Source organism: Rhyacophila brunnea, unplaced genomic scaffold (genome assembly GCF_057557595.1).
Source record: "Rhyacophila brunnea isolate RB1 unplaced genomic scaffold, BYU_Rbru_1.0 scaffold_15, whole genome shotgun sequence".
Taxonomy (NCBI): Eukaryota; Metazoa; Arthropoda; class Insecta; order Trichoptera; family Rhyacophilidae; genus Rhyacophila; species Rhyacophila brunnea.
The window spans coordinates 9316294-9460472 of record NW_028232806.1 but is presented as its reverse complement, the minus strand read 5'-3'; the positions used below and the strand labels follow the sequence as shown (position 1 = coordinate 9460472).

General features: G+C 32.2%; 1 protein-coding gene across 1 annotated transcript; it reads left to right on the top strand.

Annotated features, from left to right (window-relative positions):
* Positions 1-76373: 76373 nt before the first annotated feature.
* Positions 76374-134823, top strand: LOC147074905 (glucose dehydrogenase [FAD, quinone]-like). The gene is made up of 4 exons (XM_085943267.1): positions 76374-77276; positions 126399-126556; positions 132092-132206; positions 133495-134823. Exons 1-4 carry the CDS (start codon positions 76512-76514, stop codon positions 134821-134823), a joined length of 2367 nt encoding a protein of 788 aa, XP_085799393.1. The 5' UTR covers positions 76374-76511.
* The last annotated feature ends 9356 nt before the right edge of the window (positions 134824-144179 follow it).

Here is a 144179-nt window from a genome sequence, read left to right as displayed (position 1 = left end):
TTTGACCTACGCTGAGCATTTGGACCGTGGGTAATATAAAAGATCATAATTAAAATAATATATAGCGTATGAATGAATATTATCCTACAATAATAACAATAAAGGAATCATAAAATTATTATATTATTTAATAGATTAGTAGTGCTGTAATTTACGGGGTGCATTTCTCAAGATATTGTATAGTTCCTCTAACGAAACTTTTGGTATTCAGTAAATAAATATAAAGGATAATAAGAATTCAAAATTAAATAAATAGATTATCTACAACGTTTACGGAATGTCCAGGGTTATGCTCTGAAAATACCATAAAAGCTCCATTTTGACTTAAACTGAGCATGTGGGCCGTTAACACCACTGTCACTAATTTGTGGTACCGACAGTAACACTGATCATTGTATAGGGGTAGCTTAATATATTCAAACTGTGATATAAACCTTTATGCAACGGTATAACGCTAAATAAGAAGTCCCGGTGCGTTGATTAATTATTATAATATTTTAGTTACACATCCCCTCCTCATCTTAAAGGGTTGTGTTTTAAGAATTTTGTAACAACTTCAGTAGGAAATTAAGCATGTGGTCAGTGTATTAACATAAGATGTGTGTGAATGATCGAATCGGGTTATTGGCAGGGGGGGGTGTTATTCGTTGTATTTGTCAACTACCTTCGTTAATATTATAAGTTTAGAAAGATTGTTGCGTTTGATGTGTAGATGTGTTATTATAACATGGGCCGTTACAAAAGGAAACGCGCATGAACATTTATATCACTTTGTATTTTGTATAAAGCACAATAATTATACTTTTGGTGATATTACAATATGGCAGGATGCACGAAAAAGTATATTAATCTATGATGTACACGTACATGTTTATAATAATACTTTTAACTTGATATTTTATGAAAGGCCGAGTGCCTCGTAATCTCTATACGTTGAAGCTCTTTAGACAGCCACTGACGTTTCCATCTCGTTATTGTCTATGCTCTAAAAATACGGTAAAACGCTTGAAAGAAAAAATATAATTTACCCCATTATTACTTCGGAATAATTGGACTGTTTAATTGCTTTTTTGCATTATTTCACCACTAGTTTATTATACCTACAAACATGGCACCCACATCCTGAAACGGGCCCCCAGGCTAGGATCTTTGGCGGGGCCCCTACCTATCGCTAACGATAAAGTCAGTGTGGCGCTCTACAGTAGCATTTTTTCAAATGGTGTACGCGTTAAAATTAATGTGTACCTATATTTTGTGTTTTTTTTTTGTATACATATTTAGATTATTGACGACTACCAAACTACATAATTTGAAATGTTAATATTATTGAAAGAAAATAGAAAATTTTACTACTAAAACAAATTTGTGATTTGTGTTTATCTCACTTATCTGGTCGACTCGCCTCGCTGAGCCCCTCCTGAGCCCGGACCCCCAGGCTAGAGCCCTGTCAGCCTCCTCCTTGTGGGGGCCATGCCTACAAATATATACAGCGTCCTCTCATCAATATTCTCGCAGTAAATTTGACCTACATTCTTTTATAAACAGGATTTTTCATACAAACAATTTTATGTAAATAGTTACTGTCCCCTTAAGTGCATATTATATTACCTAGTCTCAGTGCAAAACTTACATAATCCCAACTTCATACAAAATGTACACCGTTCTCTTATTTTATCTGAATCCAAACGGATAAAAATAGTGTATTAGTATTTTTGTCCCAATTCTTTCGCATAATACTGCAAGTTGAATATGTCTGTTGACTCGACCGACCGTCCGATCTGCAACTTTATTTACCCAACTACTTCTGGAGATAACTTCACTCCGTTTAGCAGTTAGGATTAACTGAAAGAGTTTTGAATATAACAAGAGATAGTCTGATAAACTTTTTGATTGCGATTCTTCAGCGCTTCTAATGTGGCTGGTTTAGAAGTCATTAAAACAATAATATTCTTTACATTATCGAAAATAAATGTAGCGACAGTAAAGTGCAAAAACGATTGCAACTGCTCAGCTAAGTATTCTAAATAATTTCAGTATATTTGACTGCATATCAACTTATGTAGGAAGATAGTATTTTTGTCCGCAAATTTGCACGTATGCAGTTCGCCGTATCACACTTTATCGTCGCTGTATGATTGGTTTGTCGAATAGACCAAATGTTCAGTAGACGAAAAAGAAATTTCATAATCCTATATTTAAATACATGGAGATATTTAAATTGTTATTTTTACAGCATATGAATGATGTATTCATTACCATTACAAAGTAATTTAAAGACAAGGATGGTTCTAGTCCATTTAGATACAAAAAAACATTCTGCATTAAAAGGTCGATTCCGACAAAAACGGATATTCGACAAACCAATCCTATAGCGACGTCATCGTAAAATGTTGTATCGGAAAGATATGGTCGTATATTAAAGACCGTCCAACCTCTTTGGGTCATATTGGTACTGAGATAAAATTTGTGTCTAAATAAACCACTGTTCTTGTCGGTTTACAAGAAGCCACGGCAAACAAATTTTGAAAATAGCCGATATACTGGATTATTTGTCAGGTTAGGTTAGGTTAGGTTAGGTTAGGAATTCATGATTATTGCTAAAATCAGAAATGACCGTATAGTATACCGTCATTTCTTTCCGATAGAAAGCTCATGGTGAACAGTGCTTCAGTGAAATGTAATACTTACAATTTACATGTAACCATAGTATTTCCAATGATTTACGTGATCTATCGTTTCATAGGCTGTCAAGTTATACATAACTGCATTTGTATTATATAATGAATACTTTATCAGTGCGTAGCCCAATTATTAAAATAAAAAGAACATCCAATCGTAGCTTATTCAAGCTTATCTTGCCAATATATGCAGCACAGTTAATAATTAAGTTTGAAATTAAGCGTTCATGATTCGAATTGCGAATTATTTTTAACAACTGCGTTCTATTTGAGGTAGCTACTTTTAATTTTGAATGGACAACTTTAGAGCTACAGCACCCACCCGGAAAAATGAAAGATGTGATTTAATATTTTCCAGTGTTTTTCCAATGATATGTATATTTCTCAGGTTTTTCAAATTTTTCAATTGAATACCAATTTTCTAAAAACATATAGGAATAATACACATAATTTAAAAATTTAAATGTTTTAGAAAAAATCTTTTAAAAAGGAAACACGACGCCCAGCAGCACACAAAGCCACATCCACTTGATTTACGCCAATGTGCTTTACCAATTGATCAATGTGAGTCCTTACTAATTACGACGAAATTAACTGGTAGTTTTTACATTTCTGAACCACTTCACAAATTGCGTTAATTTTATCAATCGTCGATACAATATATATGTGAGGTGTTTTTAAAAGAACGAAAATACAGATACATAATTTTAAAATACTTCTGAGAAATATAATATAACCAATATAAAAGATCTTAAAAATACGACAACCAGCAACATTCGAGCCTGCATCCCCCGGGATTCGCGCCCATTAACCTGACCACTAAGCTATAATACCTTTCCTATATAATTACGAGTTCATTAATCGTTTTTACAATACTCTTCTATCTCATTCAACAAATAATTCACAAGATTTAAGTATGTAGCATGTTTATGTTGAATATACATAATTTGATATACCTAAAAAGGGCGCGAATTCTAGGGGAATCGAATACTGCTGGGTGTCGATTTTTTTATCAAAAAGAATTTTTCTAGTGGTTATATCGATATATTTTCTCCAGAGTGTTTCCAAATTAATTATGTATATTCAATAAAAGAATATTACACAGTGAAATCTTGTGAATTATTCGTTGAATAAAAAAAATAGTGTATAATTTAATAAAGCTTTTTCTCGTAAAAGCTTCTCATGGTTGATCGTATCTGCTTTGAAAGTTTGGTTGCTTTTCAAGTTTACCTGATTGGTGACATTATGGCAAGCGTTCTGCACAGTCTGCAGACTAACTTTATGAATCTGCCATCTAGCCTCGTATGTACTTCTAAAACACCAAAATACACCTCAACCTGAATGTCAGTTTTCTGCAAATACCATTCAAAAATAACTAATACAATACTAAAAATAACAGTAAATGGAAAGTTGACGAAATTGTTTGTACGACAAATTTACAATTTGTATAATATGAAAAAAGTACTGGATCTGAAGCAATGAAAGTAGTACTTAGGGATTGCAATACTGAATGAAAATACCAGTACCGGTATTTCTTATTGATTACCTTTATTAATACCGATATTCGTGACCTATATATCAATAGAAGACATCTACTACAAAAATCAAATAGTTAGGCACAGGCAAGTTCGATAAAGTGTACAATATATATACGATAGGGTCTATCAACCTAGTTCACTCTGTGTGCTTCTATATTGTACTTTTATTTTTGAAATGGATGTCAGCCACTTGCTCAACCTATTAGGTCCGCACCCTGACTCAAACACAAATTGAAAAAAATATGTATGCTAGACCCACTATTCGAACCTGGGACCCACAACGCTATATAGGCCGATACTTAATTCAATTTCAATTTCAATTTTTGACTTCAATTTCAATTTATCTATTTTACATATTGTGGACATTACAAATTCTTACGTTTAAGACGTTCACAACATGACATTTAGAAACAAAGAAATATTATTAAAACAGTATTAGCTACATAAAAAAGAGATAGATCAGTACTAAGTTATTCTACAGTAGAAATATGTAAATACAAAAAATATAAAGAATATAGGTACAAGGAAGTACACCGGATGAGTTAAGTAGACCCTATTTTAAGAATTTATAAAACAACGTCCACCTATATTCATCCTCACGTAGATGGAATATATCAACATCCGAAGCAATTTTGTTGAACAGAGTTATTGCCCTCCCAATTGGCATCACCAATGGCAGGTTAGTTCTGCTCCTCGGTAGAACAAACAACTGATGCTCCCGGTGCAACTATAAAAAATATTTTTGAATAAAATACAATGCCAAGCGATATTACAAAACAAAATATAAATTAAAACATTTTAATAAACTATTTTTTATTCAAAGAATAAGTCAAAAGATTTGAGAATGTATAAGTATTGAATATACATAATTTGAAAACCAATAGCCAACATTATAACGCAATTCGATAAGCATTTCATGTAACAACTACTAGTTAAAATCGTAGTCATTTAGTAAGATGCCCGTAGTTTAATTGAAAAATCATACTGGCCTGAATCCAGCAGATACAGGTTCAAGTCACGTCGGGTGACGTATTTTTTCTACAAAATGATTTTTTCGAGTGTGTATATGCATGATATGGTTTCACATTTTGTATAAAACACTTTAAAATGGAAATCGTCAATAAGGTAGTGTTTTTTTTTTTAAATACGCCATTTCTTTTGGCATTCCCCAGTGGTTGAGCTACAACATACGGTCGTAGCCATAAATTGACAAACTAAAACTGAAGTAGGGAGTAAGAACATGTTAACGCGCGTGTTTGAACGTGTACCTAACCGAAAAAAAAATCTTTTTTTAACATGTTAACATATTCCTACTCCCTACTTCAGTTTTAGTTTGTCAATTTATAGCTACGGCCGTATGTTGTAGCTTAACCACTGGGGAATGCCAAAAGAAATGGCGTATTTCAAAAAAAACACTACCTTATTCTTAGGTCAATAATTATTATAAAGCAATCATAATTCGTAGGATATTTATCACACTTGAATGCTCAAAAACATAGCTTATAATAAATATCTTTAGAATTATCTTCAAATGTGTTAATCTTGCCCATTTTTTGAATAATAAAATGCATAATTCTTGTCAAATTTGGGATCACAGAGATTATCAATATAATTTTTTATCGTAAATATTTCACTATAATAATGTCGACATAAATTATACTTATGGTTTTATAAATGCGTTTAAAAATTAATAAATGTAAAAAATCTTAACACTACTCCACATTCATGTACTGAAATATGACTATATTCTAAAACATTAGAGCGAGAGGTTTAGAAGAATACTATTTTATGTAATAAAAATACTTTATGCAGTCATCAAATGTTTAAAATAAATATAAAAGATAATAAGGCTTCAAAATTATGTAAATAGATTATCTACAACGTTTAAGAAATCTCCAGGATCATGCTTTGAAAATAGAATAAAAGCTCCATTTTGACCTACGCTGAGCATGTCCCCCCATTAAGGAAATGTTATAAATATAAGGTAATGATTACTTATATATTTTTATACTAGAAAATACGTATTTTCTTTGGTATCTACTCACTCTTTTTTGTATCAAATAGGTACGCAGTACGTAATCGCATTCCCCAGATCGGGAACTATTTTACGGTTTTTTTTATTATTTCATCCAAAACTTTTATTACGAAGATTCTATTCTGTTTTACCTTTCTTGGGTAGCGCACTAAAAGGGATAGAGTAAAAAAAACACATATACAAAGTATGTAGACACTTCGATGATTTGGGTGGCCGAGATAAGTTCTGCATATACCCTTTTAGATGACATGATATTGGGTTTAGTGAATAAAGGGAAGCATTTACTTTGACTCTGTAAGTAGGTAACTACTTGTATAAAATATTCAAAGTTTCTACTATCAACATATTAAAAGTATTCATTTAATAAGAAATCAATCCATCAAGCTTCTTGACGGCCTCATAAAGAGATTTTTTAACATTTTTTTATTACCTACTATTAGACGATATGAAGAATTCTGCAGTTTTTTGAACATATTGTCAGGCGCGGACCGGACAACCTGGAGTGACTGGTAGTTTTTGGTAGCCTCCAGGGAAGGCGAAGCAGAGGAAGAGCGTCTGCGCGATGGAGCGACCATGTGAAAGAGCTGACTGGGGGCACCATCCATTCTGCCCTGAGAGAAGCGGAATATCGAGAAGGATGGAAAGTCTTGGTCGCTCAAAGGATGGCGAAATTTAAATGTGGTCACGATCCTTAGCCATGAGTGCACGACCAAGAAGAAGAAGAAGACTATTAGAAAATGATTGTTAGTCATTTTCTCAGCTTATAATCACCATACTTTAGAGTTTAGTTAGATCCAAATAGGAATTTGCAATACCAATATTTCAAAACCGTTATTCAATTATTTATCGATATCGAAATATCGGTATTTTTGGTAGGTATTAAGAAAGCATACACGTATTTGTTTTTCAAAAATTAATTTAATGTTATTTTGTCATTACTTACTTCTATATTTTATATTATTATTAAATTTATTGTATAAGTTATATGCTTTCTTTTATTTTGTTACTGTAACTGTCAATTCATGGTGGAACTGCATTATATTGTTGTTTTTATTAAATAAAAACAACAATATAAGTTATATGCTGCAAAAACGCAAATAAATTGACTGAAACCAACAAAAGTTAAATAACAATAAAACAAAATTTATTTAAATACACTTATAGATTTGTCGCGATGAATTATTGACATATTTAAAAGAAGTACTTATTCAATATCTACCATTGATCCAACTTTAATAGGACGTCCAACAAACGTTGAACTTCAGAGAGAATTTTTGATACCCGGACTTATAGTAATTGTAAAATCTTTTTTGAAATTAGCAGTCCTAAAATATTATGATCTACACATATTTATAAGGGTCAACACAATAAATGGAGGTAGCCACTTTAGGTTGCTATACATGGAGTTTTAAATAGATTTTAATAGTAACATTTATTTAAATGAACATCTTTTTTTCTATAATAGGTTTTGACGAATAGCGGTAGTCAATAAGAAATACCAAAATACCGGTAAATATTGATATTGAACATATATAATATAGAAAAACATTTTCTGAGAGCATATATTATAACCAATAGAAAAAATCTTTTTTTAAAAAAAGTAAACCAACCCGAGGGGAAATCGAACTCCGTATCTCCCAGGTCTACGCCCTGATCCTTTGCATTACCATTATGCTACGAGGTGACATACTAATTGCGACAAATTTTAACTAATGGTCAATTTTAATACCTACTCATCAGTGTTCTTCCAAATCAATTGAATAAAAGAAAAAGTTAATTATAAATATTGATATATTCATTCGGTATTGCAATTCCTAGATCTAAATATATATTGATAATTTGGAATACCCCAGAAACATTGAACTTGGACTCACAACTATCTTAATTAGAGCGGTATGTTTTGCCAATTAACATAATATATATATAACAATATATTCAACAAACGTATAAGGCTATTAGTTTCAAAGTCAGTAACCTCCATTTTACGTTTTTTGATATTTTTATTGATTCTGCTTTGGTAATTACTTTTCCATAATATTCATAAAATATCAAATCCAGCTGCTTATTGTGTTAGTTAAATATTATAATTAAATTAGAGATTGATTTAAAGTTCGTTAATATTCACCAGTTGTCATTTTTTAGATTCTACGACTAACTTGAACCGATTTCTGTCTAATTAGCGACGGGCAAAACATCAAGAGTGTCAATAACTTCAAATACCTGGGGTAGACAACACGGAATGGCTGGACAAACATTCAACTCGATATGAAGTATCTGAAATTCACAACTGTAGTCGGTTAAAACCAATTAATGCCGCTTATTCGATGCTTGCATTTTAATAGTGCTGCTTTACGTTAGCGAATTGTGACACCTTACAAAAGCTCAGAGCAACCGTATATTGAGCTTTGAGAACAAATGTTTGCAATGGATACTGGATGTGCGGTGGTGGTATGACTTTAGGAGTAACGAGGAGATAAGATAGCGAACCATGTAGCCTCCCATCACGCTGAGAGTGAAGAGGCGACGTTGGACCTGGTTCAGCCACGTGCTGCAGATGCTTGACGAGAAATTCAACCTGGCTTGCCTGTTTTTTAAACCAACTGGATTCTGGTATCATAGAAGGCTGCTAAATACTATCTACAGAGTGTATATGACCTGGAATGACGCAAGAAGACTGTCAAACTACATGGATTTTTTTATGGAGTCTACATGCTCCGTCTAAGGTGCGGAAATGGCCGAAGAAGAACGTTTTACGTGATTTATTATTGGTTTTAATGACGTGAAGGACATTCGCTTTGACACTGATATTTGCAAAAATAAAATATTTCATTTACAGTCCTGAATGTGCTTGACGGTTTTTTACGATTATCTCAAAATGCCCGAATAATATGGAGGTTACCGACTTCGAAACTAACAGGCTTATATTATTTAAAATTTTGTTAATATTGCCAACAATTAGTTTCAATTATTATCATTAAAGTTATTAACAATTGGTACCAACCTACTAGCGTCAAGATACATATTTTCATATTTTAACGTACTTTTGCTATATAATTAGTAAAAATACTGCCGTTTTCCCAAACGTAGATTTGAACCGACGACGTATAGTATCAGAGGCGGACATTCTCCCACCTGTTCATCATCCAAGCAAATTTTTATTTTAAATTAAATTGTAACAGTGGAATTTCTTAAAATATATTTTATTTAGTGTAATAATTATAACAAAACACATATTATGTTTGATTGTGAATGTTTAAATTATTAGTCTTTATTTACAAGGAATTTGTCAGCTATTGAACCCATCCTGTCATCAAACATACATCGAAAAAATATATGATTATCAAATGCAAGATTCAAATTAGCAACCCATGGTTTATCAAGCAGCCGTTTTGCCTCTTGTCCACTGCGGGCAATTATAATCAAACATAATTTAAATTATTAAATTTCAATATCTGATTTTTTAACTAAAATGTTTTATATTATACCAATTATAATAAAAAGGAATATAAGACTTTTTCTGTACTATGTTCATTTCTAGGCAGTTCATATGGACTTCTACAGAGTGATGGTTATATTAAGTTAGTCAGTTAAGGTTAGTCCATATCCCAATTCATTAGATCCTTGCTTTGGATCAAATACGGATAAAAACAAACAACATTCAGCATGACCGAAGCCGCAACCATGGCTTCTGAGACGGGTGCCCTATCAACTATGACAAGACCAATTAATAATCAGGCCGGGGCACTGAATTGCGAGTTACGATGTTAGTGCCAATTATTTATTATCTTCAAACGTAATTCGGTAACCAGTTCTCAATAAATGAATATTTTTGATTGAATATTTCATTCAAAATAAATAATGTTTTACAGTTTACCATATTGCATTCGAATAATAAGCAACAACTTGCACTACGATCAAAATTCACAGATTCGTGCTCCGATCTAAATATAGTTGACCTTACAACTGCACCAAGGTAGGCACTGCAGTTGTAAATATCCAGATAAATTATTAACAGATCATTATTCAATTATACGTAATAAGTGCAATGCAATATCTTAACATTACAAACATTTGTAGTTAACACACTTGAAAGGGAAGAGCTTCTCAAGTCGATCCAACCCTCAGTTAGACCGGTCGGCCATTGCGACTATCTACGAGGGAAAATTTCTCAGCATTTAAAGAGTTTTCTGCATTTTAGGGCGAGCGAGAAGGTCTTTTCTCGTTGAGAATTGACCATAATACAATATATCAAAGTAGGAATTACGCACACTATAGTGCACCCCAACCAAGGTCTTGGGAAGTTGCTCTCGAGACACTTTCGGCACAAATTTGAAAATCACGTAACGTTCGTAACGCCACAGTATACGTATTCATAACAGGTGTGGAGTCGTGGTGGGTGGTGGAGGGAAAAGCAAGTAACACACTTAATGTAAATAATAATTGCAATATTGCAATTTTTGAAAATCCAACCCTCTACGGTTTACAGTGTACCTTACTACGTTAATATATTTAAATTACACAATAATTTTGATATTACATTGTATTTAATATATTAGTTTGGCATAATAATATCTTAAACTGAGTTCAATTATTATCTATAGGTAATATTGGTCGTGATAAATTTTAGTTTAGTACCAAATTATAAAACCCCCAAAAACATATATCCAACTTTGTAGAACAAAAATAAGTTCAATTTTTACTATCTTACTGAAGTTTTTTTAAGAGATAAATTTCAATCAAAAGATTTATAAAGTACCCATTCTAAAATTTTGTCCGATGTGGTGGTAAATTTCGGAAAATCTCTGAAACTTTAGCGTCGCACTTTTGAATCCCTCGTTTAGATATAACAAGTGAAAATGCCCGGGTTTTAGTGTTGGGAGCTTTTTAAGTTTGCAGCTTTTTAAAGTAACAACATTGCGATAGCGCCGTCAAGGCTCTACAACTGCACGAGTACAGCCTCCGAGCGATGGGGGAAAACAGTCAAATTTATTCGGAGCCACTTTGGATTTTATTTACTAGGGGGACTTATAGCCGTAGGAATCTTACACGAATGAGAAAGGGGTGATTGTATCTCTGGTTAGGGTTGAAAAAACGTCCCTTAAACTAGGTGTCATTTTTATTTATCTGAAAACAAAAAAATGTTTCTCATAACTTTATTGAAATTTCAATGTTAATAAAAAATTATATTATACATTCACTTGAGTCTTTTAAATAACATGTAGCTATTACAATGTCGTTAAAGAAAATCTTCTATATAATATGCAAGGCAGTAGCAAAGATTGGGCTATTAAGAACTGACATATAAAGTAAATAGTAAACCTTTTCATTCATATACCGTATTTGCTTTCATTGAACTAAAATTATAACTGCAGATGATTTTGGCTAATTTACAAAATTCAATTAAACACTGTAAATCAAGCCGTAATAATAGATAACAGTAAAAAAATATTAATTTATCTATAAAATATCTAAAAAAAAATACCATTAAATTATAGGTGCATCATTGTAGATATTTTATAGATAGATGAATAGTTTTATCGATTGAATTTAAAAAAACAAACCAACACCATCTGAAATATTATATTGTATTCTTAATTCAACGAAAACGAATAAGTATGACGGAAAAGTTACACTATTTTTGCCGGATCGCCCATAGTATACCTAAACCATTGTCGTTTGGTTTGGGCAGGGTTTAGTTGACTTTTAAAAACCATCCAACATTATCAACAAAGTGTAGTGATAGTTCAATGAAAACAAATACATATGGCTGACAAAGTTTAGTGTGCACTATTTACGTTGGATCTTAATAGCCTACCTCCGCCCTTCGTTACTGGTACCTGATTAGTAAAGCGGCCACCTTTGAACCTATAGGTCATATTTATTTTTCGATATCTTCACGGCTGGGTACCATGCTGTTTTCATAATGTGTATTTGAATCATTGCAATAATCGAATGAGTAGGATGAATAACTAATAACCATTTGTCGTAACACAGATATGTTAATATAATATACAGGGAACTCAAAAATAATGGGAACTGAAATACATAACGGGTAGGGCGATAGCAGGTAACCGACTCGAGTAAGGAAGAATCCGGGCTAAACTTATACACGTGTCAAGAATACGTTTTACGTCGAATACTGAAAACTGCTCTCGGTTTATGCATTTACGCTCATTTAATGTTGGTGTATTACACACACTATTGCACGTGCATAATGCGTGCTTCATTTTTCGTAGGACACTCACACATTCAAAACACTGCATCAACATGAGGCGTATTGAATATAGCCTATCGGTATTCTATTTATTATCTATTCTGTGATAATATAGTATATTCTTTACTCCGCTTAGAAACAGAAACATGGAATAATTTTCTTTTTACTTTACATTTCGCATTGCAAATTCATTTATAGCAAGCTTCAAATTGTATAGCTTATAACAAGAATTTCAGTATAATTTTAGATTGAATGAATTCCAAAAAATATTAAATGTACAGATGTTACCAAGATAAATCGTAAAACTTGTTTTTTTTATGAATGGATAATAGTGTTTTCGTAATAAGTACATATTTCATTGTATATTTTGAACACAATACATATTATTACACTCATTCCGGAATTAAAGCATTCACATTTTTAATTAATTAATGGAATTAGTGGTTTGCATGGTAGAACTCCATTATATTAGTTTGTAAAACAAAGAATTTTGTTAATTCTACAATAATTCAGAAATTTTTGTTTCAGATTATAAACTCATAATCTTAACGATGATAAGATTACCAATAAACAAAATATTATACTAAACGTTTGCGACTTCTATGACACTAAAAAAAGAAGTAAGTATTTTATTAATCATAATGAATTTCCACTGTTATGGTGTATTTTCATTTACTTTGTTTATTTGTATTACTATTTATTTTAATGAGATTTACTTTTACGGACTTGAAATATATTTTAGTGTCAAAACAGTTTTAAAAGAGAATAATTGTGTCGCTAGATTTCAAAATCAGCCAAGCCCATAATAATATTATTAATATTAATAAATAATTAATTTATATGAATAGGAGAAAAACAGCATTTTGTTTTTTCAAATACACAGTCACAAGGGTGAACGTTTATATTATTTCGAGTATAGAATATTTAAAATTAATAAATTTCGATAATGCAGAAATGTTAGAAAGCAGTAGTTCTTCAGCAATTCACAAAAAAGTAAAAAATACCTAAAGGTGGACTTGGCTGATTTTGAAATCTAGCGACACGATTATTAAAAGGTTTCAACTTAAGATAACTAAATACATTGCAAACAATCGACCTGTATAGTCTTAGTACTATTTTAATACTCAAAAATTACCTACGTTCACATTATGAAAGACTAGCAGTATTACAAAAATCTTAAGGGAGAGAGGCATGCCAGCAGAGGCACCTAGAGAAAAAATACGAAGCTTGCAATTTGAGACATTTTTTCTTTAAATTTACAATTTCAACTGTATTAATTAATAAAAATGTATCTGAAAACATATTTTTTTGAAGTCAAAGATAAACTTGCAATTTAAAAAAAATGTGAATTTGTGCAGATTTTATTATTACATTATATTTTTTATGCTCATATTTAATATAAAATTTAGTTAATCAATTTTTAACGTTTAGATTTTTGACTAATTCATCGTTTTAATATTTTTTATATTCATTTTAAAAATCATCGATTTTTATAAAAAATATAAAGGTGTATAACTTGAAATCCTTTTTCTTTTCTAGTCCAGGCCAACGTTGTATTTCTGGTATAGGATCAGTTTGTTGATCCAACAGGCTTAAGGGAGGTTATACCATAGAAATACAATAAAATTAATTAACGTGGAAACATTAATTGTATAATTTTTTAATCGTGTAATCTTGGAATTAAAATTTCTGTGCAGTATTTCAATCTTTAAATAACACAATAAAAGTTATATCCAGGCTTGACATATATCTACACAAAATATGTACCTCTCTTACCTATTCAACTTGCAAAAACTAAACGTCTGCTTGTATGTATAATAATATAGCATTATCAGGCCTATATAGGTATTATGTTATCGGATGGACTAGATCAGGATTTCCCAAACTATGGTCCGCCGAACCTGAATAGGTGTTCCGCGACCATTTGGAAAGGTTTTATACACTGCAACACATTTCAAGATCTTCTACTAAGTAGAAGTAAAACTAAAATAATTAAAGAATCTACTTCACATTGAAAGGCGAGTGATGATCAATCTCCACTGATGTTTATGACGTCAAATATCTAGATAGGTTATGGCTCCCTAGCTAGCCTGGGAGCCTGGGCTTACAGGGGGCCCGGCGTGAGAGATCGACTAGCCATGTGAGATAAACACACATCAAAAACATGCACTTATATTTAAAAAATGTCTTCACTTCAAAAGTACTAACATTTAATAGTACGTGATTTTGCCATACTTACGATTTTTGATTATTGTTGATATTTGACATGTCCATAATTGTGCATATCAACATAAAAGTGGGTGTAATAAATAATATACAAAAAATCGCTAAAAATACCCTTATATTTACCTCAAACAAACACCATTTGGAATATGCAACTTTAGATCGTCACATTGCCTTTAACGTTAGCGATAAGTAGGGGGCCCGCCAAAGATGATAGCCTGGGGGCCCGCTTCGGGATGTGGGGGCCATGACCTATGTACAGACAGAGGATCATCTTTTCTCATACCGTGCGTATGAAAAAGATGGGGTATATTGTTTTTAACTGACCGGCTGACAAGTCTTGTGAGTTTAACGACAGTTGCCAAAATTGGCAGAACGGTTAGCTGCGCTTATAAATAACCTACAAAATAAACTAAGTGTTCTGTTAAAATTTCCGGGCTTGCAAAGTGTTCCATTGCAGAAAAAGTTTGGGAAACCCTGGACTAGATAATAGGTATTATCAATTAAAATAAGGAAGGGTCTTCGGAACCGTTTGCGATGAAGAAGATGATGAAGGTACAACCACGAACTACTCTGTTAGGTAAGGCATGACTCAAGTATAGAAGATACCAACCACCCAAGTTATATTGATATACAAAAAATATCTAACTATAGTAAGAAAGTGTTTCCGATAGGCGAAACATATTAGATGTAAATGTTCTGTGTCGTATACGATTTCAGATATTTTCGTATTCCAAATTTCTTAATGCTTTCATTTATTACCTATATTAAAATATTGTGTTACTTTTTAGCACAATTCATTTAATTCAAAACATACAGGTTATGCTATGAAAAACAATTGACTATCAATTATCAGTGATAATGAATGCAATGTGCTAACGAAAACATTCTGCCTCGAAATCGTAGCGTGACATTAATAATACATAAAATCAAGTGAAACGCTTACATAAATTTAACGCACATATTTAAAAAAAAAAAATATTATAAATCCGAAACCATTTTAAATATATATTAGATTGAAATTGTCTTTAACAATTCACTGTTTTTAATTAAACTTCTAATACCCAAAATTTAAGAATACAGTATTCCTTATTGAATATTCAACTAACAAAATAATATGATAAAATAATGATCTACTTACATAACATTATTATAACCTAACCTAACCGAAAAAAAATATTTTTTAAAAAACGGTACATGTTCAATCATGCGCGTTACCATAATCTTACTCCCTACTTCATTTATCGTATGTCAATTTATGGCTACGGCCATACGTTGTAGCTTAACCACTGGGAAATTTCAATAGAAATGGCGTATTTCAAAAAAATACTACCTTTTTCTTGGGTCAATAATTATTATAAAGCAAACATTATTCGTAGAATGTTTATCACATTTGAATGGTCAAAGACATAGCTTATAATCAGTATCTTTAAATGTGTAAATTTTGCCCATTTTTTGAATAATATAATGCCTAATTCTTGTCAAATTTGGGATCACAGAGAGTATCAATATAATTCTTTATCGCAAATATTTCACTATAATAATGTCAACATAAATTTTACTAATGGTTTTATAAATGCTTTTAAAAATTAATAAATACAAAAAATCTTAACACCACTGCACATGGATGTACTGAAATATGACTATATTCTAAAACATTTGAGCAAGAGGTTTAAAAGAATACTATTTTATGTAATAAAAATACTTTATGCAGTCATTAACTGTTTAAAATAAATATAAAAGATAATAAGGCTTCAAAATTATATAAATAGATTATCTACAACGTTTAAGGAGTGTCCAGGATCATGCTTTGAAAATAGCATAAAATCTCCATTTTGACCTACGCTGAGCATGTGGGCCGTGGCAAATATAAAAGGTAGGATAAAAGATCATAATTAAAATAATATATAGCGTATGAATGAATATTATCCTACAATAATAACAACATAGGAATCATACAATTATTATATTATTTAATAGATTAGTAGTGCTGTAATTTACGTATTTATTTAATTTCTCTAGATATTGTATATTTCCTCTAACGAAACTTTTGGTATTCCGTATTGGATAAATTTTCTTCTCCATACGTCTTTAAAACAAGTGTCATTTATTTATAGTTGATTTTCATTTTTTTAACCGATTTATAAATACGTATCCATTGTTATAAAAACAGGCAAAAGAGCTATGAATTTGTACTTCTTTTTGCAGGCGCCAATTTACTGTTAGAAAAATCATAAAATTAGTATCTAATAATTTGAAAATAAATGTTATGTTGTATTGAACATACATAATTTTGAAAACACTTCTGAGAAAATAAATACGTTATAACCAAGAAAAATCTATTTGAAAAAAGTAATACACCCCGCAGAAATCGCGATAAAATCTTGGAGTGATCCGTAATGTCGGTTAGTAATTAAAGTAATACCTATTTTGATTTAAAATACAAAAGCCGGTAGCCAATAGTAGCTCAATTTAGAAATCGCTTCAGAGAGTATTATAAGACCCATTAGTTAAAATTTGTCGTAATTAAGAACGGCGCATTTAGCATTGTGGTCAATGTGCATGGGCGCGAAGCCCGAGAGATGCAGGTTCGATTCCTGCGGGGTCTTACTTTTTTCAAAAACATTTTTTCTATCGGTTATAATGTATTTTTTCAGAAGTGTTTTCAAAATTATATATGTTCAATTATTATAATGTTACATTCTTAAATCTTGTGAATTATTCGTTGAATAAAAAAAATAGTTAGTTATGTTGTATGATATAATGAATAAAACATATTATATTATCTTTCGTTGAAAATCTATATTCGCATTATGGAAAATTTACCTAAGAACAATTATAATAGTTACCTGCGTGTCATAATAATCGCATATTAAATGCAGTTATTTAGAGTACATGTTTAAATTGCCTGGTAACATTCACGAGACTATTGTCGCGATTCGCGTTGCGACATCGTTAATATTAAACAACTATGGGAAATAGTTTTTACTTCCGCCTAAGAATGGGAAAATTTGTGACGCATGTCATGAGTAATATTGGCGTTGGTTATTAATTAACTGTAAAATTTTCTTTCCTTTACTATGACTCTATACGCATGTATAAGAGATCTTGGTATTGCGTTTGACAATACAATGGCGTTTAGTGGCCATATAGCAACTATTTATAAAAATACATATTCTTAGGCTTCATCTTGCGTACTTCTCGTGTCTTTTCTAATGTTAGCAGGTTATTAAAAGTTCTTTATAATACCTTAGTTTGAAGCCAATTTGAGAGGTGGTCTATTGTTTCGGCCTCACATCAGTTGAAGTACGACCATAATATTACGGTGAAAAGTGTTCTAACGTATTTTTCAGGTCCTTAACGTGAGACAGTACGGATACTATCCGAAGCTTTCTCATAGATATGCTTACATATTGTAGTCTAAACGCTACAAGATATCTATAATATTTTGGCTACGTATTTTTGAAGTTTTTGCGTTTGGGAAAACAGATCAGAGTGTATTCTTGGCGTGTGACAAAGTTGCGCGCGCCGATGCAATACATAATGTATTATAATGATTATATTCATTTCGGTCTCAGGGGTATATGCGCATGCGCATAGTGTCATTTAGTTAGTCGTTCAATACAACGAAATAAAGAGCATGTGTTGTAAACATAACCAATATTGTGTCATAATTAATTCATGCACGTATTATTTATGAGTAAAATTATATATCAATAAATAAATAAATTCTGTGAATGTTGAGTTGGTAACTAATTCAAAAAATACATTAAAATGTGATTTTTTATTAATTCATCATGGGCACTTCTGAATCGATTATAACCGCTGTGTGGCAAAGATGAGTTTTGGTCCAATACAATAATTAAATTACAATTATCATGTGCTATATGAGACATAGATGAATTGCATACGTTTTCATCAACCGAATCTACTGTAATATTAATAGACTCAGGTAACAGCTTATTTTGTTTTGTAACGCCAAAGAAGTATAGCTTCTAACCCGCGTACATATTTTTTTTACTTTTACACGTGGTATAAATGAAAACTAGCATTCTCGGTCATATTGATTGTTGTGCCCCTGCTAACTAAATTAGAAATCGGTAGCATCATTTGTTTGTCCATCCTAATGCAGAATTAACCTATCATTGGTAATGCTAATTAGGAGGACAATAGCTCTGTTCAATCAAATCGCTTTGGATGCTAATATATTTCACGTGCGTGAGGATGAGATTAGGTGGACGTTGTTTTATATTTTTCAAATAGGGTTTGCTTAGCTCTTTCTGAGCATTTTCGTGTACTTCTTTATCATGTTTATGTATACCTACCTGCTCTTATAATTAAAATAAATATTCATAATACTGTTCCACGTTTCTTTATTTTTCTTTATGTCGTGCTATGAACGTATTGAATTTATAGTTTGTCTTTTCTTGGTCGTGCACTCATGGCTGAGGATCATGACCACATTTAAATTTCGCCATCCTTTGAGCGACCAAGACTTTTCATCCTTATCGATCTTCCACTTCTCTCAGGGCAGAATGGATAGTGCCCCCAGTCAGCTCTTTCACTTGGTCGCTTCATCGCGCAGACGCTCTTCCACTGCTTCTCCTTCCCTGGAGGCCACCCAAAACTACCAGTTTCTCTAGGTTGTCCGGTCCGCGCCTGATAATATGTCAAAAAAACTGCAGAATTCTTCTCAGACATATTGTCGAGAGCCGTTCCTTTATAGTTTGTAAAGTTCACTATATGTCAAAATAAATTGTCACATTCGAATTGGTGTAAAACCAATTTATCTTTAATATTAAATGATTTGCTCTGCAATATTTGGATTTATCCATTTTTTTTCGAATATCGATAAACCTATTTCATCTACTTACCTCCCCCACCTTATTATAACCATTTCCTATCAAGCTCTAGTATATCTATCTATAAATGCTACTTTGGCCTGTTAAGACATTTTAAGTCCCGCATACTATTTCGCCGACCTAAAAGCACTCTTTACAATACACTTGTAAAGCCAGTGCTCACCTACGCATCGGAAACCTGGACATTAACTCTGCGAAATGAACGAGCCCTAAACATCTTTGAAAGAAAAATTCTCCGCCGTATATATGGACCGATCAGGGATGGCACCAATTGGAGGAGAAGATATAATGCTGAGCTCTACGGGCTGTATGAATATTATATATAAGATTTGGAGACTGCGATGGCTAGGTTATGTGCAGCGTATGAATGACAATGAACCTGAAAAGAGAGTGATGTTCAGCAATCCAATAGGACGTAGAAGAAAAGGTAGGCCAAAGATTCGCTGGTTGGATGGAGCTGCCAGTGACTGCCGTATTCTGGGGGTACCGAATTGGAAAGCGGCCACACTGGATAGGGACAGGTGGAGGGAGCTTTTGGAGGAGGCCAGGACCCATACCGGGTTGTCGCGTCCCTGATGATGATGATGATGATGATGATGATGATGATGATGATGATGATGATGATGATGATGATGATGATGATGATGATTATAATCAAGCTCTAGTATCAAAAATGTATTAAAATTAGTAAGTTAGCAAATTAGTAGAAAATAATAATCCGAGTCGCAAAAAACGACTCAAATGAAATAGTACAAAACTGTTGGGTATATATTAGACTTAAAAAAACATTATTTTTTTCTAAAATATATAAATGAATATGAGTTAATATCCTTATTATTTATATCAATTTCAAATATTATAGTGCGATACATACGCTCTTTATGTGATTCCACAAATTAACTGACATTTTAATGATTTCATAATATACCAAGAAATACTCTAACATAATAAAGAGAGTATTCAATAATTTAATTGTATTACCCGTCGTACTTCTATGCAATAATAGACAATATTAAATTACGAAGCGTAACTCCGAAGAAACCAATTTAAACGTTGCAGGCGCGCCAACACAATGCACTTCGCAAGGCGTGCAACCTCCCGTTTCCGGCATCAATAGTCTATGACTCAATTGCATAGAGTGCAGAAATCAATGGTATCCGGTCCGATGTACGAGAGAGTCGTAACTTTTCCAACTTACGCCGACGTGGAAAAGCGATTTCCTCTATGTAAAGTGTTGCTGTTAACATGTAAATTCATAAAGCTAATTATTATATTGTTGTTCATGGTTGCAAAATCTGAAGTTTTCGCTTATGTGTGCTAATAACACTGAATTACCGCTTACATTGTATCTAATGATAAGGAATACAAATCATAAATCTAAACTCATAAGTAACAAGTAAACCACTGATAATACATATATGTGCCCATCGTGGAGTAGATATCAAACATCATACTCTCAATTTCACAGATTCGATTCATGTGGCTACGAGAAATTGACATATTGATATTTTCAATAAATGTGTGCATCTTCTATGCAAAGCGCTGCATCGCCTTCAATAATAATAAAATTGTTAAGGGCCCATATGCCAAACGAAGGTCAAAATGGAGATTTTATGGTATTTTCAAAGCATTAGCCTGAATATTCCTGAAACGTTGTAGATAATATATTTATATAATTTTCTACATTAAACATTTGATGACTGCATAAAGTATTTTTATTACATAAAATAGTACTCTTTTAAACCTCTCGATCTAATGTTTTAGAATATAGTCATATTTTGGTACATCCATGTTCAGTGGTGTTAAGATTTTTTATAATTAATATTTTTTAAACGCATTTATAAAACCATTAGTAAAATCTATGTTGACATTATTATAGTGAAATATTTACGATAAAAAATTATATTTATAATCTCTGTGATCCCAAAATATGACAAGAATAAGGTATTTTTTTATTCAAAAAATGGGCATGATTACCGCATTTCAAGACAATAAAGATACTTATTATAAGCTATGTCTTTGGCCATTCAAATGTGATAAAACATCCTACGAATAATGATAAAGTAGTATTTTCTTGAAATACGCCATTTCTATTGGCATTTCCCAGTGGTTAAGCTACAACATACGGCCTTAGCCATAAATTGATAAACGATAACTGAAGTAGGAAGTAAGATCGTGTTAACGCACCTGTTTGAACACGTACCTAAACGAAAAAACGATTTTTTTTTAATAAAAATTAAATTAAATTAAAATTCAAATAATTTTTAATGTTAGTATCACACTTAATCGGATTTGACACATTCGTGGAACGACGTCGGTCATTGGGTTTTTGATATTGTTGTGTATGAATGACAAACCCAGTGCAGAATTTATACATTATGATTGTTGTTCTGAAAACTACAATTTAATTTAAGAAAACTAACGAATGTGTTAATACTTTATTCTAATTCCAGGCTCGGTTTTTCGGTGCGTTTTTTCTATCACTCCTTAGTTAAAAACCAGTTTGAGAGCGGGTCGATTGTTTGGGCCCCACACCAGTTGAAATACAATTAAATTTAGAGCGAATTAAAAATAATTTTTGAGACTAATTTACTTGAGGTTGTATGAATACTATCCGTGGTTTTATGCAACCGGTTTCCTCTTAAGTATGCTTACATACTGTAGTTTAAACACGAGACGTTATTACATATAAATTTTATATTTATATGCGGTGTAAATAAGAAATCTGCCATTCTTGGTAGTATTGATCTGTGTTTCCCAGATGACTATCTTAGAAATCGGGAGCATTAGTTGTTTGTTCTCCCAAGATGCAGAGCTAATCTGCCATTTATAATGCGAATTAAGAAAGCAATAACACTGTTAAACCAAATCGCTTCAGATATTGACAAATTTCATCGACGTGCGGATGAGTATATTTTATCGATGGGCATTGTTTTATATTTTTTTTAAATTAGGTTTACTTAGCGCATTCAGTGTACTTTCTTGTAGGTATCTAATTTATCATTTTTGTGTTTGAAAACATGGACTGAAATGAGGCTATAAAGAAAATGTGCCAAAATAAATGTGGATAGATTTTCACCATAGGATATCATTAGAAAAAGGGAAATGGAGTAAGTCTATTCTACCATCACCACGAGAGGTGCCCTGGTTTGTAGAGTCTCCTTTGACGAGGAATGAGCTTAAGTTAATACTGAGGCTAAGAACAGGGCACACAATGGGCAAAAGATTTGATGTCCTCATGGGAAGAAGCGAATCGCAACTCTTCGATGAATGTCATGTTATAGAGGACATAGTACGTATATCACTACAATGTCCTAAATATGCACTTCACAGAGTACAACTGCGAATTGCGGATATCTATGAGAATGTCGACGAATTGAAGGATGTCCTGGCGGTGGGTAAGACGGAAGAGCTAGGCAAAATTGTAAAGTTGTTTAACAGAATAGGAGTGAAGACCTGATCGACGGTTCCCTTTCTAGAAGAGAAGAGGTGATATGACAGCGAGTCGCAGTCAAACTCTCGGTAAAATCATAAAAAAAAATGATGAATTGATTGACTGATCCATCTATATTATTATGTTTTACGTATCCAAACCATCTCAGACGTGCACTTAGATACATCTAAAGACGTCAGATTCATCAAATACCTTATAGACCTCATGATCATAGTAACATCAGTAGATGCCATTCTTGCAAATTATACCAAAGAGCTTTCGCAAGATTCTTTATTCAAATACTTGTAGCTTTTGGGAATTATATACAATAAATGCCTACGTTTCTGATCCATAACACAATAAAGATAGCAATAAATCGTGTTAATAAATGCAATACAAATATTTAGGTCAATAATATAATTAATATATCTATCTGCTGTTCAACGAATAAAAACATGCTGCTTTATGAAATCATCTCTTCATAGATACAATAATAATATCTTGTTATGCTGTTACGATATATAAATTATATTCCTGTTGTTAGTAATTATTCATGTAAACTTGTAAAGTATTCTTGTTTATTTATTTCGTTCCATTAATGATACGTTCCACCTTCACGGTACAAAAAACACGGTTTTTTCTTCAATCATTATATCGCTTCCGATGCACTTGCAATCAATAAGTGAGTACAATGCACGTTCGGATAAAATAGAAGTGCATTTCCCTCGTACGTGCACACTGAAATGCATCTACTTGTTGTTCCTGTCGCATGTTAGGTACTACTTGCTACCTGAATAGTGTTGGGAGGAGAGAATATTCTCAACGAATGAGAATTTTCTAAAATATTCTCAGAAAAAAGCAATATGTACCTAAACAGAATACAATATTATATCTTAATCGTTTAAAATAAATGGTTTCCAATAAACATATCAACATTATTGGTATATATTTATACCCAAACGTAAATTAGTACAGATAATAATATAGTAATACAAATTAATTAGTAAGTGTTAGTAAATATCTCAGTTAGTATAATTAGGAGCATTTTAGCATTTGGTATAATACGAGTATATTAGGGGAAAAAAGGAAAGACTGGTTGGTTTGAGAGAGTTTATTTACTGAATTAAAGAGGTACAATGACAGGTGCGAAGTTAACAGTGCAAGTTAATATAATAGGCTGTTATATAATACGAGTATATAATCAGTCCCAGACGTTATGATAGAGACTAGAGAGTATACGCCGTTAGAGGTGTGTTGATAGAGTATAATACATTTCGTGATTTGCTATTTATTGAAATGAATATTCAATAAATTTCTGTAAGCTATTATTGATGTATGTCACAAATGGGGAACATGCTGACTGTTGCATTGCTGCAACCTCGCAACATTTCGCTGACAAGGCTTGAATTTTTTGTTTCTCACTGACGAAGCAGAATGTGCTGAATTACTACGCAATAATTGGGTAATTTTCTGACTATCGCGTTGCTGCAATCCCGCAGCATTTTCTGACACGACCTGTGGTTGTTGACCCTCACAATTACAACACTTAAATTTTGTGTGTATCTTATCATAAATTACATTTACTTTTTTCCGACCATGTCCGATCATAATATCATATTATGGGCCTCCTCAGAGTGGAGGTTTGTATTAACAGATTTTGTTTTTATGAAAAATGAATGTCAGCCACTTGCTCAACATATTAGATGCACACTTTTAAACACACACAAATTGAAAAACAATACGTGTACTTGCCAGACCCAGAATTTGAATCTGGGACCCACGATGCTATAGGTCGATGCGTAAGCCGTGCGGCCATCGTGGGTGTTAAATCAAAAAATATACTAAATTTTCATTTGAGATTATTCGACAATGTATCGACAAAATTCTCCACTTGTAGAGAATATTCTCCGGATGAACAATTTCCCCGCACTATAGTACGATATACTTGTAAGTTGCTACAGCTCTCTCTCGCTTATTGTTGAAAAGTTGGTACAGTTGTGAATTTCCGTAGTCGATGATGCATCGAGGAAATTAACTGGTTAATTGCTCCCAGCTGTATCTGTGAGACGGAAATGTATACATGCAATGTATTCGAACAATTATACATGTCTTGTATTTTTTTATTAATTGAACTTATTACATTTTTTAAATTACTAACATAATAATCACCATTATAATTTTATTCTCATCGATTTCATAACTCATTATATTTTTTTTTTGTATTTCATTACACTTTTCTACTGTTTAATACTGATATATTTCTTTTTTATATAATGCTGTTTTAATATTTTTTCTTTGCTTCTTAATGTCATGTTGTGAACGTCTTAAATTAATAATTTCTAATGTTCACTATACCTGAATAAAAAAATGAATTGAGATTCAAAAAAAATACATAAGTAAATATCTATGACTGGGTGTAGCTTCCAACTCCACAGTGACTTGAGTTCAATTTAGTTGAGTTGAAATGTTGAAAATAGTTATAGTTATCGTGAAATTTAAATCGCAATTTAAGTTTAATGTAATTGAGTTGAATTTAATTATATTTATTGAGATCTGTATTACAGGAATCCGATGACAACCACATATGAAATATTATTAATATAGTAATAATGGATTATTTCAAAACTAGACCTCATTTGAAAAAATGTTGTGAAATCGCAATTTGAGTTTAATTTAATTATATTTATTGAGATCTGGGTTACAGGAATTTGATGTCAGCTATATATAAAATATTATTAATATAGTAATAATGGATTATTTCATAGTTATCGTGAAATTAAAATTACATAATTTAACTATTAAATCTATTCACTTTTTTTTAAATTTTATTTTTCACTTTTAACCCGCACACATATTCTTATCGTGCATCTATATTCAATTGAATTTGTCGTGATCCAGGATACTCTATGTTTAATCCTAAAGTAACGACAGCTCTTTTTAGACATCATTCTTAGGCTACATATCGATATGAGCTGAAGCACCAATCGACTCAATTCATCAAATTCATTTTTCAAATACTAATAACTACGAAAGGCTATATCCTGCTTGTAGATCTTTAATAGTTGGACAAACTGGCATTACCAGTTTAATATATGCCAAAACTAGACGTTTAAAATGTCCTAAACATTTTACCAAAAATGGCATAGGCAGTATGTTTTCTAGTCGCAAAATACGTTATCATAATACATCTTGCTAATAGCCTATGAAATAAAAACGCAACATACGGGAAAAATGGAGATAAAATGACACGAATTAATAAAAATAAAAAACCGCGAAAGTTTCAAGCAATAAATTTAATTTATTATTTCCTTCCGGTTCCCGTTATCGACCGGAACAGACAATGCAACAATCGCTGAGAACTTACTAAAAGTAAAAATTTCTATTCTACAAATATTAATGAGAAAATACTACAGCATTTAATTATTGCGTGTCCACATTAATTACAACTATAATTATGACACTCTGTGCTAATGATATATTATTAAATACGTACTTGAGTCAGACGCGACAAACTTTCCATAACTCATTAAAATTGTCTGACAATTCAGAATAATTAAAAGTTTACAATAATAATAATTATTGTTGATAATTCAGAACCGCAATACCTATTTAAATTTCTATATTATATCAGTGGCCACCAGTGGCGAAGGCTCCATACTAAGCGATTATTTAAAGCCTACCTTCTAAGAAAACTATATCTTCAAGTATTTATTTCAAATTGCAATAAAAAAATATATAGAAAATTTTAAAATATTAAGAGTCATCTATTGTGTGAATTTGAATGTAGACTATGTAAATTAGCCAAGTTTAGAATCAAACAAAAAATTACAAGCGAGTAACGACATCTGTTGTTTTTCTTTGAATGACGATTGTCGATTATTGACTTCATAATCGAAAATTGTTTTCTATACCTTTTATGACTCATCTCTTCGAGCAAGTCTACAAATGTTATCACGTCTTGGAAGCGTTCGAGTGACCGCCTTCCAACTCTTTTTGCAAAGTTTATTGTCTATGCCTGCCGCTTTAAATAATAATAAATAAATAAGATGATTTAAAAAAATAATGTCTATTGGGTTCAATAAGATATAATTATTAATTGATTTTAAAAATAACAAATAATTGTATCTCGTGATAATTATTTAGATTAGTTCAGTCATAGACAAACATAATTTATATCGTTTTAATTCAGTCAGATTGTTGTTCAAAACATAGTGGTATAGTTTTATTTTGTGAGACAATTCTGTGATTTATTGTATTCTGAATGTGGATAGATTATCTTTTTTTGTACCCTAAGTCATTCGTCAGTGCTTCAAATACAAATTATTTGTAAAAATGTCTAGTTTTCCAACTGAAATTGGTAATTGCTGTAGTACAGATCAAATTTTAAAAATATCATTTTCAAGTTTGACGTTTATCCAAAAATCAGAAATTATCAAAGCTGGAAGATCAACCGTTCATTTAAATTTGCATACAGCAAAAAAAACTTATGTTAGACATTTTCACAACAATTTATATGACAAATATTCGTTTTTGACTGGCAGTTGTCAATTAAATAAACTATATTGTTGGCCATGTATGCTATTTGCCACAGATAAGTCTGCGTGGAATTATTCTGGTATAAGTGATTTAAATAATTTGACAAATTCAGTGGTAAAACATGTGACTACAGAAAAACATTTACATTCAATCGTAAATCTGGAATCTTTTGGTAAAACTAGAATCGAATTTGCCGTTGATAAACAACAAAAGGCAATTGCTAGAGTACACAATGAGAAAGTCGACAAAAACCTTAATATAATGCGTAGATTGATAGATACAACAATTTTTTTGGGTAAACAAGAATTATCTTTTCGAGCACACGATGAAAGTGAATCATCAAATAATCGTGAAAATTTCATAGAATCTCTTCAATTTTTATCATCTTACGATTCTGTAATTGAAGGACATTTTAATTCATTAAAATCTTCGTGCGCCTTTTCTGGATTATCAGGTGAGATTCAGAATGATTTAATTTCGTCAATATCATCCGTAATTATTTCAGAAATTAAGGCTGAAATTGCAGAAGCTAGTTTTGTTTCTATAATGATAGATGAAACACCAGATATTAGTCGCCGTGAACAGTTAACAACCATTTTGCGATACGTTTCAAATAATTCTGTAGAAGAACGATTTTTAGGTTATGTAGACGTAAGTTCAGAGAGAACTGCCATTGTTTTGAGTTCACATGTATTCTCCATATTAGAAAAGTTTAATTGTAGTGAAAAATTGGTAGCGCAAAGTTATGATGGGGCTGCAGTTATGTCTTCAGAATTAAACGGAGTTCAATCAAAAGTTCGAGAAAAATGTTCTATGGCCATATTTGTACCGTGCCATGCTCATATTTAAAATTTAGTTTTATCTAGATCCGTTGAAAATGTTGCGGAATGTAAAAAATTTTTTGGACACATTAATAAATTAGTGAGTTTTTTTAATACATCTACAAAGAGAAGTGCATTGCTCAATGAAATAATGGATCGCCGTCTTCCAAGTGTTGCATCGACCAGGTGGCACTACCACTCTCGTATACTTAATGTAATACATGACAATAGATCTAATTTCATAACGACATTCGAGACAATACAGAATAATTCTTCTAAATGGGATGAAGATTCTTTAACCTTTGCAGATGCTTATGATAGTAAATTTAAAGAATTTGAATTTAACTTTTACTTAGGAATATTCTCCGAAATCTATGCCCGAACGGATATTTTATTTAAAATTATTCAAAGTAGAACTGTAAACATTTCTTATTCCATTAAAAAAATTAACGAATTTAAAAAATGGTTAGAGACCGACTTTCAAAATAGTTTTAGTAATTTATATAATAAATATAAAAACCTCTGTGAACCACCAAAAAAACGTCGCAGAAATGAATTAAATGATGAGCAATATTTTAAAATCATTTTTAAGGAGGTTTGCGATAACATTTTAATGCAAATGAACGATAGATTTGTTTCATTTGAAAAATTAAATTTTTTAGAATTACTTGGACCGACGCTATTTAAATCGTTTAAACGAAAATTTCCAGATAAACTATTTGAATCCCTGAAAAACAGTTATTCTGGTATTTTTGATTCAAGTCAATTGAAAAACGAACCTAAAGTCATTTATTCTTTACCAGAATTTCAAGATTCAAATTTAAGAGAGTTGTTCGAATATTTAAAAAACAAAAAATGTCTAGTGGAAGCTTTCTCACAGACTTATAAACTAGTCAAATTATTTTTAACGCTACCGACCACGACAACGACGGCAGAAAGGAGTTTTTCTACTCTAAAACGTGTCCACACATATTGTCGAAATACTCAAAATCAAACTAGATTATCGAATCTTTCAATTATAGCTATTGAAAAAGAATTATTAATTAAATTAAAACGTGGGCAAACATTTTATGATGATGTTTTAAAAAAAATTCTGCAGAAAAACAGACGAATTGACTTAGAGTACAAATGATCATATAGTAAGCCTTTATATTAATTACCTACTGAAATATCTTGAAGTGTTTTGAATGGCAAAATGACAACAACGGCTTTTTATAAAGCCACCAATGATATATTTTTGGGCGTATGTTACGTGTATGAATGTTTATGAAAATACATAATTTAAACTCATCGCTCAATTTTATACCGTCGGTGAGCTATTGAAATTTCAACGATTCAGTGTGGCGTTGTCATTAGTGTGCACATATTATTATTAATCAGTACTAATATCGTAAGTATTATCTTCTTATTTCCTGTAAGTATACCTTACAAGTGTGCTATTTTTCTCTGATCTCTACAGCTTACCTCTTCCCAAAAGTCACCCTTCCCCACTGGTGGCCACCAAACCGTAGCTTGCGATCTACTGCAGCTAGCTAACAATAAATAATAATATATACTCAACAATTATTTTGTAACGATGACCTTCAGCAACTTTAGAAAAGTGACAAATTATTTTCGATCACTTTTCCGATAAACTTAACTCCTAGTGCGCCTCCTGTGTATTTAAAAGTAAATAATTTTACAATTAATTAGATTTCACCACTAAACATGCAAAATCTGTACTTATTTCTGTTTGGTCAGATGACGATATCCCACATTTAAATGTGATAACTGATGGATCTCTGTACAAAATAAAAAATATGAAAATGTGAAAATAATCATAGTTGAAGGGTTGAAAGTCTGTAGAATCTAAGTGCCAAAAACTGTAAAACTGAGATATAACAACAAAAAAAAACATACATATAAGAAAACTTACATTTTTATTTTTACAAAGTTACAGAAGAACATCAGTAGAATATGATAAGTTAACATAATTCTAAAGATAAAATAAACAAAGGAAGGATAAAATATTTAAACATGGACAATATTGAAAAATCTGGAAGGTACTTATGCCTAGAACTCTGTAAATTAACGGGATTGTTAAGTTCTACCGAAATACGTGGCATAGGACCAGAGGGTGTGGGAATCAGCTTGAGAAGCCCTTTAGCAGTAAATAGATTCTTTCTTTTTTTCAACGATATCCACCCTCTTTTATGTTGCATAATATTATATGGACACCACATGGTACTTCCGGGAATGCCTGTCACTTACTATTAATTCTTCTTGAATTTTTCCAAGTCATACTATTACCAGCATTTGTAGCTTCACTGTACTCTCTCTGTGGATAGTATTTACCGGCCTTGAAGGACGATGGAATCCGTTTGGCTTAAATAAAAGGCAAGTCGGGCAGAAATTATCTTGAGATATCCGTAGCATAAAATGTTTCTTTCTTCTGTTACTAATTAGTACCACCGCAAACATCTGTTCTCAAACATCAGACAACAATTGCTCTGAGCCTTTTTAAGTTTTCGTGCCTCACTACCATACAGCAGCACCATCAAAATCCAAGCGTCAAATAGACGGTATTTAGTGTTAACTGATTGCAATCATGAGTCTCATATATTCGGCACCAAGTTGAATGTTACTCCAGCTATTCCCATTTGGATAGCGAGCTCTCTATGTAAAGTACCATCTCCCGTGATGTGCACCTCTAGATATTGAAAGTAATTCAGGCTGATGATAATGATGAGTACATTATTATCTAATTATTGTACATGACTGCGTTTTATGCCATTTTAATAGTTGTTATATATGTATACATATATTATAAAATAAAGTGTTTATCATAAATTAAGATATTAAATTACTCACGCCATGTGTTGATCGATAGTTCTACAAATAGACGAAACGAGAGCTTTCGTTGGAAGCTTAATCGCCGAACGGAGGCTCGGTTAACTTAATAACGGATGCCTTTTAATAAGGATGGTAATTCAAACGGCTTTTGCAAGTAAAATGAATGAGCTTTGAAAGTTCCGAGAAGATATTGCCAATGAATTGGGCCGATAATTAAATTTGCTTTTGGCATATAACCAGCTCATTTAAATACCTACTTGCTTCAGTAACCATCGGGTCTTGTTTTAATATTTTTACGCTATTCCCAAGTGAATTTGATACCGTTTTTGCGATTCTAGAAAAATATGATCATTAAATAATTACAAGATAAAAAGAACTTTTAATATACGATATTTTTAAATTTTCTGTTGAATCATATAAACTTGAGAATTATATGTATTAATAATTTAGGACAAATAAGGCGACTGTCAACAAATTATTTTTTTGCTATTTTGCAACAAACAAACAGATAATATAGAATACTGAAATGTCATTTTGATTTCCATAGTAACGCACGTATATATTAATAATTTAGTTGCTAGGACCATCTCCTTAGCAACCAATAATAGTGGATTGGATTATGGATTTCTTCCGAAATAACTTTTCATACAAAACAGAATTAACTGAAAATGAATTCAATTCTACTTAAAGATGGCTAAAAGTACTAAAAGAATGCATTGACATCGTGTTCTGGTATATTCTAAAAGTTTCAAATGTCTAGCTAGTCGAGAAGTTAGCTAAAATCGATTGCAAGATTTGTACCGGATAAACAACCACCGGACAAACAATGAAAACGTGGTAAAATACATTTAATAAATTTAAGTACAATACTACAATAGTACAGTAATACACACGTGTAACCTACTTTGTTGATATTTAAATATGTATCATTAATTTTATTGACATTCGAGAAAGCTTTATATAGAATATTTTTCAAAACAAAACAAAGTTATATCAAACTGTCAAAAATTCGTTTTGAAGATGCTTACAACATTTTAATTCTTCATATTTATATTCATAGGTACTAAAGAAGAGAAGAATAAAACTTATTACTTTTTATTACAATGAAATCAAACAATTTAAGAATGAAGTAATTAATGAATATAATTATTAATTTATGTATAACATATTGCACACTCGTATGGAGAGATTGTGATAACACCACAAACGAAAATATTTCCATTCTAATATATGGGATATAACTTTTGACATTACGAGTCAACAAAAAGAAAACTCATGATGTATTCGATATATTATGGTGCTGGCGATGACTGCTGAAGGTATGCTGGACGGAACACAGAACCAATGCCTCGATAGTGCACTACCTGTGCGATATCTAAAGATGAACCTGTGTATGCCTAGCTCTGCGGGCGTGAAGATCTCTTCACATCAATTGGTGTCCGTTTTTATTAACTTCATTTTTTGTTATATAATTAGATATTATTAAATTCCTTTTCTTTTCCTCAATTCTTCGAGTCTTTCTCTACTATGTATTAAAGTAAAATCATTAGAATCAGTCAAAGCTCCTGAGACATTACCAGTGTGGAAAACTGCTGATGCTTCACATCCAAACGTAGGGCCTCGTGATACGCTCGATTGAGACTAATTATGGTGCGGAGTGGGTTGGTATGGACGGCTCCATGTTTGTATTATGTATGCTTACATCGTATCATGCGATTCTTTGAAAACACCATAGTTGAGAAAGGCTATAAAGGATAATTGCTTTGGATAGCATGCTTGATAAAAAACAGTAAACACGGATTCGGGGAGTAATCAAGTAAAAAAATCGCCACAAGGACGATAACATCTACTAAAAAAGACTTGCAGAAGATAGGAAAACTTGGAGAAAGCTGCCTTGGAACTCTGCAGTATTTCAAAATTTAAGTATTTTTTTTACTAAATAATAGAAACTCTCATTTTTTTACGGTCTTTCTTTATGTTATATTTTATTTCTTTATCCTGAATTGTCAACACGTACATAATATTATTATGTTTGCGCGACAGATATATTTTCAGGATATTAAATAATTCGATACCATATTATTTAAAAGGGAAACAACTCAAAAAACCTTGTTTTAAGAAGAAAATGTATGTTTTTTTTAATTCAGTTTAGTGGAATTCAGCAATCCAAAATTAAGGAATCAACCCAGACATTTTCAGTATAATATTGAATTAATGATTAATTTCAGAAAGGCTTATTCGATTTGATGACACACTGAAGAAATTTTTGACTCTTTTTTCGCTGAATTATTAAGAGAAGACATTTCGACATCGAATGTCATTATTAACTCAAAACCTTGAAATTTTAAGTTGTTTCGTTATTGAAATAGGATATTGAAATGTGTATGGCTAGAGAAAATTTTAATAAAGCATACATACTATGACTTTCTTATTTTTTTTTGGATTATGTAAACTAGGTTAAAAAAAAAAAACTTGCCTAGTCTCCTCAGAGTGAAAGTTATATTAGTAAATTTTCTTCGCGAGAAATCGTTGTCAGTCATTAGACACATCCTTTTCATTTTAACACATATGTTATTAATTTGCAGCTGCGACATTCAAACCCGTTACCCAACACTTCAGAGATGAGGCTTATGTTTACTATCAACGATTATAGTTTTCTTCTTTCTTAACTTCCTTCTTTAAGCACTACGGTGCATAGTTGCAACATCAGTCCCATGCAGCTCAATCTCCGTATAGAATAAGCACTTAAAATCACTTCTTTCAGACACATTTATACTGTCATGGAAAGTGGCCGTGCATATCCACGCCTGTACATACATGACGGGTGGCGGTAGGAACCTAGGTAGAACATACTATTCGCTATTATACGAAAAAAAATATTGTAATATTTAACACAAAAGCCATCGTAATATTTTTTTTTAATCCATTCTGTCTGACCCGATTTTGATTAGACTTAATTTAAATTAGAAACTTTCACTTTCATTATTATTTATGCATCTTTTAATAAACAAAGTAATAAATAATATAATAACCTAGATTATTAGCACTTGTATTCCGTACAATATGACATGCAATAAGTAATTCAGTATAATATATTACTGTACTAAAAATATAATATATCATTAAAAAAAAGTCAATAAAAAAACTTACCAAAACCGGTCATGTGTCATTGAATCGAATAAATAATATAATATATATATTTTAAATATATTATATCTTACCGCATACCAATTTAGTATAGGCACCTAATTTAATAACTACTCATGCATTTTTTTAAGTACCTATACATACATATTGTGTAATTATTTTGGTAGTAAGTTCATTTTTAAAATTTGGTTTCAATGCCGGAATTACAATTATATAATAAATAAAATGCTTACATGAATAATCAATAAATAATTATGCATACCATGTACATTATTATGTAGATACTTTGATTTTGCGGTTAGCAGTACAGATTTCGATTGTGAATTAATGTGGAGTAATACAAAATATCTTTAACAGTTAGTAGTTGCCAACAGCGTATGCAGTGCACCCAGTCATGCAAATATTGACATTCCATCTTAAGGTGACGCATCAGTGAAACGCCAAATAATTTTCAACTGTACGGGCGACGAAATTTTGGACTCGCTGCCATTCACTGAGAGAAAGTTGACCCAGGAACACGTCACTTTGCTGCGTGATGGCGACGGGTCAATTAATTCTAAAATCGTGTAAAGATGACTAAAAACGTTACTCATTTACTTTAAAAAGAAAACATGTCAATGAATATATTATTATTGTTACTAATAGAACAATAAACAGAACATAAAATGGACGTATGTTGGATTTATATGACAATTAATATTTCGTTTGACAGGCGTCATTTTCACCCGCCACCCGCAATCCGCGCATCGCCTAGCGACGATCTTTTTAGACCGTGCCTCAACTAATGCATGGCCTTAATATTTCTAGTAGGTTTTTGATGAATTTTCAAATGATTTAATTGAATAACTAATATTTTTTAAAGACATATATCATAAATATATCTCATTAGTTAACTCCATTAATTCCCAATACGTTACCATTGTTCCCAGGGAATGAGCCCAGAATGAAAATTCCCAGGACGAGGAATGAGCTTAAGTTAATACTGAGGCTAAGAACAGGGCACACCATGGGCAAAAGATTTGATGTCCTCATGGGAAGAAGCGAATCGCAACTATGCGATGAATGTCATGTTTTAGAGGACGTTGTACATATAGCACTACAATGCCCTAAATATGAACTCTGTGAAGTTCATATTTAGGGCATTACAGCTGCAAATTGCGGATACCTATGAGAATGTCGACGAATTGAAGGGTGTCCTTGCGGTGGGTAAGACGGAAGAGCTAGGCAAAATTGTAAAGTTATTTAACAAAATAGGAAGTGAGGACCTGATCGACGGATCCCCTTCTAGAAGAGAAGAGGCGATATGACAGCGAGTCGCAGTCAAAGCCTCGGTAAAATCACAAAAAAAATCCCAATACGTTACCATTGTTCCCAGAATAGACGATGGACGACGCCTCTTGAGTGCAGTATTTTTATTATTTAAAATTACTAATGTTCTATTATTAGGTTTTGACGATATAATATATGCTTATTGAGTGAATATTATTGATAAGGTAGGGAGTTTTTTTCAAGCACTTTCTGCACTTTATCTATTCATAATTAAATTTGTATTATCTTGTTTGTTGAATCCATGATTTAATAGATAGGTGATTAAGTTTTCACCTACTTTATTGTATTGATTTGTTTATAAGTTAGAGTTAATAGTGTTCGTTGTTAGTGTGTGTTTGCCTTTAAGTGAGTGCACAGTTTACACAGTGCCTGAAAATGCCGAAACTTAAAACCGGGGTCGCAAAAAACGACTTAAATGGAACAGTACATAACTTAAATCCATTAGAGTTTTAATTCAAACTCCATCAAGTACCTTCGGTCGATAGTATTAATATTATAAATAATATATATCTTTGTCATATCTCTTTTATATGCCTGCCATCACTTTTCTTGGAAGAGTGCCAGGAATAGTGAGGTATCAGTATCTATAATAATTTTGAAATGTAATGCCACTATTTTATGTGACTCAAATTTATATTTAAGTGTACTAATTAATATGAATATTTCAGGTATTTTAATTAGGAAGGAAATGCTATTTTCAATGTTTCTTTAGATAGATACAGGAGATATGCATTATTGATTATATGCAATATTATATTTTAATGAATACATAATTAATTATTTTGTGTCATATAAATTGTCGAAATTTTAAATGTAACATAAATTTATACATTTTGAATAGTGAATTGAGAGAATGAATTGATTTTAGTGTATATAATTAACATGCAACGCGGCGTTCCTACGCGTTTCATATATCGCAACAAAAATACTGTTAAATTATTGTCCAGTTTCTGAAACTTTGTTTCGTGATTATCTCATGTTTTATATTTTTTTAACTGCATCATGCTGTCATAATATCGATTCTTTCCCTCGTAGTGAGGATCCGTTATTCATCTCCTCTCTTCAATTATTTTCAAGAAATTTACAATTATATATAGGGCTCTTCTGCCTTCCCTAATGCCAGACCAATAACACTCTCGTGCTAAAAAGTATAACAATACACATGTATTTGATTATCAAGTTGTCATAACTTTATAAACGCCATGAGCCAACCCATCCCTTGAGAGCAGTCAGCCGAGACTGAAGTCACCAGGATATCAGATTGTGATAGTATTATCAAAAATGTAATGATAGAGAAACAAGGAAGGGAAGAACATTCCTGGAGAAATTCTATAGTATCATGCAATCCGCAGCTATAGATACACGAAAGCCGGTGAACACGTCCAATACTGAAAAACTTTCCAGCGAAACTTCCATAACAATTAAAATAGTCTGTCAAGTACCGGACAGTGTGGGTTAAAGTGATAAAACATACTCACCTTTGGCTAACTTTTAAATTTATTTGTTCACCCATGTACTTAATTATTCATCTGGTACTAAATATCATTAACGTAGATGTAACTGATTGTATAACTGTCCTCCAAATGCCTCAATCGTTACCCTTTTCTCTCCAATATGAGATGAACTATTGTTGTATTAACGTGCATACTGACCATCCGCACTGACCAGAAATCAAGTGCCTACCAGTTTTGCCAACTTCCATTGACAAAAATATGCTTGATACGGTTAGAAAATAAGCTAGTTGAGAGAAAAAGAATAGATTTTCTTATAATATAAAAATATCAAGAATCTACCACTTTTTTTTTACAAACTATATTGAAAGAGAATAAAATTAACTATTGCTTATCGACTTATAAATAAATACCGACGTCAAACAACCAAAATATTATCAGGTATGTAGGTATAGGTATGATTCGTTCATTTTACTGATTTCCAATGATTTAGAGAAAATGTATTATTAACGTTTAATGTTTAATATATTTTTATCTGGACTCCTTGTCAGTTTGTGGGGCACTATCCTGCGCGCATACAGAGCACCAGTAAATCCACCCCTGTGCCTATATAAGACTTGCTATGCGGGGTTTGAAAAACAGAATTAAGCATTGATACGGATGGGCCATGTTTGGTTTTCTTTCCCAAGGCTAAGTTTTCTTTCAGTTAGAATTCTTTTAACTTTGTCTTATTTCATATTTAAACTACATGTATAATTCTTGGCATAACAAAGTTCTTATATACAAAATCAATCACACATACAGATAAATCCGACACATTCAAAATTTATTCGTTACTTTCTAACATTGGTACATTTGGTCAGTAGAAACGTTTACACGAACGCACCTGAAACAATTTATATAACCGGTTTGGTGTTTTTGTGGTAATTTTTTGGGTCAACTTTATACAAATTGTTTTATAGCAAGTAAACACCTTTTTTAATGTTACATAAAATGGCAGGTGCTTAACGTATTAATAAAATACTGACATAACTAATGTGTACTCATTAAATTAACTTTTATTATAAAAACATTATTATTAAGTTTAAATCTAAAACAATTAGTTATTTAATTAAAACCGTATAATATTATATCTCATTTCTATAAAATACACTACACTTAGAAAAATATATAATCATGTAATACATATATGTTATATCAGTAGCGAAGGGTGGAAGTAGGCTGTTAAGATCAGACATAAATAGTGTATATTAAGCTTTGTTAGTCATGTCGTATTTGTTTTCATTGAAATAATACTACAATTTACAGACTGTGTTGGTAAGTTTTTAAAATTTCTTTAAACCCCGCGAAAACCAAGCCATAATAGATAACAGTAAAAAAATACTCGCTTATCTATAAAATATACATCACATATAAATTCATTGTGACACTACAACATACCATGAGCCCCAATGACAGTAATGTAGTGAAAAATTAGTGCAGTAGTAGAAGTAAAACAATCACGTAAATACTAAGTGATGATTTAAGAAAACCACATGGATATAAATGTACTCACCTGGAATAGAACCCGGAACGGAAGTTCAAGTTTTTGTATCAGGCTCACTTGTCACCTACCTCCCACATACCATTGACTTAAAACTCTACAAAGGTGCTAATGCATTGAAAACGCATTCTAATATAATTTGGGGGAGGTCCGGTACTTCAAACATAAGGTCTCCATGCAACGTTGTTTAACTATTTTGTTTATGATTCTATGAATCTTCAATCCTAACATAATATATAAATAATAACAAGATAAAAAAATTATATGCAACGTTTTTAAATTTTCTGTTGAATCATATAAACTTGACTTGACTAGCTTAAAGAATCAAAAAAATGTACTTGATAGAAATAATACTGAAATGTCATATTGATTTCCATAGTAACGCACGTATATATTAATAATTTAGCATTTTTTTTTTAAAAAAAAATCGGTTAAGTACATGTTCAAACACGCGCGTTACCATGATCTTACTCCCTACTTCATTTATCGTTTGTCAATTTATGGCTACGGCCATATGTTGTAGTTTAGCCACTAGGAAATGCCAATAGAAATGGCGTATTTCAAAAAAATACTACTTTATTCTTAGGTCAATAATTATTATAAAGCAAACATTATTCGTATCACATTTGAATGGTCAAAGACATAGCTTATAATCAGTATCTTTAAAATTATCTTTAAATGTGTAAATTTTGCCCATTTTTTGAATAATAAAATGCCTAATTCTTGTCAGATTTGGGATCACAGAGATTATCAATATAATTTTTAATTTTAAATATTTCACTACAATAATGTCGACATGAATTTTACTAATGGTTTTATAAATGCTTTTAGAAATTAATAAATATAAAATATCTTAACACCACTGCACATGGATGTACTGAAATATGACTATATTCTAAAACATTAGAGCGAGAGGTTTAAAAGAATACTATTTTATGTAATAAAAATACTTTATGCAGTCATTAAATGTTTAAAATAAATATAAAGGATAAGGCTTCAAAACGATGTAAAAAGATTATCTATAAGGTTTAAGGAATGTCCAGGATCATGCTTTGAAAATAGCATAAAAGCTCCATTTTGACGTACGCTGAGCATGTCCCCCCTTAAAATCTATTCATTCTGACACATTGCGGCCATAAACATACCGCGGCTCGTGTCTAGAATTTTGTATGTATGCAGTTGGCCGTATCACCATTCACCGTGAGTTTTTGTATTGAAAATAGATGGCCATACAGTATTGAGATTAAATTTTTGTCTAAATAAAACATTTCACAAAACGTAATAAGTCCACCGGAATAAAAGGGAAAGACAGAAGAATATAAGTAGGTAAGTGAATTATAAATACAATCATGTGATTTAAAATTCTGTTTGGTGCTCGAAGTATCGACTCGTACCTGATATCTGATAATAATAACACCGTAATGATCAAATATTTGATAGCAATCAATATCACATTAATGTTATTAAATTTAATAAAAAATATTACTGCCTGCAATAATCCACGAATAACGCGTTATTTTTATATCAACGCTATACGGTCATCTCTTTCTGATAATACAGCTCACACGTACAATGTATACTGTTATGGAATAATATTATGTCTACTAATTAATGTTTATAATTTATCAATGGATCAATAAAGGCTACGTTAAGCCATTTTATCAGTTATACCTTCAAAGTTACATTTACCTATACAGTTACCTTCGAAGGAGTATCAAAACTAGCCAGTAAGGTGGTAATAAAATGTTAGTTAAACATATAGGCGGTAGGCCGGGAGGCCGGGAGGCAAAATCTGGACAGTCTGTCTGCCGGAGCTCCCGTGATGATTATCGTTTTCTATAATGACTAGAGATGGCAATACCGAATGAATATATTATCAATACCGGTATTTCGGTATTTCTTATCGAATACCGGTATTCGTCAAAACATATTATTATATTATAATCAAAGAAATACCTTTCAATAATAACTATTAAAATCTATTTAAAACACTATTTTATAGCAACCTAAAGTACCTACCTACATTTATTATGTTGACCATAGTAAATATGTATAGATCATAATATTTTAAAACTGCTAATTTTTAAAAATACTATAAGCTCGGGTACAGAAAAATCTCTCTGAAATTCAACGTTGGATCAATAGTTGTATAGTAAATTTGCCACGAATGTTTTCTTTTTCAAAATATGTTAATTCATTGCGGCAATTTTACAAGTAGGATATTTGAGGGATTTTGTTTTAATGTTTTTTTTAACTTTTGTTGGTTTTAGTCAATATATATTTGCATTTTGGCAGCATATAAGCAACAAATTTAATATAGAAGTAGGTACTGAAAATATAACATTAAATTCTCTTTCTTAATACTGAAAAAATCGTTATTTTGAATTTTTGAAACCGATATTTTGGTATAGATCAATTGGTTTTAAAATACCGGTATTACAAACCCTAATAATGACATATCATTAAATATTGTCTTAGACCACCAATATAATATGTAACTAATGTTAAAATAACGATAAAATATTATGAAACAGTATGCGATTGTGAATTCATTATTGCCGCGGTAGTTGGCATGCGGCGCTCCCTTCACCTTTGCGTTGACGTGTTGGGCTAAGCCTTCCCGATGAAACCGTTCCCTAACAACACGTATCCTTCTACTAACTGATGGTGTCACCTGTCCTGTACGGCGACATTTAATATTAACCACTAGAAAATTACGCAATTGGATTTAATATTAATATAAGAAGGTTCCTATATTAACTACGTTTTAGTATCGTTAGTAAACATATAGGAAGTAAAAATAATAAACTCTAGTATTATAATGAATTAACCAACCCAGTAAAAATGTGTGTGTTTTTGCTACTGATTTTTTTAAATTTAATTGTATGCTCAAGTCTAGAGGAAAGTTTAATATTATCGCATGTATAAAATAAATGACTAACTTCGCTAATAATAATATTTGAACTAGTTCCGAACATGTAATTAGCATTTTTTTCTGCTTGCGATTGAAGTTGTCGCCTACTGATCAATATATATTGATTGGCACACTTCTGACATGAACAAATAATATTTCATCATATGGGCATTAAGAAATCAAAAACCGAAAGTTTTTAGGTATACGAAGACATCTGTTGAAGATATTATTGACATCGCTTATTGATTTCTTAGGTATGTACTGTTATCATCTCAAATTTATTTTATTTTGGCCACTACAAATATCTTCTCTTTGTCATCTACTACCCGGGAATTTTTTATATCATAAAATGTGGCGTCTTTCTCTACTACATAATAATATACTGTTGATCTTCCTTGTAAGCTGTACCAACTGTATAATGCTGCACTTTTGACAATCAAAACTTCACTGTGATTACCGATTTGTTTCAGGATGTCAACAACCCTGTCAGTCCAAATTTTAAAAAAATTTAAACAAAGTTTAAAATAATTAAAATTAAACACAATATGTACCTAGTAATAATTTCACGCAGTTTAATATTAAAGAGGACTGGTTTCTTCCATTTCAAAAGAAAATTATCAGCTAGACATGTTTTAAATACGTTATTGTCATAATAAGAATTTATCATTTGCTTATTGTCGTATTTATATTCAAAACTGGATTTATCAAAAATGCCAGTAGCTCATAATAATCACTTTAGTCAAATCTTAAATATGATTTTGACGTTGAAAATCGTACTTTTGAAACATATTTCTAAATTTAATCAAAGTACACAGTTAGAGACAAATTCTTAGATTAATCAGAAAATGTTGCTTATCTTGAATAACAAGATGGACTTTTTCTGTAGAATAAATCCAAACATTGCGAGTAACGCAACGTGGCATGGAAAGGTGCATGTTAGGCATAACGCGAGGAGACCACAAAATTAAGTAATGTCTATTGAATAAGGAAGCAGACAAAGTACGCGATGTGATAGAGGTCGCTAAACAGATGAAATGGAAATGGGCTAGAATGTCGCTCGGTGAGTGGATAACTGCTGGACAAATCATTGTGGTACCCAAGGAGCACTAAACTATTAAAGGGACATCCTAAAACGAACTCATAACGTTCGGTGGATGTATATTGCAGCGAAGAACTACGGACTAATAAGAGTGGAGGGACCTATGGAAGGCCTTGGAAGACCCCGGCTGATGATGATGCTGATATTTTTTGCTGTCATGATTGTTTTAGAGTTTGAGCTAGTTTGAGCTCAGCACTCCATCATTATTTTCAGCAGCAACAGACAATACAAACATAGACCCCCAAACCAACCTGCCCCGTACCACACTCGGTCTAAATCGAGCGTATCACGAGGCCCCACATTTATGTTTGAAGCATCAACAGTTGTTTACGCCTGGGAATATCTCAGGAGCGATACCCAAAACCGAGGTTGCCACGCTCTCAAGTGAGCTTTGACTGAGTTTAATGAAAGACATAATTTAATAATAATAAAAAAGTACCATGAGAGAGAAAGGCACGGAGACTTAACAAAAATAAATGAATTTAATGACATATAAGATATAAAAACAAAGCTAGAATAATACGGGCAAACAAAACTATGTGAAGAGGCTTCGACGAGAGAAAGAGATCGACTTGAGGCATCTCTTCCTTCTCAGAGCACATTCTCTGACATTCCCAGAGGATGTGATTTGCATCATATAGTCCTCCGCCACATATAAATATTGGCCGGGTAAGATCGTAGAGCAAATCGACCATGGTCTGTCAAAAACTGACTGGTGTAGTAGTCAGGAGGCAATTTCGCCATTGTATATTCGGAAAGAAAAAATATGTGTGCCTGGCCTTGGGAAAAGTATCCCACTTTCGGTGGAAGGTCTTCGACGCTGCATCCATACATCACCTTCCTTTCCTCGGTGAGACTCTAACACTACAACTCGTAGGTCAGTTCAGAATAATTGATAGTATAATAGTATTAGGTAATTGTTACTTACATATATTGCAATATGAAGGTATTTTTATAACATAACTTAAATGTGCTTTGTCCGGAAATCGATATTATGAATGAATATAATTTTTAATCTCTTTTGATAGTTCGGAGCGAAAAACAAAAATATTTCAAGATAATTAGGCCACAACATAAAATCCAATTGTCAGAAGTTTCAAGATTGAAAGTTCTGTAAATCACTTTTTTCGTGTCTGGCTTGTTTCATGCTCGAATTGTTTGCAATGTTAATTTTTTGCCAACAAATTATTCTTTATTGGCTTTCATTCAGGGCAGTTTTTACATCAAATACGTCATGAAAACTATTGCGATTGATATCATTGAATAATATGCGTTTCTTAGTAGCTAAATTTATTAGTGAGAAATAGCAAAATGTGCCGCACACAATTGGGGCCAGTTTTAAAAACTCCTGCCTTCTCAATATTAAATGTTATTAAGCCACCAACAAATAAATTTTTGAAGTTAAATGATAATTCCTGTCAACCTCTGTCGTCTGCCTAGGCTAGTAGTGGCGAACCTATAGAACGCGAGATGATTTTGCATGGTACGCGATTGTTTTATGTTGAAGAGATAAAATAGTAACAGTATTGCATTGTATAAAAAATAGCAGGTAAATATTCTCTAAGAAAAGCATTTCGTTTACTTTAAATTGCATAGATTGGGCCTTAGGTTTTATGCGACAGACATAATATTCTCGCACTGACCTCATCAGGTGGTGGGAGAAGTCGCGCCGCGAACCTCTGATTTTTTTTGATTTACAATCATTTTACAATGCTTGATACCATTGTAGCAAGCAAATATCTTATCTGACGAAGCATTCTGGCGTCAATTTGTGCTTAAAGGATCAAAATAAGTAATACAGTAATATTAAAACAGCTCGGCACGTCAGAGAGTAAAAAAATACTATTTGGCAAATTTTGAGACGCGTACGTAAAAAGGTTCGCCAACCCTGGTATAGGCCATTCCAATGTCCCATAGACCCACCATATACACCCCGTGAATAGTAGTTAGTTATTGACCTTTCAAAACAATGGAATCTGATATACTTAAATAAAAGGCGGGTAATTTTGAAACCATAGATTAGGAAATAAGACTCTAGAGTCTAGAGAAAAGGTATTGTCAGGCTATGTGCGGCTATTTTTCTATGCGAATTAATACAAACTAACATTAGTTCTAGTATAATTTCAATTATCCATAGAAATTATAATAAATTCTAACACTTGAAAAAAAATCTTATTTTACTTCCGGATGCATTTAAAAAAATATAATATTTTTTAGATATTTATTGTGCTTATAATCATATAAAATTAATGATCATAATTCAAACCGAGTAATCAATAATCTGAATAATAATTGTGGTCTTGCATACTTAAGTGTTTTTATTAATCTCTGGCGGGTTATTAATTTTTGATACAGCACAGCTAATCGTGTTTATAAATCTACCATTAAATATTTTTTGACATTTTATTTTATTTTTAATAGTGTTTATACTATTAACTTGCAATTCTTGGTGGAAAGACATTGTATTTTTTTTTAAATAAAACACAATATGTAATACTTATTTCACATTGTTTATTAATAATCAGGACTGGTTTAGTCAATAGAAAATTGTGAATGTGTACAAAAATACAATATTATTTAGTATATCTAAGCAGTGTTTTTATGACTTGTGTTTACGTTATAAAACTTAATTTTGATTCTATTGAAACGCTTTCATTGTTATATTATTAACAATGATCTTACCCAAAGCAGAACTTTTAAGCACCTATAGGTGGCCATATACGTACAGTTTTCGTAACAGGTTGAACATGGCACAGACAATAACTGTTCAATAACTGTACGTTAGTGGCCACACCACAGATCAGTTTAACTACTCCATTTAAATCTGTCAAACTGTCAACCGACGTGCCCATATACATACAGTTATTGTATGTGGCAGAGCAAGTGTCAAAAACTATGGAGGTTAGGTTCGCGGAGATATTACACAGGGGTATTGTTTCAATTAGTTTTAGGTAGAGTATACTTGAACGATATTGATGCACGAATAATTTTACTTTGAATTTATTATGGTTATAATTGTTTTTATTAGAAACAAATGGACATAAAATACACACCTATGACGTTGGTAATATAAATCATGATTTTGCTAGTAGATTGTATATTTTATCGATTCACCGAAACAATATTATACACATTCGTGTAAATATAAAATATAAAATATATTCTTTTCTTTTGAATAAATTATTCCCTTTAATGGACAGTATTAATTAAGTAAGAAAACGGTAATATTTATAAAGGTATTGATTTTATATACAATAAATTTAAACATGCCACAAAATTATATTTACATCAATCATCAGTATAATAATTAATTACTATGATATTATTAAAATATATACTTACTTAAACTTTATTTAGATTTAGCGACATTGTTATTTACAATTAGGTATATTAATTTATGTGTTGATCGTCTTAAATTAATAATTTGTAATATTCACTACATACAATAAATAAAATTTGAGTTGAAATTAGTCTATATTTTCACAATAACTTAATATTTATAATGCTCTCTAAAATTTTAACATTTATATTATATTGTATAAAATAATAGGTTTATTAATGAATTTGTATTTTATAACAAGCAACACCAGCCGCAGTTGTATCGCGCGGTATATTCTACTTTACGTTACCAACATCTAATGTCACTCGAGAACTTTCGGCTAGTTGAAATTCCAACAGTTTTACAAAAACACGGGAGTAGGGGGTCGCTGGCAGTTTGAACCTGGCACACATCTGGCAGGTCGAAAAGTGTCCGTCTATGGGCGCAGCAGATTATCTACCAAAGATAACTGTATGGCCGCCATTACGTATTAACTGGCATGTTCAACCTCTTACGAAAACTGTACGTATATGGCCGCCTTATGTCTTTTATATTGAACGGAGGTGTAAAAACTCACAGAAAAACTGCTTCGGAAACTTAAAACGACAGGAATATTAAGATGATGATGATAATGAAAAATACAAGAGAAATAATTAATCACAGAGTAATAACTTGATAAATACATACTTTGACCATATCATGAGGTTTCCTGAGAGTTTCAACGTATATATACTATCATTCAAAGGAAGATTACCGGCAGAAGAAAACGTCCTGGTTCAAGAATCTCAGCAACTGATTGGAGCTCTCCATATCTCTTCACAGCCGCGACAGACAGGGAAAAAATAATTAAATTCATCACCTAAGTTAAATAATAGATATGACGCAAAAAGAAGAAAATCTTTGACGTTGATTTAAATTATTCCGATATTATAAACGTATGTCTGCAGTTCGCCGTGTCACACTTCACCGTGAAATGTTGTATCGGAAATATATGTTTGTATAATACCGTCTTTGGGTCGTATAGTACTGAGATAAAATTCATGTCTAAATAAAACACGGTTCTTGCCGGTTTACAGGAAATTTTGAAAATAGCCGATAAACTGAATTATTTGTTAGGTTAGGTTAGATAAGAATCTAATAGAATTGGAAAATGCAATCTGCAATGCTCCAAGAACAACGCGTATTTTTTAAATCTCTAATAAGAACGCTCACGGCGAAATGTGCTACGGTGAAATGTAATACGTACAATTTATACGTAACCAACGTATCTAACTAACGTAAAATCTATAAATTTTCTGAACTCTATGTTGTATTTATTGGAATTTATTTTTAAATATTTAATTGTATCGATTTGCATGTAATACAATCAACTGTTTGTGAAGATCTTACTTAACTTATAACATTCTTAAGTATTAGTACATCGTACAAATTTTTTCAAAGTACACAAAGTCACACAAATATTATGAAAATTTCCAAATTAAAAACAATTTAAAATACAAAATAATCGTGTAGGTATTTGCATTCGTGTCGGCAGTCATGGCATTTGATTATGGCACATATCAATTGTCAGTGGAGTTGCAGAAATTTATAAGACTCCATTGTACGGAGTGAAATAAAATAGAAACGTGCCACTTTATGAGAAAGAATGAATAGTTTTTCCAAAACAACAAATAATTACAAGATTTTGATACAATGCTACTGTCAGGTTAAACTAACTAACTAAATAAAAAACGGGGACTCTTGTGAAACAAAATTTCAAAAGATTTTAAAGTCTAACATAACGAATAATTCACAAGAGTTAGGAATGTTACATTCTTTTTATTGAACATACATAAATATGTTGAAAATAAAGTGCTTCAGATAATAATATTGTAAGAGCCATTATTTAAAAGTTGTCACTATTAGATAGGGTACCTATAGCATTGTAGTCGATGTGCGTGGGCGCGAATCACGAGAGACGCAGGTTCGATTCCAGCTGGGTGTCATATTGTGTTTTCAAAATTATATATTATTAAGAGATCATAATAATATATGAGCTTCCACAGAGTGGAAGTTGTATAAACAAATTTTGTTATTACAAGAAATAGATGTTAACCACTTGTTCAACCTATTACATCCAAACTCTGATTCCAAACACAAATTGAAAACTAATATACATATTTATTTGCCAAACCTAGGCTTTGAACCTGAAACCCACGATATTATAGGCGACGCTTAAGCCGCTGAGCCATCGTGAGCGTCCAACCATAGTAAAGTATCATATTAAATGTAGACTATGGAGATCCGACAAAAATAGTGTACACTTTGTCAGTATTTTTTATTATTTCATGATACCTCACCCCTTCCCCCCCCCCCCAAACTGACTAACCAAACCATAATAGTTAAAAATATATCTATAAATTATCTAAAAGTATATATGATTTCATGGCATAGTTTTAGTTACTCAGGGTTTCAGTTTACTTTTCACACCATCTGTAATTTATATTCTTAGTTCAATGAAAACAAAATAAATATGCCTGACAAATTTTAGTGTGCGCTATATATATCGGATCTCAACAGTCTACCTTCACCTTTCGCCGCTGATATGAATCTATTGATGTGAACTTGTTTTCAATATGTTACTTGTTTAATTTGAGAATATATAGTGAAGTTTTAAATTACAACTTGCGAAAATCTTTCAGGCGAATTATGTTTTTATAAACAATTTTGCAAAACATGGCTAAACCCAAAAGTAAAAGTTTGAATCTGAGCAACAGTAGGTACCATAGTATGTATCTAGATATAGATTGCCAACTTGCGATACCATTTTTCATTCATTCATATAAAAATCCAATTCTAGACATTGAGTGGATATTTCTTTATTTCACTTTTGCCGAGAAATACTTCAACAACGAAAAATACTTTTATAAATATTAGGTAGCTAAGTGAATTTTGTTTTAAAAATATTTGTTTATTTTTCATGTTTATTTTTTAATTTGAATCTACTTTTTAATATAAAACAATAATCTAAAATCTGCAACGTTTTTTCTGTCACATTCTGCTTTCCCGCTTAAAAAACTTAAACCGTAAACCCAGAGACTTAAAATTAAGTAAACACAAAGTGTGGTGATAATTATTCATTCCATAAACATTTGGAGGGCAGTCCGGTACTTCAAACATCGGGTATTAATAAAAATATCGAACTGAAACCTTCATTAACAGATACCCCATCGACGATTAATTAAATATAGATGTCATCAATACACTTTTAGAGATATTGGAACATTATCATTGCATTCTTATAGTAAATTGTTGTGCTGCAAAGAAATGGTAAGGGCTCTCGTGTGGGTTGGATCCATTGGAAGCTGTCAGAGGGTGAAGGCTATAATTGAGTAGTTTAAACGCCGAAGGTAGCCAGAAAGATGAAGCCTTAATTCTGCAGTCTTCGCGACATTACTGTGGATGGTGGTCACTGAAATTACAAGCCAACAATCTTTTTTTAACTAGACCGATAATCCGCTGATTTTTTTACTTCAGTTATTGTTGATTCTTTATTATTGGTGATGGTCCATCTGGAGGGCGCACACCCTCGCAACCATTTCCTTTGAATGCCACCAGAGATCACTCTTCTCTCCAGAAGATCCAATCGTATTATATAAAACAATATTATTTGTGGTGCCATAATTTCAAGCATGTCGTGACTATATTTATCATCAATCATCAATTTTCTGGAGAGAGCTTTAAATTTTAAGCCTTTGCATTATTTTATTATTGTAAATCAGGTTAGTAGATTTTTTTCTGCAACATGCATATCATATATTATATTTAATTTATTATTCTAATACATCGAATTATAAAACTATAAATTAAATAATAAGCAAAGAGCCCCTTTGGGCATTGTGATATTAAAAAAAATGAGATTTTAAGAGATCAACATATTGCAGACTACGTAATTTAAATTAAGGTGAATACTCCATCTACCAAAGGTACCTAGCAAAAAATATGTAGCTTTTAATTTCAGACATTCTTTCGATGATTTAAATTTAAAAAAAAAAACTATAAAACGTGAATTCGTTAAAGGGTCCATATATTATTACTTACATAATTTTAATTTATGGTCATGATTCTTTTTCAAATTCAGTTTATTAAATTTTCTATAATATACGTAAAAGATTTTTTACAAATTCATTCTTTTAATGTTTTTATTTATATCAAATCGAGCACACCAAAATGAAATGGCTTTAAGCTTTCGCGAAAATAATATATAAGCGTGTGTCTGAACCGAATATGGTGTTGGCATACAAGGTATGCTAATATGATGCCATAATAATTGGGGCTTGAAAGAGTCCCCACTTTTCTAGTGTAGTACTTGTAGCATGTAGCACATCATGGATCCTTCCCTGGAGGAGTTTTAGACATACACCAGGTAAAACCAGAACCCATTGAGTGGATTGATGCTTTTCCGGTTCCACTATCACCTGTTGTTTTCTAATGTTTTTTTCTTTATTTTTAAACATTTTTTTCGTATTGCCATACGATTATGTAGTTAGGGAACTGACGGCTTCAGGGACAGGATCATTACTTGATCATGGGGTTTCTAATAAACAATATTCAAAAAGTAAAGTCAACATGTTATAAAGGGCAACTATCGTGATACTATTATTAATAAAATGCATTCGTGACCTGCTGCGATTATTATTAACAATTACAATAGCATTTAAACGTAATAAAATAAAAGAAAGAAATTTAACTATTTTTTTAAAATATCATTCTTTTTTGTTTTTGCCTTGAAATAAGAGTAAACAATCAATCATCGGTCTACAACTCTACAGCTAAAACTTTTAAAGAGAATATAAAATACTACACAAAATAAATCTATACAATAATATAAATGCAGTAGAACACATAATTTGTTAATCAATACGAAGAAAAACTACAATTATAGTATGTTTTAGTTATAAAATATAAACACTTTCGGTTTGAGTATTTATTCAGAGTTTACAGAGATTAATCAACTATAACAGAGAATACTTACCAGATGAGCTTACCAAAGGATTAGTTCAGTTTAGGTAGGTATCACATTTAAAAACTAAATATCACACTTATCACTAGAAACGAATCTCGATAGTGTAAAGTGCTTTGACTGAAAATAAAGGACCTGTATGATCAAAAGGGTCAGAGATAATCAGACTAAACTGACTGGCTGTAAGACAGTGAAAGATCTGCTATATTATCATTTATGGAGTCAACCTAGAGTTAAATTCTCATTCGTCTACATAGTGCTTGCGATATCCGGTCAATGGGCTGCGCCATCTATGGGTCTCTTTCCAAAGTCATGTTGCTATACAATAATATATTTTTGGTGGTAGATGAGGTGGAGGAGAGAAAAGTCGTTCTTGCTTGGAGTTTCGAGGTGCGAGTTTATATTTGTCGTTTACCAGAAAGAATAAATACTTTAACAAAGATGTCAGTGAGATCAATGTGATCAGGAGATTGATTATATTAGTGAACTGAGAGACTTTGATTCGAGTGGAATGACGGTTGACTGTGTCGAGTGAAGGACTCGTGACGATAGTAGTGCGTCTCGTGACGGACTCGATAAGTGAGTGAATATTCAATTGTCATTCCAATTTAATGCAGTACATTTATTACAAGAGATATTGTCGCAATTAACAGATCAAAATTGAGAAGTCGTAATAAAAGCGCAAACATAAAGTTTTTAATATTTATTAAAATTTGTAAATTTTGTTTATATATTGAAATATTTCTCATCGGGAAAACTTCAGATACATAAAAAAAAATATTAGAAAAAGCTTGGATAGAATTTTGCATCAAGTGGAATTTAAATACTTTAGATGGTGTGGTTATTGAGTAATATCTGCGGGTATATTCTATACACAAGGCAACTATCGACCGCTAAAGTGATAAAGTGATAGTATTTATTACATATTTGTATTGAGGTATTATAATTGTTACAATAATTTAGCCGTCTAAACAGTCCAAACTGTTTATCTCGCTCTAAATTTTATCACAGCCAAGAGAGGTGCTATTAAAATATAGCACTTATTGCAACAATTACAACCAACTTATTGTAATTACAATAAGTGCCAATACTTTGTAATAACCCTAATCTAATTTTGATAATATTTATCACTTTATCACTTTAGCGGTCGATAACTATAGAATAGACCCACTGGAAAGTTAATACTAGTGAACAAAATTTACTAATAAAAAATGTTGTATAATAATTATTATTATCTACCTACTTATTATTTGGTAATTTTGCATGAAATCTGCAGGTAAAAAACCTCTGAGAAAACAATATTTTATAATAATTTATGATACGTAAGTTAATACAGCGAAATGCGTACCTACTGATTAAGAAACTCCTGTAGATGCCTTTGGTATGTATTTCATGTCATACTCAAAATTGTGTAATAAATCATGATTCAATCTACATTTTCTCTCAATAAATATTAGGCCCAAAGAAAACCACAATGGATTGCTTTGATCACAAAGTAACCCAACATGATACAATAATTCCGCTCAAAGCAATAATAATTTTCCTCATAGAATCTTTCTTAAATCTATCAAATTACAGCGTGATTGGTAGTTTAGAAATGCATTTGTTGCTTGGTAATTAAAGAGTTTTTTGGTGTTTTTTGATATACCAATTTAATTATCATTGCTAAATAACTTGATAAAATTGTTTTGCAGTACATATCTGAGCTGGAGCATTTCTAGCCACCTGAAAATTGTTGTCCTCACAAATGACGTAACATGTAAGCTGTATCCATATATACATCCGAAGTATGACCCCTAAGTAGGAGAGAGATTTAAAAAACTTCGAGACCTATAGCGTAAAAAATAATAATCTCACATATTATTGCCAAATATAATATAAATAACTAACTTAATCCGTAGTTTCACATATCAAAGTGGTACGAATCCGTTTGGCAGGATATCTCTCAAAGATATAAAACTCTCAACTACCCAAGTGGCTTGTCTTCAATAGATCAGAAGGAAAAGTGAGGGTTGGGAGATCTAGGATGTGATGGTTTGGTAAAAATATACGTACATAGTATCCCTAAGTCTAAGGGAGTTTGCGAGACTGAGACAGTTTGTGTCGCAGCGGCGAAGGGTGCCTGTTGAATGTAGGTAGTCTGTGGTAGGCACCTAAATAAAAGATAGCCATATTTACAGGACTATATTATGAATTTTGTTCATCTTCAGTATTTTACTGAGCAAAAAAAATATATTTACCTTTTTATAAATGATATTTCATAAATAGGATAACGGACACTATCGTAATCGCGATTCAAAATTAGGCTAGAAAATTCTACTGTCTTGATAGTTCAGGGTCTTGATCAAGATACCATTTGGCATCGATTTCAGGGCGCATAAATTAATTTATCTACAATATCTTTATAAAAATTATATCACTGTAAATACGTTAGGCTTATATACCTACAGCCTCAGAGCATGTAATAGTATGAAACTGGTTTTGGCATTATGTGTGTGTGTTACAATATGTGTGTAATCGTATGTATGTGTTGTAGTCGTGAAATATTTTAAATTCTTTGCAGCATTTATTTGATTGTATAAGTGCCATAGCTGGACACGTTGGTTGGGCGAAGCGGCAATCAATTTATAATACAAAATTCGTCGAATATAAAATATTGTATTTATTATTTAAATTACATACTGTAATAATTATAGGCAATTAAAAATGATTTTTCTTAAGAGAGCAGACTTTAAATAATAGCCTAGTACCTATGCAGTCTTCGCTAATGTCGTATAGGGATCTTTCCTCGAGGTGGCCAAGATCCACATCGGGTTGTACCGCCGATGATGAATGAAGTCCTTGGCATTGTTACGGCTTTTGCAAAAAAAATACTTCATAAATGAAAGACTCCGATTATATTTCGTATTGAAACAATTTATTTGCCTCCAGCATGAAAACATTGAACACTTTGTAATGCCAAAGACAAAATAAGTTACACTTTTTTATACATTCTGACGTCACTATCGATCCAATTTAAAACGACTGACAAGAAATCAATCGGGTTCAAGATCTTTCTCAGTTGTGGGCTTCAAATGAAACGTTAGACTTTGCAACCGTTGGGTTTGATGAAATATACGATATCGTTCAATTTTTATACAATTGCTCCAAAAAATTTCAGACCGATTGGTCAAATAGCAACAATTTTAAACTGCAAGGTAAACTACTCTTACATGGCGGAAACATTCTCCGTCCGATTTTATTTAACTATGTTTTTCAATAGATACTAGACAAAAGTTTTCGCTAAATTCAATTATTTTACACACGCAAAAAACAGTGTCTCGGCCGACCATTCCATGCAGGGTTATTACCATTACGATTGTACTATGAGCACATAACTTATTGAGATCCTGGTCTGTACATAATATTGCAATGGCGAAGACTCCATACTAGGCTATTATTTAAAGCCTACCTTCCTAATTCCAAATTAAATAATAACTTGATAATTCAAATTCTACAAAAATAATTTAATTTGCCAACGACATCAAACAATAATCTGTCGTATTTGTAGAAATGTATAATTATAAATATATACAAAACTATCTGATAAAGGTTACAAAAACAACAGCACCATCTCTCTTCAATTATTTATGTAACGTATTATTATGCGATGAATGTCAAATTTTTATAGGGACTTTACCTCACGGACCTCAGTCTCGTCTAGCGTAATATATACAATACGGTAGGCGTCAAAGGCAAAGTCTTTGCTCATAATATTATTGTCCAAAATAATTAATAATAAGATATGTAATTTAATCACATTTAAATATAGGTACTTAGATTGTTTTTAAAAATAAAAATAAATTGTATGTATTGATTTTTAATGTTTACTATGTAATGTTAAGAAAAATACATAATTTATATTATATCCCATCGCTCAATTTTATATTATCAGTGAGTTATTAAAATTTCATCGATTCAGTGTGTCGTCATTAGTGTGTACATATTCATCAGTAGTAATATCATATTATCTTCCTATTTCCCATATAAGTATACCGGAAAAGTGTGCTCTTTTTCTCTGATCTGCACAGCGCAACTCTTTCCAAAAGTCACCCTTTGCCACTGTAATATTGTGATATCAATAAATGCATGTACTAACCGGTGGCAAAGGGTGGGGTAAATTGTAAAGATCCGACATAAATAGTATGATATTAAACTAAACTTTGTCAGTCAAACTTATTTGTTGTCTTTGAACTAATAATACAAATTGCAGATAGTATTGGTTAGTTTTTAAAATTCAATTAAACCCTGCCTAAACTAGCTAGCAATAATTAAGTATATAGAACAATTTACCAGAAAATATCTGTCAGCTTGGTGGCAACACAAAACAGTCTTCATTATTATGTTGTTACTATAAATACATGGCATTTAGATGAGTAACGAGCTGCAGATTCTCTTTACTAAGATATTATTTTTGTTTTATATTATTACCGTCTAGTATAATAATAGATAAGGTCGAGCAGCTGTCAAATTTGTGTTGTTATGTCATACACAATAATGGACATGTCACGTGCGGCATCACTTGGAAGCTCAATGTTAATTCGGATATTTTCGTACGTTCTCGGTAACCTTCGACACGTTCGTGCTCAAAAAATTGTAATTGTTCCAATTTGGTCACGACTGCATGAAACGACTCAAAAGTGACTTTTCACGATCGGGATAAACGGTTGGCCTGAGAATTTTCCAAAGTAATTTTTGAAATAAGAAAATGCTATCTAAGTATTCTAAAACTAAATTATCCGATTAAAGAAAACCAAAGGTGACGCATCCTTGTAGACGCTGAGCTCTTATTTAATGTCTTGATAGCACGAAAATATGGTCAAATAAACAGAATAACTATTAATTGACCTACCTGTCTAAATAAACAAGTATTAAAATGAAGCAAGTAGATAAAAAAATGTTAATAAACTATTTCTACCATATTGAAGCAACCCAAATACTGTGGCCGATGTGAACAAATTTTCACAAGGTGACCTATATGAAAAGTTGAATATAAAAATAATTAAATTATGTTTATTATTTTTTCTAATGGGTACTTTCTAACATACAAGAAAATATTATAAATTACATCACCAACAGAATGATATATCACATCGTTAATATTAAACGCAGAGATTAATATTTAGAATGAACACATAATAATGGCTGAAACTGTCAGGCGTTTTTTTCATTATACTTCAAAATTAATAATGCATGGTTTCCCAACCCAAAAGAATAAAATAGTTTATAAAAAAAATATGCATTATTTTGTATGAATATGTAGATACATATAATTATCTAGTCAGTGGCGAATGGTGTAGGTAGGCTGTTAAGATCCGAGATAAATAGTACACATGAAACTTTGTTAGTTAAACTTATTTGTTTCATTGAATGTATAAAATACTGCTTGTTAGTTTTTAAAAGTCAATTATTATCTTGTCTAATCAAAACCATTGTAGATTATGTCAATCATACATCATGTTAGATATTTTTTAGATTCAAAAATATTTTTTTCGATTATGGCTTGACTTAGACAGGGCTTAATGAATTTTAAAAGACTAACCAACACGAATTGTAATATGTATTCCTAATTCGAAAACAAATAAGTATGACTATTTTAGTAGTAGGTTAATCTTTGGTAGGTATTTTGATAAATGCCTGTTTTAAGATTATTATTTAGTTGATAATATCCCTTTGAGGAAGCCGAAACCGGTCCAAATTTTAATTTAAAAAGTAGAATTGGTAGGTACCTACTATAAAATAAATTTTATTTAACTGAACAAATAATAAATCAAATAATATTTTCAATATGTTTTCTTAACCGTATTAAAAATGCATTTTATTTTTACATACAGTTTACATTACAAATTATAAATTTAAGACGTTCACAGCATGACATTTAAAAGCAAAGAAATAATATTAAAACAGTGTAAAGATGAAAGAAATATTCATGCAGTATCACAAAAACACTATAAAAAGTAAATAGGTACCTACCAAAATTATAAAGCATGGAAGCACACCGAATGAGCTATGCAGGACCCTTTTTTAAGAATTTATAAAACAACCCCCACCTATACTCATCCTCACGTAGATGAAATATATCAACATCCGTTTGCTAGAGTTATTGCCCTCCCAATTGGCATCACCAATAGCAGATTAGTTCTGAGCCTCGGGAGAACAAACAACTGATGCTTCCGATTTCTAAGAGCATTATCAGGGATACACAAGTCAATACTACCAAGAATGGCAGAGTTCTCATTTACACCAAGTATAAGTCGAAAAAATACGTGGCCAAATATTGATATCTTCTAGCATTTTAACTACAGTATGTAAGCATACCTAAGAGAAAGTGAGTTGAATAAACCCACGGATAGTATATGATGTATCAGGTTATTTACAATAGATTTCTTAGATTTCTCTACTTAAGAACATACGGGTTCTTTCCTTGTGACAATGATAATAAAATGAATTTCCCGACTCGTTTTCTTCTGGGTATGCTATCAATGCAATCCCTGTCCACCCGAAGAGTGATTTCTCTTTTAAAGCATTTATATTTACTTCTTCGTGGGTTCATTTACAATCCGTATATACTGGCAAATATTAATTTTCATGTTCCCACCAATATCACTCCTAACTCTACGGTCTTCAAGATACCTCGTCGCAGGACAGATGTTATGTTTCATGATGCTGTGTATCATGCGATTAACTTATTTGATGGCACCATAAAGTTTGATTTATTTTTTATTAACTATATAATATTTGTGGACCTATTAAATAGGTTAAATTTATAATTGTATATATTATCATATTTCTTTAATATTTACATAAACACATGCTGTCTTTTCTACTTTCTTGTTATATTAGTTGTTATTTGTATTTAAGATATTTTTATAATTTTGTATTTATTATGTATTATGGCGCATTGGCCAATCGCTGTAATGCCGTAATACTCTTTTTCTAAATAAATAAATAAATTTGGCTATTATAAAAGAGGGTCGTGAGTGTAAAAATTTTAGAACCCATGGTCTAAAATAATAGTGTTACATATTATATAAAAACTCACTGACACTGACATAATATTTATGCAATATTTTGTAATTAAATAAAAAATTCCAATACATATTATCAAACAGATATCAAATACTTACTTTAAATTGCCTTGAACTATATTTCCTAAATTATATTTTTCTCTTAATAAAACACCTAGTCACATTTCACAATATATGCAAGTGTCAACATCGAGATTGCCGATTGTGTTCACGCTATATTAATCATTGATATGAACATAGTCATAAGTTTAAAAAAAAATGTATGCCATTATAACTATAACATGTATCTTAACGGCTGGTACTGAACTAAACTATATTATTATGAATGACATTGAAATGGCTTGCTCCATACACTGACTCAACTAGTAACCCAAAACCACATGCCACATTTATGATACTGTCAATATGTGGCATCATCATACACGGCGTCACTGCGTCGAACATTTGCGACAAGCTACGACTCAGCCACTGATATGTAGTAATTGTCCCTGCTGGTTATATGTATCAGTGTTAAACATCCACCACGAAGGCTCAGAGCAACCGTATACTGAGCTTCGAAAACAGATGCTTACGACGTGGTGGTATGACTTTAGGAGCAACGAGGAGATAAGAGAATACACCAAACAGCCTCTCATCACGCTCAGAGTGAAGAGGCGACGTTTGACCTTGGCCAGAAGAGAACCTCAACCTGGCTTGCCTGTTCTTCAAGCTGACTGGATTCCGGCGTCCTGGAAGGCCGCTAAATACTTTCTATAGAGTGTATACGGCGGAGTCACGGGATGCTGGTTTGACTTGCTGGCGAGCGACAGGAATTCTTGGAGGCGCCGCGTGGTGTCCACATGCTCCAACTAAGGGGCGTATGTGGCCGAAGAATAAGAAAATGGTCATTGCTACACGAGGTGACTACTCATCCCCTAACACGAAAATTGCATTCTTGGATTTGCTGTCCTTCTGCGATACGTAACATTGATGTATAATACCATTCAGTATATGTAATTTAATTCAATATAGATATATTTTAACAATATTTTAACATGGACACATGCTTTTGCTTTGACCTCCCGGGCGGATTCGTTACGAAAAATCGCACAGGCGTAACGGTCACAATTGTAGCGCGGCCGCTAGAGACTCCAAACGGCCACGAACCGCGCGCCCCGCAATTTATTTTGATAATTCTGATAACAAATTTCAAGCTTTTCTATAATTTTTCTTTAATACTTAAGCAGAGACAAGTCGTTTATTTTTGTCGTCTTTTTTATTAAATATAATATTACCTATTTATTTATTACTACATAATATTATAGTAATACAAGTGAATATCATTTGATCTAATTTAATGCGAGGTAATCAGTCGAAGAGGCGTATCAGTGCAGTAAAAAGGTGAAAAAATAAAACTAACATTTCATCACATTCATGGAGGAAACGTTCTGACTTCTGCTGATAACGAATCCAGCTATCTCAACTACTCGTGGTGGGTCGTGCATCAATTTGGTCTTCGCTCGCCAGATTGACAAAATTCATTCTAAAAATTACATTACTTATTTCAGCTATCAAAAACCCATATTGACCATTACTTCTAACGATTATAATTATGTAGCAAATACTTACGCACCAACATTACTATATGAGTTTGTAAATCATTCTTTGGATTCGGTTACTTTAACAAAAAAAAATTCTTTCGAATTTAGACAACCAGCATTCAGAAAATCAGTAGGCAAAACATGTATCAATGTTTAATAATTTTTGCCGTCAGAGTATAAGTAACCATCGTCTGAGGGGCCAGGGGAGCGAAGCTCCCCCCCCCCCCGCGAGGCGCAAGACGCCGAGTTTTTTTGTGGCTATTTTCCCATTCAATATATTATTTATGTATTTAAGAATACAAAACATTGTGGACAAATCTAAATTCAAGACGTACACAACATGAGATTTACATTAAAGCAAATATTACCCTCACAAGAGAGAAGAAGAGGATATAGAATATAATAATAATAATAACAGAAAAAATTTAATCAAAACATACTTATTAAGTACAATAATTTATTACAAAAAAATAAAATTTTGAAAACAAAAAACATACAATTTTATACAGTTAAATAAAATTTCAAAAAAAAAATGCAAAGTACATCATTGAAAATGTCTATGTCTTCAGGGAGCGCATTTACTAATCTAGCACCCATCGCCAATGGTGCCTGATAGGCTTGACATGAGGAAACGGTTCCGATCCAGAATAAATCATGACTGCGACCACGTAGGTAATTGACAGGCGCATGTAAATTCAAATTCATTAGGACACCAGGAATGGAAACCATCCCTCGCGCTAACAAGCAAAAGTGTTTCAAGAGCAGAAGAGACCGACGAGATTCAAGAGAGTGAAAAGTAATCATGCCTTGTAGAAAGGCAGTCGGAAAATAATCATTTGACGAATTATCGAAAGGAAAACAGTTAAATGTCTTCTGGACGTGTTCTAAAATAAGCTTATAGGAAACCTCATAAGGACACTAAATAATCGACCCATATTCAAGAATATATATATATATTGGTACTGTTCGGTTAAAGCGGATACAGCGGAAAACGCATTTTGAAAATAGCCGATAAACTGGATTATTTGTTAGTTTGGGTTAGTTTAGGTTAAGTTAGGTTGGGTTAGGTTAGGTTAGGTTAGGTTTGGTTAGGTTAACCTAACAAATAATCCAGTTTATCAGCTATTTTCAAAATGCTTTAACCGAACAGTACCTATATCTACCAGTATGTACTTTACAATCAGTGATGTCCCGTGGGGGTAGGCAGATTGAGCGTCGCTTGGGAGCGGCAGTTCTTCGAAGAGCGGCAAATCGAGCAAAATTATTAGGTATATATAGAAATAGAAAATTAACAGGACTGTATTTTTTTGTCTAGTTTACCTCCGTTGTTCTTGGACGTCACGTCCTTGATGACTAGCAATGACACGTGCAGATTTGCGAATTATATTTTAATTATAGGTAGGTATGTAATAACTTAATAAATTTATCCAAATATTTTTGCCAGTCACTCGCGAGTTTTGAAATTTGTCAGATGTATTTTTAAATGTATCTGAAACTGTGGACCCGCAATGATATCTACTAAAATAGAGATGGTATTTAAATTAAATTTAGCGGTATATATTTTGTTACTAATGTAACACATTTCTTAGATATTAGAGTCATGAAATAATGATAAAAAATACTGTATAAAAAATAGGGAGGCATATTGGCGCTGCTTATGGGCGGCATTTTGTCTAGGGACGTCACTGTTAACAATACAATAAAGTGTGATAGTATTTTCTTTCTCCCCAATTCCACAGGCAGTGATGTTAAAAAACCGACCGCTGCATTTTATGGTTAATATGACAAAAACTTCAGGTGTGGCACTCGACCTAGGAAAAATGCGTGACCATGTGCTTGCCCTGAGGCTAGAATGCAGCTAGAATGACGTAACTAAGAAAGTCAGATTGATATTAGATATATACGAATAGTTTGTTTATAATATGATACTATGCCTTTCTTAATAATAACTTATATCAGTTCATTACATTTACCGCAATTAAAAATATAACTTTAATTACACAACAAAACGTATTACCTTCTGATATAACATATTTTTTTTATTTTTTTCATGACACTCAGTTTTCTCATTTTAATTTTCTCTTATTCGCGGACATCATATTTATAAAAAATATAATAACAACCAATAACATTATTTTTATTGATAGTATAACATTCATTTGGTAGTTAATTCAATAACAAATGAACATTGTGTAAAAATGTTATTGATGTTATTTCGTTTACATAATTATTGTGTAAAAATTCTAACTTAAAAGTAAAAGCTTGTATCTATTATATTAGTACGAAGCGTATAATTTATTTCTATCATTTTTTTACACTTCATATATTTTTGTATCTAATTTGATTTATTAAATTGCGTATCTGTTAATATTTTTTTTATGTATTACGTCTACTTACAGCATAGTGACAAATTTTTAACTTGTTTTTTTTCAATTCACTGCGTCCGATAAATATCTCATGACGTTTCGTAATGTTCACTGTGTATCGAAAATTTGAATTATTTTATTTTTTAATTATGTTACGGATCTGATTTTAACTCTCCTATAATCGATTCAATTCCTTCAATTAAAACCATTTTTGAGGTTGCCAGTAACATAACACCAATTTGACTACTGTGGGTCTATTCTATACACATTAAGGCGACTATCGACCGCTAAAGTGATAGTATATATTACATATTTGTATTGAGGTATTATAAATGTTATAATAAGTTATATCCATCTAAACAGTCAAAACTGTCTATCTCGCTCTAAATTCTATCACAGCCAAGAGAGGTGCTGTTAAAATATAGCACTTATTGCAGCAATTACAACCAACTTATTGTAATTGTTACAATAAGTGCTAATACTATACAAACCTACCCTAAGTTTGATAATATTTATCACTTTATCATTTTAGCGGTAGATAAGTATAGAATAGATCCACTGCATTTAATATAATTAATTATATACACATTTTCATATATAATAAATGACTGGACCTCATCAACGGCACTCAACTCGAGCCGATGAAAAACAATATCTATCTGGGATAATAAGTTTTAATGTATAGAAATTGTTTGCAATACAAAGCTGGGTCGGTGTGCTTTTAGATTCTTGATTAATGCATTCACAAAATAGCTCTCATTGTCTAGAAAACGCAGTGTGTTTAACCATGCGTACTTTGCGCCATCACATAATATGCGTACAAAATATGAACCCTCAGTAAAAGAGTGAAGGATAAATACAATTGCGTAGCTTGGTACAGAGAGGTACACGCTGGACATAATACGTATGGACAAAATGTGTCGCTAGATTTCAAAATCAGCCAAGTCCATGATAGATGAATAGGAGAAAAACAGCTTTTTGTTTTTTCAAGTACACAGTCACAAGGGTGAAAGTTTATATTATTTTGAGTATAGAATATATAAAATTAATAAGTTCAACATTTCGATAATGCATAAATGTTAGAAAGCAGTAGTTCTTCAGGAATTCATAAAAAAGTAAAAAATACCTAAAGGTGGACTTGGCTGATTTTGAAATCTAGCGACACAAATATGAATTACGCTTTTATATGAAAACAAACGAGGGTAGGTACGCAATGTAATAGAGTTGCTAAAAATCTAAAATAAAAATGTGTGTGAACAAAACTCGAAAAAGAGAAGATTGCTCGACAAATATAGTCATCCAATAGTACTAAAACCGGGTCTCACATACGAACTCGTCTCGACAGCAACACGTCGAAATTGCCGATGTCATTTATATGTAACGTATCTAATATACCCACGCATGCAGCGTCCAGGCAGCATTTTTGGTTGGCAATTTCACTGCCACATGATATATTATATTTGGAAGCGCGCAACATAAATGTCGCTTCCGTGCAGTTCAAAAAGTCGCCGATACCACGCCTCATAAAGTCCATACTATTTTACAGTGCCCCAGCCACTTTTCAACCTAGTACACAATATGATTGCCGTGCCATCCCGAGGGACCTGTGAGTTAGTATAATTATAGTATATTAGTCTATGCTGTCAGTGTTAGATCACGAGAGAGCAACAATGTCAAATGGCGGCAATCATGATGAAATGACACTTCAGGTTACAAAAGTCCTTCCAATAATTGTGATAATTAATTTATCGAATATTTTCGCCTTCTTGTTTTCTTAATCTTTAATAATATAAAATCACTGTTTCTTTGTCTGATATTAGACTGACGTTTATTCAATGTGATAGGAGATTGCATCGCGTTATTGTGGGAGAAAAAGACTTGCAATATAGTTGGGAGTTATGATTGTCATGTCTAGGGAATCCAATCCCGGGATCCCGAGCTATTTTCGATACCTATGAATCTCGGGATTGATAAACATAATCCCGGGATTTTGGGATTGATTTTTTTATCAATTTTTATGGAAAATATAACAGAAAAAATACTTTTAATACAAAATAACTACATTAGAAATAAACTGAGTTTTTATGAAGTTTGATGTGTAGGTTGCCAATTCATTTTATTTTTTCACATAGATTATTAAAAATGAGAAAGATTGGTAAAAAAACAATGCTTCGCACTTTTAACAATGTAATTCCACCATGATATCATACGTTTTACGGCAGTTTCATATTTGGCTGACTAATTAGATTTATGAAGCGGAAAGGCCATAAGTACGCCATGATTATTTGCTTTACTATTTTAAATCTCGCTGATCTATTCATTATGTCTTTACTATCAGAAATAGCAATCTCATATTAAATTCACATTATTATTTATATTACAATATTATTTACTCCATTAAACTTGTGTATTTCCAAGATTTAACGTATACAATATTAACAATAAATGTTTTAAATAGTATAAATTATACTAGATTTATTTTTGACCGATTTTATCAATGTTATTTGTAAATATAAAAATTTTATATTAACAATGGAAAAAAATCCCAATCCCGGGACCAGTCCCGGGATCCCGGGATTGTCAAATTGTAATCCCGAAATCCCGGGATCAGAATTTTGGCTCGGGATTGGATTCCCTAGTCATGTCTAATCGAATTTTAGTGTGCATTGCACCTAAGATTAATAAATATTAATCTTTGGTGTAATTAATAATAATAATTATATTAATAATAATTAAAAATAACGTTTTTATTATTATTAAGTGATTAATAAATACTGTTTTATTTATTAAATTTTCTTTAGTTTCACTCATTATAGCTTTCGAATTGTGTTGCATTGACCGATCACTACTACGAGAGTCAATAATTGTTTAAAAAACAAGGATATTTCTTTTTGTCTGATGACGAGTGCTAAATCAATTAAGCAGAAAAATTAAATGGCGCTCAAATGATCTGACTTACGGTATTTAAATTTATCAATTTCCAATATATCCACATTGTCAATATGATACAAAACTGACAGCATCACATTCATATTTCGTTTCAATTATATGCATTTGTTTGTTTGAAAATTAATAATATGTCATCCATTATAGGTTTAGTCCTCTTACAATAAGGGACATTTTGAAAATGTCGTTTTATACGGACGAAGCCTATATTGATAGTTTTATTTAAATATTGTGGGTTATGTACTAAATATTTCGATTTAGGTACAAGTTTTAACAAAGTTACTTATCTAATGATTAATGCCAGCCAAATGTAAGCTGATTAACATTTAAACAATTTAATATTATTAAAATTACATTAAACTAATGAGTCCCGTGGTGTACAAGTATTTGTGACCGTCTATAAAATCGTAGATCGTGGGTTCCACCCATTAGTGTTTTATAATATGGATACCACTCATTGCTTCAACGAATCCCTGTCATTCACTTCTTTTTCAAGTCTCTTTGGGTCTTCTCAAGGTCACACCAGCCATGCATTTTACATTAACTGATTATAATTTCGCCGAAAACATGTGTACGTACGTACGTAGTGGCAGAAAAGTGTCGAGACGAAATCACAATATTTTCTTCGGCTGTCATTTCACCAGAATGGCTCAGGGCTCGAAATAAACCGGAGCGGAGATTATCGGTCTGTTTTGTGGAAAAATAATTTGGCCGTCCGAGCTAGGTAGACAATGTAACAAAAATTTATATAATATATATCGAATTAGATCAGAGCGGTGTAAAATTAAATTTTGTTCAAATTTTAAAAACATCTGTCATTCCCATTCTCACTTCACCACTCCTCCGCTGATACCTGACCACTTTACTTACAAGTGCGTTATTTTTGATAAAATTTATCTTTAAATTCGGTACCTTTTTATATATCGAAATGAGCTGTGCAATTAATGTCATCAATATTGATAAGTATAATTTTTTTAAATTATAACGAAACAAACATACACACAGAGAGAAAATTAAACTATACTTTGTTCTCAGGTATCAATAAAATATTCAAAACCTTAATTGGTTTTAGTTTTGCTATATATATACACACGGTGGCCGCGCGGCTTAAGCGTTGGACTATCACGCCGTGGATCCGGCAAGTGCAATTTGTGTCTGTACGGGTATGGACCTAATAGGTTGAGCAAGTGGCTGACATCCATTTCTCGTAAAAAACAAAATCTGTTAATACAAACCTCTGCTCTGTGGAGGCCCATATGATCCTGTTAGGATCGGACATGGCCGAAAGAAAAGAATAGATTTTAAAAACTTATACAGATAGTGTACATATATTTTTTTCTCGCAATGTCGCTTACTGTGTAGTTCTATATTTGAATTATTTCTATATTATTTAAATATTATGTATTTAATTAAATAAAAATGTAACAATATAATAAAATGACATATTAAAAACTTATATATTGAGATGCCTATAAATGCGTTTATTATAATAGCAAATCTTTAATTTTACTACGTATTATCATTGTTAATTTATAATTTAAATGAAAAGTTTTTTTACTAAGGTCATTACCCGCCTATTACTATGACAATCTATTCGGAGGCTAGCGACTTGATATTATTTTGTATGTCCAAAATTTTGGTATTGAAAGCAATATTAAAATAAAAAAAAAACAATTATAATCGGTACTCTGTTACTAATTTAGTATACACACTATGACTATGCATAATACAAACTGACCATAACTTATTGGGAACGCAGATGGAAAAACAGGCCGAATAGATAATATTATCGTCGGCCATATCTATTTAGCCTCCATAATTTTATTGTCAGCTGGTATCACACTAAAAAAAATATCATTAAGACTATTATCATTGTAATATATATTATATGTATCATATAATAAATAAGTTCACAATACATAATAACAAAATTACAAAATTAGAGTATATATCAGTCTTTTGTTCAGTTATAATCATTGATATATATATATCTCACTAGCAGAACATTCAGATACAATTGAGTATGTCAACGTATTACAGCTAGTCAAATCTGTATACGCATACATAAAATAAATTAAAGTTTTCTTTCATAAATCCTGTATAACATGATATTTTTATAAACTTATGACAGATAAGAAGAATAAATTCATATTTATTTCTAATATTACTGCAAATAATATGTAACTACAGTCTCTCGTATATATTTATATATTTTAGACACTTATTCGGAATGAAGATCAAATCCACACCTGATTGAAGAATCATGGAAGGTTTGTGAGTAATGGATAGGACTACACAGAGAGTCTGCATCAGTCTTAATTATTCTTTTCCTTCTTCTTCTATTGTGCATTTCGACAAATGCTTCCCAAAGGGGGAGATATCACCCATTGGACCGAACCAAGGATAGTAGCCTCGGAACCAATTGGGGGTATTAAATAATATAAATAAGGGGGCGGGAGAAGCAATAAGAAAGCAGAAGAATCATTTATCAAACTGTACATGTATGACGTTTTACTGACTACTATATTCTCCAATTTATTAAATACACAAAATGGATTATGAGCTATACAGCTACGAAAAAAGGCAGTATTTTTGGTTTTAGTGAAATGAAAACCCAAGTTTTAATCTACATTCTCTCTTATATTATGTAGAATTTTTTGATTGTTATGACATAATCTCGAAATATACACTATATATTATATACAGATTATGTCAAAACAATCCAATAATTGTACATAGTTATAAGAGAAAAATTAGTTCAAAACTTTGGTTCCCATTTCACTAAAACCAAAACATTGTCTTTTTACTTAACAGGACAGTGTGCTAACAAATATGTTAACTAGAATAAACGAATGCAATTAACTTATAAAGGTGATTTTTTAGGAATGCTGCTGAGAAAAATGGAGCCGAATATTCATTAGGTTCAATCTTCTCATTAGGATTATTTTTAATATTATTTGTAATTTGTATAGGTACTCGTACTAATTATCTTTCGTTATCTAATTTTCACTCTTTAATGCGAATATTACTATTGTTGATTTTAATAAATAATAGTATTATTTTAAGCATTCTTCGTTGTTTAATTTTTTTTTCTTTTCTATCCGTATTTCATGCAAATGAAGTCATGGGCGATCGCTAGTAAAGATATAATGAAAAGGAATCAAAATAATAAAACAGAGTAATTACCGATATTCAAATCAAATTAGTTGAATACAATTATTTTTATTTTGGCACTCCCAATTGACACTACCAATAGGTAATATTAGTTCTGTATCTTGGAAGAACAAATAATACCTTTTTTTTACTTGAAATACTGGTATTGTCGGATTAAAGCAGTAAAGAAGACCATGACCTAATCAGAACTGCTTCACTCTCATATAAGAAGAAGAAAAATACCGATTACATTGTGATAATTAACTGATATAAAAATATGTAGGCTCTTATCTAATTTTGAAAAACATCGGAAACGTATCCATTAGAATAAATCTTTCAAGCCCACCTCTATCGCTGTCCGGGTAAGTGATCTTATTTTGTATACTTTTAAGTCGACTATAGCTCATGCTAATTAATCACTGCGTAATTGAACTATTTCAAATTCTATCAAGGAGAATTTTTTATATATTATCTTATATATCATTATTATCGTACGTTTTTTTATAACATCAATAATAATAGTCTGACATACTTAAATCTTGTGTAGGTATTTCAGTATTGATTTTAAAAAAATATTTAAAAAAATATTAATTTTCTTATTTTATTTATTCGGCTTCTGGCAATGGTCTTCTCTGATCCGTTACCGATCTAACCACAACGGCTAACGATGGCGAAAATGATGGCAAGACATAATCGTACCTTGGTACTATAATTTAATGGGAAAGCGAAGCCTTCTTACGGCCGTGAATTATCACAAATCATTACTACCAAATGACCTTCACGACAGATTCTAAATTCAAAACTATCATTGCGAAACGCACCGCGAATTTTAGGAATAATAATTATCATTGTGTGAGTGAAAAATTAACATATTTTGTCTCATCTGTTTCCAGCTGATCGGCTGCATTCTTCTCGCTAAACCGACGCAAGATGATTTTCCGTTTCGTAATTTTCAGAGAAGTTCAATAGTAATAATTGTAGGACCGTAGATTGGGTTGAAAAGAAACAAAAACATGGTATGAATAATTTCAACACAACTTTATTAAGTATCCTACATATATTTATCATGGTTATGGGAGTATTTTTTTGACTGCTGGTAATTTCATATTTCGGATTGCAACACCAAAGCAACTGAATAATCTATCAAAATTGAAACTACTGCTCAGCGTTGCCATGTCTACTGAAATTTCAATAGATCTACTGACATTTTTCAAAATACTGAATTTTTGGTTTTGTGTCGAAATTCAAGAAATCTACTGATATTCGTGTTTAACTGATGATTATTTTAATAATAAACTTGAAATGATTAACGCACGCCCGTTTTGTGCCCGTCTTTCACGCCCATGAGTGATACATCTATATTGACAAAGAAAGCATTGTAACTCTACCCAAGAGCGCCATTTTACCCATTAATACCATCCCTGTTTATAGTAAATTAATATTATTTGCTATTGTTATTCTTATTAGTCTTAAATCGCATCTAACATACTACATTTTTCAAAATCTACTGATATTTTATGAAATCTACTGTTTTTTTTTGTCAATATCTACTATTATTTTTAATTTTGACTTGGCAACACTGCAACTGCTTTAGTGCTCGGCCGTAGTGATTTGGCGGGCGCGGTGCAAGGCGTCTTGCGAAACTCAAACGTATAACCGTGTGTAATATGCCCAAAAAAAGACACAAACATTTTTACACATGGTTATACGTTTGAGTTGCGCAAGACGCCGCCGCGCCGCCCCCGCGCGACCACTACGTTCTTGCACTTAGGCTTCTATGTCCGTGTACTGTTACTTACGGCTGAATTCCAACTATAGTCGTCTCCAGAGATTTCTTTCACAACTTCTTCCGTCCTTTATGTAGAGCATAATTCAAGAATCTTTTCCATCCTATCTGTCTTCTTAGAGTATTCGTGGCATCATAACTAATCTCTCATATTATATGATGTCAGTGTAGGTAAAATTATTAATAAATATCTTTTCTGTTAATTTTTTTAAGTAAACTGATCAATGACATAATAAAACAATAGTATAGATACTGTATACAATCATTGATAAATGCATAAAACAACGTGTCGTAGGTATAGGCATGTTATACAAGGTGGCACATCCTAAGAGGCGAAAATTTTTCGTAAATCTTTGAATATTGTAAGAGTAGGTTTCGTGAAAATTCTCATGAACACAAAAGAATTCTGAAATCCTATTCAATATAAAAAAAAAAATACAATATGTTCGTTGCATTTATTTGTGTATGTTACGAATTTTCATATTATAGAATGGTGGGTGGGCATGGGGAAATATTTACCAATCCCCAAAGAAACATAACCAAAATAATATAATATTAGATCAGAGTTAAAATGGTTTAAATAATATAAAAATCAACATAATATTACGGAAGTACGTACCTGTTGTTTCAATGACCAATGGCGTCCATGGCATAGAAACTTTTGTTTCCAATATGTCAGACTTTTTTAAATTCTATTATTAATTTAGTGTGCAATCTTCTTCTTCTTTCACCCTATCACGCTCCAGTATTGGGGCATAGGGCAAGCACAACTCCGTGTCGCTTCCCTCGGTCCATCGCTAACTCTTGTGCCCCCCGCCATGTTAGACCTGCAGCGGATAGGTTGCTTTTGTAGCACCACTGCATGGTGATGGAGGGCCGGCCACGGCGACGGAACCTTTGAGACTGTGTGGATACAAAGTCCCGCACTTTCTGGCAACATCTGGAACACATATCCCAGCCATTTGCACCGTGAGTGTAAAACCAAGGCATCTGCAAAAGACATATTTTGGATATATTAGGGTTTGAAGTCTTGTTTTGTTAGGAAAAATAGAGTTTATAAAAATAAACCATAATATTTGGTTTATATCTACATTATATTGCATGTTCTTTCAGTTACTTACTTTTACATTATCAAGTTTACGACTTTTGCAGTTGATTTGCATTTAATCTCGAAATAGAAAAATTTGCAGATGCCTTGATTTTACACTCACGGTGCGAGTGATGCTAGTGGGTGCTTATTCAACAATATTATTATATTACAACCAAGACAGATTTTTCTCCAAATAAATATTTCCAACTGAATATGTCTTGTATGACGTATAATAATAATTTCAAAATAAGAACTAACACAATTTAACTTGAATGATTAAAGCGACGCTTTTTTTTATGCAGATGACGTAATCGATTGGTGGCTTCGAGACAGTTCAAACCAGACATATAATTATTAAATTATATCAAAATCTTAAACATATACGTCGGTATTTCTCTAAAATATATATAAAATATTACCCAAAGTATAACCTGTTACTAATATACTCAAACAGACACGTACTTGTACACAAACAATAAAAAAAATTGTGATTCTAAGAAAATGATACAATTAATATTATTATATTGATGTTTTTACTATACTCCTAAGTTAATTGGTTTGTAATAAAGGCATATAATAAATAATAGTTGCAAGTAATTGTTTTTATTTTGTTTTTTAACGTGAGGTCCTCAAAATTAGTAAGTGAATTGGGTATTCACGTCCCTATAACCACCATCGAGCGTTTGTTATTTTATTACAACGTTTTTTTAGCTCGTATTTTTATTTGTCCGGTGGTTCTTTGTCCGGTACAAATCTTGCAATTGATTTTTAACTAACTTCCCGACTAGCTAGACATTTGAAACTTTTAGAATATATCATAACACGATGCCAATGCATTTTTTAATACTTTTAGCTATGTTTAAGTAGAATTGAATTCATTTTCAATTAATTCTGTTTTGTATGAAAAGTTATTTCGACACCATTATTGGTTATTAGGGGTCTGGGATCTTAGCAACTAAATTATTATTATATACGTGCGTTACTATGGAAATCAATATGACATGTCAAAATTACATTTCAGTATTATTTCTATCAAGTACAATTTTTTTTGATCGTTTAAGCTAGTCAAGTCAAGTTTACATGATTCAACAGAAAATTTAAAAGTGTTTTATATAAAATGTTCTTTTTATCTTGTAATTATTTAAAAATTAACAGAAAAAATATTAATAAGATCGACCGAGGGTACTTGATAGAATTAAAACTTAAATCCATTAGAATTTAACGGAGAATATGTGATAAATAGTATTATTTGAGTATTCTTGATTAAATTAATTAGGTATCTAATAAGTTATAATATAGTTACTAGGTAACCAAATATTTCTTTAAAAGCGCGATCCGCGAATTGCAAATTTCTGCTGTATAATATTGAAAATTGTCTGTATTTAACCGGAAAATTATATGCCCGCCAGGTTAATCGCGATTATTGTTCACTCGGTTGCGTACCTATAGTTTTATTGTTACTATCCCACCTGCCAGAGTAGCATTGTTTACTATGCGAGTTAGTTGCTACTGTCCCACCAGTCAACGTCTTGTTCGTAACTTGGATCATTCAGTCTAATACTGACTAAAGGTGAAGAAAGTCGATTATCAATATTTGTGCACAGTGAACAGTGATAGTATTTTTTAATACATAATATTATAATTTATAAATAAATTTTAAAAAAAATCACTTTTAAAAATTAAATACATTAATATTTAAATATAATATTATCGAGGTTGCTACCTTTTTTGCTAGACGTGGCGTTCTTTGATAAAATTTATATTAGTATTTATTGTTAGTAATTCATTTTTTTTAAATCATGGGATTTGAAAAAGAAGATGAAGTAAATACCAGTGCCTTTTAGATGTAAAATATATTCAAATTATAGTCAGAATCCACGTGTGTAAGCCTTAAAACAAATAAATAATGTATGGGCATTGATGTAATGGGACAACTGGGCGCTAGGACAATTGGGCGCTAGGACAATTGGGCGCCGCACTGTCGAGTGAAATAAATAGACATTCATTACGATTTAATACAAAAAGTAGACGAGGAATTTTAACCAGTTTCCATTTACTAGTTACTAGTTTTAATTCATTTTGCTTTTACATAATGCTTTTTATTGCGGATTGAGAATTATCATGCCTGAGGCTGTATATAAAAATAAAAGAACTCGTTGGAACTTAAACATAATATGCACAATCAAATCATTATTTACATGTGCATACTTCAACTATCGCCTAGTATTAAAGTATTAAATAATAATATATTATTTTAAATATAAATAATAATATTAAATGTATCTTTTAAAAGTACCTTTAATTCACGAACGTCTATTTATTTTCGAATTTTATTCGTTTGCATGGCGCCCAGTTGACCCGGCGCCGAATCGTCCTAGACCCGATATTGACATCTTCTTGCCATTTTTTTTTTGTTTTTATTTTTTAACTAAACATAATGTTTGTGTGTTTTTATTTTTAAAATATACGATCATGACAAAATACTTAAGCATCAGAAGTTATGTATACTATTAATTTATTGACTCTTATTAAGTTCTTATTAGTAAAGAATTAACAAGCACCAACTTTGTTTAATTAAACTATATTTTATTTTAATTTTTAAATTTTAATGATTTACAATAATTTGGCCAGTTAACTAATTTTCGCCAATTTTCTCATTTTCAATTAATTTAATGCATATTTAAATCAAGGATATAAGTATATGCAACGTTCATTCATTCACCTTTCTTCCCTCCAACCCCTGAATAAGGCTTGAGCGAATATCTAATAACCAATACTTTGTAAATAAATCATGGCACACGCATCTATATTCTGCCTTGCTAAGTAAAAATACATCACATTTAGTTTTAGTGAAATAAAAACCTAAGTTTTAAGCTACATTTTATATAATATTATGTAAATTATTGGATTATTTTATTATAATCTCTAAACACTGTTTTTTGTCACATATCTTTTTATTTAGCATGGCAGTATTATATTCGAGGTTCTGCCTTTAAGAGCAAAAATGGTGGCATACAAATAAATTCAATTTACTGATAAAAAATCTTTGACACAATTAAATAACTAGATTAAACGACATAAAATATATTTTTAATCAGTGATCAATTAAAATATCGATTTATAAATTAAAAACTCCATAATACTATTTAATGTCCTATAAAATATATTAATTAAGCAAAAAAGAATAATAAAAACTTTTGATAACCAACACAATTATAATTAAATAATCATAATTAAATAATATATAATCAAATCAATAACATATTAAAATATTTATAGTAAATAAATTCCATAATAAATGCAATTAACATGCACTGTTAAATAGTAAACCAAATCGGAAATACCTTTCAGTAAAATATTATTTCATTGAATAATATTTCCGTAAAAACAAGCAATAACAAATATTTAATATGATAGATTTATAATATTTACAATATAAATCAACCGCAAGTTCTTAAATTCATCGTTACTCACTTTAAATACGAGAATTTATTTACTTTCTAAATAATTGCGTTTATTATAGAAGGTTTAATACGTAATCAATATATTAAAAATAAATTGTACTACTTCGCGTTATCAAAAAAATATCATACACGTTTAATACTGTTTGTTAAAAAATAGGTGAATAGTAAATATTATTTAAAAAACATAAGTTGCGAAATTACTTACTTCCAAGTGTTTTTTTGTTAATAATTTTGTTATCTAACAGGTGTATAAAGGTCAAAAATCTGGGAGCTTGTACATTTTTTTTTATGAAAACTTTTTGTGTTTTTATATTTATGTATCTTATAAATACACATTTAATGATCAGATAATATTTATTATTAGGTACTAAAAAATAATAATATGCTAAACGTTTTCGATTAAAAATAGAGAACAAAGCCATATTTCGTTTTATGAGATATCCGTTGTTATTGGCACTTTTACGTGTATTTAAACACATACTAACATTATATTATTATAGTGTAAAAAAAGAAATTAACTGTACCTTGATAGAGTGCTGAATTTTATTTTATTTTATTTTCCGACCATTGGGTCTATTCTATGCTTATCGACCGCTAAAGTGATAAAGTGATAAATATTATCAAACTTAGGGTAGTTTTGTATCAAAATATTAGCACTTATTGTAACAATTACACGAAGTTGGTTTTTATTGTTGCAATAAGTGCTATATTTTAACAGCACCTATCTTGCTGCTGTTTAAATATCGCACGTATTGCAACAATAAAAACCAGCTTCGTGTAATTGTTACAATAAGTGCTAATATTTTGATACAAACCTACCCTAAGTTTGATACTATTTATCAATTTAGTGTTCGATAAGTATAGAATAGACCCACATGTCCGATCCTAATAAGATCATACGGGCCTCCATAAAGTAGAAGTTTGTATTGACAGATTTTGTTTTTATGAGAAATGGATTTCAGCCACTTACTCAACCTATTGGGTCCATACTCTGACACATACACAAATTGAAAAACAATACATGAACAATACAGTCAGACCTAGGATTCGAACCTGGGACACACGACGGTACAAACCGACGCTTAAGCCGCGCGGCCATCGTCGGTGTTAACATATGTTTAACGAAGAACGGTTTTTAGCCATTCACCCAATATGTTGGGTCCTTACATTGATCAAACACATACTGAAAAAAAAAAAACAATATGAATATTTTGTGTTTAGTCTCGGAGTCAAACTTGTAACCCACGCCTTCAAAGATAGATGGTTCCTCCAATAAACAATTCACCGTAGATGTATATACATTATTACGATGATAATCTCAATGTCTAATCTTTTACATTCAATAAAAATACTAAAATTTTCACAAACATCGTAAAGACGTAAATACTTTTCATACAAAGATCTTTCGATCTTTCTATCGATCTGTCGATCTTTATACAGTACTGTTTCTCTTGAGTAATTTCTTACCATAACATGTTTACAATTAAAAACCACTTCATTCCGCTAGTAAACACTAATTAAAATCGTAAATTAGCTCCAAATTCAATCACATGCATCAGCCGACATCGATAGATTATTTTACTACTTGCAAAATATAGTCAAAACAGAATTAACTGAAAATGAATTCAATTCTGCCTAAAGATGGCTAAAGGTATTTAAAAAATGCATTGGCATCGTGTTTTGATATATTCTAAAAGTTTAAAATGTCTAGTTAGTCGGAGAGTTAGTTAAAAATCGATTGCACGATTTGTACCGGATAAACAACCACCGGAAAAATAATAATACGACCTAATAAAAACATTGTAAAGTGTAAAATAGAACTTTACCGAACAATCTAATTATAACACGTTTAAAATATTAAGCCTAAAAATGGGGTAAAAAATGTTTATTAAAATATTCAAAAGTTTTCTGTACTTAAATTAAAACTACAATATTAATATATTTCAGATATTATTATAAAATGAGCCGACAGCGCTTTAGCTAGCACATTATTTAATTAAGTGCTAAAAATAATAACATGAAAATACAAAATATTTTCAAAAAACCAGTGTTAAAACATAAAACAAAATAAAAAATCTCAAATATGACAACATCAGCGTCGTGGATTCCCCCGGACATCGGAGCGACGTGTCCTGCTCAAAGCGCTTCCGTAGTCTGCTCGCCAGCTACTTTGCTATTCCTGCAACTCATCACAAGACTTTTTGGCCAGTCCAAAGATGGAAACTCAAAACCACGAACTGCTGATTTTTCTCAAGATTACCCAAGCAGTTATAGAACAACTATTGACTACAACACCCCTCCATCATACACCCAAGGAGTTCAGATACAGCCATCAGTTGAACCATATGATCTAGGACCTACACCTAACAGTTTTCAATTTACGCCTGAATATGAAACTGGATTTATAGCTGAAAATCCAAAACCTACTTCATTATATAATCCTACCACATATACAATTGATTATCCTGGAAATACTCAATTTTACAATCCTCCTATTCAGTCCAGTCCATATCCAACTTTGTACAGTCCATATCTGTCGTCTCCATATCCAAACGCTTCTTTTGAGTCATCATTTTTTGACACCCCAATTGATGACAGTTTCGAACAGACTAAACTGGACATTTTTAAAGCTACTGAAAATCGTTTTGAAGATTTTGCAAAATCTTTTGGTGTCACGTTCGATAATTTTGGATCATTTGAAAGGAGTGAGGGGAATACTGCTGAATCGAGAAGTTGGATACGAACTAACAGACAGGCGAAAGGAGAGGAGTTTGACTTCATCGTCGTTGGGGCTGGATCAGCTGGATGCGTCATGGCGAACAGACTATCGGAAATAAAAAAATGGAGGGTAAGAAAGCTTTATTTAATTACATGTTTTTATATCTTATATACAAATGATAAAACGTGAAAAATGAAAGCTTCTTATTTTGTAAAAGCGCTACTTATTTACTTAGATTTAAATTACAAAGATGGTAGCCATTTTGTAACGAAATTTGAAAAGCCTCGCATAGCGTAGTTATTGATAAATACAAAAAATTGGTGGCTTGGTAGATTAGTGGTCAGGGATCTTGTCCGGCAAGACGTGTATTCGTATCCCACTGGACCTAAGATTTTTCTAATAGGGATAATTCTAAACCTTTATCGGTTTTTGTTTAAATTAATATTTATTTAATGAAAAAATCAAAAAGTTATGTATAGGGTAAGTACGTAACATAGCAATAGACTAAAATCCAATTTGGTGTACTTGATGGTGAACAATTTAAAATTAGTATGGTATAAATTTAAATTTTCTTTTTAACATTTCTTAAAACTTAAATATTACTCGTATATCGTTAATAACTAAATTTTAAATAAATTTAAAAAAAAAATGTGAATTGCCCATTCTACGCCATTGCATTATATCGGAAGTGGTTATATATATTTATATATGAAAATGCCCCTTATCATTTTAAAATATAATATATTATGATATTATGAAATACAACAAATTACAAGATATTATGTATAATGAATTTTAAAAGATGAACAAATATTTTTATTGTAGATACATTTTATTGTTGAGCTTAATAATATATTATATATATAGTCTAATAATTGTGATATGAATTATATCAATAGAGAATAAACTGTAAAAACAATCTTTTTGCATATAAGAAGATTAAAAATGATAAGAAATAAAACGTCATTACCAGAAAACTTTTAACTAGCCATGCACCTGCATATATAATATATAGGTAACAAAACAACCTGTCAGTGACAAAAACTGAAACGAAAAAGAAGCTGAAATTTTAATAACTCACTCCAAAAAGTTTCGTTCGATTTCACCTTGCGACAACTTTTAAAAGAAATTTAAACGAACGTTCGTATTTCGCGCAAACAAACTCCCACAGCTTTATGGAAATAGCAAAAGTTCATTTAATGTCTGTTTGGAGCTTTTGCATAGCGTACTAAACTTTACGTACAATGCTTTCTTTCATATCAAGGGTTGACTCGCCGTACGCTATTATTTAATATTTGTGTCGCTAGATTTCAAAATCAGCCAAGTCCTTTAGGTATTTTTAACTTTTTGTGAATTGCTGAAGAACTACTGCTTTCTTACATTTCTGCATTATCAAAATGTGGAATTTATTCATTTTAAATATTCTATACTCGAAATAATATAAACTTTCAACCCTGTGACTGTGTATATGAGAAAACAAAAAGCTGTTTTTCTCCTATTCATTTATTATGGACTTGGCTGATTTTGAAATCTAGCGACACATTTCTGCGTGATCAATTCGGATGCCGAGCAATATTCCAAAAGCCAAAATCATGAAAGACCAATCTTGGAAATAGACCGATTTTTCTAAAATCAGAATACTTTTCTAAGATAATCATCACGAATAAAAATAATTAAGTAATATTCTCTTCTTATGTGGGTCCTAGCTGGATCCATGATTGCTCTCCATTGTCTCCTTTCTCTTACCTTGGAATACTAGTTGGGTACACTGAGAGTCTGGAGATTCTCCTTTAGTCTGCCCAGCCACTGGAGCCGTCGTTTCTATTGACTCTCCGAGTTTTTTCACGTCAAGCGCTTTGACACTAATTTATTGTTCATCTTATCAACGTATCACATCCAAGTGGTTAGACCCAGTTGATTTCCAGCTCATTGTTACACCTTACAGTTCATAATCTTTAGAGTCTAGAGTTTTTCTAAATAACCTGAGCTAAAACACCACCAGTTTCTGACAATCAGTAGAACACAGAGGCTATGTTTCAGCTCGTATATCAGTGTTGGTCTCACAAGAGATTTGGGTAGATGTATCATTGTTTTTTTTATAATCATTTTGAATTAATTTGTTTGAATACACCGTAGAATCACTTACTAACAATGATTAAACTGCGTTTGATTTCATCACAAACGTGTCTAGTAACAACATTCACTAGATTGACACATTTATAAGGCCGGAATTTACTTCTGAGTGTCTGTAATATTAAGATTTATTGAAATAGTGTTATAAACGTCCAAAATTAGGCATAAAGTGTGTTACAAATATTTTAAGCGGTCCCATAATTCTGAGAAAGTTCATGAAGTCACGATATTATATGGCATGGTGGGAACAGAAATAATAGTCGATCGAGAGTTTGCCCACGCCATGCAAATTACTCTATTTTAATTATCTACTTTATTAAAAAAATATTGTAAAATATACGCTCTCTCAAGTTTTTTCTTATTAGATTTGCCATTCTCCAGCCTGATAATAGGTACACAATTTTTTTCATCTCTTCTAGCCAATGACAGTTAAACGTTATGACAATTTTTGGTTTTGTGTTTTGTCTTGCATACACTGTCATAAGAATGGCTTTTTCCACATTTAAATCCAGACCCATTTGACATACCGCTTATTTCATACCCTTGAAAGTAAAATAGGTATATAATATTGATGGATTAGTCCAAAGATATTGTATGTCCAGCTTAGCAAGTTTTGAGAAAATCAATGCTTAAAATTTGAGATGCATGAGAAATGGACATTTATTGTGTATTTGAATGATACGGTATCTTCTCAAATATTATATTTAGAGGTATAATATTTTTACAGCATAAATATATGATTCATACGAGCATATTGTGTATGTTAACTCAATTTCGACAAAAACTAAGTAATAAAATTAAGCCACAAAATATTTATTAATAATAAAAAGTATCATTTTTCATTGATTATTTTGACTGGCGAGTAAGTCATATAGGACAATAATTTTTAAAAAAAAAAATGTCTGTCTCAAAAATAATACCGAAGCAATCCGTTCTATGTATCATTAGTGTTACTGTATAATTTATGAAACGTGAATGGATTTCATAATATCACCTGTCATTTTGAATAGAAGAGATAAAATGATATATTATTATTTTTGCAACCCTAAATGTAACGTGTCTAGTCAAAGAAGTCAGTTGTACAAAGTTATGGGGTGGTTATTATAATTGATATTCCCCAACAATATCTCACTTAGAAATAAATATATGAATGTAGTATTTTTTATTAAAACTGATTTACTTAACTTAAGTTTGCAATCTTATTGCTTTACTATTTTATAACAAATGAAAGGTAACCCGCAAATTGATTAAAAAAGATTTGTTTTATACAGAAACAACAGCTCTTCGTATAATATAATATATTTTGTTTTTATTTATATGTAGATATATAAAAGATATTAAACCCTTGCAGTCTAATTCGTAAGGCACCATATAGGATTCGATTCTCGATACAATTTTAATATACAAAACCATGGGTATTTCTACGATTTTTTTCACTGCTAGTTCTACTGTTTTATTACGATGATTATACTACTCTCATTAGGCGCCATGATATGTTGTGGTGCTAATTTTATCTATATAGATAGTGTTGACATCAACTAAATCAAGCGATGTTTTCGCATCTTGTCAATTTATTGTAAAGTAGCTAGTACATGACAGATTTATGCGTAAATTAATGGAGTAAATTATTAGTAACTAAACTTAATCTAACTAATATTTCAAAATTTTAACCGTCGGGATTCCATTGTTGAAATTTTAACTGTCTGGATTGTGATCTAGACTTTATATGCTCATATAATAATCATAGTAATATAAGTAGAAATGTAAAACACATAGACATAGACGCTCGTAAAGCATTTTAATTGAATCGTTATTTCTACGAACTTTCTTTTCTCATAGACACATAAAAATAATATAACGTAGGATGTCCTAATAAAATATCATAACGATGATAGTAAAAATAAATTTATCTTTGAAGACATTGCACCGCATAACATTCTAATGGCAAGTAGTTAAAATCAAACCGTTGATGTTTTAAGGCTTATATAATCACACTAGTAAAAAAATACATGAAAACTTCAAATTTATTTGAGACATTTTTTGCGACCCGGGTTTTGTCTTTCGGCATCTTAAGGCTATACTTCAGTTGAGGCATGGTCTAAGATCATGGCTAGGCGATGCGCGGATTGTGCAAATGACGCGTGCCGAACAAAATATAATTTGTCATAAAAATCCAACATGCGTCCATTTAATGTTATGTTTATTGTTATATTACTAATAATAATAGTATATTCATTGACATGTTTTCTTTTTTAAGTACATACGTAATTTTTTTAGTCATCTTTACACGATTTAAGAATATTTTCATCCGACGCCGTAACAAAACAAATCGACGTGCGGACACCTCGATTGTCGGTCTCCGATTGGCGACTAGTGAGAAATTTCGTCGCACCTGTTGAAACTGACTAATTGACCTGTTGAAAATTATTTGCCGTTTCACTTTCATCAGCGTGTATTTTCCATTGGAGAGTGTCGCGTCGTGAAGATTCTGAAAGGCGAAACTCCGGTCACAAAAAAATACTTAAATGGAATAGTACAAAACCAGGAAACTCGGAAATAATGAGAACTGAAATAGCTAACGGGTAAGGAGAAGCAGGCAACCGATCTCGACTATGAAAGAATACGTTATACATCGAATACTGACGACTGCTCTCGGTTTATGCATTGACACTCATTTAATATTGGTGTATTACACACACTATTGTACGTCTATAATAATGCGTGGTACATTTTCGTAGGACACTCACACATTCAAAACCCTGCGTCAAAATTTACTGTATTGGTGTATAGCCTATCGGAATTATATTTATTATCTATTCTGTGGCTAACGACCTACTTACATGTTTCTGATTTGATAATATACATACTATGGCCGAATATTGAAAAAGCTCAGTGATCGAAAAAAGCAGCCACAATACGTTATGGACGGTGTTGAATGACCAAACACCGAAATCAAGCTCTTTTTCAACTTACCTATAACTATCGTAATATACGCAATGCGTACACGTATAATAAATAAGACGACATCAAATATTATATATACTTTACGTAAAGCATGTCTAAAATTTGTAAGACATCACAATCTTTTTTCGTTTCTCGAAATTTGAGAATTCTCAAATTCAAGATTTTTTTTGGTGATCTCGAGAATAGTCGATAAATATCTCTCTACGGTCCATTTTTTCAGTTTTTTTTTTTTTACATTTTATTTTTTTGTTTAACTTTAAATTTTTTGCCGCCGAATTTAACAGATTCCATTTGAGATCAGAGTCGAGTTTTTTTTATTTAGCATTTCTTGCTTAAAAAATATACAAGTAAATTTAATAAATTCCATCTTTAATCAAAGTCAAGACTTTTTTCGTTGTTTTGTTAATACATTATATTATATCAAAAAAACACAGCAGATTTAAGCTGAAAAGTCAATAAATATTCCTCCAGAAGGTACGACAAACCGTTGGAGTATTTTTATTAAGATATTGAATATTGCTAATAGATACAATGGCCCGAAGTACGAGTGTCTTTTAAATGTGGTAGGAGTGCAAAGAATCTACCGACCAAGCTATAGTCGACGACCGATAAAGGACATGTCACACAGTGGAGGGTGAAGGTAGGCTGTTAAAATCCGACATAAATAGTGCCCACTAAACTTTGTCACTCATGCGTATTTGCTTTCATTAAACTAAGACTACAATGTTTAAATAGTGTTTGTTAGTTTTTAAAATTCAATTAAACCCTGAGAAAACTAAGTCATAACAGATAATAGTGTAATCATGCAATTAAATCACACATTAATTTGGATATTTTATAGATAGAATAATATTTTTTATCTATTAAAGTTTGCTTTAGGCAGAACGGTGTGTAATAATATGACGTATTCTAAATCCAATGAAAACAAATAAATATGAATGAAACATTTTGCACAAATTTGTCGTATCTCCTAAAATATACCAAACCTATTATGGTTTAGTTTAGGCAGGGTTTAATTAATTTTTAAAAACTAACTAACACCATCTGTAAATTGTAGTTAAAAAAAATACGTATGACTAACAAAGTTTAATGTGCACAATCTATGGCGAATCTTAACAGCATACATCCACCTTTCGCTACTGATGTCACATAAAGAAGAAGATTCAGTATTCAATAAAAAATATATACTTTGAGATATATTAAAATACTTCTTACGAATGTAATATTATGATGTTCATTCAAAATCAATATTACACATGTGATTCAATAAAACTTTCCTTAACATTGTTGTAAAGAATACTATTATATGCGAAAAGTTAAAGTCGTTCGTTTCATAAGTTCATTCATTACGAAGAAAACTTCACATAAAACGTGATATGTGTATAATAATAACACGTATAAGAACGTTATATGCGCCATCTCTTAAATTTTCCGGCGCCTTAATTGCGAAGGTGTTTTCGACGCCGGGCGGCGTCCCGGCGCTGACGTCAAAATAATATTTACCTCGTCGAATAAACTGCATAAATCTTTAAACTTCCGTTTCCCTTACAGCTTGCTTCAAAACTGGGTTAGCGGCATTACGGCTCATGTAAAAGATTCCAGGGGAATTAAACGTTACACACTTTACACTTTGAAATATTAAATTAACTTCAAGAACACTTTCATACTCATAAACATACATAAATAATTTTGTTTATTACCAGTAGCAACAATAAGTATTGATTCTTATTACAGGCTGCTCATAAAGAGCTTTATATCATAACATAATATACACTGAAAACATTAAAATGCCGGCCCTTAAATTTTTTAGTCCCAAATTGTATATGTAATTTTTATACATACTGTATTAAATTATATATTTTTTTCTTTTCTACTTGTATTAGATAAAATAACAAAATATGCAGTAAAAGTAGTTCAACTTATAATTTATGCATATCTTCTTACGTTTGCATGAGCATGTTCGATTCCTGTGGATGTTTTACTTTTATTAAAAAGATTTTTTCTATTAATTGTAATATATTCTCAGAAGTGTTAATATAGTGAAGTGTATTATTATGGTTATAAATGTTAACATAATTTTAACCATTTCAAAAAACCTAAGGAGTATTAAAATTAGCATACAACGTTACGCAAAGTAAAAAAGGTGGGGTTTAGTTTGTTTATACGAGTAGTTTATCTGTTGCAATCAGAGATATAGGTACTGATACTAAATTTTGCTGAAAGACCTTCAAGTTTTACGTTTTTTAATATAGCTCATTATAGCATTATCAACGTTTCTATGTATTTTTCCTACGTGAAAATTACTCTTTTTTAGCTTAATATTTGTATATTATAGACAAACTACAGACCTACAAACTTATCTAGAGAATAGGACGGGGGATCCACAGTCGAAAACTTCCCAATCAAGACTCGTAACTGGACAAATAAAGACGACATCATATAATATTTTATGCGTTCTTGTATTCACTTGGTTTAAAAATTAACCTCAAGAAAACAAAACTATTACTAGTATCAAAAACAGCGACACCAGACACCAACACAAATTTTGTCTTTAACAGCGAACCAATCGAACGTGTGACCCATTATAAATATTTAGGTACATGGGTCAATGAGAAATGGGACCAGTCTCAGGAAATAAAAACTAGAATTGAGATCGCAAGGAACGCCTTTCTCAAAATGAGACGCCTCCTTAGCAATCGAGATCTTAACCTAGGTCTGAGATTGCGTATGGTATGTTGTTATGTGCTCTCAATTCTTTTCTATGGTATGGAAGTATGGACGCTTAACCAAGAGATGTCACGGAGACTTGAAGCTTTCGAGATGTGGCTGTATAGACGCATCCTCAAAATTCCTTGGACTGACCGGGTGACAAATTTTGAAGTTCTCAATCGAATGGGGAAGGACCAAGAAGTTCTACGTAGTATCAAAACCAGGAAACTTCAATACCTCGGTCACATTATGAGAGGACAAAAATACAGAATTCTTGTCATTCAAGGAAAGATCAATGGGAAGCGTAGCAAAGGACGGCGCCGCATTTCGTGGTTTAAGAACCTCCGTGATTGGTACGACTGCAGCCCCACCGAACTGTTCCGGGTAGCAGACGACAAATATAAGATCGCCTTGATGGTGGCAGACCTCCGCTAGGGGATGCAACAATAAGATGAAGTATTCACTAAAAAAAAAATATATAACACACTACTTGAAAATGAAAACACCATTGATTGCACTAGTCATATATTTTTAGTAGAAATCTACTAAGCAATCCCTGCAAGATTCTTTTCCGGCGTTAAACGGATTCAAATTTGGCCAAATTCGTTAATTCGGACGTTAGCAAACAAGTCAACGTCGCGCTTCGCCGCATAGTTACTTGCATAACGAATCGGCTGAACAAAATTATAATAATCACAATAATGACGTAGCAACGTGGTGTAATGGCTGGACGCCGTAACGGCTCAATAACGATAATGATGTATACAAAGTAACCATAAAATGGTTTAGTTGTTTTTATTGAAATACCTATAAAGAAGTTTATATTGATTTTAAGTTAATTGAAGATTTTCTGCTAGACTATTTTTTGCCTTTAATATCAAGATATCTTACCGTTTTATAAATGCGTTTAAAAATTAATGAATGTAAAAAATCTTAACACCACTGCACATTTATGTACTGAAATAGTACTATATTCTAAAACATTAGAGCGAGAGGTTTAAAAGAATACTATTGTATGTAATAAAAATACTTTATGCAGTCATCAAATGTTTAAATATATATAAAGGATAATAAGGCTTCAAAATTATATAAATAGATTATCTACAACGTTTAAGGAATGTCCAAGGTCATGCTTTGAAAATAGAATAAAAGCTCCATTTTGACCCACGCTGAGCACGTCCGCCCTTAACATACTCGTAGTTATCGAATTTTATGAGTATTTTATAAAAATAAGTGTGTTAAATTGTCTAGCTCAGACGGTCAAATTATCTTTTCCACGAGACGGATCGATAATTTTATCGATTTTACGAACCGGAACGGCGCTCCGATGCGCTTTGATCCATTTTGAGCGCTGTCTTTATCGAATAAATTACATACCTATGCTAGTTGCAAAGTGATCTGAAATCCTCCGCAGCGACCAAAACATGTGGGCTCAAATGTAGATATATAGTTAATAAGTGTTAATTTTTTTGTAGTAAATTAAAAATAATCACAGTTCTCCTAATAGTGTTCGTGCCGGGACTAATATGCATAAAAATGTTTTCTCTTTTTGAGTATTAGCGTAGAGTTTGTGTAAGTTTTGTTAAGTTTACTATAACAATCACAATCGAACGAGTGGAAAAAAAATTATCGCATTCAATCACAACGTGACTCTCAAAAATGTGAGAGGAGTAGTGAGGCTAAACCATTTTATACCCAATAGCAAATAGTCCCAAAATATTCAATAATTTATATATATATATATATGTAAGTAATTAAACAAGACATTTGTTATTAGTTGGTAGTTAACTATACCAACACCATTATCAAGACAAATCTTTTCAAGCATATAAGATAAGAATATCGACTGCTTAATCTGCAACGCCCACAGTGACCGAGCGGCATAAGCGTTGGACTATAAAGCCGTGGGTCCCAGGTTCGAATCCTGGGTCTGGCAAGTACACTTATTGTTTTTCAATTTGTGTGTGTCAGGGTATGGACCTAATAGGTTGAGCAAGTGGCTGACATCCATGTCTCATAAAAAAACAAAATCTGTCATTACAAACCTCCACTCTGTGGAGGCCCATATGATCCTATCAGGATCGGACATGGTCGAAAAAAAAAATCTGCAATCCGCCTAACTCCATTTGGGCAAATTGTTCATGAAAGAGAAAAAACTTAATAATTTAACTATAGAGTGGAATTTAACAATTCCAAAAATATACATGGATTTTTTTTAAATAAGCTGCACTATGAATTAATATACTATTTCAGCTTCGAGTCTATATAGGTATAAAGAATATTTTTATAAATAGCGGAGTTGTTCCATTTACGATATTGGAAATTTGGCACCTGCAGTTGACTGTTTTGTGTGTAGAACGATAACGCATTTATTTTTAGGTTTAGGAGTTTTAAATTGTTGTTGTGTGAGTATATAAAACATCTTTTATAACAAAATTCCATCAAAATCTCATTTTTAGTCAAAAGTATAGTTAGCTGGTTTGCAGATTAAGTAATCGATATGCAGTATTGATAATAGTGTTACATTCGAAATAGCTAACGACGAACAAGAAGTAAACCTTGTAAATTGTTAATAATGTTATTAATAAAGTAAAATCGATTTATATCAAACAAATACAAATACGACAAAGGATCAGAGAATTTCAATTGTTATGAAAATGATGCTTGTGCAAACATTAGTGTTCTCCGTATTGCTGTACGTTATCGAGTCACGAACCCTAAAAACAAGGGAGAAGAAGGCAATTGATACTTTCAAAATATGGTGTTGACGCCAAATGTTTCGTATTCATTGGACAGAGCACAAGACAAACCACTCAATCATCCATAGACTGGTGGTTTTAGGTAGCCTCTAGGGAAGGCAAAGCAGAGGAACAACGTCAGCAACCAAGTGAAGGAGCTGACTTTAGGCAACCTTCACTCTGTCCTGAGAGAAGCAGAAGATCGAGAGGGCTGGAAAATTTTGAACGTTCAAAAGATGACAAAATTCCAAGGTAGTTACAATCATCAGCCATGAAGAAACGACCAAGAAGAGACAATATTTTAAATTTAACCTTTATGAAATATATACAACAGTCTTAAAAAAGATTTTTTAATTAAATTCGGTACAGTAAATTTATAACGAAACTATGAAGAAAATGGAAACGTATAAAACAACTATTTTCTTAAACGGATATTATAATATTGAAGGACAGGTGCTGAAAAACGTGATAAAAATTATTGCTAAAACATCCAAGCGGTACAAGTTGAGAAATACAGCTTCACAAATCAGCCCAATTGATTAAATAATTTGTATGTTATCTAAATATAATAATCTTATATGAAATAGTAGTTTCAATTGTTTATCTGATTAATAATATGATTTGTACCATTCATGCATATTACAGAATTGCAATGATAAGACGTTTAAAATTATCTATTACCTAAAAGTATTCTATCCATAGATGGTAGAGTAGGTTTAATTCGATTAGACGTTCTACACATTCAATACAATGGATAACAATTATTTTTATTTGTTCCGTATTTGGTATGATCTTTTCGAAGCATTACGCGTAGGAATTATGAATTATATAATAATATTGATTTATATCACCATTTTCAAAGTATACGTAAAGTTACTTTGTAGTAACGACAATTTTTACTTTCCAATATAATTGACCATGGCTTAGGAATGTTTCAATATAAAATTAGATCATGCAAGTCACTCTATTCTACGCAAGCCTTTGTTGCGGATAAAAAGTAACCTGCGTTAAAAAAACGCACGTTTATTTCGTCACAAACATTCTCTCGAGTAACTACACGACTCTTTGATACCTAATATTGCGTTTGTATAATATATTAAGGCAACGGCAGTGAACCAAAGGCACGCGAAAGAATCTTAAATGAAATCATTTTAAAAAAATATATTTGTATTTTTTTTATTTGTATTCTTTATTACACTAAACTTGCAATATTGCGCTTGAGTCAGCTGGATGGTCGTTATTGTAATAATATGAACAAGAATTTGGTTTAAGAGCACAACTTCAGTGAAACGGCAAATAATTTTCAACTATAGGCGCGACGAAAACTGCTAATCGGAGAGCGATAGTCGAGCTGTGAACACGTTAATTTGTTTTGTGAAGGCATCGGGGGAATTAATTCTTAAATCGTGTAAAGATTACTAAAAAACGTTACCCATTTACTTGAGAAAGAAAACATGTCAATGAATATATTATTATTACTACTAATAGAACAATAAACTTAACATTAAATGGACGCATGTAGAATTTTTATGACAAATTATGTTTTGTTCTGCACGCGTCGTTTGCATAATCTTCACGACGCATAGTCGCGATCGTTTTAGACCATGCCCCAGCTGAAGTATAGCCTTAAGTGGTTTGTCACCGGCAGTAGCGCACCCAGGGGGGGGGCAGGGGGCCTTGGCTTCCCCCAAAATATGAAAATCATCAGAATGATTTTACACATTGAAATCGAAAGCCAATAAACTATACCTTGGGCTTAGACAAACAACACGGCAAAAAATGATTTGTAATTCTCCAGCACCCTTTTTAGTAAAATTTCTTAGATTTTAATTTCTAACACAAAAATTTCGAAACACCAATGTCAGGTTTTTTTAGAAACCCGTTCCCTTATGAAATTCTCGGTGTCCGCCCGAATTCCGGAGTGGTATAGTTCATGGCTGGGGAGGGTTGACAGGGCTCTAACCTGGGGGCCCGGGCTGTGGGGGGCCTGGCGTGTCGGGTTGACCAGATAAGTGAGATAAACACACATCATAAATTATCTTTAATAGTAAAAAAAGTCGCCTGCGGCTTCACACTTCATGACTATGAACATTTTAAATTATATAATTATCTTATTTATATTATTTAAATTCCGATTATTATGTCTCGATACTCGACAGCTCTATTATTAAAGTAGATGTATTGAAAATCGCCAATAATTCACTGTATAAGTACCCTCAATTTGAAGTAAAACACAATTTAAAAAACGTTAATGTAGTTTTTCACACTGTTTTTAATCTAAGCGGTGGATAGGGGGCCCGTCAAATACCCTAGCCCAGTGGTCGGCAAACTCATTAGTTAATAGAGCCAAATATCAACAGTACAACGATTGAGATTTCTTTTGAGAGCCAAATTTCTTAAACTGAAATTATATGCGTAGGTAGTAAGTAGGTACACTGCTAATTTACTTAATAAACTTTAGTTAAAGTTTTAAGTCCTGATTAAATTATAGGTATGTACACTGAATAAAACTGAATATCATACGTAATAATGATCATATTTATTAATAAAAATTAAATTGTAAGTCAGGTATCCATAAAATTGAATCATGACAATGACTGACAAACTCAATGTGAATAATGGCCTTGCATCTCCTTGTAAAGTTTGGGTAAGTCAGGTTCGTATGTTGTTGATTAAATTTTAAGCACGATTACAGGTTCTCATCAATAAATCGATGAGAACGGAGATTTCCTCTCTTGGAAATCTTTTTACTAACCACAAAACTTGCAATATTAACATTGTTGACAGATTTTATTCAGTACAGAACTAATGGGAAAATAATAAGTAAATACAGAACTTTATTTTTATTGACTTTTCTTTTCAGCTGCTTTCTTCCTTGCATCATCGACAGAATATTTAGCGCAAAATTACGAGTTTTTAGTTGTATCTTTCTAAATTTCAATGCGCCAATTTTTCCCGATACATAAATACAGGTCGGTAAGCCATTTAAGTTTTGAATAAACGCTAGTTTCGGTCTATTCAACATTACATTTACGGTTATCTTCTTCCATTTTCTTTGCTTCTTCTTTGTAGCCATGTCAAATATGGCAGAGAGCATCTGTGGCAGAGCCGCACTCAAGGGGCCAAAAAGCCGCAGTTTGCCGACCACTGCCCTAGCCTTAGGGCCCGTTTAAGGATGTGGGGGCCATGGTGTAAGTACACCGAGTGCAATCGACAAAAGACCGATACACGAGATATTAGGCTGTGCTGTATTGAGTAGGTTGTGTATAATTTAAATGCAATAATACTTTTTTGTCCATTTTCGATTAATATGTTGGAACCTCAATATTGAAAAACCAAAAATCTACGATAAACATTCGGCGAAAAGAACGACTACACCCACTACGGTGGCGGTGTAAATCAAAATAACATTTTTTTTTCGGTGGAATTTGGCATAAATATTGTAGCTCTCTAGACCAGTGTTCCCCAAAATTTCGACATCTGTGTACCCCTTCTATAATTTTCGTAACACTGAGTACTCCTCGGCAAAGAAAAATGCATATAAGTACTTTAATAACAATCAAAATATATTTATATATTCCTTTTGTAGTACATAAACAAAATAATAATAAACGAAAAATAAAATTCATTCATAATAAAATATAAATAAAAGTTATATTATAAAAAATAACATTCATTGGTTATTATTTCAATCTGAGGTGCGGTTCCACACCCAAAAGGATGTTCCTTTTTTTACGCAATGTCTACAAATGCTGAAAAAGCAACTTCACATAGATATGAAGTTGGAAAAGGCAAGATGTATTTCAGGAATGTCTCTGTTAAAACTGGATACACATGTTGCATTTGCAACCTAAATGATGTTTAAGTACACTCCTTGTATTTATTTTGCAAGAATCCATCTGAAGCTAATAATTCCAACAATTGCTATTCTTCCGCATGCGATAAACCTTCTAGCATGGATATTGTATTAATGCTTGTTGCACCAGGCGTAGCCATAACCCGGTGCAGCGCATACCCCCACCAAACTCTTCCCGTACCCCAGGGGGTACGCGTACCACACTTTGGGAAACATTGCTCTATACCAAGCGGGTAGCACAGCCGATATTATTTAAGTAATCTTTTAGCATACTAGGTACACATGTCCAGCATGGTCGCTGTTCATTTCCAATCCGCCAGTTGCTGATGACTCGCTCAACGGTTACCGCCACTATGCCTCCAATTTAATAAAAACTAGGAGAAACTGTACAGATATATCGCCGTATATTGTGAAAATATCTAAAAATATTTATATGTAGAAGAAAAAGAGCCTATGAGACTAATTTACATTCTCCTGCTTGGGCCCCCCCAATAATTAATCCTGGGTGCGCCACTGGTCATCGGTAAATGTCTTAGGGTAGTCATATTTTCTATTTGTAAATGCATGTCAGCCGCATTTAAATATATGTTCACTGAAGCATTTTAAATTTGTTCAAGTTCTAATAAAGCATGAAGGTATCTGATGTAGATCGCTTGTCATCAGTTTTATCACCAGCATGGTATTTTAAGGTGGGTATGCCTTCTACTTGTAAATTTAGAAACATCGTATTTATTGCAGTTTTTCCTTGGTTTTTCTAATGAATATGTGTGTTTACCTGGTTTATTTTTTGTTGTTGTTGGAAACCAAGCATCGCATTTAACTCAGGGTCACAAATATGTGTCATATTATTACATAAGTACAAATATGGCATTTAAAATTATTATATAATTTAATTTTTTTTATTTTTAATAAATTATGGACACGGCAGGGCGGAAATAAAAAATACGTATTTCTGTAAATTTGTAATAATCAATATTAATAGCTATATACCTATTAATAGGTACATAATGTGGTTCCTAATTTATAATTTACCCATGGGCCACGTAGGAATATTTTGGCACGTACCCATAGATAGGTTCGCCATCGCTGTATTAAGAGGGTCCAGACAGAAATGAATTATTTAATAGGATGTTAATAAGTGGTTCCATTATTAACAACATATTTCTCATTTTCTTATAATTTTCGATTATTTTTTAAATTAATAATACCAATTTCGAATTAAAATTGCTGCAAATCGTTTGTCTCCTAATGTGTGTTTCATAGATCTGAATAGAAGATAGTCAGGGAACACAAAATTAGTCAGAACTAGCTTACCACGTGTGGTGTAACAGGCTTCAGATTTCGAGTGTGTAGAGGTAGTCAACCTTTTTATACCTACCGCCTACTTTTGTATCTGTGTTAGTAGTAAAATTTTCTAACCGCCCCCGGTTCCACAGTAATGGCGATTTATATAGTAGGGAAGTAACTTTACTTCATAAAATTTATAAAGCAAGCAAGTTAAATCATATAATAGACATTATCACAGACAACATGACAGCTGCCATTAAAAACGCATGCAACCAATCACTCCCTCAAAGAACACAACACTCAACAAGGAAAAGACCAATCTGGTGGACCAACCAACTCACAGAGATCAAACGAGCAACACTAACAGCTAAGCGGAAACTACAAAATGCCAGCCACATCACACGTCCGGAAAAACTCAACACGTACATCACACAAAGAGACACATACAAAAGATCCATTGATGAAGCAAAGATCAAAAGCATTAAAACTTTCTACGGCAACCAAACTTCGCAAACAGCATGGTCATCACTACACAAAACCATCAAAATCACCAACCCAAGAGAACCACCTACTACTCTCAGCACAAACGGACACCAACACATCACAGCACGTGACTCGGCTGAAGCCCTCACAAAAAAGTTTTTCCCCGATGACGATCCCAATTCCGACACACAAACACAGAGCATGACTAGAAATTCTTCCGAGCACATCCTTCCTAACACTGAAGACGACCCCCAATTTACACTTGACGAAATCAAAACAATCGTTCACAACATGAGCTCGAAGAAGGCACCAGGACACGATCATTTGACAGCAGACATTTGCACACACTTCATTAACACGTTTCCAGAAGAAATTCACGCACTATACAACCAATGCCTCAACATCTCCCACTTTCCAACCACTTGGAAACATGCTATCATAAAGCCAATACCAAAACCTGCAAAAGACACTAAAGACACAAACAGCTACAGACCAATAGGACTACTACCAGTATTTGGAAAAGTTTTAGAGAAACTACTCATACAACGAACTTTTTGGCACCTTACACAAAACAAAGAAATCAGCAAACATCAATACGGCTTCACACCACAGACATCGACAGAACACGCGCTACACACGGCCATCAACACAATCAAAGGTCACTTAAATTCAAAAAAACTAATCGTGGTCATCTCCTTGGACATCCAAGGAGCGTTTGACAACGCTTGGTGGCCCCACATCAAACACTCTCTCGCACAAAAATCCACACCACTCAACATTTACAAACTCATACGAAGCTACTTACAGGACAGACAAGTCACGCTCAAATACGCAGGAGAGGAGGTCGTTAGGAAACAGACAGCAGGCTGCATACAAGGCTCAACCTGTGGACCAACCCTCTGGAACATTGCCATAAATGATCTTCTCACAATAAGCATTCCAAACAACGCACACATACAAGCATTCGCAGACGACGTACTAATCACGATCGCTGCTGATGACATACAAACACTTGAAACAACAACCAACGACATACTAAAAAAGACACTCGAATGGGGAAATAACACTAAACTCACATTTTCTGACACAAAACACACATTATGTTCATGTCCAAACGCACCATACAACCACCGAACATTACATGGAAAGGACAAAAGAAAGATCTTGTTGACTCATTCAAAATACTGGGAGTAGTTCTAGACAGACACCTTAACTGGTCAAAACACACCGAATACACATGTAAAAAAGCTACACAAATTGGCAAGCGATTCATGAGGGCTGCACGAGCAACGTGGGGAGCCTCTCCAGAGGTCCTCAGAATCATATACTTGGGAGCAATCGAGCCTACAATCACTTACGCAGCATCCATCTGGAGCAACGCCACACACAAAAAATTCATACAAAAAAAACTAAACACAACCCAACGTCCCTTTGCAATTTCGATCTGCAAAGGGTACAGGACCATATCACTCACATCCGCCCAAGTACTGGCAAACACCACCCCTCTAGACCTAAAAATACAACAACTCGCCGAACTATACCGCATAAAAACGCAACATACTTTACCCAAACACCTTCCAACTGACAGAACATATGAAAACAAAATACACTACACAGAATTACCTCATCCAGGCACCAGACACCTTGAAAACATAAAAAACACACAAACCACCGACCACAGCGCACTCACTGAACACAACGCAACGGGTTTGGAGATCTACACAGACGGCAGCCGCATCGACGAAAAAGTAGGGGCAGCCTTTGTCGTTTACAAAGGTGGAGCATTTATTACAAAACGAAAGTTAAGGCTTGAAAGCTACTGCTCTGTTTTTCAGGCAGAAATGCTAGCCATCAGAGAATCCCTCGATTGGACACTGGCTAATTCCAGAAAACACCACCCCACCGAGGTGATCATATACTCTGACAGCCAATCCAGTCTTGTAGCTCTCCAAAACCCTTCATCCACACACCCACTTGTAAGAGCCAGCCTGACATTATGCTCACACTTGAGAAACATAAACATCACCCCCAGGTTCATCTGGATAAGGAGTCACATTGGCATAGCCGGAAACGAAGAGGCAGACAAATACGCAAAACAAGCCACCACAGACAAAAGATCCGCCACTTACACAAAATTCCCTCTCACGTTCGCAAAGAGGAAATTAGAAGATGACACCACATATCTATGGAACAAAAGATACACTGAATCCACCACTGGATCGACAACAAAAATATTCATACCAGACATAAACTCAGGAAAACACTTCACAAACAACACCACACTCAATCATGAACTCACACAAATGCTGACGGGCCACGGGGCAATGAGAGCCTACCTGAAAAGGTTCAAACTGAGAGCCGACGATCACTGTCCATGTGATGGAGTCGTGTCTCAGACAGTCAAACACATATTGGCCGATTGTCCTATACTTGAGAAAGAAAGGTGGAACCTCGGGGTACAGTGCCACCAGCAAAACATTACAATAGACTTATCAAAACCAGACAAAATACTTTACAACAAAACAACACGAAAACTATTCACTGAATACCTAACAAAAGCCATCAAAAAAATAAAGACAGTAAACGGAGGGACATAAACACAAACACAACACAACACAGAAGTTACACACCCTCACAGTCACAAATCAACATAATGTATACTATTATTTTACTATGTTATATTAACTAAAATTATTTCTGTTCTTTTTACATAATTAATTAACACATTTTTATTATTAATATTTTATATATCTCTGTATTTTTACTATTTTTATCTCATTACTTTACAATTTTTTTATATTTTCTTTTCTTTTCTTTTATATTTTATACTTTTTTTATTTCATATAATATCTCTGTACTTTTTCTTTTTTTTTTTAACTCTTTACTTTAACACATATTTTAATATTCTTTATATTTTATATCTTCTTTATGTTTTACAATATTGTGCTTAACTGCAAATTATGTAAATGAAATATGAATAATGTAATACTTAGGTAATAACCCTTGAACGAAAAAGCAAGGAATTCAATAAACGAATTTAAAAAAAAAAAAAAAATCATATAATAATAATTACTTACCAAATACTTTGTCAGACTTTCGCTAAATTTCGTCGAATATATCTTTATAAAACAACTTACCGTAGGTAAATCTATCTTTTTATTTATACTTTGCATACATAGAAGCATGAAGTCTGATAAAATTACGTTTAATTAATAAAATTATTAATGAGATCTCTGAGGCTGATGCTGCGAAACTAAAAACTGGATATCTGGCTCAATTTTTGTGAGGAACAATAACAAAGGTCTCTTCTTTCGGAAATATTCAGACGGTTTCTTTCTTTGGTCATAATATGATTAAAACCCATTCACTGCGGACCAGTTAATTACTATTTAATTACCACATTTAATTACCATGCTAATAGTATATAATGGCCATCTAATTGCAACGCACCAGATGCGTTGGACGCAAGGTATGGTGTTGGGAACGGTATCAATAAACTGAATATCATTTTCCACATATTTGGATCGAAGACAGGCATTTTTTTTTATTTTGCCATAAGTTTTCATATTCACCACTATCAAATTTACGTATATTTTCTTCGTCATATCTAATTTCTAACAGTTTTTCTTGGCAAGCTGTATCAGCCTCTTCAATCTCGACCGCCCACCATGATAGCTATCCCTACACTGTAGAAGAATGAGATAAACACACTAAACATATAATTTGTATGCTAGTTACGAAGCGCCACATGAAGCACTAAAAACTAATATTATATACTTTCTAATATAGGTAGTAAAACTACTACGTAATTATATAATAAACTTTTATTGGCTACTTTCTGTTTCAACTCGTAGCATATTTAGTGAAGCCAATGTGGCAATTGTCCAGTAAGCAATCGTTCAGTTATCTTGTGACGTATTTCAACTATCATATCTATTATTTGTTATACAACTGAAAGTGTTATCATTGGGTACATACGCCTCTTGTGGCGGCCCTGTTTTTTGTTCTAGTGTCAACTTGTCAAGTGTTGTCGAATTCCGTGACATGTCATTTCACTAATTGACCGAATTCGGCAAACAATAGAAACATTCTATCGCGCGTATATCGAATCCGATCGATTGTCCATTCTGTCCACTGCAACAGCTCTGAATTGACAGATCAAAATGTATTGTTGTTGCCAAAGTAGGTGAAATATTGCATTATTTGAGGATTTATTTTACATTTCACAAATAGTCCTTTCATACTTGGCAGTTACGAATGTTATTGCATCAGGATAAGTGATGTACTCCAATATTGTTTTTTTTTAAGCAGTTCTGCTTGTACAGCTTTGACCCTTTAATATAATTCAGGGGAACGCTATTTTTGTCAACCTTATAGTTAATATAATATCTTTACCTGACTTGCCCATCAGGTGGCCATTAGAAACAATTAACATGTTATTTACATGTAGTGTAGCGAATGGGATGAGTATTCATGTCAAGAATCATGGTGTCTAACAATCAACAAATTGGTTGAAGAAATTATTATTTCAAAAATCAAGACAGATATCGTAAATTTTACAATAAGAAAATTATTCTATCAACTAGTAACACATCGACTCAAATGAGCGCAATTTTTGCTACATCAGGGAATTTTGTGCCTCAAAAGCGTACGCGATTGTCAGATGCAGCGATTGACAGTCTGTGTTTTTTGAAATTCCATTTTAATAAGTAATGTTTTGAATTATTTTTGTTTTCCTACTTCTATTATGTTTGTCTTCTTACATAAATTAAAAAAACCTATTTTTTTGGAATTTGTCTGTTTTTACACTGATTTTACACTGATCTCGAGAATTCTTTTCAGGAAATCCCGAATCTCGAGAATGAGATTTTCTCAGCAAATACCCAACTCTAAGTGCGATCATTTCAGAAATAGCTCACTGACAAAACATTGAACCAAATGTATCTTCGAATAATCAAATTTATTCAGATGCATTAAATAGGTACATAATAATAATTATATTACCTCAATTGCAGCCAAATCCTTAGTATGATACGGTCAGAAGCCAGATCCGCCCTAATATTAATTGAAGGCCGGTCATTTTAGTTGATGCTAGGTTATACATGTGCGTATAGGCTTTGAATACTTATCTATTTCTTATATAGGTTAGAATCATTAATGTGGTTTTTTCTTACTCGTTGCATCATTGTCGACTAATATGATTAAAATCTAACCATTTAAATTTAATTCTAAATTTATGAAAAACATAAATAAAATAAGCCTTACCTATTAACATAAAATGACGATCTTCCAATGTGTATTACGTTATATTACAGATTATTTTTTATTTAATCTCTGAAATATTACATTAATCGTAAATTAGATAAATAGGTTAATAATTCATGTATATTTATTTTCCGTAAACCACATTTTACTCAATTAAAATATTAAAATTTTCTCAATATTTACCATCCGTTTTTTGTATGGTAATATTTAATTATTTCAATTAACCACAATGTACTAATATTATATAGGGTATTATGAAATTAATTTGACTACAGCATATAGCCTACATATTTAACAGTGAACGCATTGTTATGAAACATATGCGTTGGAAAATTTACTTTTCCTTATTAAATTATCAACTTAACTGCTGACAATAGAATATTCTGCATGAGCGCGTTTCCTGTACAAGAGAATTGCAACTCAACCATTCAAATGTTAATTAACCATCATGAAAGACAGATATATATGTTAATTACATCTCTATTGTCAATTTATATCAGTATCAGTAGGTAGTAATGTTTTGTTTCGTGTTTTAACTTTCATGAAAATTTCATTCATGAAAAGATGACTGAAACATTAAAAATACAATCAAACTTTACAATATAACCGGAAATACTGTGGTATGGAAATTAATAGTATACTTAGGTTAAATAAAACGAAAAGTTTATAATACTGATTCCATTTTTATTAATTATAACTAGACCAGTTACTATATTCCGTTAATATAATAAAATTTGTGTTTTATTTTAAATGCATTTACACCATGAATTGACAGTTGAAACAATTAAAGAAATTAATAGTTTACATTTAAATTATAGTATACAAACCGTTATTACCATGGCTCCCACATCCTGCAGCTGATCTCCAGGCCAGAATCTTTGGTGGTCCCTCTACCCATCACTAAGAATAAAATCAGTGTGACAATATATAGTAGCGTTTTCCAAATAATGGTGTTCGAAGTAAACATTATTAAAAGTATTCAGTGTATATATACACAATAATAATGAATTGCATTGCACAATCACACATTTTTAAACGTTAATAATCCTGAAGTGAAATCGCGCCTTTTTACGACGTTTTTATTAGGTCGTATTCTTATTTGTCCGGTGGTTGTTTATCCAATACAAATCTTGCAATCAATTTTTAACTAACTTCCCGACTAGCTTGACATTTTAAGCTTTTAGAATATATCATAACACGATGCCAACGCATTATTTTAATACATTTAGCCATCTTTAAGTAGAATTGAATTCATTTTCAGTTAATTCTGTTTTGTATAAAAAGTTATTTCGGAACAAATCCGTAATCCAATCCACTATTATTGGTTGCTAGGGCTCTGGGGTCCTAGCAACTAAATTATTAATATATACGTGCGTTACTATGGAAACCAATATTAAATTTCAAAATGACATTTGAATAGTATTTCTATCAAGTACAAATTTTTTTGATCGCTTAATTTATATGATCCAACAGAAAATTTAAAAACGTTGAATATAAAAAGTTCTTTTTATCTTGTAATTATTTTACAATTAGAACAAATTTTTGATCTGTGTTTATCTAACTTATCTGGACGATACGCCACGCAGGGCCTCCTCTGAGCCCATCCCGTAGGGTAGAACCCCCTCAGCCTTTCTCGTATGGGTGCAATGGTTATAAGGAAAGGGGCTTTTTGTAATTTTCTTCTTATATTATTTTATATCACAATGTCATAGTAATACTTAGATACAGCCCATACAATATTTGCCATGATATAATATAATCTTATAATCTAATATATAATAATATTATGATGGTTTCATTTTAATTATAAACTTAGTCTTATTATTATAATCTGACGATCCATTCTTTCTCATGCAATAAATGCTGTAGATAATAATTGTCTCTATTTTCTGAATTACTAATCTAAACTATTGTAAAGACATCGTGACGTTCTTTTTTAATAATTAAAATAACACTAAAACTGTTTTATACGTATACAATAAACAGCGGTGTTGTAAAATAATCACGAATTTTCGGTCTTTATTTTCATTGCGCAATGGTTTTATTGCCCATTTAATATTTCATTCTCCAAATGGTCTACTAAAAAGTGTGTATGAATAAATTGAATTCACGTTTTCTCGGTTTATTTTTTTACAATCTAAAATATCTTCCAACTTCACGCTCTGTGACTGTGCGGCAGGAATCAGGCCAAATCAATAAATTTAATACAGAATCATCATTAGCTGCGTGTCCTCTCGCCATTATTGGTATTGCGAAAATGTCGACTCAGTTTCACTGTAACAATTTAGGTGGGTATATTTCATGACGATGTATATTTCGGAACGACTAATTAAATATTAGCGGTATTGTGGGATAGTTTCGTCAATGTATCGTAATTTTTAATAATTTTTAAAAGTATAGTTTGTTCCGTTTTTTTATTATTCGAAAATTGAAACCGAATAATCGTAATCGTTCACGTTAAGTAAGTTTTCTTTATTTGTGTAGTGAGGAATTGTATTGTGGGGATCAACAACCCCAGGCCATGTCAGCAAATGTTCCGTGATTACAACAACGCGATAATCAACAAATTGCCCAATGATTGCATATAATGTCAGCTACGGTCAGCACATTCTGAAAGTGTGACATACTTCGGTGAGGATGGACAGCCCAAGTATCAGCAAAACGCTGCGAGATAACAGCAATGCAACGGTCAGCATATTACTCAATTCTGACCTACATAAATAATAGCTTGTCGCAATTTATCGAATATTCATTTCAATAAATAGCGAGTCACAGTTGATGGGAGATGGCACTCTACCAACACGCCTCGGACGTGGTGCTCACTATCACAATGCTTTGGACTGAACAGCTCTCACCCCACGTTACTTTGCACGGTTAACTTCACACCTATTATTGTATTAATTTATCAGTAAATAAACTCTTACATCGATCCACTCTACAACCTCCAGTATTTTTATCTCCAACATCTTCACTCCCAAAGTATTAATAAAATAAAACACAATATTTACCTAGGAATTATTTTACATAATTTAATATAATCAATAAAATTAGGCGGCTCTTGTGGTGCAGTGCGTAAGGCGCTGGCCTTCCACCCGAGAGTTCTGGGGTCGATTCCTGGTGAGGATACAAAATTTATATGTTTTTCTCAAAGCCTGGGTGTTTGTGAATGTTCAAAATTACTAACAACCACCTTGTACGAAAAAGCAAAGACATCGTTATTAATAAAAATTAATAAAATTAATAAAATACTATCCACTGAGGGGTACTTTAAAGAATTTAAATTGTAATTAGTTGAAGTTGTGTAAGTACTTTTTTATTTGAGTCATTTTTTTTTACCTGGTTTTTGTCTTTTGACATCTTCAGGCACGATGCGCACTCACCAGTGGAAAAACCACACTGGTTTTGCATCAGTTACAACAACTACACTAAATAACGGAAACGTCAATTGATTACATTAAAAATTAAATATTGAAACACTTAAGTATGTAGGTCTTAATAAATATGTTGTACGTTTACAATAAATCATGCAATTTTAAATATTTTTTTCTAAAGTTTTCCCCTAAGCAACTATTGTGGATAAAATATTGGACTCAAGAGAAAGCCACTGGCCAATAAAGATTGAAAAACACTGTGAGAAAAATAAATATTGTAATACTCGTACATTACACATTACATATTTTAAGGAATATGACTCTTGAAAATCGATAGAAGCCAAAAAATATAATAATTGATTCTTGTGATTATTTTGAAATTATATTTCTCGATTAGATAACATAAATAATCCTGTCTTTTCCTGGCAAAAGCACAAATACGTAATATATTTGATTCTTCATTGGGCATTTTGTCAAGAATGCTTCCACAGCTTAGCATAGGAATAAATTACAAAAGTTTATTTGCAGAGTTATTCGGCTTGTAATCTTGAACTAAACCATTAATTTTGTACAATTAGAAGTACTTTCCACTTCCCAATCAAGACCGGAGAGCTGTCAAAGGCAAGTGTGGTCGAGTTAGTCAAGCTTCCAGCTAACCACTGGCCATGCAATGTACCTACGTCAGTTGGTACAGCGTACAATATACAGTCCGCATTGTCAAACGTTCACAACTAGACCGCAAATTTCTTACATCAAGTCATTTATATCTGCAGAGAAATCTTGCAACAGTTTCAACAAAATGTTTATAACTATCTTCTGTAGAAATATATTCAACATATGATATTATGATACATAGATAATAAATAATGCATTATATTTCACATGAGTATGGTTAAATACTACAATTGATAATAAGAGACAAAATCATAAATACTACAATAATTGATAATAATTGATAAACCGTAAAATTAAAATTTTCTGTACTAATACATATATTTACTCATTAGATCAATGAATACGATTAAGCTCCTAGCAGTTTTATTCCAACATAATACTAACTCCAAAATCAATAAAAAAACGTGATAAAAATGTTATGACGTGTTTCAAGTGTTAACTATCTATTAACTATCGTTAACTGACAAAAGTAACGTTTAACGCAACCCTGGTAGCCGCATTAATAAAGTATGTTTTTAAAACTTTGTATTAGAGCTTCATGTTAAAAATACCGGACCGCCCCCAATTTTTATTATAATTTATCACCACAAATATCTACTTTATGGATAAATGGAAAATATGCAAAAAAGCTTTTGATAGTTTACATAGGAAATTTATAGGTAGAATCCAAGAAGAAAAAACTTAATAATAATATAAAGTAAGTTCCTACAAAATATATAGGTAATAAAAACTTAATCTAAATTACCAGAATATCTTTTTAAATCTTTCAATAAATCCTATCCCATTCCCCATTATTTTTAGGGACCACAACAATATATTATAAATGCATGTATAAACATTAATAACCACATATTTTTCATCGCGTAATGCGAATGACAATAACGCTATTTCTTGTGTAATCGCATTCAAAATAATGTTTTTAAAAGTGGAACTGTCCCGAAAATTCGTGCTTACTTCAGGCTTAATATTTTTTTAAATATTCGATTAAGTATATAAAATATAAGATGATTTTAAAAACTACCCCTTTCAAATACTACCAACATACCTTTTTTCTACTCCAACCATGTATTATTAAAAACATCAATTCTAAAGTAAATTGTTGTACTAATAAAAACATGATAAAGCTTGCCGTGTAAGCTAAACACGTGTTTTCAATTATTTTTTTATATGTTCTTTACTAAAGTACACGAAGCTTTCAAGTGAAGCTTTCTCTGAGACAGAAAAAAACACTGCTTTTAACAAAAACTACTTTTATATTATTTTGTATGTAAAATAAAAAGAAATGCGTAGGTAGTTACTTACTAAAATAAATTGGTCAAAGCGAATAAATCTTTTATCAAAGAAGCCCAGAAAATAAGTATGTACTTACTGCAATAGTATGTATTCACTTGTCACATTCATATGAAATCTCTACGTCAGATAAGCTTTTGGGCCACTTTGGGGTTTCGTCTAACGGATTATGTTTCGTTCTCAAAGTGGAAGGTCCACCTGGAAAAGCTTACCTACCCAACTTTGTGGTGGACATTTTATTTCGGTTTTATTCGTGTAGTTTATTATATTTGCGTTGTAACTAATTCTGAAAATGAAAATAGGTCATAACTAGGTAAAAATTACAGATATCATTGTGTTCATACGCAATAATACCATATAATAACATAATATTATAATATCGGATTATAAAGCCAAGAGCTTCTCTATGATAATTCCTGTATGTTAATTGTGATCTTATATTGAGGTAAAATACATTTAGCGTCTATTTTCTAGTAACACATGTCAGCTTTTATTAAAGCTGAGAAGCGACTACTATAATAAAATAATACTTGATAAAGTAAACTATTTATATTTTACAAATAACGACAAAAACGATATAATAATAATTATTATATAAATTTGATAATTAAAATGACATGTCCCCCCCGGCAAGGGGTGATCTCCCGACTGGTGTCACCTGACGTAATTAGCAGGTGTCAAACAGGAGTGTTCCTATCTTTTTGTTACCGAATTGTAGTACCTACACTGTCTAAGGAGTTATAGTTTTTTGACAAAAAATATAGTACGCGTCGTTGAAAAATTGTATGGATTTTTGTTTCTTACAAAAAAAACACGGAGGACTTGAGAAATTCCGAGGCGTTTTTATATTTTATCTACCTCTTTTGACCGAAAATACTTACTGGCGAATTCATTAAATTCCATTTTAAATTGAAGTCTAAAGTTTTTTTGCCTCTTTTGAACATTTTTTTTTCTCGGCTCGCCAAATTTTCTTCTACTTATTACAAACTCGATTCTACTTACTATAGTACCTACTTTGCAACAATTTATAGTACGGAATTATCGAAATTTTATTATTTTTGGCGTATTTTTTAATGTCAAAATTAAATCTTTAAGATAAAAATACATTTTTTCAGATATTCAAAATAATAATATTTTGGGCGTACTATACATTTTACATATCGTACATAGTACGCGGACCAAAATCATAGTACGGTTGGCAACACTGGGTAACAGCCAGTGACCGTCGTCAGTAATCGTCATCCCTTCTCTGTATCAAGCACTTTGTACGTCCTTCCTGGAAATGGTTCACTGGCAGAACATTCAGATAAAGGTATGTCAACATGCTACAGCTAGTCAAATATGTATATATACATAAAATAAATTAAAGTTTTCTTTCATAAATTCTATATAACACGATAGCTTTATAATCTTATAACAGATAAGAGAAATAAATTATTATGTTTTTCTAATATTACTGCAAATAATATGTAACTACCGTCTCTCGTATATATTAATAACTATTTTAGACACTTATTCGGAAGGAAGGTTATATCATATTATCCACGCTTGATTGCAGAACTATGGAAGGTGTGAGAGTAATGGATATTACAACACAGATAGTCTGCACCAGTCTTGATTATTCTTTTTCTTCTTCTTCTTCTATTGTGCATTTAGACTTTAAACATTTGACAGCTAACAACACAACAACTATGGCACCGGCGCGCCCGTTACTGCGCCTGCACCGAACCCCCCTCACTTCGCACATCCGCATACATAAATATTAAAGTGTTTGACTATTCATTGTTGCCAGTGGATATTTAATTTTAAATGTAATTTTTAATATTCGATATGAAAAATAAGAAATAAACATAAATCTCGCGCGACACACATTGTGTACCCCTGATTTGGAGCAATAATATATTTCAATACACACATTCAGCTGACCTGGTCTAATATGCTCCTTTTCCACTCATAATAATAAGAAGTTTTACAAAATTTGTAATATTTAATATACTTATAGATAATTGTTTTCCTCTTGGTTCTTAGCAGTTCATGGCTATAATACGTAGGGTCAGTGAAAATTCAAGACCTTTAAATTAATTTTGTTCGCCGAATTGGAGTTAGCCATGCGTTTAGTTTAACAGCTTGGTAAATATTTGTTTGTTCATTTATTTAAACTAATATTTAACTTGTCATTTGAAATTCGTAACTTTGAAAATATTTGTAGGACTGTCTTAAATGACTTTTGGTAACTCACGGGTCAATGAAGTTGCTATATTAATTTCATGACTGTACTGTTTTGATGACCTTTATGAACTGAAAGGAAACTTAAAAAAATAATAAATAATACTCAATAAAATATTGATAAAAATGACTGATCTTGTTTCAAACCTCAAACTTATATATTTTTTGTTGTGACGTTTTACAAACGTCCGGTTCAATATTGTCAATTATTTCAATGAATAATGATAATTAAAATGTATCGAATCTTTTAAACAAATAGTAATGATACTATCTAATCGCCGTCCCTTGTCGGTATCAAGCACCTTGTGTGACTTTCTCAGAAATGGGTCACTGGCAGAACATTAAAATTTGTCAGCGTGTTACAGCTAGTTACATTATACATATATAAAATATAACAAAAAACTTGTTCAATATCAATTATTTGAATGATAATGAAATGTTCGAATATTATTTTTAGCTGTAGCATAATCAAAATATACCTATCAAATCTTTTAAATGGACAATATACATTATTGACAAATAATTATTTACCTACTACACATATATATGAGACGAAAGTATGAAGATAAAAAAATAAAGCGAAAAATGGTTTCATAAAAATTTTGAAAGCAATTAATAATGCGTGACAATGGTTATAATTATGACGAAAATAGAAAACAACATTTTATACAAAATATTTGAATGCATAACGTAATATTTTTAATTAAACTATTTGTATTCAATGAATAGTACACTAAATTTAACATAATATCATTATTAGTTGGAACTGTAGTTTTCATTATATAAAAAATTGCTTAATTAAAAAATATTTCAAAGTGCGAGTATGTTAAATTTTAAAATTCTATTGTCAACACCTCGCTTCATAAATTATTAAATATGGCGACGTTATATTAACGAAATTATAAATATTACGTAAATTGCGTGATCAAGAAATTTGGAAGTAATTAATGATTGCCTCGATAATCTAATTAGTAAAGAGCTGCAACGGAATTGCGATGATTGTGGCCTCAAGAACCATTCGGTTTTGATATTTTTCTAAAAACATAAATATATATCGTCACCTCAATACCACAACTAGATTACTTGATTTTGAGATAGCTATTGAATATGATTCTACATTTTCTTCTCTACAAAATGAAGGTAAGTCAGAGGTTAATGCAAACTATATTAATTTTGTGTTTGAAAATATTAGATAACTTTAAAACCATAAATGCATTAAATAAATTATATATTATAATATCTACAATATTATTTTATACAATTGAACATTATTTAATTGTTCCCAATTAGACAAACACAATTTTCCATCGTAGTAGATTTTTGGGTTTCCACCGTGTGTCCTTCTTCCTTCTTTACTCGAGCCGTTATACAAGTGTAATGGCAATTTTCTATGAAGTAAATATAGCGGTCGCTTCATGAAAATATATGAAAATCCTAAACACTTAAAATCGAAGTGTTCAAAAATGTAAAAAAATCCTGACTAAATATGGCTACATAAACAAGATGTTTCAAGGGTGTTACCAAACCTGTCAGTATCTTGGATCTACATAATATATACCCATTGATATATTTAACTATATCAATGTATGCACCTAACTAAAATCGCCACTGAGTAGACCTCCAAGGTTAAGCGGAATTTTAAAATACCTTCTTATAAAGCATAATATGTAAATACACATTAGATATTGTATGTGAATTTATTTATAACTAGCAATAATATTATCAACATTTTCATACGTTTTCTCCCTGCCTCCCCCTCTCTCTCATACGTGTATGTTATGTGTTACTGCTGTGTTCTGGTATATTCGACTCCATTATTTGACAGTGACAGCTGCATCAGCCTGATGGAGTCTTTGTAGAGCACGCCATCGATGAATTCGTTCATTTGTCAAAAGGCCACGCTTAGCTGATGGTTCTTCCTCATCCATATTTCTATTTTCTAAAGTTAGAGAAGATTATTGTACCATATTCCTATTATAATTACCCTTAAATCTCATGGATAACACACTATTTTCTCGATATATTCTCAATGCACTGTACGCATCAGCTGTCAAACTAGTATGTAACTTTCATTTGTTTTCCGATTAAAATAAACAATTTCTCTGATTTTTTTAAATTTAGAATTTGCGTTTAATACGTGTACGTTTAAATTGTATCTCTCTCTCTTACACACTTTCATATTATGTTTTCTAAAGATAATCCAAGACAAATATAATATTGGGTAAAGTTGTGATTATATTGAGATGCACATCCACAAATATAGTCTATGCTTTCATCATTTTGCATAATATTTTGAACGAACGCGATCTCTGTAAATTCAATATTGGAGTAACCTAGTAATGAGTCTCGGTAAATTCAATAATATTTTGAACTCAACCTGCAGATCATAGACAACATTCTTATAGAAAATACATAGTGCCAATCGCTAGAGACAAAAAACACGCGATTTTGACATGAGTCGAAAATGTGTAGGTATGTAGAAAATGATAAAAAAAAACGTTCATTGAGCAATGCAGGTGTCGATGCAGTGCGGTACAACGTGAGGTGACCTCATTGTTATTCTGGTGATAACGGCAGATTTTGCTAACGGACAATTTTCGTTTAAAGGTTCAAAACGTGTTACGGGATGGAATCATCAGTCTGATAATATTTTAAACACCAAAAAAACGACATTACACACTTTTTTCCGTAGCGGCAGCTTACTGTGACATCACGTGATAGTAGACGACAAGCACCATAATATATTTCGCGCTTAATACGTGTATGTTTAAATTGTATTTTCCCAGTATCTTAACACACTTTCATATTATGTTTTCTCTCATACGTTACAGAAAATCAAAGACGAATATTATAATATAGGGTATAGTATACGTTTTATAACTTTTCACTATTTTTGCACTTTTTACTACACTGATTTGCCTGATTACCTCGCATAAAAATATATCAAATGTAATCATATATGTCTTCTTCTTCTTCCACGGCGCTGCATCCCGGGGTAGGATGTGGCCTCCTCCACAACCGCTCTTCACTCACTCCGGTCTCTCGCCACACTTCTCCAGTTACCGGGTCTTCCTATATGAAGCCAGTCCACTTCTACGGCGTCAGCCCATCTCCTTCTTGGACGGCCTCTGGGTCTCTTCCGTTGGGGTAGCCTTTTCGTCATGATCCTTGGCGCTCTAACTTCAGGCATTCTCTCCACATGTCCCGCCCATCGTAGTCTTTGGGACTTACAGTATCTTATGATTGTTTGCTGTTCAATCGGCTCTTCCAACTCGTGGTTCATTTTTATTCTGTAGTTACCATTTTCCATCGTGGGTCCAAAGATTTTTCGGAGTTTTTTGCGCTCGAAGACAGCTAATTTGTTTTCCTCGTTTTGAGTTAAGCACCAAGTCTCACAACCATAAGTGACCACTGGCCTTATAATTGTTTTATAAATTAGAAGTTTACTTCTTCGGCCTAGAATTTTCGACCCCACCAGTCGCTTTCAGGCATGCTATCATTTATTCCCAGAGATAAGGCTGATTTTTATCTCCTCTGCTGTCTTATTTTGGGTATTTGGGATGGAAGATACGTGAAATTGTCCACTCCTTCATATGCCTGATGTTCTATGTCTATATTCTGCAACAGTACCTGATCGCGTGTGCTGACCATATACTTAGTTTTTGACTAGTTTTTTTGCAGCCCTGCGTTTTCTGCTTTTATTTTCATAGTGCCACCACGGTCAATCATCCTCTGTTTGGATCTGCTTGTAATTACTATGTCGCGAGCATAAGCGCACATCTGCGTTGTACTGTTATCTACCAATCCTCTTGTGTTGGTTTCACGAGCTATGGATTCCACCACAAGGTTAAATACCATAGTGGATAGCGCATCCCCTTGTCTCACACCTTATTCGATTTTGAAGCTTTCAGTTTGCTCATTTTGCACAGTGACAACTGCTTGAGTATCCGTCAGTGTGGTTTTTATTAACCTTACTAGTTTTAGGGGATTCCCAGTATTTTTAGGCTTTGCAGCATCTTATCCCTATTCACGCTGTCGAAAGCTTGTTTAAAATCAATAAACAGGTGGTGGAGTGTAATATTAAAATATATATTATGCAGTATTAAAAAATAAATAGATAATACATGTTGAAAATATATTTATAGAATATATTACTAATTAAGCACATCATTTTCCTCCTAGAGCCGGAGTGCAAAGAAGCATATACTCTAATGGTTACAAAAATAGCTTAAGTCTGAATATTAAATGTGATTTTATAGGTAATTATATTTTGCAATAGTGCACCCTTTTTCGAATTCAAACCGAACCGGGGAGGGGTTGGAATCGAAAAAATGAAATTTTACTATTGCCCCGCGACTCGTTTTTAGCGTCTGGTTATATTTCTTCTAAAATTTGACAGTGTCATTAACAAAGAAGAACAAAGTATGAAATAATGGTCGTAATTCTGCTGAAAAATTCATCTGCTCGGCGTCTGCAACCCGGCGACAAACGAAAATTGCGGCACTCTGTTTTATTTTTGTTGTACGTACCGTAAATAATTGCATTCGACCCGACACAAATAATAATATTCCGACGAACGACTTTGAGAATTTTTTGTTTTCTTATTTTTTTTGTGTCACTGTCTACCGAAACGTTTCATTAAAATTGATTAGGAGTTTTAGATTGACACGTAGGTATTTGTTTGAATCGATAGCACGAGTCTAAAACGGCTACAGATATCACAGTCGATTGAACACTACATTCCATTATTTAAAGCTTTATAACAATAAATGAAGTATTACCATCGTAAGAATAGACATGTGAACCGATGTATTATTGTAATCATCATTTATTATCGATCAAAGCAGTTTGATTTTTATTTTAGATTCGTCTCGTTTTAACAAGACTAAATAACAAAGAAAGTCAAAAAAAGGATAATAAAGACTTGAATAACATACATAATTTTGAAAACACTTAATATATATTACTACACAATATATTATAACCAAGTAGAATTCCATTTTAAAAATGATAATATAAATTATATTAAATTCTATAGGATGTTTTTTAAAGTCGATAGCTATTTCAGTTTTAACAATTAACACAATATTTGTATGGGTTGTCAGTATTCATTACAGAATTTTCCGATTAGTATTTTTTTTTTAAACGCAGCGGCGATTTTCTTTGACGTAGTCGATTCAATGGATTCGTTAAAAGAATTAAAAGGGGGCCTCGATACGGTACAAACTAGTCATACAATAATTATTAAATTATACCGTTATTTTAAAAACGTGTATATTTCTCACAAATTGAGTAAGTATAAAATATTACCCTAAGGATAACAAAATCCCTAAAACTAAAATTAAAGAGGAACCGAACCACAACATAACCACTCAAAAAGTTAGATACGTAACTAATGTAATTATGTGTCATCTAAAATAACTATCATCTACCATGATAGTTATTTTCATTTACAGTACATATTATGACGTGATTGTAGATAAGAGGTGGTAGAATAGTGTCAGATTCTTCTGACAGTATAGGCGACTCATTTAGGTGTTGGTATCACTACTTTGAAATGGCACTAACACCATTTCAAAGCGATTTCGTCGTGGCCGCAATTCGAGAAGAATCTGTTTTTCCTCTTCCTGTTTCGTTTTTATTTTATATTTATCGTGAGAGGCCTCAAAATTAGTCGGTGTCTCGGGCCTTCACGTCGCCAAACGCGCCACTGAAGAAATGTCGCAATTTCAGTGAATTATTGATACTGAAATTAAATCCTAAGATGTGGGAAATAGTATTTTGATTATTAACACACATACATGCAACATGCATATGGCTTTGACGCTGGTTGTTTATTGTTAGCGCTGGAGGGATCTGGGGCGTTAAAGGGCATAAATAATAGATATAGACGAATTGATAATACGAGGGTGGGTCAATAAGTCCTTAGAAAAGCCAACAGGTGGCGCGACTAGTACTGTAAGCGGTTTGTTTTCATGCAGCGGCACTACCGATTCAGTATGCTGCGAAGTTTCAATCAGATTGGTCGGGTTGTTGTGTGTTTCTCGTACATTTTAAAAAAAATTTGCTTGTGGAAAATGGAAAAATGGAAAATGGAGAAAATTGAGTTTAGAGCTGTTATTAAACATTTTAATATAAAAGGGTTAACAGCAAAGGAAATAAAAAATGAGTTGGATTTAGTTCACGGCATATCTGCTCCTTCACTTGCAACTATTTATAACTGGTTAAATGAATTTAAACGTGGTCGTACATCAACAAAGGATGAACCACGCTCAGGACATCCTGTAGAGGTGACTACACCAGAAATGATCAATAAAATCCACGATATGGTGTTAAGTGACCGAAGATTAAAGTTGAATGAGATAATTGAGGTTACAGGGATCTCAAAAGGTAGCGTCATTTCTATTTTACATGACAAATTGGGCATGAAAAAAATTTCTGCAAGATGGGTGCCGCGTTTGCTCACAGTCGACAATAAACGCAATAGGGTGGTGGCCTCTAAAGCCCTGTTGTCGCTCATGCAACGCAATCCGGATGAATTTTTTCCTCGCTTTGTGACTGTAGATGAAACATAGATACACCACTATACTCCCGAGACGAAAGAACAGTCAAAGCAGTGGATTGCGAAAGGCGAACCATGTCCAAAGAAGGCGAAAACCGTAAAATCAGCTGGTAAGGTTATGGCTACTGTATTTTGGGATGCACGTGGAATTATTTTCGTTGACTATTTGGAAAAAGGAAAAACAATAACAGGGGATTATTATGCATCTTTATTGGACCAGCTAAAAAACAAAATTGAAGAAAAACGGCCTCATTTAAACAGGAAAAAAATCCTCTTTCATCAGGACAATGCCCGTGTTCACACATGTTTACGATCAATGGCTAAAATTGAAGAATTGAAGTTCGAATTGGTCGACCACCCACCGTATTCGCCAGATTTAGCCCCCAGTGACTTTTTCCTTTTCCCAAACTTAAAAAAATGGCTAAGTGGACAACGTTTTTTTTCAAATGAAGAAGTCATCGATCGGACAAATGCTTATTTTGAGGACCTTCCGAAAACTTATTTTTCTGACGGTTTAAAAAAAATTGAGAAACGTCTAACCAAGTTTATTGAGCTCCAAGGAGATTATGTTGAGAAATAAAAAAAAAATACAAAAATAAAAACTGTTTTAATGCTTTTTTCTAAGGAATTATTGACCCACCCTCGTATAATAGCGTCTGTATACGTGCATGGATTCACAGGCACCAATAGTGTGTATTTTAAACTATCGCGATTTACACGTAAAAGACTGTCTCTCCAATCTCATTCTTCAAGCGTAAGCGAGATGCGATGTTGTCATTGTATGATGTTATTTGATAGGCTCGATAGATAATCGGTAAACGTTAAAATATTCTGTGCGGTGTAGTTCGTATTTCTTCCAGTAGGTTTGCCACTATCGTTATACTACGCATCAACCAATTATTGCGTTAAAATTCAGAAACTTCTGAAGTTTTTTGATCCATGCATGCACGATAATACTTGTTTACACGTGCATTTTTCTATTATGGCCACGATAATACGTACTGTCAGCAGTAAGTCCATTCACATATATACGGGGTATATCTCCAAGAGGCATTCTTCGCAATAGTTTTATATTTAATTATATTGATTTAATTCAGTGTTATCAAGTGTGTTAATGTACAGTTTCATTATTATTATTTTCTTATTAATACATAAATTAATAATTGAATTTACTATTAGTTGAAATAGCAAATAATATCCCGTTTGTCCAGACTTTATTTCCAATACATATGACTACTATTATACCTTTATTACAATACAGTTTTGCTGTGTGGCCATAGTTTTATAACGTTATTTTATTAAACTATTTTTGAAATTGATTCATAATAATATGTAGATATTGAAAAAAATATCATTTTCACGCTAAAATATTTATGTAATTCTTAAAATTATCAGACAATAATATGAAACGGTCTGATTGGTAGGTAATAAGAAATGTTTATTTTCTCATATAAACGTGAAATATCTTGCTACTTTCAAATTTTAACGACACAAAAAAATGCTTAACCATGCAAAGTGCTCGCAATATTTTACGCTTTTTATTGTAGGGCGTACTGTCAAATATGCCTACATATATATACTAGTACTGTAGAAATATCTTTGGAATAATATAATTTAAAAAAAAATGAAGTTTTGAATCCATTTTAATAAAAATACGATTTGAATAGAGAAAATTATTTTCACTCAGTAATTAAATGACATCTTTTCCGAGGTATCATGGCTATACAATAATCTAACACATAGATCAGTAAGTTATCACGAAAAAATGAAGTTTTGATTTTTCTACGATATGACGTGTATTGTATGTTTATAAGCAGTATTATATTTTATACTACCCCAGTGTCTGTCAAACTTTAAGGCACGGCACACTAGTGTGCCGGGAGAGGTTCCAAGTGTGCTGCGAAAGATGACGTCTGTAAATTGTTCCGTATTGCAAATTATACTATATTGTTTATTTAAAACAGTCATCATTCGTTTACAGTCGTCGACGAATAATCATCATGTGATCTCAAATCTCTGCTTTGTGATTAGTAGTTAATATATATACGTAGGTAGGGATACAGGGAAATACTGGTTTGTCAGAATGTTGTACAAAGGATAGTATAAAACCTCCCTACTTCATTTTTTAAATGTTTTTTGCTAGTTTATTATAAAATGTACCAACGACTCAACAATAATTTTGCAAAATACAACGGTGCAGTGGGAAAAAAATACAGACTTAATAAAGATCCTGCACACAATTTCGTTTTTTTAATTAGAGTCGTCAGCATTTTGGCTTTCGGCTTGGATACAATATCCTCGAATAGCTACTACTGCCATAGATTGACACTATTGCCTTTTGGATCATCGTGTCTTTACGAATTAGGTTATTGACACTCATTGGAATATTAAAAAAAACGGAATGATTACATAATATTATGTTAGAGGCCGCTCTCGTCGTACAGTGCGTGAGGCGCTGGCCTTCCACCCGAGAGTTCTGGGTTCGATTCCCGGTGAAGACACAATAATGTGTTTTTCTCAAAGCCTGGGTGTATATTGTGATTGTTCAAAATTACGAAAAATCAAGGACATGGTTAAGTATTAATAATTCTAAAAAAATATATATTATCTTAGAGAAGGAGTAACGTGTTTATTTTGATGCATTTTGACATAATTCTTTCTTTAAATTAATTTCACCCTTATACTTACAATAATATTTTCTATATAACCTATATATATTATGTATTACATATTATGTTGATAAAACAATATTATATTGATAAAATATAGTGTTACCTATAAGTACTAAGATTTATTTTATAACTGTTTGGCTAATTATAATTTGGTGTGCCACAAAACGAATTCCCGTTCCACAGTGTGCTGTGGACTAAAAAAATTTGGCAGACAATGCTGAGTCTACCCGATATTACATTTTACAGCGTGTACATTAACTATGTATGAGTCTAAGGTCGAATGTCGATTGACTGAAAAATCGTAAATATATTATCTTCTTAAAGCGCGTTGATACGCTCCAAGTACGATCCAAGTACACTTGAACCGAGTGCCATCCAAGCGCACTCGTATGAGACATCTTCATACTAATTATTCCTATTCAAGCTAACTTGGATGAGTAGGACGTGGTCCAAGCAGCTTGGATAGGAATAATTAGTATGAAGATGTCTCATACGAGTGCGCTTGGATGGCACTCGGTCCAAATGTACTTGGATCGTACTTGGACCGTGTCAACGCGCCTTTACCAAAAAATGTAATAGAAATAAATGTATTGTCGAATTTATAAAATCATTCCGTAACGGCTTAAAAAATGCGAATTTTTTTTTGTCTAGACTAACAGCTTATTTCAAAGAAACTGTTGAAAAATAAATAATTAATTATGTTAGTAACGCTTTTTTCAATAAAACTAAAAACCAAATTAAAATCCATGGAATCAAATTTAAGCATTCGTTTATGTTTTTTATACGATATAATATTTAATTTCAATTACATCATTATTATTCAGCTTCACTAAAATGTATACTAATCAGTGGTATCGTTTTAAATATTGGACTCTGGAGACTAGTCTTAATTGGGATTGATGGCTTCCACCAAACCACACCAGCCCCATGATACACGAACCCGTTCTTAAGCGGATATAATATCTTAAGAACATACGTCTGGAGTGAAGCATCACATTAACTGTCAATATCACGGTAGCAGTTATACATGACTGAGGTTGCCACGCGTTGAAGTGTGCTTTGACTTAGTTTACAAGTTTACATGAATGTAAGTCAAGAGTGCCTATGGGAGAGAGGAACACGTAGAGGCAAAATTGTAACAAAAGCTAACACAAAACTGACGAACAATCTAATTGAAAAAATCTTTACGTTTGCAGTATGAGGCCGCCAATTTTCTATATGCAACAAAATCGTACTGCCTGATGTGTCCAATAACTGGTAGAACCGACTTGAGCAGGTCTTCCTTTTCCGTACACACTGTAATGACACTCTAATTAGATATTATGATAATATTACAGGACTGCCATTGAAGTTAATGGACCACATAACACCAGGTCTTAATCGGGCATATCACGAAACCCTAAGTTTAGATGTGAAGCATCATTTTTTTATCATTGGGGAGCAGTTACCCAAGACTGAGGTCCCCATGCAGTCAAATGTACTTTGACTGAATTTACATAACTTTTAGTTAAGAGTACCCATGGAAGAGATGAGCACGTAGAGGCAATATTAAGTAACAAAAGCTAATACAAAACTGCCGACCATTCTAAGTGAACAGACTTTCACAGATCTGGTTGAAACGATTTAAGCAGTTTTTCTCTTTCCGTACACTTTTAGGACATTCCCAGAGGATGTGGTATTCGTAAGCGGCAAAAAATGACGATGAAGAATGCTTCCACTTTGGACCGATCAAATCAATATTGAGATACGATCTTTATTGTTGTCGCCAATCCGCCCAGGTGAGAAACAACTGGGATAACTTAAGAAGAATCGAATAATTAATAATAACATTTAAGTTATTGTTTTCGATTCATCAGAGAATAGATTCTCCGTGCGTCTCATTATAATAATAACGTGAAAAATAAAATACGTTTGTCTCGCCTTATTAACAATCGTATCCGGAAACTTGTACGTATGCAGTTCCCCGTATCACACTTAAATTAAAGATCGTCCAACTTCTTTGGGTCGTATAGCACTGACATAAAATTCATGTCGAAATAAAACACGGTTCTTGTCGGTTTACACTTTATAGGAACCTAGCAGCAAACAAATTTTGAAAGTAGCCGTTATACTGGTTGTTAGGTTAGATTTTCATTCTTTAATTCATGAATTTTGTCAAAATCAGCTATGAAAATTGAATTAATGTTCATATCGAATCAAATAAAATTGGAGACCGTATAGTATACGATATAGAGGCGAACTTTTCCACGGTGAAATGTTTTACGTGCTTACAATTTACATGTTTAACAATATCATATTATATTTTTTATTAATTCAAACTGGCAACATTGTAACGCGGAAGTGTCTCCAGTTTTGCATATCGAATCGATAGTTTGTAAATTTGCTCAATCGCTATTATTATTACTTCACTTCTCTGTTACATTTGACAGTTGCACTACATTGTAACTGTAGGGCAGTAAAATTCCGCCACTAGCATTCGCATGACACGGATTACACAGTTTAATATTGGAACGTGCCAATTTCACACTTACCACTTTGACAGAGAACTTCAAACTCTTGTTATAATATAATATGATTCAATAACATATGCTTATATAATTAATAATATAATATCAATGCCATGACATACAGCAGGCTTCACAGACAACTTCAAGTAGGCTGTGTTCTACTATCCTTCCTTTATAATCATGGCCCCCACATCTTGAAGCGTGCCCCCAGACCACGATGTTTGGCGGGCCCCCCGACCTATCGGTAAAGTTAATGGCAGTGTAATGTTCTACTGTAGTGTTTCCCAAATGATATTCCGCGGAACTCCAGGGTTCCGTGTAAAATAAAGGGTATGCCCTGTAAAGGGTGAAGTATATATTATAGCATATTATAGTATGAAGTACTGATCGCGAACCCCTTTTGTGATACCCAAGTAACATATTCTGACCCTTCGCCATGTTGGATAAATAGTCATTTTTATTATACAGGAAACACACTAAAAGTAATTATAAAATAAAATTTTAGTGGTCTAATAGCGTCGCAGGCGACTTTTTTTACAAATAAAACAAATTTGTGGTGTGTGTTTATCTCACTTAACTGGTTGATCTGCTTGAGCCCCCAGGCTAGAGTTCTGTCAGCCTGTTTATAATTCTTCAACTTAAAAAACGTACTATAATATTTGACTGAGGACACTAATGCGTTACAAATTAAACAACAACGTGTATAGTCACCATCACAATTTCCTATTTTTTGTTAAAATTATAACATGTTATCACTGTGTAAAGAACTTACTACCCGACGGTTAGAGAAAAATATGACGCAATTTAAAGCGCTTGTATTCACATATTCTCTTTCTCTTACTCCTGCGGCAGACAGAGAATGATACAATGCAAATCAAGCGGTATGACAAGGTCATGCGGACTTTCTCGTAGTTTACCCTTAAATGGATGATGGAAATTCTTAAATGTGTATATTACTTTTCTATTCGAACTAATGTAATGTTTAATATTATTATATATTAGCAGTGGCATCTGTGAATAAAAACTATTACTATTTTATAAACACACTTTGTCCACTGCAGAGAACTGAAAGTTTTTTTTTAAATAAAATGTCAGTCACACAAAAAAAATATTAAAAATAATACAATCTGTTACTCTATTCTTTTCACCTCGCGTGGCCTGTATAACTTTCTTGGTCATGTTAAAGAAATTGTTCCCTGAATGACTGAATCTTGTCTTGTACTTTGCAATGTTTACCTAAAAGTGGACTGATTTCATTTGACATTTAAGCTGTTAAATGCGTATCACGTGTTGATGTCCTAAACATATCTGCTGCTGCAACTTTTTTGCCAAGACTAAAGACGTACGTTTCATACATTCTACCTAAAAATGATATTAAATATTGGGAATTTGCCTAAACTAAACTGAAACCTAACGTCCCCTATCATGTCTCTTAGTGCCTACCCATGCACTCTCTTAGGGATTAAAGCATTTTTCATTTTAATATTCTTTTTTAACACTACAATAGGACAAGAGATTTAAAATCACAGTATTTCAGTAGTGTGAAACAATAGTTGTAATAATGAAACAATAAAAAAATAGCCAGGTTTTCGTCAACTCACACAAATAAAATGTATTGTAACTTCACCGGGAACCGAGCCCGGAATCCACAAATGAGAAGTTGCGTATTGGACTATGTGAGCCACCTAATATTGTGATACATAGTATTATAATTACAATAGTATATTACTAATAACATTTAATATTATCTATTATTACTCTACTTATCACTATAAAATAGATTTCCACCTTGTAAATGATTTCTTAATTAATAATATTAGAATTTATTACTCCTTTATATTCACAGGTTTACAGGTAACAGAATCCCTCCATCATAATTAACAACTCTGCTAGAACACGAAATTATCCTTACATACTGTAGTTTAAATGCTAGAAGATATCAATATTTGGCCACGTATTTTTTCGACTTATACGTGGTGTTAATGAGAACTCTGCCATTCTTAGTGGTATTATGTGTCCCTGATAACTATCTTATAAATCGGGAGCATCAGTTGTTTGTTCTCCCAAGGTGCATAACTAACCTAAAATTGCCGGTGCCAATTGGGAGGGCAATAACTCTGTTCAACCAAATCTGTTCGGATGTTATATATTCCACTTACGTGAGGATGAGTTAAAACTCCACTTAGCTCATACGGTGTGCTTCCATGCTTTATAATTTATGATTTTTCTACCTTTTATATTATATTGTTTTTTATGCATATATTTATTTCTTATTTACACTGTTTTTTTAATATTATTTCTTTGTTTTTAAACATCATGCTGTGAACATCTTAAATTTATAATTTTTAATGTTCTCTGTATGTAAAAATAAATAAATTTGAATTTGAAATTTGAAGACTAAAATGAATTTATTGATCGTATTATAGGCTGTTTTTATACAACAAAAAAGGAGTAATGTTTATTTCTCGAGCTGGATATTGGCTTTGAAATTATGAAATATTAAATAAATGTATTTAATTAATTTTACCCACTATGAAATAACAAATTAGCTACAGAAGTATTCATAAAACTATGAGTCTTAAACAGTCAACTCAATTAAATAGTTTTCTATTGATTGCTGGTTAAATGTATCCTAATTAGTATCGGTGAATAAATTAACAAATAATATTCGTTAAATCAATATTGAGAAGTCCTTGAAGGTGAAATACAATAATTATGACCCAGTAATTATGCTAAGTGATTATGAACCTCAGCGAGTCACGTGCACCGTCCACTTACCTTGAAGAAAACTTTTGGTCTTGGTCAATTTCCCTCGCAATTTTCATCAGCTTCACTCGAGATTTACTAAACATTACTTGCTCCGTGAAGCAAAACTACCACATTCGACTTTTTTCACTTTTCAAAGACATTTTCCGGTCGCTTAATCTTCAATGGCATTGTCTGTTATCCGATTATGCTCCAATGTTGTAGACACTCTTCTAAATAATTAATTGTTACACTACAAATGATTAGGTCTATTTGTTTTATGCTACGTGTCATTTTTCATTTATATTATAGGTTTACATACAATATTTTTTACATACAAGGCAACGCGAGGATTACAACCGTGTGAATAGAAAAAAAAATGCGTAATAATCGCTAATTACTTATTCTAATTTATTTTTTAAAACGTTTTTTTTATTACAACGTTTTTCTTAGCTCGTATACTTATTTGTCCGGTGGTTCTTTGTCCGGTTCAAATCTTGCAATCGATTTTTAGCAAATTTCTCGACTTGCTAGATATTTGAAACTTTAAGAATATATCAGAACACGACGCCAATGCATTTTTAATACTTTTAGCCATCTTTAAGTAGAATTGAATTCATTTTCAGTTAATTCTGTTTTGTATGAAAAGTTATTTCGACACCATTATTGGTTGCTTACTAAAGGGACCACCCCTAGCAACTAAATTATTAATATATACGTGCGTTATTGTGGAAATCAATATGACATTTCAGTATTATTTCTATCAAGTAAAAAAAAAATTTTGATCGTTTAAGCTAGTCAAGTCAAGTTTATATGATTCAACAGAAAATTTAAAAACGTTGTATATAAAAAGTTTTTTTTATCTTATTCTTATTTTATATCTTATTATATTATTATCTTATTTTATTCTTACTTGCCGTTATTATAATAGAGAACTTGACTTACATTACGATTGTGTAAAGACGCATCAGTTAACTGGCAATTTGAATAAGGGTAATAATAACTTTCAGTGCTTCTCAAACTTTTTCATACCCACGGCCCCTGAAATCAGAAAAAAAATCCAAAGCTCCCCTCTCCACAAATTTTCATCTTTAGTGACCGACAGTACTTAATTTATAATTAATTATTATTATAGGTGCATTTTTATTAAAAATAATAGTACCTACATTTCATTTGCTTGTAAAGCAAAAAAAAAAAAAAAACCTAAAATTTATTACAGCTACAGCCTACAAAAACGTTGAGCGTGTGTGCGTTGGTCTTATATAATATTATTATATTAAGTATTGTGAATAGTTCATTCTTAAAATCTCCATTTCGAATTCTTCTTCTTCTTTCACTATGTCACGACCCAGCATTGGGGCATGAGGCAAGCTCAAGTTCGTGTCACTTCCCTCGATCCATCGCCAACTCTTGCGCCTCTCGCCACACCAGACCTGCAGCGCGTAGATCGCGTTTGTAGCAACGCTGCAGGGTGAGGGAGAGCCGGCCACGACGACGGAAACATTGAGGCTGTGCCACATAGGTACGGGAGTATCGCACTCTTTGGCGACATCCGGAACACATGTCTCAGCCACGTAAAACGTCTCATCGTGATTACCTCAATCACCAAATTCTGTTGTGTCCGCTCACAAACTCGGGTGTTTGTAACGCGGTCGTACCAATGTACCCCTAATGTTCGGCCGAAACATCGATTCTCAAAGCTAAAAAGCCAAGATCTTTGAAGCTTACTAAGATGTCATGTCCCACAGCCATACAGGAGCACAGGTAGCACGCACCCGTTGAACAATCGATATTTCGTCCTAACAGAATACCTACAACCTTTACCATTTCGTATACCTATATTAAAATAATTTACCGGACATTTTACATTGCAAGACAACAAAACAATCCACTTCTGTTTATCTAAAAATATTGTTTTTTACTGCATCTTTATGATGCTAATGAGCCAATTTTGAATGTGTTTTTCAACAGTGGTCCTAAATAACATTTTTAGAAACATATCATTCTCAATTTTTCCCCAGAGATCTAAGATTCTACTGCACAGGGGCTTAGTGTTTTAAAAAATATTCTTCTTTCTTCTTTAATGAATTGTTTCATTATTTCTGTTCACTAAGGGTATGAGGACTCTCAAAGCGCGGGACCGATTGATTGCACCCAATCGGTTACAGATCTCTCAATACCTTTTAGCTATGTGAATGGTGGAATAAGTACAAGTATTTCTGGACACATGATGATATTTGGTAAAAGTCACTGTGCGATTAATGTTATATTTTTTTTTAATTGACTCTATAATCTCTGGATTCAGACATATTATATTAAAAAAACAACTGGTGAATTTGAGGCTTTGATTTAAAATTTGGCGACGTCCATAAACCACCATTTTGAGATAATCGCAAATACAAATAATTAATAGATTGCTTTTTACAATCATATTAGGGAGGTACCTAGTTAATTATTATAAATTTAAAAAATTAAATAATATAAATACTGAAAACAGACAAAATTTCAAAGCTTACAGTTGGTCAACAAATTTAAAAAATAATAATAGTGACTTATGAATACAATCGACTTTGCAAGCAACTGCTGTTTAGTATTGTTTTACAATATAAAAAATATGAATTTAATGGTTAATAGACCCATAAGCATGAAAACACTGTAATAAGTAAATGTTTCAAAAATTAAGTGAACCAATTTTCACGAATAACTTAATTTGTCAGATGTTGGTCAAAACCAAATTCTCAATCACTTGACAGTGTTGACCATAATATTATGTTATTATTATATACATACTTTTAAATGTTTTTAAACCTGATAATCTATTACAAAAAAGTTGAAAACAATCACTATATTATAAGTAATTTAATTTACAAACACTTTAAAAATCGATAACCAAAATATACCTTAATGCCAAAATATATATCAAACAATTAAGATTGCTGACAACAAATTAATAACATAGGCACCTACCCATACCGTTGGCTTACATAACAGATCCCAGGTTTTATGGTTCATTATTATATTAAGGTGATAAAATCTTTGGAAAAAGTTGAACACGTGGCAGAAATGTTCGCAGCGAAAGTTAACGACGCGAACCAAATCATAACAAAGGCTTGTAATCTCACATCTACTTCTTCTTTTTCCTTTTCCACTTTCTTCCTCTCCATCTTACCAACTTTGTTATCCACTCAAACCGATTTTCAGATATTACAGGACACTTCGCTACAGGGTAGATACGGATCAACGAATCGAGGCAGTCTACCACTTAAGTTATTTCGGCAAACACTTAAGAGGAAAATTCACTGAATAAGCAAAAATCGCAGTGTTTCGAAACACTATTGTCATAACAAACGTCTAACGGACCGTCTTTACTCTATATAATATGGCGTCACGCCTTAAGGGTTGGAGAGGGGTTTGATTTAATGTGATGATTTGTGACACAATAATATCAAAATATAAACTCGTTTTTTTCTTGAGAATCAAAATATTCCGTTTAAACATTATACATAAATTGATAATTTTCAACGAATTTATTTTTTAACGAAATAGATAGAGAGTTTCAAAAATGTAATTTCTATTGGGGGGTAAAAAATATGAAACAATATGTTTGTGGGAGACTGGGGCCTAATTTTCTAGCATTCTTTAAACATTGCTACTTATATCATTTTCGATTAGGAGAATTTCAAGTTCTAAAAAATTACATTTTTCAAACATCTAATATAATCTCCACCCCACAATGGCAGAACAATTACGTATCACCTTACAATTTCGTGTTTCCCATTTTCAAATCCCAGGTCTAAGCAATGTATATATCTACACACAGCGCTTGAAATGGAAAAGTTTACGAACCGGAGCGCTCGACAATTTTCTGAAGATATTTACATAGTTATCAAATTTTATATGCACTTCATAAAAATAAATGTGTTACATTTTCTATTATATGGCCTATTAGCTCAGATGGTCAAAATATTTTTTCCACGAGACGAAGCGATAATTTTATCGATGTCACGTACCGGAACGGCGCTCCGGTGCGCTCCGGTCCATTTCGAGCCCTGTCTACATAGTTTTTTAATGTTTGTTTGATCCCAGAGTATGGACCTATTACGTTGAGCAAATAGTTTACATTCATTTCTAGTAAAAACAAAAATCTGTTAATACAACTTCCACTCTGTGGAGGCCCATACGATCCTCTTTAGATCGAATATAGTGATGTAAATATGTGAATATACTCCCATTTTACGATTATTTCATTAAAAATATTTAGTACATACTGACAATCATAATAATTGTCATAACATTAATAAACTATTTCTTTTATTTAACGAATAATTCACAATGTTTGATAATGTAACATTATATACATTGAACATACATACTGACGCGAATCCAGCGGTTGCATATTCAAGTCCCATCGGTTGTCGTATTTTTATTCTAAAAAAATATCTATTAGGTACATACGAATGAGATGTTTTAAAATTATATATGTTTATTGTGACATTATATAAACTCAAACGAAAATTTCTGTACAGATACTTAATGAAGCAAACCAATGAATTAAAATACAAATTAATAATTAACTAATTTCATATGAGTAATCATGAATTACCACCAATAAAAGAAATAAAGTTAAAATTTAGTATCCCGTTTAGTATCATACAATGAACGAATATGTTGTTGACAAAAATGGATCGAAAATAAATAGTTGTCTCATCCAAATGCCACAATAATTTATCATAACTATAACACTTGGAAAATTTTTTGAGAGATAGAAAGACACTTCTTTAGTGGGTGCCCTAAGGACATTACGTGAAGAACATAGTTTTAGTAGAACCTCGTCACGTATTCCTTTTATTATGTAGGTACGTTCTTTGATATTAAGAGGAATTCTTTTGCCGTTATGTCTGGTTTCTTTTTGGTTATCATTTCCTGATACTTTGTCGGCTAATATAACTATCTTTGAATTTGTAAATATTACTCTAATATAAAAAAAATGAATGAGGGTGCAGTGAACACTTTTTGCTCTCCTATTTGCTCTTTGCGTTTTCGATTGAAAAAAAAAAACAATGTTATATAATGTAAACCCAACGTTTAACGGACCACATAACTAGAGTATTAACATTATAATAATATATCAATAATACCGGCTGTGACTCGATGAATTATTATTATAATTTTAAGCAATTGACCAAAACAGACACGGTTTAACAAATGGTTTTTAACAAAATGCGCTTTCTAGCAAATACGCGTTTAACTGAGGTAGTTTGCATTCCGTATGTAGACGAGGGTCACTGTGCATATATAGCCACTTATCTTCAGTCATCCTGCAAAAAAATCTCAAATTAAATACGATTTAAGTAGAAAAAACTTTTTTAAATAATCTAATTTTTAATTATTTTCTTAGAAACTTCAAGATTGGTTTCAATAATCATTTGTAGATGTCAAGAAGTTTTGTACAAAATATGATACATTAACATACAGCTTATTACAACCTTTGCCGTTTACAGCCTGTCTTTGAACAAAAAAAATAAACTATGCACATTGCTATTGGTAGGTATTGCAACAACTATCACAAGCCCCGGGATGTGATCTCAGTCCCTTACGCACTGCACCGCGAGTTCCAAATTGTGGTTCGCGACTGAAATAATATACACAACTTAAGAATGAAATATTGTCAATTGATTTTGAATTTTTATTTGAAATAAAAGTATTTGGTACTGCATAAAAAAAAATTGAAAAACTCTCGATTGAAATATTGTCTTAATTTATTCCAGGTTTTATTATTGGAAGCAGGAATCGAAGAGCCCGAAGTGGCTGATGTACCAGCTTTCGCCCCAATGCTGCAGAGATCGAACCTCGACTGGAACTACAGGACGCAGCCCGAAAAGAAAGCCTGCCGTTCCAGGAGAGCCGGAGGATGTGGATGGGCCAGGTAATTGACTCATTTTTATTACTATTACTCGTCGGTATCAAAGAGTGCCTCTTGGCGAGTGGTCATTCATAAAATAACCAAACAAATATGGCACACTTAGGCACTCGTTCTTACGGGATTAAGAGATCCTACAATTAATTAAGTCACACGTCCCCTACATTTATGTATATAGATCATATAATATAGCCATTAAGTATCCCATTTGCTGAAAATTTACGAACCGATAATGGAGACCGTCGGGGATATATTTTATCTCTCCAGTTATTCAAATGGAAAGCATGTATATCGTCACTGTTCTGGCAGAATACGCAATTCTAAAAAATTAGATAATGAGTTAGTTATACCAAAATGGTCCTTATTTCAAACTTTACCATCTGGAAACCTTCTTAATAAATAAAAAGTCTTTATTTTAAAGTCATCCTTTTTACGATTACTTAATAAACTCACATGATAGACCATTTCAAACATTTTAACAACTTCAAAGTTAAATTACTCAAAACTAGTATTCTCCAGTTAGTGTGTTCTGCCAGAACAGAGACGATATTATATAAAAACCTTAGATCATTGGCATGGCGGAGTAACAATATGTGGCCCGAAAATGAATAACTTGATGATACCACGCTATTCGCTTCTGATGAAAGAGAACTTACAGAGTAGTTATACTGGATCGAGGAAGATGAGCTAACCTTCTACCTGCGCCCCGCAGTAAGTACAGTATAAAGTCTAGAAACATTGGACGAGTTTATGTATTAACTGGAATTTACCATTAGCGGAAAAGGCGGAAGTGAAGCAGAAATAATTAGGCGCGCACAGATGCCACTATATGGAAGAATCTAAGAATTATTTCAGTTGCCATCAAATCTATGGTTGTATTCTCCATATTTGTATACAGTATCAAGTCACAGACTCTGAGTGCAAGGGAATAGAAGGTAATTAATGCGTTTTAAATGTGATGTTGACACCGAATGCTTCGTTTTTCTTGGACAAGCATATTATAAACCAGTCAATTATCCAGAGACTATAGATAAATAAACGGCTCTCAACAATCTGTCTGAGATACATTCTGCATTATTTTGGTTATATTATTCAGTGTGAACCGCATAACCTGGAGAGACTAGTGGTTTGGGTAGCCTCCAGAGAAGGCGACGCAGAAAAAATATCAGTGCGCTGGAGCGATGAAATGAATGAGCTTACCGACTTCCACCATGCTCTGATAGAAACAGAAGACCACCAAGATAACTGCATATCAGGGTAGTCACAAAATGTTTAACCACATAAGCGCTTACTTTGACAAATAGTTATCAACCAATCCTTGTTTTAAAAAAGTACTTTAAGAAAGATAATATTGGCTTAGATTCTTTAATTCAATATCTGTTTGTACTCATCTCTACATTATGAAATAAATGTTTTCAAACACAAGATGCGTTAAGTTAATTTTTTAAATTTTCCTAACTACAGTAAATACCAAAAATGAATACCCGTCTTGATTTGAATTACCTCATCTCCACCCGCCATGTATACGCAGCCGCGGTTTGTGCACGGCCACCTTCCATGACGCTATAAATGTGTCAAAATAAAAAGATTTTAGTGCCACACTTTCTTGTCTCAAAGCAATGGTGCAGGGTACTGATGTAGCAACCATGCACCTTAATTCTTAAAGAAAGCGTTTTAGAATATAAAAAGAATCTTGACTTGCTCTGCCGTCATTTATCTTGACATGAAGTGTCCTTTTTACCCGTGTACTGAAACTCTGCCGAAACAGAGGAGTCATAAATTGAAAAGTATCGGTATTATTCCGTCCTCCATATTATGACGCAGCAAATTTTTCAAATACCTCAAAGTTGGCCTTGGTTGATATCAAGTCAGCGTGGCCAATCCGGCCCGTGTGTGGACGGATCCTGGCAAACAGCTCCGCTCGGTCGGATCCCATCAACGGGCAGTCCCAGCCGACGTGTCCGTTGATCATAACATTTATTTTTAATTCTTACTTTCTAATTTTGTAATAAAAAAATAACATATTAATAACTATTAAGGCAAAGTATTACAGCCGGAAGGAAATGACAAATATATTTCAGATGACATTTATCTTTGTTTTGTTTTCTTATAATAATAAAAAAACAAAACAAAACGAAATAGAATATTATTTCGGTTGTCTATTATTTAATTCAATATACTCTCAACTATGAGTATACAATTTCGAGATAGTGTATTGTAAGTTAATAAAAAAAATAGAAAGAAAAATCTCGAATTACCCGCATGACCGCTTTTTGAACCTGGGCTATTGTTCGAAAACAGACAGCGGACATATTTGACTAAATTTTACGTCGTTTTTACCTGAAAATCTAATGGAAAGTGAAATGGTTCACAAATAAAGTCTGAAGTTGCAGATTTAATTGGATGGAATTTTTTCCCGACTGCTTATACACCACCTGGATTAAGAGGCGTTACTAATTGCCGCGATAGAGGTCTTTTTTTTTCAAAGTGTTACCGCCTTATTCGAACCGAGAAAACATGATAGGCACTTCTAACTTTCACGGTTTTTCTTATAAACGGGGTTTCCCTGAAAATCTTATAAGTAAAAAGAAAAGTGATTTTGTTCGTTTAAGAAAAGATTCTTGTGATATTCTTATCGAATGGAAAAACTTTAATAGTCTTACTTTTGGTATGAGATAATGTTATAACCATTTTTTCTTGATATCTACGTTTGATAATGATATAGAAATATTATTACCTATAGCATATTATACAATAATCTATTTAATGAAGGTTTCCCAGGATTTTATATACAACATAAGTATAATCGTATAATTATTTCTTTATTTTTCAAAGCTAAAATAAAATTATCAGGTACAAATCTGTTTACTAGAAGCCAGCCAGATTTCGGCAAAAATCAAAAATGATAACCTAACCTAACCTTACAAATTTAATAATCCTGTATACCGGCTACTTTTTTAAAAATTTGTTTGCCGCTAGCTTCCACTAAATAAACAAGTACCTAATATTTTATAAATTAGCCTAGAGTTTACGTGGTAGAACTCCATTATAATAGTTTTAAAAGAATGTTATTTTGTTAATTCTACTTTAATCGAGTCGTTTACGTTGGCAACTGTTTCAGGCTATAAACCCATCATCGTAACATGGGAATTTATAGTCGACCGTTCCGAAGATAAGTAAATTACTCAATTAAAGTAGAAAAATAAAAATAACTTCAAACCATAACAATAACTTATTTCTCTTTGCATTACAACATTACGTGGATTTTACCTCCTCTAGAATTTGCTTCAATCCAGTTTCCTCTGGTCTGGTTTAGACACAGCTCTTTAAGCCAACTTGATACTATCCCTCCAATCTTGTAACACCGTCGACCAGATCTTCGTTTGCCTTTTTGCTGCCCAAATGTCAGTTTCCAACATGATCCAACATCTAAGGTGGCCCAATACAGTAAACTTTACAATGTGTACAAAACGTAGACTTCGTTATTGCAATTCAATGTCCAACTTCGCTATGTGTGATTAATGTGTCAAATGAACAATGTTTTTAACCACTAATTACAATGCAATCTTATGATATCTAACTGCTAAATATATTTTACTATACAATGGCAACCTGTCATAGACTAATATATCAGTTGTCTTTTGTTTCCTTCGTAAACTTTAAAATTTCGAATACTTCCTTTCATCACTTCAATTCGATTCGATTTCAAGTAGTCAGTATTAATTGACATTAAATTTATGCAATTACGTTTGAATTTTGTCACTCTTAAGCCTCAGTGACATTGACCTACTTTACAAGCTGCTTGTCGGCAAGTCAGCTAGTGCGATTGTGATGATGACACACAAAACTTTCCACTCGCTCAGAAGCCAACAAGCTAGCGAGTTGAAACCATCATTTTTGGTATTATTTTAACAGGACGTATTGAATAGTTCGTTTTTTACCGGAAGGTCGCCACTATCGCTCTACTGCGCAGACGCATATCTGCCCACACGCCAGCGTGTAGCGTGTAAAGTAGCCCGGCTTTCAACTCTTCTCGGTAGATTGTTTACAATCTGCTTGTTAGCTAGTTCAATGATGACACTGGGCGAGTTTATAAGCAGATTGTAAGTTCGCTGGTTTGTAGCTTGTAAAGTAGCTCAATGTCATCGAGCCATTAGAAATGCCTTTACAAGCGAAAATCCTACAGACTCCACGTTAAAGTTGAACTCGCCTGCATCAATCCGTCGACACGTCATTGATTGCATACAATAGGCCGGTAAATCAATCGCCCTGATTGTTTTACGAAAACGTGTTATTTACGCGTTCAAACCATGCGAAATTCGCTAAAAGCATAATATTCTATGCGGAAAATCAGTGCATCTATGTATGTTTAATAATGTCAAATAAAGGTCACGTGGGATAAAATCGTATTGTAATGTCATATGTGATCTAATTAATTACATTTATGAAGTAGTAATTGATTGATTTTTCATCGGAATTAATTTTACATAATCGATTCCAAATATAACCAATGATAATATATCGGGTAGACTTCAGTAGCGAAGGGTGGAGGTAGGCTGTTAAGATCCGACATAAATAGTCCACAATAAACTATGTTAGTCCCTACCAACCCTACCAAACCATAATAGTTTTGGTGTACTTTGGGGCTTGGGCGATTCGGTACAATTGTGCATACTTTTCATTCATAATTATTTGTTTTTGTTGGATTAAGAATACATATTACACATCTTGTTGGTTATTTTTTTTAAATTCATTAAACCCTGCCTAAACCAAACTGTAATAGATAAAAAATATTTTTCCATCTATAAAATATCTAAAATTGTGTATGATTTAATGGTATAATTATTTTAGATATACGAGTATTATTTGTTTTGCTAGGTTTCAAAATCAGCACAAGTCCATTATAGATGAATAGGAGAAAAATAGCTTTTTGTTTTCTCAAATACACAGTCACAAGGGTGAAATTTTATATTATTTCGAGTATAGAATATTTAAAATTAATAAACCCCACATTTTGACAATAAAAGTTAGAAAGCAGTAGTTCTTCAGCAATTCACAAAAAAGTTAAAAAATACCTTAAGGTGGACTTGGCTGATTTTGAAATATAGCGACACATTTGACCGTTATCTATTATGGCTTAGTTTTCGCAGTGTTTAATTGAATTTTAAAAACTAACCAACACTATCTGTAAATTGTAGTCTTAGTTCAATGAACACAAATACGTATTACTGACTAAGTTTAGTGTGCACTATTTAAGCCAGATATTAACAGCGTACCTTCACCCTTCGCCACTGGTAGGTTCATATTATAATATGAATATGTATAATATAATTTCACTTCACGATACTGTTAGGTATTAATACCGTTTTCTTATTGATAATAATATCTTTATTATTATATTTACAAAATGCCTGACAGGATCATTAACTTTGTGTATCAAATTATTGACAGCTCTACCAAAATAAGATAATATATCGCTTTTGTGTGAGCCTAATTCGTGAGGAATATTATTTAATTTTCTCTTCCGTTTTATTTTTTCAGAGGGAAGGTTATGGGCGGATCGAGTTCCATAAACTACATGATATATATCAGAGGAAACAAACAGGACTACGACGATTGGGCTGACCTTGGAAACCATGGATGGAGCTATGACGAGGTACAATAACACCTTTTTATACCTACTATCAATCGCAATAATCAGATAACATTAAAGCGCCTGTACACGTGCATTGATTTACTGGTAGCAATGGTGTGTATTTTAAGCTATCGTGACAATAACCGTTTACACGTAAAAGTGCTGTCTGTTTCACCAATCTCATTCTTCAAGAGTAAGCGAGACGTGATGTTGTCATTTTATGGTACTATTTGACAGGTTGTAAAAATTGGTTAACCTCAAAATGAGTCTTTCTGCGTTGTACTACGTTTTTTGTCGGCAGGTTCGCCACTATCGTTGTACTGTGCAGGCGCAGCTCGAAAAATTCTCAACTCTCGCATGAAAATTCACAAGCTTCCGAACTTTTTTGATTCATGCATGCAATCTTGCATGTTTACACCTACATTTTCTTGTTATGGCCGCGATAATACGTACTGTCAGCAGTAAATCCATGCAACGTGTAAACGGGGTATTATACTGACAACTCTTAAACCACACGTGTCATTAATTGTCTGTTTCGTCGAGACCTCGTGACCTGGACGCCAGTAACAATTTTTTTTGAAGCAGATATCGATTCGTCGGAATATCAAAGAGGGCGTTGGAACAGTTCAAATCGGTCATGCAGTTATTTAATTATACAAAAAAAAAACTGCGAGGATTTATCACAGATTCAGTATAAAATATTACTCAAAGCCCTCTTAGCTTTTCATAGTTCATCAGAACATTGTGATCTACTCTGTATATTCAACAATGCTGGCATCTATCTAAATGCATATCTGGCCAGTTGGCTAATGTGGAAAGAGTCACACACTTATTCAAAAAATTGTCACATAAAAAATAATATTCATATTCACACACATGCATATAACATAATTTCATGTTTTGAGTGTCTCATTAAATTTACAATAAACAATTTTTCCAGTTTATCAATCAGTTCCACTAGGAGAGTTTTCTTTTTTATTTTTTTTTATAACGCAGCAACCATAAAGTAAACAAATAAAAAGTTTAAAATTATATGAATTTAAAGCTTAGTCGTTTTTTATGTTTAGTTTAACACTCACGTTTTCCTAGTACATAGAATGGCGGCCGTCAAAAATGCAATTGTTTTTAGCGTGTATTTAATTCAGTAGATCGGGCAAATGGCTAACAATAATTATTATTCTTCGTAAAAATTGTGTTAATAAAACCCTCATTCTGTGTTGGCCCATATGCTTTTCCTGGAATCGAACATTGTATTTCTTACAATTTTCAAAAATAATAGATTTTTTAAATTATTTTTTTTTTGTTTCAGATTCTTCCGTATTTCAAAAAATCTGAAAACAACGAAGATCACGAAGCCCACAACAACTATTACCACGGTACGGGCGGCTACCAAAACGTTGAACGTTTCCCATACATTGACAAGAACGTTTTCGTCTTGACTGACGCATGGAAAGAACTTGGCCTCAAGCTCGTCGACCTCAACGCTGAGAGACAGCTCGGAGTTATGATACTGCAGTCCACTTCAATCCACGGAAGAAGACAGTCGACAAACGGAGCATTCATAAGACCAATCAGAAACAAACGTCCAAATCTAGTGATCAGAACACAAGCACATGTCACTAGAATATTATTTGACCACCACACGAAGAAAGCAATCGGTGTAGAGTATTTAGTCAATAACAAACGTGTTCAAGTATTTGCCAAAAAAGAAGTCATACTCTCAGCAGGAGCATTAAATTCACCAAAAATACTCATGCTTTCAGGAATTGGACCCAAACATGTCCTCGCTCCTCTTCAAATAAAACAAATTAAAGATTTAGCCGTAGGTTACAACTTACAAGACCACGTGACAACAGATTCAGTACTAATTTTACTGTCAAATCATACAGCTACCTCTGTAACAGAAACCGAAAGGCAAAACGAAGTGTATAGGTATTATTACGCCAAGAAAAAAGATGGCCCTCTCAGTTCGACAGGTGCATTAAACTGTAATGTGTTCATTCAAACAAAATTAGAACAATCTGAAGACTTACCTGATATTCAATACCACTTCGATGGACAAGGAGTTATGGACTATTTAAATGCACCAGCGACTGCTTCTGAAGACAGTGTCGCACTGCTTTCTTACTACGATGGAATCGCAGCTAGACCAACACTTTTAAAACCAAAGAGTAGAGGATATTTAACACTCAATATGACACATCCACTATTTGGACAGCCTTTGATATATCCAAGATACTTTACAAAACAACCAGATCTTCAAGTCATGATCGCTGGAATCCGTGAAGTGTTAAAACTAGAAGAGACACATATTTTTAAGAAAATTGGAGCTAGGTACAGCAGATATCCTTTACCTGCTTGTAGGCATATTAAATTTAATACTGATGCATACTGGGCATGTTGTTTGCAAGAATATACTTCAACAATCTTCCATCCTGTTGGTACGTGCAAAATGGGACCTCACTGGGATAAGAGAGCTGTTGTTGATCATACTTTGAAGGTATATGGAGTGCATAAGCTTAGAGTTGTCGATGCTTCCATTATGCCAATAATACCAAGAGGAAATACTAATGCTCCTACTATTATGATTGCAGAAAAAGCAGCTGATATGATCAAACATGAATGGTTGACTCATTGATTGTGTTATTCTGATATACGATTTAAAATAGTATCGTTAAAATCTACCAAACATCGTTATTTATCGGACATCTTTTAAATAATTTATTATTTCAAAAATCGTAATCAATAATTACGTTAATTAGGATAATATCACTATATAGATGTTGTCCTCAAAGTTAGATATATTTTTGTATAAAAATAGCGATACGATTTCTTGTCTAATAATTATTAAGGGTACGGATGAGGCCTATACTTTGGGGTAGTTTTGGGAGGTATGTTTAAACAATCTATGCACTAGGTAGAAAATGTATAGCTAGTATGTCATTATAAATACCCTGTTATTTTCATACTCTAAATCAACATTTCATAATAACATAAATTAATATCTTAATACTATAAAATAGTATTATAATTTACTGGCACCAATTGTGTGTAAATTAGACTATTACAAGTGCTGACTGTCTCGCCAACAAACTCATTCTTCAAACGAAAGCGAGACGTGCTGTTGTCATTGTATGGTGCTATTTCACTGGTTGTGAAAATTAGTAAACGTTTAAATGGTCTGCGCGGTATAGTTTGTATTTTTTCCGACTGGTTCGCCACTATCGTTCTACTGTGCATTTTTCATTATTGTTGCGATAATGCGTACTTCCGTCAGTAAATCAATGGACTTGAAATGGACTATTAAACCTAAAAATACAGTGATTATAGCACATTTTCAATGTTGTCAACACGTACATTAGGTATTTAATGTAATATTGATTAAACAATGCTATATTTTTATGTAAATAGTAAAATATATTCGTTAAACTTTCCATAGAAGTTTGCAATATGCGTTATGTATTTAAATATTATGTGTTTTCCCATAGTTTATAATTATATTATTATCTCACGATTTTTAAACCAATTGGAGAAAAACAAAAATTTAAACAAAATTTTAATTTTCTCAATTTTTGAATGTAAAATAATAAATAGACAATCAGATAATAATATTTTTTTATGTATTGTAGAAAGAAGGACGTAATCCACACAAATCAATTTTTACAGGAGACACAAAAACGATTTTTATGGTTTTCGGTCAAACTTAAAACACACGTTAGACATATAAGTGTGAAGTGCATGATCATTAATAATTTGGTTTGTATAGTCCTAATCTGATATTAGTTATTGCGTTGATTAAAGAAAAACCAGCAAAAATGATGGTTATGTCGTTTTTTCCACTTCACTTCCATCTTTTTTTTTTAATTTCCAGCTACATTTTGATAATAAATCGGCATTTTCAGCTTACATCCTTTGGACACAACGTGTATTTAGTCGTGTAAAACGTTATTATCTAATAAAATCTATTTTGAAAAAACTGAGGGTTACGTCCCTTTTCCTTTCTACAGTCGATATTAAAATTAATATAAAATACATATGTCTTACAATATTTACAGATTGTTCAAAGTTAGCTCTCAAAAATACCCTAATTATTACGACTATTATACGGTACGTGGCCCCTTAATCATTGTTATAAGAAATTAAATAACGTAATTAGATTTTAATAAAATGTTACCAGTAGTAATATTTGACCATTCGATTTTTGCTATGGTTTCTTTACCATTGCCAAAAAATATTCAGTCATCCGCACTATTTGCTCAAATACGACTGAGATTTTCTAATTCTCATGAAAATCTTGTCATAGTTACCAATGTTCTAGCATGAACTAATTATTTAGTTATTACGTAAACTATCATTCCTTAAAATTAGTATTAGAATATCGTTTTATATTGTTAACAATAAAAGCTTTTTTATTCTTTTATTTTGTATAGCCTAAGTAAGTAAAAAGATTTATAAAATAACGCATAAGAAGTTGCAGAATATTTCATACCATGGTTACTTTCTATTTCATTTACTTACAATTATTTACTATATATTGTTATATCCAATCATAAAATTCGTAGATTTTTATATAATCACCTAATTTTCATTGAAATGTAATATACTGCCCTTCCACGGAAGAAGGCTGTAACTCAAAGTGTGTGAAATTGAATTATCAATTCCAATAATTTTGAACGCTATATATTTTATTCACTTTAAAATCAATATTATCACTAAAATACCATTAAAATCCTTGGTGAAAAATTGACATCTATTAAAATAATACACATCTCCTAGCAAAAAGGCAGTCATTGCATGTATTTATTACAGTTACTGCTTGTTAATCATTACTTTTTTTGTATTTTAACATCCTAATAAAAAAAATATCACCGTTTTATATTGATTCACAGTACTATAATTTTAAAAAAAAAACACATTTAGTATAATATGAGAGTCAGTTACTGCCTTCTTCCTTAGAAGGTCAGTATATTTAATGTCAGGCTGGGAAACCTGCGGCTTTATAGCCAATTAAATGTGGTCTTTGAATGAATTCAAATAATTACAATTAGAACATACATACTTTGAAAATATCTCATGCATATACCGACTAGAAAAAATCTCATTTATAGAAAAAAATATACATCACCCGACTTGAACAAATTGTAACCGCTGGATTCGCGCCAGTGTGCATTTTCAAATAATCTACGGGCATCCTGCTTAATTACGAGGAATTTAATTAGTAGTTCTTCCATGAAATTCTTAACAACTTGCATTAATAATGAGATGTTTTTAAATTATGTATGTTCATTAGCATATAGAATGTTACATTCTCAAATCTTGTGAATTATTCGTTGAATAAAATAAGTGACTTGTTAAATTACAGTCAGATTTTGAGTCGTATTGTATTTCGGGTTTAAATCCCGAATATGGAAAACTCACAATAATATGTTATTTTATGTTAATTAATTGTATTTGAACCAAAACCTCTACGTGAGGCGGTCAGAATGCACATCGACTTTTAGAGCCATTCAAAAGAAGAGGTTAGATTTTTACAAAATAATGTGAGTAAATTTTTAAATGCATCCAATTTAAGTTACTATATTACGTTCATATTAGGTTACAGCTTACTTAAAGCGTCGTTCCAACATGAAAAAGTTCGCCACCCCTGCTATAGGTACTATATAATTATTATAGTGGTACCACTTAGCAAATAAAATACGAATCTGCGCACTTTTTACAGAGTGTAGGAAGTTAACAGTGTTTATTGTATATGGTCACTATCGTCAACAGTGTTTATAATATATTGCATGTTGTACCGTCTTACTTCGCTCGGTCCCCAGCCTTTTATTTCCTATCAAATCTATTGAATTTTGTTTGAGCACAACGTAGTATATCATCATCATCGATGCTAAAACCCTATAAAATGGGTCTTGGCCTCCTCTATGATACGTCTCTAATGTGACACAATAATAGACATATTAACCCATTCGCATAATATGAAATATAAAATACTGATCACTTTAATAAAAGCCAACTTCACTTCACAAAAAGCTGTACTTGTGTATTTTTATTTTTATTTTATAATAAATGTTGTTTATTATATATTCAATAAGTAATTCACTCCTGTATAAAACGTATTTTTTTCATCATTTTTTTTTATTTAATTTAATATATTACAACTATCTTCATATTATACTAGCCGAACCATCATTAAATTTGTAGATATTTTGATTATAGACAGATAAATAAAATATGTTGTATCAAAAAAAAATGTATTTAAAATTTTCATTAAATTTAATTTACTTAGTGAGGTTTTCGTTTAAGGTCTATAAATATTTAAATTTATTTTTGTACTGTCGCCATAAATGACTTAAAATTTATATAATTAAATAAAATACGATATAATAAAAGTACTAATATAATTATCAGAATCTGCAATCTAGTTTTATTCCTTTATTTTTTATAAAAGAAACATGAAATTTTCTTTTGTAAACGGGCTTAAATAAAAATGTTTAATAAAGAAAATGAAAACTTACCGTTCTCTATTTTTATCACCTTTCCATAAAACGCCCAGATTAACCATATTGATGACCTGGCTATTATAAACTTAACAAATTAAATGGGGTTACTTATTTATAATATTTTGTAAAAGAAAAGGTGAGTCATAGGTCACAGGTCACAGCACTGGACGACAGGAGCGTATGGTAACGTTTGCGTTTGCTTTACTCACCTTGAGACTAAATATTAACAGATTAAATTAAATTACATTCATAATTACAGATTATTATCTAAAATACCATTAAATGAAACATTATATTTTTTGCTTGCATGCAGCATTCGCTTTACCGTGGCCTTTTGGCCCTTGAAGGATTAATTCCCAACCGGACCAAATTTAAAGACTGCTTCCAATAAGCTCCTTTACTTAATCACTCCAGCGTGCAGATGCTTTTAACTCTGCTCCGTTTTCCCTGGAGGCTAACTTAAAACCACCACTCATACCAGGGTATGTGGTCCACGCCGAATAATATGTCCGAAAAACTGCAGAATGTATCTACGAACAAATTGTCGAAAGCCGTAACTTTATCTGGAGTCCAAAAATATGAAGCATTTGGCGTCAGTACCACATTTCAAAGACACCAATTGCCTTTCGCTACCTTGCCCTAAGGGTTTTTAATACTACACCGTATATAAATATGGAAAATACTTATTTTTACACAAGTATCATTTCCGCGACAACCGAGATTTTTCGATTCATCGTCTTCTTTTCTTTGTTTCATGCCCGCTTTTTCCACTAATAACCGACCCCAGATACATAATACACAATTTCGTCCGTTATTTCTCAACCTTGAAGTGTACTTTATGCAGGTAAAAAGTGAGCCCGATCGATATCTATTAACTTGATATTATTCCTATTAATGGGGAGTCCGTATTTTTGACCTTCTTTCTTTACTTGGTGTAGCATCTCTGTGAATTCTATTTCATTACCAGTGATTGATACAGTATCATCTGAAAATCTGGAGTTATTTGTTTTCTGGCCACCAATTGTTATTCCGTCATACCAATGATCTTGGGCTTTCCGTTTATTATATGCGTTCCATATATTATATTGAATAACTTAGGAAATAAAACACATCTTTTTGGACAACACATCATTTGGACACAATCAAGAAGACAATATGAGAAACTAGTAAAAAAATAATATACAATAAAATCCGTTAAATTCACATATGCTTTCCACACAATGTGACTCAGGTAGGCAAGATCCATTCATCGTATTGCAAATCCTCGCTAAATACTCAGGTGAGAAGCAAAAGGAGGAAAAACCTGCCTTGGATCGATTAAATGGAGACGTGTTGTAGAGATGGAAAATTGAAAAGGCAATGCTTGATTTTTTTAAACTCTAAATTCTTGGTAAAATGACATTGTATTAATTAAAATATAACACAATATGTCGTAGGCAATTTTTTGTTCTTATTTTCAATAAATAATTATTTTCCCTATAAAGTAGACACTTGTAATCGCTGGATTTGCGCCAGTGTGGATTTCAAAATAGGCTACGGGCATCCCAATTAATTACGACGATTTTAACTAGTAGTTCTTACGTGAAATGTTTATCAAATTGCGTTAATAATGAGATGTTCTTATATTATTATGTATGTTCAATATAATATAGAATGTTACATTCTCAAATCGTGACTATTATTGTGCAAATGACGCGTGCCGAACAAAACATAATTTGTCATAAATATTCAACATGCGTCCATTTAATGTTATATTTATTGTTATATTAGTAATAATAATATATTCATTGACATGTTTTCTTTTTCCTCTGACACCATCACAAAACAAATTGACGTGCTCACACCTCGGCTACCGCTCTCCGATTGGCGACGAGTGCGAAATTTCGTCCCACATATTGTTGAAAATTACTTGCCGTTTCACTTATGTATGCTCTTAAACTACCGTTAGATTTTTAGTCATATTGTATCTCGGGTTCGAATACCGGATCCGGTATACTTACAATATGGTGAATGGAGACGCGTTGGAGAGATGGAAAATTGGAGACGCAAGACTTCATTTTTTCACTCTGAATTGAAAAGACATTGTATTGAGACACTGTCCATTTTAAAATAGGTTAGTATAAATATATGTAATATTGTATAATATGTTGTATCAATTAACGATGTCATATTGAAGTGGAAGAAACCGTTGCTGATTATTATTAAAACATTTGTAATAATAAGTACTATATAACGTGTTTTATTTAAATTATAATCAGAATAAAAAAGGAAAAATAAATGTTATGAAATAATCCATCTCTGCAATTTTCAATATCTATGATAAAATCAATAAAATTAAGAAATTTGTTAAATAAAATAGATGCTTATTCTATTAGAATAATAGTTAATATTCATAGTTCAGACACGATACCTTGCCATAATTCAATTTTATTTTCTCCTAATGGCCGCTCGACTATTGAGAAAAATAATTTAAAAAAGCCCCAGACGGCTTAAATTTTAACGAGTTTATCTCGTTGCTTGTCGGCTTGATTGGTGTCTGGCTTACATTTTTTAATATCTTCATTTTTCGTTGATACAGCATAAAACATGCATTTTCCATTAAGTAAGTAGGTACTTAGTACTTAAAACGACTCGTATTAATTTACAAACTGAATTGATTTCATTTGTATATGTGTGAAATAATATGTATTTTAAAGCTATGAGTACACCCAACGCCATCTTTAGATTATTAAAGCTTGAGCATATCTTTTTGCACAAGCAACGAGTGGTCCACTGTTCAGCTATCAAAATCGGATCCCAGATTACTTGACATATTGATTCGCCCTTACTCGTTTCAAATTGTATTATAAAAAAATCTCAAATCAAATATATTAATAAATTATAAATAATATACATTCCTGTTATTCATCAGCTGTCAAATTGAGACTAGTCCTTTACACAAAAACCGGTGTTAATATAGATTTCCAAAGATATGTAGCATCTATGCATTACATTTCGTCGCTGTAGGATTGGTTTCCCGAATAGACTAAATGTTCAGGAGACGAAAAACAAATTTCTTCTTCCTATATTTAAATACATGGAGATATTTAAATTGTTGTTTTAACAGATGAATGATGTATTCATTACCATTACTAAGTAATTTAAATAAAAAGATGGTTCTGGTTCATTTAGATACAAAAAAACATTCTGCATTAAAAGGTCGATTTCGACAAAAACGGATATTCGGCAAACCAATCCTATAGTGACGATTTGTAGAAGGTGTGTTAATGCTAGTGTAATATTTATCATGTAACTTATCTATTCAAATCAAACCATTCCCTGTATGAACACGACAGATGCGTCAGTATGAGCACTCTATAGTAAAATGACAGGCAATGACAGGTCATCTACATTTTTACACTACAGCAAAGGAACTAAGCTCTAATGATAGTGTAGCGTAGGAAATAATCACAGAAACTCTCAGGTATTCAGAAAATCACATGAATAAACCTCACCGGGAATCAAACACAGAGCTTTCCGATAAAAAAGCCAGTGCAATACGCATTTCATGCAATTTAGTATTGAATATATATATACATATATAGGTATATGTAGTGTAGGTAAGAAACTGTTTGGTAAGAGGTAGTAATTCATAATAAACTATAAAAAGATCATATATATGCGGATACTGGGTATGATTTTAAGTGTAATGAGGAGATAAAAGAGTGAACCATGCAGCCTCTCATCACGCCGAGAGTGAAGAGGCGACGTTGGACCTGGCTCGGCCACGTGCTGCGGATATCAAAAGAGAACTTCAACATGACTTGCCTGTTCCTCAAACTAACCGGATTCCGGCATCCTGGAAGGCCTATATACTATCTACGAGGGTGGGTCAATAATTCCTTAGAAAAAAGCATTAAAACAGTTTTAATTTTTGTATTTTTTTTTATTTCTCAACATAATCTCCTTGGAGCTCAATACACTTGGTTAGACGTTTCTCATTTTTTTTTAAACCGTCAGAAAAATAAGTTTTCGGAAGGTCCTCAAAATAAGCATTTGTCCGATCGATGACTTCTTCATTTGAAAAAAAACGTTGTCCACTTAGCCATTTTTTTAAGTTTGGGAAAAGGAAAAAGTCACTGGGGGCTAAATCTGGCGAATACGGTGGGTGGTCGACCAATTCGAACTTCAATTCTTCAATTTTAGCCATTGATCGTAAACATGTGTGAACACGGGCATTGACCTGATGAAAGAGGATTTTTTTCCTGTTTAAATGAGGCCGTTTTTCTTCAATTTTGTTTTTTAGCTGGTCCAATAAAGATGCATAATAATCCCTTGTTATTGTTTTTCCTTTTTCCAAATAGTCAACGAAAATAATTTCACGTGCATCCCAAAATACAGTAGCCATAACCTTACCAGCTGATTTTACGGTTTTCGCCTTCTTTGGACATGGTTTGCCTTTGCAATCCACTGCTTTGACTGTTCTTTCGTCTCGGGAGTATAGTGGTGTATCCATGTTTCATCTACAGTCACAAAGCGACGAAAAAATTCATCCGGATTGCGTTGCATGAGCGACAACAGGGCTTTAGAGGCCACCACCCTATTGCGTTTATTGTCGACTGTGAGCAAACGCGGCACCCATCTTGCAGAAATTTTTTTCATGCCCAATTTGTCATGTAAAATAGAAATGACGCTACCTTTTGAGATCCCTGTAACCTCAATTATCTCACTCAACTTTAATCTTCGGTCACTTAACACCATATCGTGGATTTTATTGATCATTTCTGGTGTAGTCACCTCTACAGGACGTCCTGAGCGTGGTTCATCCTTTGTTGATGTACGACCACGTTTAAATTCATTTAACCAGTTATAAATAGTTGCAAGTGAAGGAGCAGATATGCCGTGAACTAAATCCAACTCATTTTTTATTTCCTTTGCTGTTAACCCTTTTATATTAAAATGTTTAATAACAGCTCTAAACTCAATTTTCTCCATTTTCCATTTTTCCATTTTCCACAAGCAATTTTTTTTTTAAATGTACGAGAAACACACAACAACCCGACCAATCTGATTGAAACTTCGCAGCATACTGAATCGGTAGTGCCGCTGCATGAAAACAAACCTCTTACAGTACTAGTCGCGCCACCTGTCGGCTTTTCTAAGGACTTATTGACCCACCCTCGTATATAATATATACGGCGGATCTACGGTTATTCTTGTAGGCGCCGTGTTGTGTACCTACATACTTACATACTATATACTTAAATCTCATGTTGTGCACGTCTTGAAATTAGATTTGTTATATCCACAATGTTTTTTTTTCTTAAATAAATAAATATATAATATGCTTCAGCTAAGCGGTGGGCATAGCCGAAGATAAATATATGATATTTTTTTATAAAAAAACTCTCCACGAATTTGAGAACTTGCGGAATTTATAGGTGGATAAAGGATAATTGTGTCGCTAGATTTCAAAATCAGCCAAGTCCACCTTTAGGTATTTTTGACATTTTGT

Excerpts from the sequence above, each read along its gene's own strand:
- LOC147074905 (XM_085943267.1), top strand. The coding sequence starts at position 76,512 with ATGACAACATCAGCGTCGTGGATTCCCCCGGACATCGGAGCGACGTGT. Across the intron at positions 77,277-126,398 it reads CGGAAATAAAAAAATGGAGG|GTTTTATTATTGGAAGCAGG; the intron begins GTAAGAAAGCTT and ends AATTTATTCCAG. Across the intron at positions 126,557-132,091 it reads GGAGGATGTGGATGGGCCAG|AGGGAAGGTTATGGGCGGAT; the intron begins GTAATTGACTCA and ends TTATTTTTTCAG.